This window comes from Mytilus californianus, unplaced genomic scaffold (genome assembly GCF_021869535.1).
Source record: "Mytilus californianus isolate M0D057914Y unplaced genomic scaffold, xbMytCali1.0.p SCAF_2, whole genome shotgun sequence".
Lineage (NCBI taxonomy): Eukaryota > Metazoa > Mollusca > Bivalvia > Mytilida > Mytilidae > Mytilus > Mytilus californianus.
Window position 1 is genome coordinate 96,160,155 of NW_026262668.1, and position 122,448 is coordinate 96,282,602.

Genomic DNA, 122,448 nt, shown 5'->3' on the forward strand with positions numbered 1-122,448 from the left:
CTTTTTCTTTAAAAATTGGAATTTATGTAATAAAAATCTATCTATCTCTACCATAGTATGAAAACAGAGTACAAGTACCACGTCCTTTCTAGTCCTTAGTGGTATATTATAAGTCCTTAGCAGTGTTTAGACGTACAGGCAGAAAACAGTCGAAGGCCACCAATGGGTAGAAAATCCCGCACCGAAGGCGTTTTTCAGCTGGTCCCTAAACAAAAATGAATTTTAGTTCAGTGATAATGGACATCATACTAAACTTCGAAACATACAAATATTTCCTAAATTTCGGAACGTAAACATATGATAATTAATTAGTTAAGGTTACAAATTTAGGCAGATAAAATGAAGGGGGGTGGGGGTCAATGCATTTGAATGGGGACATATGATTTAAACCACCCCTTTTATCCTGGGTTGAGAACCCTCTTATTAAAAATGGCTGGAATCGCCACTCTTTAAAACGTAGCAATTTATAAATTATTTATATTAAGTAGAATTATAAAATCGATGAGTTTTATAATTTGACAACACTCATTGATATTGGAAATACTATACTACAATTAATTTATTTAGTACATGGAGTGTTTAGTAAAACTGTCGACCAATCAACACAGAAAGCGAGATATCTAAAATTTGTATACCCTTATAGATTTTCATTATCATACATCAATCTTAAATGCAAATCCAAATAAAATGGCTTTGAGAACCGTGTATTAAGCGCTTATTGTTCATTCGTCAATGAATCATTCACCGTGCGTGTATCGTGCGTGTATCGTGTGTTCATCATTCATCGTGCATCGTGCGTGTATCGTGCGTTCATCATTCATCATTCATTTTTCGTTAATCCTCCGTGTAACGCTCATCGCTCATCGTGCGTGTATCGTGTATCGTGCATTCAACGTGCGTGTATCGTGCATTCACCGTGCGTGTATCGTGCGTGCGTGTATCGTGCGTGTGGTCAGTTTGAATTTTAGAAGGTCTGTATATATACAGATCGTATCAAAAGGATTTCCCAGAATAATGTCATCTTCGATATCTACGGAGGGCTTAAATTGTCACTTTTCAGCTAAAAATCGCCGAAAGTTCAGGTAAAAGGGCACAGAGCGATCGCTAGACCTCCTTGGTCTCTCAATCTGCATAATATTTTGCAGATAATAAGTTAATATAAAGATACAAATGAGGAAGTTGGGTAAACTTCTTGTCTTTTTTGTTTACGGAGGGCTCAAAGGGCCAGTTTGATATTCAAAATATATAGTGAAAACCTACTGCAGACCGCTTAAATGACAGTGAGACCCCCTGGTCTTTCAATGTCCATAAAATTGAATGATCTTTAAGACTATGTATATATACAGATCGTTTCAAAAGTATTTTCCAGAAATATGTCATCTTCGATATCTACGGAGGGCTTAAATTGTCACTTTTCAGCTAAAAATCGTCAAAAATTCAGGTCAAAGGGCACCGGGCGATGGCTAGACCTCTTTGGTCTTTAATCTTCATAATGTTTTGCAGAAAGTTAGTTAATATAAAGATACAAATGACACCAAAACGAATTTAGGTAAACTTCTTGTCTTTTATGTTTACGGAGGGCTCACAGTGCCAGTTTGATATTCAAAATATATAGTGAAAACCTACCGGAGACCGCTTAAATGACGGTGAGACCCCCCTGGTCTTTCAATGTCCATAACATTGAATGATATTTATACTGTGTATATATACAGATCGTATCAAAAGGATTTCCCAGAATAATGTCATCTTCTATATCTACGGAGGGCTTAAACTGTCACTTTTCAGCTAAAAATCGTCGAAAATTCAGGTAAAAGGACACAGGGCGAATTATTATTTTATTTTTTTCCATTTTAATCATGTTTGAACAAAAAAAAATCATATAATTGATGCTAGCTGCGAGCCTGCTCCAACAACTTTGGCACCTGGTGGACTTTGCAGTACTATAAAACAACATTTGATCATTTGATTGAATCAACACGAGAAAAGATAGAAAAAGAAACCTATCTACGTCCAAGTCTTACGTGAAGAAGGCGATCTTCATCTTTATGCACTTGAATATCACAGTCAACTTTTATGTATTCTTTCATATAGCTTAAGCTAAGTTTTAGTTTGTAGTTTTCTTTTAAAACTTTAATTTGGTTTTTATAAAGAACAGGAAACTCATCTAGTGTTATTTCATCCGCATTTGTACATTTTGTTTTTCTCCCTACCAAGTTTTTTTGATTTCGACATTTTGTTTGAATTCGTTAATGTGTTTTTATAACTACACCATCTGAAAGGTCAGTTGTTTATCTTCAAAACTATTTCCTAGAAAGAGATTGTTGAAAGAAGTAGAATTCCATTTGTCACGTGTAGACAGGGCTGTCTAATGCATAAAACAAAACTTAACCGAAGTAATTCTAGGGTAAAAGATTCAAGGTTTTTATTAGTTTATTTTGAATGAGAATGAGAATCTTATGAAGTTGATTTATATATATATATATTTCCTGCCAAATGAGGTTGAAAGGAGCAAAATGGTTTCAGAGAAGACGATAACAATTTTATTTCCTCAGGGTGCCAAAATTGGTGCAATGATTGTGACCCGATCAACATTAATTGATAGATATTTGTTAAGGGTAGACAAAACATCAACCTGGTAAAGTTCCAGAAATATTTGTTTTTGTTTCAGTGATAAAAGATAAATTTTTTTATAAATAAAAATCAAATTATGCCTCTGACGATAGTGTTTTCTTTAGATCAAAGCTCAATGAAGCATTGGTCTAGATAACCTTCCATGTGGTATTGGTATTACTATCATCTTTGTGAAAATTGACCGAGCAGTTTCAGAGAGAAGACTAAATTAAGTTTACGATGGAAGAAGGGGCGATTAATGTAAAATGATGGAAAATATGTCACTTGGGCTTGTGGAACAAGTGAGCCGCAAGAACAACCGTCTAAATTTCTCCATTGCTCAATTCTCGTTTAGAGGATGCGACAACCCATCTGATCTGAATAGGTCAATATGAGGGTACATTTATAAAAGCATAATTGTGTGTAAACCAACACTGAAAAGTTTATTTACGTTCATCTTTCTATCCTTCTCATTAATTATGTGACTTCTAAACAACTGAAAGTAAATTTAGACTTTTTTTTTTAATTTGATTATATTTTTCCGTTCATATTTTTGTATGTGTTAATACGATATGTAATGTGCAATGGTCAACTCATTTTTGTAAAAACTTATTGAAAGTGCATCAATAAAGTTCGCTCATTGATTTAATGAATTATGCGGTGCATTCTTACAAATATGATTCTTTAGAAAGCTTATAAACTGCCAAAACCTACCTAATATGCCCAAATATGGTAAAAATGTCTTATTTTAATAATTTGTGTGTGATTTCTCTTTGCTTTTTTGAATGAATCCGCCTTTTAAGAATAAAAGAGCAAGTCAGCAAGCAGAAAGACATAGTTGGTTCCCATAGAAAAGTCGCAAGTCTGTTGAAAAACACTTCTTACAAACGTAACAAATATCCAGCATCTTGATGTCCGTTTCACGAACGTTGTGTTGTTTTTTACAAAGTATGATTTGTTCCTTCCTTATTGAATCTGCGTTGGACATTTTGTTTTAAGTAACAATGCTGGACTAATTCTTTCAATCTGTCTTAACATTAGAATGCAGAATACTGGTGTTTTAGATGGAAAGTACTCAAAACAGACCTTTTGATTTTTTTATATCCCTATCTTAATCATACCGCCCCTTAGAAAATATGGTTTGATAGTTACTTTGAAGCCCGATTTTAATAGCAAGAAAATGAAAATAACACACTATAACTTTAGCCCTTTTCATGGATTTACCTACATCAGGAACGCTCAAACTACAAAAATTAAAAAGCCATGAATATTTACATACCCGAATACGCCTGGAGGTTTTCAACCAAAAGGGACCTAAAAAGAATGGCCAAATTGACCTAATGTCAACTTTGCCTGAGGGAGTTGAAACCTTAATACCTCACGGTAAACAAAATTTTTACTGATATTAAAGGAAAACAAAGGGGTTAACTGTAAAAGGAGAGATGAAAGAGATTCTTCATTTTTTTATCCGGGCTATCGCCATTGACTTGAATGATTGTAGTCTTGATATAACTTTTAAAATGAAATTAAATGTACATTGTATCTATTTAATTTTCAATGTTGGGATAACTTAGAGTGAAGTAATTACTTTGATTTAAACTGTAAAAAATAGAAAAGGTGCTTGCCACAACGATTTTGTTATCTGTATCATCATGTTACAGAGCCGTATCCCTTTTCGTTACCTATACCACAGTCACGACCAAACCTTAACATAATAAGAATTGTGAATGACATATCGTTATTGCACTGAAAAAGAAATGACACATCCAGGGAAAAGCCTGTAATTCACAAGTGGTTGTTGTTGATTACTGTCTGTCATATTTGTTTTCTTTTATGTTATTGTCGTAAATCGGACCGTTCGTTTTCCCGGTTTAGTTTTTTCACGTTTTGACACATTTTCGCCTTTTTTAGTTGGCTATACGGTATGGGTTTTTTTTCATTGTTCAAGGTCGTACGGTGCATGACCCTTGGTTGCGCATATCACGTCAATTGGACTCTCGTGGGTAGTTGACACCACATAATTTTTTGACATTGTAATTATAATACTCAGGCAAAATCATTTTCGGAAATAACCAAATAGTTAAGTATTTTCCATCCTAGAAGTTACGGAAATTTCTTGAAAGGTAGCGATGAAACGGACACGGAAGTTTGAATTTCATCGTAATAATAATAATAATAACCTTCTTGCTGTCTTGTTAAAACATTACGACTATATCTTAATTTTGATTTCTCGACGACAAATAATATGCAACATTCAAAATTAACAAAATGAATAAAGTCAGGTACCTGTTATTCAGTGGTTGTCGTTTGTTGCATTGGCAATCAAACCTCATCTTTTTCTTTTTATAAAGATGACTGATAAAACAACATACACACATTAAAAAATATTTTTTCTGATATAATTTTCCATAGCATCTTAATGCAATATGAAGCATGACGTTTTGGCTTGCGTCGGTCCTGATGAATAAAAATCCAGAAAAGCGCTTCGGACGTATAAAATTAATGTGATGTCATTTTCATTTTTGTAGCAGTGGGTCGAAACCGCTGCCGGTGGACTATAATTCCCTGAGGGTATCTTCAGCTCAGTGGTCAGTTCGTTTCAGACATGACTTATATCATACATTTCTTAAATTTTCAGTTGATGAATTTAGAAATTATAATGAAACTATAATGTTCCAACTCTCTTAGGCAAAGTTGACCTTAGATGAATTTGGCTTTAATTTTAGATCCCTTTTAATAAACTCATCATAGATATCAGGACTAAAATTTAGGACGCCAGACGCGCGTTTCGTTTAAAAGAGAGTCATCAGTGACGCTCGAATAAAAAAAGGTTAAAAAGACACAAAAAAGGAACGAAGTTGAAGAGCATTGAGGACCCAAAATTCCGACAGTTAACTTAGAATTATGACTATATCAATAATAGTTTATGTCAACAACAATCATAAAGCTCTTCACGTGTTTCGGGTCTAATACATCCATGGCTTTCAAATCGTTGGATCTGGACGTTGCAGATGAAGGTTAAAACATAAAGCTTTTCGGACGCGATAAATTTATAAAATTTTATTTTCATATTTTAGAGGGTTTTACAAAAGTCACAAACAATTGGAAAATTTCAGTACCAAAATTCCGCAAGAAGTATTATAAGAGATTAACAGCTAAGAACACAGACAGCATATGAGATACATATAGTCCTTATATGGGTCGTGATCAAAAGTGAATACGTGTATTTTAAGAAGGTAAAGAAGAACTTATTCACTTTCTGTAATTTAATATATATACTTGCATACTCTGTGTAGGTCCTTTTTGGTCATATATATAAAGCGCTTATAACGTTGCAGCGTATTTACGCATTCCAGGATTTTAAATGTTTAGGTTTAAGCATTTCTGATGAATGTAAACCAAGAATGGCACTTCGGACGCACGAAATTTTATAAAGTGTTATTTCATTTTATATTATTAAGTCATGTATATGTCTTTTAACAAAGTCTTTATCAGATTGTTTGATTGATTGAATGGTGTTTGCTTGGCGTCAATTGGCAAATATGTCATACCAACTCAATATAAATGTTAAGATGTAGCAACCGTAAAGCTGAAAATTTAGTAAAATCTTTCACCAAAACTTATGATTTTTTTTACCTCTTGTATTGTATATTAAGCAAAGAAAGTACTACATTATTTGAAATCTTAGACGAGCCTACAAACACTCGCATATTGAACAGACTTAGATATAAAGGAGCCAACAGAACATACTTGGTAACGGGAAAATTCAATTTACTAGTATATGAAAGGAAATATGATCATGTTGTGGTGAATCTTGGTATGACGATTATCATGAGAAATTCATATATCAAGGTTCAAAGAGACATTGATCTCTTTCGGTGTAAAATTAGAAACAATCAGTTGAGGTAGATATATTTCAATTGTATAATTGTATAACAAAGAAATCTTCCAAATACTGTCAATTGATGTATGACGGAGACAAGAAAAGATTTAACAACTCGAACCCGACCAAAACCCGGGGAGAACTATTGTGCCCTTGAAGTATGAGAAGTTTCTGCTTCACTGGTGGGACCTGTTGAGGGATATTACAAATTATACGGGTAGCATTCAGTAATGTCGCCACTACATAAAACGGGACGGCATTGTGTTAAAGACAAGTCATCTGTGACACAGATTTTCCTTGACGGCTATTCAAATAATGATGAAGTCCTTAAGACTTATGAGGGAATGACATCAACTTTACCATTAAGAATCTAAAGTTCAATAGCTGCCTTGTAAACATCTACTATCAACTATCAAGAATGTATGCGCCATGTTTATATGAACAAAGAATTGAATGAGCGATGATCCCTCCTCGGCTGATATCAGATTTTACTATAAGTTCCAAGCTACAATATTAAACATCTGTAGTCCATGCTGACCGACCGCTGAAGTACCCTATTAATGATATCAAATTAATATGTGATACTATATTTATAATGATCAAATATCCAGACTCTGCAGTATCTCGAAAACTAAAGTAAACACGATACAAATTAATAAAAATTGGCTTTACGGACAAAATGGTGATAGTTGCTATGTATAAAATAATCAAATTATTAAAATACTACATATCTAAAAAGTAAAACATTAAATTTACATTATTCCAGCATCTATCATGGCACTGGCACAAGGGGACGGAGTGTAGATGTAGTAGTGTGTCTTAATATTCGACTAACAGTTCAGGAGAAAGTTACGAGCTATTTGAGTATGCATCAAACAGAAACAGAACTCTGTGAGTATAAAATGAAACTACTGTAACAAACAATGTGAATTAATAACAACGCGAGCCTTAAGTTTTAAAATTAAGAATTATTTTGGATTTTTTTCTCTCTCCCATATAATACAATTGACGTTGAGTTGTATAATCCTTCAAGTCAAAAAAATAAATACTGCAATCCTTTTACATTCGAATCCTTTTTATCTGTTATAACATTATTATGAATATTTAGATTTGCGAGTCTATGGAAGACTGTGTCAGCTGTCAATAGCAATTAACTCGTTTTTGGAATGCTTTTGTTATGTCTTTTTATTTCATTTTCTCCTCGCAACAAAGATGTGCAGGGGGTACTGTAATGTGACTGTCCGTCAGTCCGTAACACACGTGTGGACACCGTATGGCTTGTTTCTCAACCGATCTTCACCACACTTAATGTACACATTCAACATTGAAGGACAAGGTCACATCGCTATTTTTCGTTGCGAGGGTATTCTCCACTTCTTTGTACCATTATTTACGTTGAGATACTTCCTTAATGGATGGGAAAATATAATGAACTTCTTGTTCCTATGTAGCAATAGTCCAGAAGCACCTGCGTATAGAGTTAATATCTCTCCATTCATACGTTACTAGATATTTTTTTGACATTTACAGGGTCTGTTTAGTTTAAAAAGTATTTATTAATGAAAAATAATAACAATGAATTAGTACAATGTTACATGAAATTCAAATATGGGATTCGGAAACAAGTTTGGAAAAACTTTTATTAATCCGTCTCCCGATTTGAAGGGTCTGTTTGAACAAGGCCAACCTGCTGACTCAAAGATAGGTTTGAGATCACACGGATGGGGTTATCCCTTTTTAAGTGTTATGGTCGTCATCACGGGCTAATTGACCGTTGATTAAACTAATGCCCAACAATTCACATTGATGGTCCGCTACATTTCCAAGACCTCTGGGATGTACAATATACCAAAACCCTTAAGTAACGCCATCTACGACACATAAGATCAATCGTTAGCCGGGAAATTTGAAGGAAAGTGCAGAAAATCTGATTGTGTTATCACTGAATTCGGAATTAACTTGAACATCAAATTGGTGAATTAAGAACTGTAATAAAAAAGAGTACATTATAGAGGCATCCGACGCCAAAATTAACAGACATTGTATAGATAGGTGCCGCTCTTCTCAATAACTTTTTGGTCATATAGCTAGCCCTTCGACTGTTTCGGTTCTTAATTTCTTATACATCATTGGCTTTCACACATTCGGCATTGAGCGTTCCTGATAAATGTAAATACAGAAAAGAGCTTCGGACGCATGAAATTTATCAAGTTTTGGTTTCATTTTTTTCAATACTTAAATACATGTTAATTTCATTTTCCTAATTTCATCAAGGAAGCTTGAAGCTCATCGTTTAAAAGCTAGTAAGGAAACAGGTAGTTTAAAGTTAAAAATTATATTTTTCACAATAAAAATTATATTGAAATGAAATGGCAATATATTAAAAAAAATAGTGTAAAAACTTAAAAGTAAAAAAAAAATAAAATTTAAAGAAATAAATAAATATAATAAGATGCATTGCAAAATGAAGGAACTTAACTGTTTCCAAGAATCATCAAGAAGAAATGCGTCTTCCGATACTATCAATTCATCTGGAGAAAGACATAATATTATGACCTTCAAATATCCTACAGCAACTACGCAGACATTCAGTTATTGGTACGACGTGCTGTTTTGTTACTATAGGAGCCAGTGAAAGAGGTGGAAGATGTCTGGTTTAACGCACTAGAATATCTAGAGAAGCCAATCTTCTGTACTATTAAATGAGAAGACCTCATTTTGTGTGTCGCTTCTCTTCCTTCATCAATAAATTAATCATTATGCCTCTGTGTCCTGTAGGTACCATGCAGATTCGCATTTGTCATCCCCGCTTATGATTATTTCGTTTGAGTTATTTTGGGAGGAAAACGAAAATAAAGGCGTCCGGATATTGTTTCCGTCCTCGGACGGACTTTTAAGTCATAAACAAGACATCCGTTTAGGACTGTTTAAAATTACACATAATTTTCATAGGTACTTGGGGACAGGACAATTATTGTATTATTATGTATGACATGTATTATATGTCTCTGTATATATTAGTGACCGCCGTGGATAGTAAACTTGGAATTGATAGTAGATAGCAAATACACTTTATTTATAGTATATGTATATTCATAGTATACAGAAAAAACGCGAAAATAATTGAAATTAACAGAAAACAAAAAATAACGGATTTTGGAAAAAAGGAGGAGGGCTAAAACGAATTGTCCTGTCCCCAAGTACCTATGACTTTTGATACCTTTCCTATAATTCTCCAGTCATAAAATCTTTTACAAAAATTCATCCTACAACAGTTTACATACTGTCAACCACGCTCTAAATGCCCGCAATTTCGCGGTTGTGTTCTAGTAACATTAATGTCGGCAAGCTAACATAGTATGTTACTGAACATTGTGTGGAAAGTAAATGGCCTTTGTAGAAGACAGACGGGCCAATGATTACCAACAATCTTGAATGGCTGCGCTCTAAGATCAAGAAATACGTCAAAACTCTACATCTTACGATCTCCCGTCTGTTAGAGCTACATCAGCGACAAGAGGCCATGAAAAGATGTCAGCAACCTCAGTATGCTACAGGTTAATAGCCTGTTTTAAGAAAGAGAAAATATCAGGGAAATTGAAGACAGATTATCCAACTTCGAGACCCATACATGTACAGCATGCCAGCAACTCCAGTGTGATGCAGGTTGAAAGCGTGTTTTAAGGAAGAGAAAAAAACGGGGAAATTGAGACGGACTATCCAACCTCAATATCAAACATCAGAACGGATAGAATTCGACAACTCATGCCTCATATCTTCTTCTCTTGGACTAGATTGACAGTATAGTGTGTCCTTAGGATGTGACTATACATGTACATGTTCTATATTTTAACTTGAACACATGTGTGCTTGGATGTGACTATACATGTACATGTTCTATATTTTAACTTGAACACATGTGTGCTTGGATGTGACTATACATGTTATTATTTTAACTTGAACACATGTGTGCTTTGGATGTGACTATACATGTTGTTAATCTTAACTTGAACACATGGGTGCTTGGGATGTGACAATACATTATGCTAATTTCAACTTGAACACATGTGTGCTTGGGATGTGACAAAACATTTTGTTAATTCTAACTTGGACATATGTGTGTTTGGGGTGTGACTATACTTGATGCTAATTTTAACTTGAACACATGTGTGCTTGGGATGTGACAAAACATGTTGTTAAATTTAACTTGGACACATGTGTGTTTGGGATGTGACTATACATGTTGTTAATTTTAACTTGAACACATGTGTGCTTGGAATGTGACAATAAATGTTGTAAATTTTAACTTGGACACATGTGTGCTTAGGATGTGACTATACATATTGTTAATTTTAACTTTACCACATGTTAACTTATATAAATATACATATTTATATACGGTCATTACTATTTTTCTGAGACGACCCTTTACATTTTACTCTCTTGTACCTGTCGGGGTCGTTGCCAACTGCAGTTGTAGACAGCTGTTGAAAAGGCATAACCAGGACTGCCTGAGAACTCAGGTAATAATTTTATGCGTGTAAAAAATGGGGGAAATCCATTATTACATGCATTTATATTACATAACATCATCGTGCTAAGGCACATATCAGTATCCCGAAAGTTAAAGAGATGGCGGTCGGAAAATTCATACAAAATAAACATGCATTCGCTTCTCTGTACAAACTTGAACTGCCAAATATTTTACGACAGACGCTCTTGATAAGTATGACCTCGAGAGTAAAACTCCTGTAATGTCAATTAAAGTAGACTATCAAAATAAGGTCAAACACGTGCAGCTGTAATAAATTAAGACAAGTAAAGATAACTATATAAAATAACAGCAGCAACGATATAAACCAAGCACTTACATAAACTATAATTAACGAACATTAATACACAAATACTAAAAGCAAAGCAAGCCATAAAAATATCAGCTGTGAGATGTACATATAGGTGCTGCTGCAAAAAAATGAAGAAAATAAAATTTGTACCAAACGAAGAATGAATTGTCATTAATTATAAAAATCGAGCAGTTTGATCCATCTATTCTAATATTACTTTAATGAATCTGGATGGCAATTCACAGTTATGTAATTGAATTTTATCTGTGTTAATACGAGTGAGATGGACAAATTTTCGTTGGTTATATTCATGTAGGCTTTAAAAATATTTGATTTCGGTCAGCCAATCTTTTTTATGATTTAACCTGAAAACAGAAACATCCGTTAAATATAAGAACAAACGTATTTGGAAAAACTATTATATTTTTGAAGAGTTCAAGATGATATCTGTAAACACAAAAATCTACGCTGTAAAAGTGAAGATGTTGGATATAAATAAAGATATTTACCTAATGTTTGTATTTCACGAACAGATAGTGGGGTTTCCCTTTAGAGTACATTTCTATTCTTACACATAGAATAATGAATGGAATGAGCATGTGACATTTTTTCGTTCAACTTAAATTCAAGATGTTCACTTGGATAGTGGAGATTAAATAATTAACAAAGAATATTATCACCCTTTCGATCTTTCGGGTTTACTTTTCTACCTCACTAATTTTAAGTAATTTGATATCTTATCGTTATACTTTCTTTATACAGCCAATGATGCCATTAAACCTTTAAATGTAATATTCAATAGCGTCTGTGTTTAATAAGGTGGTTACCAAAGCATACATTAAAACAATAGGAAATTAAAATAAAAAGGGATAGCTAGTTAAGTAAGTCATGTAGAAAACAAAAGTTTAGTTAACATTATACAGTTCTTACTTGATAGTATAGAAAGAATGGAAAGCACACATTCTTTGCATGCAATTCTGTGATTTTTCTGTAAAATGACGTGGATTTTGAAGATAATTTTGATCCTAAGCCTTCTATATTTGTCCACACAACAAATACCTGACTGGAATGGGTAAGTCTACTCATAAACATTTGACTTTTTTTTTAAACAAAATTGATGACAAATTGCAAACATGCAAGCAATGAATACGAATTTAAAAGGCAATGTTTTTCTAAAATTGAATTGAAGTTGAAAATTATAGGATAAAAAAACCGTCGTGTCAAAACGATCAAAATGCAAATGTCCTCCAATATTTCTAAATACAGTTGTTGCAATTGTAAATTGGCTCCTTAAGTCAACTGTCGACCTTGAATAACGATTTTTACAATTTTTTTGCGGTTTTGACTATTTTCTTTGAGTACTATAATAGATAGAGAAAAACTGTAAATATTTCAAAAATGGTCAGCAAGACAAGATCTGAAAAATAAGTCAAGTAACTGAAATTGGCAGACGATTCCTCATAGGAGCTGCCACTCATTGACAATTTTGACCCATTTTTGCGTTTTTGTTTTGCGAAAACTTTAACGACAGAAACTAGAACCAACTGAAGAGTGCATACGCTGAATGTATTGACGGCTTTACAAATCATCATTGAATTCATGTTGAATTCTTTATTAAGATCAAGATCTTAATACAAGTATGACACGAAATTAACATTAGCAATGAACAATAAAAATGAGATCAAGGTCCCATTATAATCCTGTTTGACTGTCATGTAACCTGATGGATGAATGTAGTTGAACTGTTATTTGTGTATTTGAGAAACTGACTTAATCCCGAAAACGTAACGTTTACTAATAAGTCATGGTAATATTAGGCCTATTAGAAGGACATGCACACCTTTTGAACACTCTTTTTTACACTGAATACATCTGTTGTTAATATAATACTGAAGGGTTCTGAAAAAGAAACCGTATCAAGAAAAAATAAACGTTCGCAAAGGAACTATGAAAATGAGGTCAAGGACATTTGGATTCTGTCATATAAATAGGTAGAACGTTGGATCATTTCATACACCGAATATAATGAACCTTATACCTACAGTATCATGGAAACGATCTTATCACGGAAATACTGATTTCGTTTATCACCGCACCGTGTTTTAGATCAAGGTCAGGGGGTGAACCCTTCAAGCAATTAGGCAGCTATACAAAAGGTATGGATTACCCGGCTATTCTGTCTTCTAAAACATGAAGCTTTACATAAGGAGCAAACAAGGCCATCGATTAGAATCACTATGTATCGCCTGTGACAATCGTTCCAACAATAGTGAACAAAACCGAAATCGACAACTGACTTTTTACTTTGCCCTTAAATGACAATTTTCATTTAGCAGTGTTTTTTTCTACCTATTTGTGTTTTTTACTTCTGATTTCAATGTTGTATAGGTTTGCCAGGTGAGCGATTCAGGCATCTAGAACCCCTAATTTTATATTGATATTGTTAAGAACGTTGATTTAAATAAGAAGTCTATCTAAAATTAAAATTTAAGTTATTTTCTATATGACATTTACAAAAGTTGTAGATAGTAACTCTGTTTTTCTAGAATAATCTGTTTCTTTCTTTGCAGTGTTTGTACATCAATATATTTTCAAAAGCCTAATATTTTCTCTATGTCGACTTTAAGATTTGTTCATTTTGAAACTTGTGTGATTTTGTAAGCTTCTCTCCTACATCCGAATCTCCCAGAATCGACAAACATACAACCACAGCTGACTTTATTTAAAAATCTCTCAATACCCAATGACATATACACATGCATAACAAATATTGGTTTAGTTTATGTACCGATATTCCATGATTTATCTGACTTAGTGTATAGATAGTTTCAAAATATAGTCATATTTATTCCTTCTATTTGTAGATATGTTTGCTCCGAAACTTTAGAGAAGATAAATGTTACGACCATATGTAATGAAACCTTATTTCTGTGAGTATATAGGATGCTAATATACCACCGTGTGAGAGTGACGAAAAATACCAGAGAGGCTCAGGAAATTTCATCTCTAAGACTTGTTTGCTATTTTTCGCAAAATCCCTCCTGAACATGATTTATCTGTTTAATATCCTACCTTCAGAAAATGCAATTGGTTGTGTGACATCACTTGATGACCATGTTTATCTAATACCCGGCCTTTATAAGAGTTGTCGTTGGCATATAAGACGGCATCCGTTTAACGTTTGAAGTAGGATTAAAAAAATTACTCAGGTTCTTTTGCAATTTTGGGTAGTATATAATTTTAAAAAGTGAAATAACATAAATTCCGAACTCCAAGGAAAATTCAAAACGGAAAGTCCCTTATTAAATGGCAAAATCAAAAGCTCAAACACATCAAACGAATGGAAAACAACTGTCATATTCCTTACTTGGTACATGTATTCTACACATTACGTCGGTAACCTTTTATGGTATATATACAGGTGTGGAAATTTTATATGGGGACTTAGCCACTGTGTCTAAACTACCCCGGCAAAAAATGTTTGAACTCTATGGTATCTAATATCTGGCACGGTGACGGAACATCAATAGACAGAGAAAAGATAGTTTTCTGTTTATTTATTTGTTATTGTTATGATATCGAAGAATATTTTTACATATATAACTGTTTTCTATTGTGAGATGTAATATTTTCTACAGCCGTTCTAGATTAACAGAGAAATAAGTAAAAATACACGTCAAAATGACGAATTGAGTGAACTTTGCCTCGAATTTGTTTAATTTCTCCTTAAATTGTTCACATGGTACGGAAAGAAAGATACGGAAAGAAAGATATTGACATGGAAATTGCAAAACTAGTCACTTTGAGCACCTCAATACTTGTATTTCAGCGTATGGAACGAAAGAAATGGGTCATGTCAAAATGGAAGCAACCGGTTTTGTCAATGTGTACAACCCGGTTTTGTCCTAGATTTCACAAGGCAGAACACGGTTTTGTCAAAGAAAAAAATGCATTATCGCATAACATAATTGAACTTCAGCAATTAAAAGGAGTTTGGTGGCTGGTTGGAAAACGATTTCTTACAGAGGAAAACCTGTCATTTATTTGAATCTGTAAACACTTAATTCCTACTTTATTGGAACAAAAATAATTATATTTTTGCTTTGCATTAAAAAAAGAAATGAAGGTTAAACCGCAAATTGAGTTTTAAGCTCTCTATACGTTTTTTTTTAGGCCAATTAAAATTAATTGATAGATTTTCATCCCCGCCCGCCCCTCGAAAATCGTGCCGCCCCGATTTTTTTTATTTTCTAAAATTTACGATTTCCGGATTTTGTTCATCTCCGTTACCGGTATCCGTGTCAATAATTTCGTTTTTTGTTAACTTCCTGTAACAATTCAATATGGTTTTCGTGATTCTTAGAGTAGTAAGCGGTGTGAATGAAAAGAAATCGTGGTACGCTACGAATTTCAATGATGAAAAAAACATTTTTGATTTATATAATGACTTCGCGTCAGGAAATTTGGACCACAAACCTCCAGTGAATGAAATTCAAAACGCTAGAATAACGGCACACATTGGAACAAAAAAAAGTGAATTAAGTACGGAAATCGACCCCTGCACAAAGTTGTGCGACGCGGTACCTTGTCTTGGACCCTACATTGAATACAGAGTAAATAAAGATGAAAATCAAAACTGTGTAAATAATGCTAAAGTTGATGCTTTCACGATTCTAATGCAGGGTGCAAATAAAGCCAATCATTTGCCAAACATTAAACATGAATTAAACCAAAAGAACAAATTATTTAATGACATAATTGAGTGGCTAAGGGCACAGGGTGTGGGTTTTTTGTCAACAAACAAAGACAGTCTTGGGGTGAATTTGGTGAATACATTGACAGACATTTTGTGGTATGTGGATGGTAACCACCACACATTAGCTAGCCGAGCCTGTGGTCTTCCTGAAGCACTGATTCATTTTAATGGTTACTATAAACCAGAATTAAGAAAGAGAAAGAAAATAGATTCAACTAGTCTTCAAGAGAACATTTTACGCAGTCATGCAATTGCACTTTTGCTTCTTACTGAAAATGGCTTTTTAAAACGAGAGAAGTGGTTGCCAATAAGAACTATTCTTTTAGAATTTGGACAAAATTTGAAAAAGTATGCTGACTTTTTAGTTTCACAGCAATATAGATCTGAATGTAGTGCTTCAAAAAAAGTATTCCAAGGGGATAAGGAGAGGTGGGAATATCTAGCACCCGTGTCCAATGTCAATCCTACAAAGCAAGCGAGATACAATTTATTGCATACTGCTATCATACATAGTGACTTTTTTTCTCCTATTGTTGTCAATGACTACTCTCCGGGTGAACCAAACAGACGATATGACTATTTCAAAGACCTAGTTGTTCCAGTCAAATGTTGTCAATTTACTTATACAGGATCAAAAGAACACTTGATGTTTCTGTGGAAAGTTCCCATTGTATCTGAGAGTGACTTATTGACAAAGAACATGCAAATAGCATGCAATTTACGCAAATCACTCCCAGTTTATCACAGTCGGGCAATGCGACGTGAATTTCTTTCTTTGTTTGGTCGCACAATTTCAAATAAATCTGCTTTTTTAAGAGAGGCTTATAGACGTTTGACTGGGGACCAGTCTGCCTCTCTTACTGCTTCACAAACAGAAGTTGACAAACGTATCAGTGAAATTCTAGACAATGAAGACTCTGAACTTATTTGTGACTTAAGATTGAATAACCGGGGTCAACCTGAAAAGTATAATGATTTTCTTTCAGAGTGCCAAAATTATATCAATGAGAAGCTTGAATTGGCTGTTGACGATAGAAGGCATGACAAAATTGATAAGGGGGGTGATGTAATTACTCATTTGGCAGATGCATTTTCAGTTCGAGATCTATATGAACAGGTTAAAGCTAAATTACCACCAAACATTTTAGTCCCTTCACAGCAATGGTTGCGTTGGCAATTTTGGCCTCGACATGCTAATTTTCAATCCTCTCATAGATATACAGGCAAGTTAAAAGTTAAATTTATGATTCAAAGTCGCCAATTTAGAAAGACTCATGTAGATATGCATTATGCTTCTGCTATTTTTAGGTACCAAAAAGAGTTTGCAATAATGTATAAACCATTTTGTAATTTTGTGTGTATGGATGATAAGCACAAATTGAAAGTTGGGGAGCCTGGATATCCAGTTGCAACTGTGGAAGGGGGAAGCAGGTCATTGTCGCCATGGGGAAAAAATTTGAAGTTGCTGATCACGACTTCACAAAATTTTCAATAACTCCTAGTGTGAATTTATTTTCAGAGATTCCAGATGAAATTGAAAAAACATTTTATGGTGGGCAAGTGTTTGTTGGTGTAAAAGAAACAGCATTTCAATCTTCTTCCCCATGGCGGCATGCAACTGAAATGTCTAAAATTTTGAAAAATTCATTTCTAGAAAATGGTATGATTAAGCCCATTTTAATTTTTTACAGTGATGGAGGTCCCGCCCATAGATTGACATATGTTTCTGTTCAAATGTCCTTGATTTGCCTGTTTCTTATATTTGATCTTGATTTGATTTGTGTAGCTAGAACCCCTCCACAAAATAGTTGGAAAAATCCAGCAGAAAGAATTATGTCCATCTTGAACTTGGGTTTCCAGTCAGTAGGACTGATGCGTGAAAAAACAGAGCATTATGAAAAACAATTAGATTCTGTAAATTCATTAGGTGAAATTAGAAAACTAGCAGAAAAATATCCTACGGTTGAGGAAGAGGTTTTAGACTCAGTAGAGCCTGTTCGTGTTTTATTGTCAAATGTAATAACTAGGCTCAAATGGAAAGATAAAAACTTAAAGGTCTTTGATCCAGCAACAGAGGGTGAAATATTTGATTTCAGACGTGAAATATTAAAAATAGACCAGGATATTGAAGTAACAGATAGTACTCAGCAGGATATTAAAAAAAGAAAATTGTTTATGAGTATTTTGAATGATCATTGTAAAATTGCTCAGTACATTTTTAGTGTAAAAAAATGTGGTAAAACGTCATGTCATGTTTGCAAAAAAACCTCGTTTAAGTAATGAAATGTTTGAAAGTCTTTATCATCTTCCGGACCCAGAGCCGCTTAATTGTGACAAGTATAAATCATTTGATCAGTTATATGGAAAGCCAACATCAGAAAAATATCGACCATCACTCACTGGCAAACCATCATCTGAACATGGATTACCATTTTCTCCATCTTCTCAGTACGCTAAGAATGTGGAAATGGTTGTTCTATGTTCAGATTGTGATAAACCTAGAGTACTCTACTCCAAAAAGGTAGTAAGGGGTGTCAGAAGGACACAATTAGTAAACAGTTTAACTGATATTCAGTACACATGTGGTTTCTCATTTGATGAGTTAGATCTTGAAGAAGAAACCCATGTTTTGAAAACTGTGTTTGTACGAAAAAACATTACATGTAACTGTACTGTAGAATTAACTTATTATTCTGCTGGTTTTGAAGATGTTTGTTTCTTTTGTGGAACTGATGAGCTTGAACCTGCTGAAGCAGGTGATGAAGATGAAGCTAATAAATATTATCCTATATGTACTGGTTGTAAAGAGAATGGTAAAAAACTTGTCGAAAGACGTACTAGGAACAAATTTAATCCTAAATGACTTTGAAAAATAACAAAAATTTTCTAATCATACAATATTACAAAAATGTTTGAACTCTTTGTATTAATATATTTATGTTATAAGTATCAAAAATTTGTAATCTATTGCATTTAATATCATTTTTTGTTTAATAAAACAAAGTTTTATTTTAATTAAGCTTTTATTATCATTCAATTTGATATGGTCAACTGTTAGATAATTTTCCCACTGGATATTTGTCAGAGAAATAAAATTTGAATCTTGTCACATGAGATGGACCATCTGATATTGAAGACTATTTTTGTGACCTTTAGATGTCTTTTGGTCAGCTTAATTCTGCAGAGATTGGAGTTGAAATTTCTATTGTGCATGTTTCTGGAATAAAAACATATATAAGCCATTTTATAACGTTTACATGTTAATAACACCTTACAAAATATTTTCATATGAAATAAAAAATAAAAAATAAAATCCTCCCACCCGCCCCATTTTTTTCAAAAAGTTGGATGAAAATCTACTAATTAATTTTAGTTGGCCTTACATGAATTATGTAAATTTTAGTGTTTAAATTAAAATTAGAGTTTATGGTCTTAAAAATTGAAGGACGCACCTTTGATATGTGATTTTCTTGCACAACAGGATGCATGGTTATCTTTATAAGTAATCCAATCGCCATAGAAAATGTATGTTCATGGTGAGAAAAGGATTACAATAATCATGCATTAAAAATCAAATCTATCTATCCCTAATTGTAACTATAATACTAAGTATAAATTAGTATTATAATAGTCTCAGGCCATCGAGAAAATGCAATAATGATTATTTTATTAATAGTTGTATAAATAAACGGTTCTGTTATCTCTCCATTGTGTTATGATTATCGTACATTGACGTTGGTCAATATATTATTGACAATATATAGGGACGGATTCAGGTTTTTTCAAAGTGGGCGTAATTCAAACAGCTTACATACCGCAGAGTGTAACGAAGCGAACAATGTTTTGAACGAATTATGCTAAAAAAAATCATAAAAAAAAATTTAATTTTTTTGGGCCATCAAAGGTGGGGTTGCGGCGTGTGACCTATACGCCGCCTGGATTCGCCACTGATGTAATATAACTAAATCGTATACCAACTTAAAATTTTATAAGAAATAAGAAAGCAGGGACACCCGCGAAATTGGATGTATGTCAGTAGGATTATCATGTTTATTCTAAAAATTCACATTGATATTTTGGAATTGTCGGAATGCGAGACCAAGGGATGCAAATTCGTGGCGGCTTGAACTATTTGTATGAAGCTTCATATGTCAGAAGTTAGAAGGCCTGATTGCAACATACCTCGCACACAGATCTTTTATGTAACGATGTTTCTATCTGTCATATGTCCATTGCCCTTGACCTCATTTTCATGGTTCAGCGATTTCCTAACAAAAAGAATAGCTGATAATGGTTGATATCTATGATCAAGGTTAACATTTCGTGTTCAAGTCCGTATCTCTAATACCATAAGTAATAAGTCAACTATATTTGCTCGTATGACGCACATGACTATTTAAGTGACCTTGAACTTATTTTCTTGATTTATTGGTAAATGCTAAGGTTTTTTTTGTTGGTTTTAATGATTGTAATGTGTTCATATCCGTCTGGCAGGTTTCATCAGACCTTGACTTTTTTTGGTTCCATGAACAATGTTAATTTTATGAGATACTTTTATTAAATAATTCATCTTACAGACCTTCAAAATAATTTCGATAACGATCATTCCAGCAGTCGTGACATGTCAGTGCGTACAGTCACGCCTGTATAAATAATACGTAGTATTTATTTTTGTTAAAAAAAAAACGCAATTGAAGTTGTTTTTAAAAGGTCTAACCAACTTATGTTTAACTGTTTTTCATCATCATTGGGGTATCTAGTTTAAAAAGTTTTTGATGATCGCCGCTTGTCAACAAAGATGGCCGACATGGTTTAAAATAAAAACATAGGGGTATGCAAGTTTTGTCTATTATTTGAAAACAGCTATAGATAGAGAAAATTTAACAGGGGCAGATATGTTCATAATGTTGAGCTCTACCTTTTGTCCATACACATCAAAACTCTCACACGAATTCTTATAGAAGTTAATGTCCTTGAATGACAAATTTCTCCTTTTTTTCCATTTCTGTCTATTATCTTGAAATATATAAAAGTTATATAGCAAAAATGATCAGCAAGACAATATATACGAATAAGTCGACTTGGTCGATATCCTTGTAAGAATTATTGACCTTTAGTTACGATTTTTACCATTTCTTTGCGTTTCTGCCAAATATCTTACAAAAATCTTCTCCTCTTTAACAATTTAATTAAACTTGGCAACACGCTTTATTGAGGTATCTGGTTTGAAAACCCACATGATCAGCCATTTGTAAATTTATTTTTTGTTTCAGGGTACCAATATTAACGTTGCTTTTCATAAAATAAACAAAACCGGGTTCTATACATAGACAAAACCGGGTCATTGTGTAGTAAACAACATTGACAAAACCGGGTGCTTCCATTTTGGCAAGACCTATTTCTTTCGTTCCATACGTAGAAATACAAGGATTGAGGTGCTCAAAGTGACTAGTTTTGGAATCTCAATGTCAATATATTTCTTTCAATACCTTTCTTTCCGTACCATGTGAACAATTTAAGGAGAAATTAAACAAATTCAAGGCAAGGTTCACTCAATTCGTCATTTTGACGTGCATTTTTACTTATTTCTCTGTTAATCTCGAACGGTTGTAGAAAATATTACATCTCACAATAGAAAACAGTTATATATGTAAAAATATTCTTCGATATCATAACAATAACAAATAGATAAACAGAAAACTACCTTTTCTCTATCTATTGATGTTCCGTCACCGTGCCAGATATTAGATACCATCGAGTCCAAACATTTTTTGCCGGGGTAGTTTAGACACAGTATTCGTTCTCGCTCCACATAATATTTTATCACAGTGTATCCCCGTGTATTATATACCATTCTTGGTCTCTGACGACGTGCATTATATACATTGTGTACTTTTATACTGTAAACACACTCTCCAGGTTCGTGGTATCATTTTAACGCACCAACACTTATCCATTGTATCTAGATTATTTAATGTTAAAAGTGCTCTTAATTTCAATAACAATTCATTTTGAATCCTATCGGGGTCCACGCCTAATGCTACGTCGATTTCTATTATAATCAACGACATGTGTTTGGAACGTGAAATAGTCACTCTTAAATTGCAGGAAAAAAATATCCATACAATGTCGGAAAATAGATCATTTATTTGCACTGACTACGAAACAGAAGAAAATCTCGGCGAAAATCGCCTTTCTACCTGTTTCTATAGCTCGTACAAGTAAATATCATTTTTTCATTCAATGTATATATATTTGCATTATTATTATTTTTTTAAACATTTTGAAAAAAAGATTATTATTATTAAATGTCGAGACTTCTTTTATTTCAGTGAATTGTACGTACACCACTCATCTCCTTAAATCATATCAAAATTGTAATGTTTTTTAAGTATTAATGTTGTCAAGAAAGTAATCATCACACAGTAAAAGTTTTTCTGTAAATAAAGAAGAAGAAGATGCACGGAACAATATGTATGTGTTACACTAATCACATGCGATGATGTAAATTTAATTAAAAAACAATTTGTACCGTAAAACACTTTTGCAGTCTAAGGATTCCTCACTGAAATAGTGTACACAGACCTGACGAGAACTCAAATTAATAACAGTTTCTTTATCATAGCCAACTTACATTCAGCGCTGGTATAATTATGTTTTAAATAAATTAGAAATCCTAAGTTAACGAACGTACAAGGATTTGTTTTGTAACACTGACAAGATTTGATGTTTTATTAGATTATTCGTATTTAATTATTTTGTTATCATATTCAATAAGCATACTGTATTAAATCCTAGACACACTATTTCAGGTTTTGTGTTAACTACATAAATATAACAGAAACTTATAACGAGACAGAATATTTTTGTTGCACTGGATGGACTCATAATGGCGATCAAAACTGCAGTATCCGTAAGTTCATTATACATTCGTGATATATAATGTGACAATATTTGATCGTTCGTTCAAAGTTTTTAACCAATTTATATTGTATTATTATTGTCGTTCTTGCTAGTTTTTGTTTTCTGTTGTCAGTTGTTGGTTCTGTTTATTTGTTTGGTTTAAATATAGCGTGTTAAAAAGAGTGCAAAGCAAAAGTTTCAGTGGCATTTGTGATTTATTGTTCTATACATACATGTTTGTTAGCAGACTATAAAAAAAGTGTGTGATAACATTTTGCATGTTTTGTGAGGGAATTCGATGTTTGCTATACCACGGTTCATTTCAACGCACTTTATGACAATACCACTATACCAATCAGAATGATTTTTTTTTTGCAGTGTTTTAAGAAATGATTTTACTTTGTATCCATGTATTATTTGTGAAACAATAAATGTTCTAAAAGGACAAATTTTCTGTATAAAGTCAATTATTATGTAGGCCTTTGAAAGCCAAGCTTTCTATCATTTGCCTTACTGAATACGCAAATGAAAGATCCGGAAACTACACCAATACAGAACGACATGTTTTGGAAATTATAGCAAAACTTTCGGTTGTCAAATTTTTATTCGTTATTACAAAAAATGAACTTAAAATATCTGTCATTTTCTCCCTACCCAGTTTACCCCTATTACTTATTAATTTTATGACGTGGACCGGTCTTACGCAATTTGATTGGGTTAAGTTATTATTAATTTACCATTAAACTGTTGATTTTTTTCATACATGTATATTGATTAAACCAGAACTGGAATGCATGTTACTCGGTGCCTTATTTATTTATTTTTTTTAATTATTAAGCTGAAATGTATTTGAAAAAATTGTTTTCTTAAAACTGAATTATAATTGCTTATATTTTTACATGTACACACCGTGACGCGTGTATATCCCCCCAAGGGTGACTGGGGAATAGAAGTGTGGTCACCATTGGTCTTCCTCCGACCGGCAGTAAAACCCTCGCCATAGTGGGGCGTCCGTTTGGCTGTGCGGGATGTATAAATTTGCAGCCACGTCCGGTCAGAATGGGGACGTTAAATCCGATGCCTCGTGTAAAGAGAGTGCCACGCTCTTTGCACGTTAAGAACCCTTGCAACAACTCTTTGAGGGGTCCGTAGGTGACCTGTTGCAAGGTTACATTTCTGTCCCTATCCAATATACCCTCATTTCCCGTGTCAGTCTAAATTTCTCCGACCTTAATCCCGGGCGCCTCTATTACAAAACCTACCAATTGTATTTATTGTTAATTTGTTCTCGTCCTGAATATGCATGAAATATTTGCCACTGGACGTTAAGCAACCAACAATCAATCAATGATGACGCGTGTATAGTAACTTGAATGACCTTCAAATTGGACACTGGACGATTCCATATTATTTTTCATCAATGAAACTAAAGGTATGAAAGGTTAGAATTGCCACTTCTTATATTTTCACAAAATTTTCCACGTATAGAGTAGATACATTATTTTTTAATAGCATATTCTCGAGAAAAGGGAGAAAATTAACAAATCAAGGTTTTATTCTGTTAAACAAATCATTTTTCCAAGAGAAATGCCGAAATACATTTTACGCACGACTACGCAAGGTAAAATTATAATTGTTTATCTGAACAAAAACAAAAACATTTTTTAGTCTCATTATAATGTTATAATTACAATTAAACCCAACCAAAAGTAGTCAGTAAATAAAGTCAAAATATGTCCGATCTACCTATTTTTGGTCATCAAAATTCAACACGATCGTTTAAAGGTCAGTTACGTCTACCTCACAAACTCTTGTTAGGCACTATATCAATATTTTTCATATTGATCTCCTGATTAATTCTTTTTTGATCATGCAATACAATATTGTTTTACATTGATACAGTTGTGTATTTGTTTCAGCTGTTTGTTTTCCTGATTAGTTCTATTTTTCCGTGCATTAAAATATTGTTTTACATTGATACAGTTGTATATTTGTTTCAGCTGTTTGTTCCTCTGTGTGTCAGAATGGCGGATCGTGTATCAACCCTGACACATGTCACTGTGCTGCTGGGTATGAAGGATCTACGTGCCAAAGTAGTAAGTCCATTGATACAAATCGGCGCGTTACGTTTGCGCGAATTTGTCCTACGTTTGCGCAAAAAAATCCACGTTTGCGCGAAATTTACCTGTTGAAAAGTCACTACGTTTGAGCGGATTAATTTGAAAAAAATAATTATAAAACAGAAGACCTTGACTTTTTATAAACAAATTATGATTTCAAACGATATAACTTATTTTCCTTAAAATAGGGTAAAGTTCAAGTTGTTCTCAGGATTAGATCACAGGTAGAAATTCAGATAAATTAAAGGTAAATTCGGGCAAACGTAATGCTTGTCATATTCAAATTCATGCAAATGTAGGTCGCCCATACAAATATGTAAAACGATATTAAACGAAACATGAATCATATATACTTTTAGAATTGTCTACTTCACCAATGTTGGTAAAGAAAATGCATGTAGCCTACAGTGGGAAATCTAGTGACAAAATATTACCTCCCTGTAATCACTGAAAACTAGATCCTTTCAATGTTTGTCCCGTTTTAGCAAGGACGCTATCAATTATAAATTCACGGGAAAATGCTCTGGTAAATAGTAAAAATAAAAATAATTTGAAATAAAAACAAAACTTCCATTTAATATTATCATCTCCTCCTTAAATAGCAAACGACGAGTACAGCTGGCTATAGGAGCTTAATGTAAAATTGGTTTAAAATGTTGCCATGCGAATAAATTCCTGGATTACCAACTTCAATTTATTTTTCTTCTGGCTGTATACCTCACTTGAACATGCTAATTATCCGTATATATATGCAACTAGATCAGAGAAGTTCAGAGAAAAAAATCCAAAGAAATCGATTGAATGCAGCAAAGATTGACACTTTTAAAATTAAGTTACGAAGCAAATTCAAACGAGCCTTATCCCAATATAAACATTGAGTGTGAATAAATCGAGTAGACCGTAAATACATGTACAAAAATCGAGACGACCTTTTCTTTAAATTGTATAAAAATTAGTACAAAGATACCTACTTTATAAAAATTATCTTTAATTTTTGAACCTGCACAGGCAGACTTTGAAATTGTTGCATTCACGAAAAGACAATATTTCTATTATGAATGTTCACGTGACAAGAGCAGACCGGTGTGCTCGAAAACTTTGATGTGAAAAATAAATATATTTTGGGAAATTGTAATATGCTTAGGACCTTGTGGAACACCCTTGAAATTGGTGACCCCCAAAGATCTTTAGATTTTGTATGTACATGATTTTTTCCATTTTCTTTTAATAAATATGCAGCAAAGCTTAGCATTTTTTAGATTTCAGTTTCACAAGCTTCTAGTGCAATTATCTCGATAAATAAGGATCATAAAACATCGTGTATTTGCATGTATATTTCTAAAAACACAGTTGAACAAATAATTTCTTTAAAATTAACAATTATTGTTTAGAAGTAACTTTTGATCAGTATCGTCACCGGCATTGTTTTATTATTGATTTTCTCGAAGAAGAGTGAATTTTCTATTGTCTTCGTTCACAAGATTTCCCACTGGCCTAGTTCCCTATGAACCCAGGTTTATAATTCATTTCACAAGACGAGTGTTTATTTTTTTCTATTAAAGACTCATTAGTAGCCTTCGAATCGAAGCAGTTGGAATTCTAAATCAATTACAAAGTTGAAAGGAATTGAAAACCATAAATTCTAAAAGTTGTACAAAATCTGGCTGAAGACATCTATAACTTAAAAGGTCTTGGATAAAATACCTTAGTTTTCGAAGTCGAAGACCCATATGCAGTACTTATTGCCTGCAAAATGTTATATGTGCTCTGGTTCACTTTTAACTGTGTTTGGTGTTTCTAACAGTTTTATTACATTGACAAGCAATTTTCGATTGTAATAAGTCGTATGATTTAATTATTTCCGCTTAATGATTATACCTTTTTAATTGTATACACTGTTGAATAGTTAACGAACCAATACACTAATGGACGATTAAATTAATTTTAGTATCATTGTGCTCGCACTTATCGCCATGTTTTCCTGGAGATTGCAGCGGTGATCCGAAACAATGTGTTTGTAGAAATGGTTTCAGTGGAACAACCTGCTTAAACTGTAAGTGACGTGTTTACGTAGCCAGGGGTTGTATAAAGTGGTCAATTACGTGTTGTTGTTTTTTGTTTTTTTTTTGTTTTTTTTTTTTTTAAATTGCTTTATTTGTTTATTTCTTTTGTTATCATTACATGTATTTTAAGAGTTTTGAGATAATGTCAGATCGTGAAATCAGTCACGGCGTGTGTACAAAAAAGATAATTTAGAGCTTGACACGTGCTACAAAAATGTATAGACATCTTTTGTTTTGTTGAATACCGTATGCGGAGCCCTTAGACTCGATGTCTGTCTTTGTGGTTTTTTTTACTATGAAGGACACTTTACATAGATATTTATTTACAGCCGATTCATTTTTTTTTTTTTTTTGCATTGAATTTTTGTTTAAAGAATTACCAGTAGATAGAATATTCTCATGTTTCAAACAACCATCAAAAGCGTTTATCGATGATAGATTGTACCATGGAATTTTATTTTCCCGCCAGGCTATACTATTTGTACAACTTGGTCATAGCGAAGGGAGACAACTCTAATAACATTAAAGCGTTTCCTATTGTATTCCGTGAAATCAATAATTGCAAGAACTGGAAGGGTGTCATTTGCAGAAACACAACTGCATACGTCTTTACGTTTAAGTACCTTGAATGAATATTTGGGACGTTAAAGATTTCTATAATTTTCTAAAGTTGCGAGATTTCAACTTTTATACGTACATACAAAGTGCATTTGTAAATAGACGCAAAAAAGGTTTATAATTTTTATTAGAAAAGATTTGCTAATGCCAGAATCATTTGCACACTCTAAACTATCATCATGTCTCTTTCAGTTTGAGCCGAGCGTTTAACTAAAAGTCCGGCAAAATCTCATCTTTAGCATTATAGATTATTAATATTAGTGTCGGGTTTACTTGCTTTCTAAATGAAATAAACTCACATCTCTTTTTATTCACATTTAGAGGCAATTTTAGTAATATTTGGATCATTAAGTATGCATTTACTTCGAAAGTTAAAATTTGGTTTGATATTCATAAAACTTGTATATCTGAATAGCATTCTTTTATGTTAAATACTATTAATATACTTGTAGTTTTAACTTATCAAAATATTTTAATATTACACCTTTAAAAACTTAAATACACATAATTTGCAACATGCATTGTATCAGTAGAACATTAAATAAAATATTTTATTTCAGTCGACAACTCTTACACACCAGTATTGCACAGTACAAATTCAACTTTATCTTACGTGAATTCGACAACTAACATGGTGCAATATTCCTATACTGTAACATCAATGACATCTAACAGAGAAACATGGTCAAATCAACAGGATTATAATGTGTTAGTACTTTCAATTGATGCCATATTCGACACAAATTCAACCATTGGTTTTATACCGACATTTCCTAACTATGTCAGTGATACGACCTTCGGTATAGTTACTGGTCAGGTGATATTCACGTATACATTTACTACAGGTATGTATTAAATCTAGATCAACATAGTGTCCAAAAATTGAATACTAGTATTCAATTAGTTAATTGTTTTAAGTGGACAATAATTCATACCGGCAGTACTGTTGTTTAGTAACTTGGCGTAATCCCTACAATTTTTCAGAGGAACTAAGGTAAATTGTCGACTACTAATTCTGTGAATCAATTTACATTTCTCTGTGTATATTGTATCTTAGCATAAAAACTACCATGCTTTATACAATGCTCTCGTTTTTCTGTCATTTGATCATTAAATCAAAGAAGATCTAAAGACCTCTATTGATATAGTATACTACAACCTAATTACTAATATTCTTCAGGTGGCAGCACATCTTTCAGTAGAGATTGTTCGGGTTTGAGTAGTACGTCGCCTGTTGATGATTTACAGTGTATTATTCCAATAGCCGCACCATTTACAGTTAGCTCTGGAGATACGTATGTATTTGTTTTTAGCCTTTGGCATCCTAAGATGAGTGAACAATCGCGTTTTGGAAGGGTGATGATTGAAAACGAAATTATTAACGCATATAATATAATTATTACTATATTTTAAAAAAACGAGGGAATTAAAATGTTTTAACTACTTCTATAGTATCAGTAAGAGTAAATGTGGGTGTTTTTTGGTCTATCAATCCAGTATAAAAGTAATCTGAACACAAATAGAAAAGCTTGTGTTGCATTTGAAGTTAGTAGAAGTTCACCACATTGTTCGTCTTTGGTTGATATAGTTGTCTGTTATTATCGATCATACTAAATCTCCTTATTTTCACATTAATACAATGCTTAGAAGCATCACTTCACAAACGAAACACAATAGCAAACTAATATGAAAATAGCAATTCGACAAACATATATTCACTGATTCACGTTATTGTCATTTTTTTATGTATTGATTCTTTATTCTTTGTATTTCTTTTGGTTTTAATTCATCTTTTCAGTTTAGTTTAGTTACGTTTAAACATATTTCATTCGCTAAAAGAAAATAGGATCAGACACAAGTAAAACATACTTATGAAGTCTTCTCAACAATATAATATATATGTAAGACTCAAATCGACGTCCGGTCTCTAATCGATGTCCGTTCCTCAAATCGACGTCCAAATCTGACGTCACAATAATAGTCTATAAAATAACATCCAAATCGACGGCCAATTTTTATGCCCCTCTAATCGACGTCTTTTTTGTTTGTTCTCGAATCGACGTCCAATTTTTGGCTTCTCTTATCGACGTCCGTTTTGTGGACTTATCGCAGTGAAACCACAACTTTATTAAAGGGTGGGTTGAACCTAAAACTTAAAAAGTTGTTGAAAAATATGAGTCCAAATCATAATACTTTCAAAAATTGGCTGTTCGTTATTATTCTTTCTATTGTTTGAGTCTGTATACTACCCTCTAGATGTCTTTTGATTATCTTAGTTTTTGGGTTGTTGTCTCATTGTCGTAAAATGTATACCCACATGTCAATTTATTTATATGAAAAAGAAAGGAAAGCGACAGCGTAGGTCGAGAATATGAACGTCTTTCACCAAAATATTAATATGCATGTACATGTAATAGTAATAGAATGTTGGTGATTGTCTTCTTGTCATTTTCTGATGTTTTTTCTTTTTATTTTGATAACAATATAAGGAAACAGTTATAGTTTCTGTAAGCTATTTCACTAAAAGACAAAACGAGACAGATAATATAAACAAAGATCAATTTAAAAAAAAAAGTCTTCTCATCGGTCGGACGTCGTTTTTGTGATTCATTACGTCACATTGGACGTCGATTAGATGGTTAAAATATTGGACACTGATTTGAGAACGTGACGTCAGATTTAGACGTCGATTTGAGGAACCGACGTCGATTAGAGACCGGACGTCGATCTGAGTCTAACATATATAATAATACAAATTGAATGATATTAACAACATAAGTATTACTAAACTATACTGAAAGAAGGAAAGGGGATACAGAAAGAACGTCAAAGATTAGGATGATAATGATAATGATGTGCGTTTTACCTTTGTTGATATTATACCACGAGGAATCTTTTTGTTCTATTTTAAATTTTGATAATGAGTCTACATTTCGAGCCGACATGTTCCAAAGTATAATTGTTGAGTGAATAAATGACTAGGAAGTAAGTGTCAGCCTGCCAAATGGTAAAACAATATCTCAGTTTCACTTTTATAACATCATATGTACATGTAATATTTCAATTCATTGCAACAGGCAAACATGTTGTTCAGTTGTTCATAATGTGTGTAAATCTTTATTTGTGTTAACAATTATATTTCCTCTATATTCCGTATCTGTACGACTATACTAAGTATCGTTATGCACTAAACTTAGTAGTTATTATTTATCAAACTTGAAAGAACAAAGTAGCGTTAAGAAAATTAATGCATGGGATTGTCATTTAATCATTAACGAAGGTGTAAACCATTCTCGTTACACTATTCACCATACCCTATTGCACTTTTCACCTTTTCCAAATGCCCCTTGGTATCTTTTCTCTCTTTCTTTGCACCACACACCATTCCCAATTACATCATACACGTTTTACTGAGAAATTTAAAATTGAAATCAAATATCTAATTACATGATTTCTCAACTAACTATGCTATAGACATTCCAATCATTTCTGCATTTGAAATTACTATTGTTAATGCTCTTTCTCTGGCTTGAATATTTCTGACTGTAAGTTTTATTTGTGAATGGAACAAGATGTGCCATTTTTCATCACTGATGTTGATGGAAGATATGAAGTGAAATAAAAAAATAAAATCAAGATAAAATGTAAACGTAAACTCCTATTAAGTCGAATATATCTTTTTAAACAATAAAGAAGAACTGTTTTTGTTGGTTTACAATTTAGTAAATGTAATGTAACGGTTATTTTTAGATTCACTTTAACTTTTGATGTAACATCTGGTGGAAACAGACGACTGAAGAATACAGACAATAATAGTATCACTGAAACAGAGTCATATAGTGGACATTCAGTGCAAGAGGTATTAGAATTTCGATTTGATTTTGAGGTGCCAGTCCATTGTATACAAAGTTCATCATGTACAGATACTCCATTGCAAATGGCAGATGATACAACAATGGTATGTAAATAAAAAATGGGTATTTGAATAAAAATATTTAATTGTCATATCAACTTTTAAACTTTGAATTACAAATCATCCATCATCCATTATTGTATAAGTATGCTTAAATTAATTAAAAACCAATTGTTCACAGAACAATATTGAAGGTCTTTCCACCTCAGAGCTAAAGCTATCTTTTCTGAAATAGCAAAAATATCCTGAAATGCATCAAATGGGAAATACAAGATAATCACATTGTTATATTGACATAAAAAGTACTTACCTGTACTCAAAGCATATGATATAAACAACCATGTCTTATAGAAACATCTTCATTCTTTGCTGATAAGTCATTATCAACTATTTGACCTCATGGCAGTTGTAATTTCATATCATAACCTCAACAAGATATTCCAGTGTTATCTCTTGCTGCGCACGCAGCCTGACTAGCCAATCCCTAAGATAATGCATGTTCCACGTGCATTTCCTCATTCTCTTACTGGCTAGCGTCGAGTGAAGAGCTCCAAGAAATTCCCTGCTAATTAACAAACTGTTTTTGTTGTATTACTTTAGTGGATTTTGGGATTTATTTTTTTTTTCGCCGGGATTTTATATTGAAATGTCGTCATGAGTGATTTAAAAGATGACATGGTTTCATTAGAAAACAATAGTGCTTCTGCTGATTTAGCCGCGACGAACTCCATGTTGACCACACGGCCGACATTGAAGAAGCACGTGTTTCGCAGTCATATGTCCAAAGTGACAATAGTTTGACTGAAAGACACAAGAAGAAAAGGAAACGGCCAAAGTATGCCGAGCGTGATTTTCCTTCTGATTCTTCGGAGTCGGAGAGCGATGATTATTCCCACAAAAGGAAAAAATCTAAAGCCACAAAGTATGACAGAAAAAGCAAAAAATCCTCAAAGAAGGATGACTTTTCTTCCGATTCTGAGTCGGATAAAGAAGTAAGGTCCGTTGTAAGTGAAACTGTATCTAATTTAACATACAGTGAAAAGAACGGCAACAAAAGTTATCATCGTTTTAATCCTCACAAGAAGGAAAAAACAGGACTCCAGTTTTCCAAAGATATGGAATTATTTCTTGATGACAATTTCAATAGATTTATTCCTTCACATAAAGTTCAGGAATTAATTTTGAACACGATGCCCGTCCCATCATACGAGGGCTTTACTATCAGATCTATCGATCCATTGATTTACTCTATTATGGAAGAACAAAGTCGTAGTACAAATACGCAGTTGGATAAAGCTTTCGTCAGTATTCAGACAAAGCTTATAGACACCATAGGGCCTCTTGGTAACTTATGGATGTTATTTGAAGATATTCGATCAAAAATCGATAAGGGGTGTGACGATCCTAGTGCACAGGCGCATGTTGACAATGTTGACTTCCGTCATATTCTTGATCTGTAAGAGAAAACAATTTGTTTGGTAGGAAAATCTAATGTTGCAATAAATTATTCGCGACGTTTGTCAATCCTTCAAAGAATAAACAATCAAGATTCAAAGAAGGCTAGATCACTTCTTAGAGACAAACAGGAATGTTTAGCGAAAAACGACAAGCATCTGTTTGGAAGTGAATTCAAGGAAGAGCTGAAGGAATGGAGCAAAACAAAGAAAGAAGCTTCCGAAATGGCTTTAGCTCTCGGAGGAAAGAAAAAGAGTCACAAGAAGAAGGTGTTCAACTATGACACACCTCGTCAGGTGCAACAAAGTCAACGATGGGAACCAAAGGAATCACATCAAGACAAACCGCCCTTTCAGTCAAGGCCTCCGAGTCATTCACAGGGAGCAAGAAACTCAGGAGGCAGAGGCAACTCCCGTGGAAATGGTTTTCACAGAGGAAATAAAAGAGGTGGAATCAGGTATGTTAAATTTTGTTTCAAATCTTTGTCACACAAAAAATATAGACAAAGCAAACAATATTTTAATCTCATTGGAGAGTCTAAACCTAGTGACACTATCAAAACACATTCCTATAGCAGGAAGGTTAAAACATTTTGTAAAGAACTGGGAAATAATCACCTCAGACAAAAAGATACTAAAAGATATCCAAAATGTAGAGGTAAATTTTCAGTCACGTCCAAAACAACTGAAAGATCCAAGAATGACTGTACTCACTCAAAAAGAAAAACACCTGATGTCAACAGAGGTCAGTGAAATGTTGACAAAAGAAGTCATTGTACCAGTAAAACCATGCAGGGATCAATTCCTAAGCAATTGGTTCTTAGTACCCAAAAAAGATGGGGGTCAAAGGCCAGTGTTAAACTTCAAGCAATTAAACCAACATGTAATGTACCAACATTTCAAAATGGAGGGCTTGTTCATGATCAAAGACCTGCTAAAAGTGGGCGATTTCATGCTAAAAATAGATTTAAAGGAGGCATATTCAGTTTTGTCCATCAGTCAAAACCACAGAAAAATTTCTGAGGTTCAAGTGGGAAGGAACCTTGTTCAGTACACAGCCCTACACTTCGGGTTAGCAGAGGGTCCAAGGTTGTTCACCAAAATAATGAAACCAGTAATAGGTATATTACGAAGAATGGGTGTTCGTATGATCATATATCTAGACGACATACTCCTCATGGCAGGAAAACCCCCAAAAACTGGAAATTCACAGAAATTCAACATTATTTCTTCTTCAAAAATTAGGATTTCTGATAAATTGGAAAAAATCAAGCTTAAATCCAACTCAAAAGATAGAGTTTCTGGGTTTTCAGATAAATTCAGTAGAAATGATGTTCTATCTACCAACAGAAAAGGTATCTCAGATAAAAACAAAATTCAGAGAAATGTTAAGTGCAGACATTGTGACACTAAGGCAATAAGCACAGTTGACAGGAAAGCTGTCATCCTCTATGCAAGCAATATTTCCAGCAAATTTGCAAAGTCGTTTTCTTCAAATGGATCAAATAAAGGGTCTGTTGAAGAGAAAGTCCTACGAACAAAAATAATTCTCACAAACAGCAAGAGACGAATTAATTTGGTAGGTAACAAAAATAGAAGAGTTCAATGGAAAGGCAATAATAACGCCTTGTCCAGATATTGTGATCACATCAGACGCCTCAAATTTAGGCTGGGGGCTTCTTTTTAAGACGAAAGTACAGGTGGCATATGGGGAAAGCAAGAATCAAATTTCCATATCAACGCAAAAGAACTATTGGCAGCTTTTCTTGCAGTGCAAACATTCGCAAAAGAAAGGCTTCATTTGGCCATTCATTTAAGAATAGACAATACTTCAGCAATATCATACATAAACAGAATGGGGGGGGGGGGGGGGGGGGGGGCACAAAATCAAAAGATTTAAATCAAATAATGAAAAACATGTGGAACTGGTGTCAAGCAAGGAAGATAAGTCTCACTGCAGAGCACCTCCCAGGGAAAGAAAATCTTATAGCAGACTGGCACTCGAGAAATATAAACGACTCCAGCGATTGGAGTCTTGATCAAAATATTTTTCAACAAGTTCAAGAACAAACAGGTCCCCTAGAGATAGATCTGTTTGCTTCACGACTAAATTTTAAACTGAAAAAAATTGTGAGTTGGAAACCAGATCCAATCAGTCATGCGATAGACGCATTTCTGATGCCATGGACAACAATAAAGGGCTATGCCTTCCCCCTTTTTTCAATGATAGGTCGCTGTCATTCAAAAGCCAGGAAGGACAAGGCAACGTTATTAGTAATAGCCCCTGCATGGCAAGCACAACCATGGTATCCAATGTTATTGGAAATGTTAATACAAGATCCAATAAAAATACCAATATTTCCAAATCTTTTGATGTCACCCCAGGGGAAACCACACCCACTGATTCAAACAAGGTCTCTCAATCTTGTGGCATGGAAAATTTCAGGGGACGAAGTACTACAGAGGGACTATCAAAAGCAGCTGCAGAGTTGCATGAAAAAGCATGGAGACCAGGAACCCAACTTTCTTACAAGAGCTCCTGGGGAAAATGGGTCAGCTGGTGTAGTGAACAATCAGTTAATCCTTTTCAGGCCCCTCTGGCCACTGTAATTGAATTTCTTACAAACTTGTTCAAAGATGGTTTACAATATAGAACAATAAATACTTATAGGTCTGCAATTTCAAAGAATCATCCATTAATTGGTAGTTTACAAGTAGGAAAAACATCCTCTTATTATTCGACATATGAGAGCCATTTTCAATGAAAGGACATCAACGTCAAAATATGAGTTTTCTTGGGATGTTGATATTGTCTTGAATGAAATTTTATCATGGGGTACAAATCAAGCTTTAGACATTAAACACCTTTCATGGAAGTTAGTGATGTTGTTGGCTCTATCTTCAGCTATTAGAGCATCTGAAATAGGCATGTTAAATTGTCAATATATGTAACAACAAGGTTCACAAATATTGTTTGAGTTACCAAAACTAACCAAAACTTGTCGTCCTGGTTCTAAAACTAAATCAATAGCTTTCAACTCTTTCCCTAATGAAAAGAGTTTATGTGTTGTTACTTGCATTAATGACTATATGTCTCGCACACAATCATGGAGAGAACAAGGAGATAATATTGATAGATCGTGGCTCCTTTTGAGTGTTGTTAAACCTCATCATCATATAGTTCCTTCATCAGTTGCAAGATGGTTAAAAGAGACAATTAAAAAATCTGGTTTCTCATCCCTTTTTACTGGTCATTCGACACGTTCAGCCTCTACTTCAAAGGCAAAACGCGTTGGATTATCTACCCAAGATGTAATAGATCAGGCAAAATGGACAAATGAGTCTACTTTTATGAGATTTTACTGTAAACCTATAATTTCCAATAATTTTCAACGAGTAGTACTTACTAGGTAAGCTTTGAACTAACACTGGAATATCTTGTTTAGGTTATGATATGAAATTTGGAATTTCATAAGCACACGAAGTGTGCGAAATGGAATTCTAATTTTATGAATCACCGAAACAAGATATGAAAGTGTTCCTTCCCTCCCTCGCCTTTAATCACTTTCAATTTTATCGGTTATTCTATTTTATTTACTAGATATACTCACTATTCACATCTTTCATTCTGTCTCTGTATTTTGCAGATCTGGGAAGTAGAACCAGGGAACAGGGATGAATTCCTATCAGTCCAAGAAGTATTGGTGGGACCAAGAAAGATCGATGACCAAGATTGGACTAGGAGTATCAAAATAAATGATATTAAATGTTTTGCTTTGAGTATTTTTTATTTCAGTGTTCTAAGATAGATAACAAAAATAAAAATACACAAATGTTAACAGGTTTATTAATTAACAAGAAGTACATAATTGAGAAATGTGGTATAATATAAATGAGACAATTATCCACTGAAGGACATGTTTTCTTTAATGGGTTTTATTTCAGTCGTTTCCTGAAGTTTATTTTTGATTGGTTTCGTTGAGCCTATGTTTAGATTTTGCAGTCAAATTATTCTTTTTTCTCTTCACTGGACGCTCTTCAGTAAGAGAATGAGGAAATGCACGTGGAACATGCATTATCTTAGGGATTGGCTAGTCAGGCTGCGTGCGCAGCAAGAGATAACACTTTCATATCTTGTTTCGGTTATTCATAAAATTAGAATTCCATTTCGAACACTTCGTGTGCTTATGAAATTCCAAATTTTATATATTAAACAATGCACAAGAGCTAAAACAATTGAGTTTTATACTGTTCTTACTGAGGAAATTTTCTAGAGAATGTTGATTTTCATTCTGGAAAATATATATCTTGATGATCAATTATTACATATAGAATTCCTGGACAATGTCTTAAATTGAATGTTGATGCTGCTGCATATAACTATTTTGGTAAAGATATTTTTAAATGTTAATCGTTGATAGTGGCAGTAAGAATACAACATAGAATTACGAAATAAACATTGAAATATGTGTATAACTTTAAGAAATTATCTATGCTAATCGTTCATCTTGATTAATTGATTAAATTGTTGTTTGTTTATCATCCAGTGGCAAATATTTCAAACACATTCCGGATGACGAAACACCTTAACAACTACAATGGTCATATATGGTGTTTGTTGCCAGAGCCTTGTTTGTTATCAGCACTAAATCATGTTTTAGTGCTGATATCCGCATCCTACGACGGGGACGAAGGGTTGGACTTCAGGAGGCATAATTTTTTTAATTTATAATATGCTTAAAATCAAATTTAAAACTGACATTTGTTTGATACTTTTCATATTTATGGCTCTGATGGTTCTACATATTTTTTTCTCTTATCCATTTCAGTCATATGGATTTACTATTTTCAGTGCCTCATTATAGCTGTAATATGTTGGAATAATAGCAATCTGTGTATCAAGACATCCTTTTACATACACATGGTCAATAAGAGTTCCACCTTCTGTTGTTGGACTATTAACAAGCTGTCTGAAGCCTTTTGATGACATGACATTAAATACTGTACAACCACCTTTCAAAATATCTTGATTAAAATCACCAATTACAACAACTTTTTCTGATAAGTCTTCTAGCTTACATAATAACATCTCCAAGTTCTCCAACAATTTCCTAGATTATACTTCTGAGTTCTGTATACAATAGCAACTAAAATATTTTTACTTGCTATCTTGAAAACTATACATTCTAAGTTTGAGGTCAAGTTGCATATTTCAGTTTCTGAAGAAAGCTTGTTAAAAACACATACACCACCATGCTGCATTTTCTTTAAAGATGAATAATAAGAATTATCATCTTCGAAAGCTAGAGATCTGGGCAAATGAAAACCATCATATCCCATCATTTCAAAGCAAATGAGTTCTTTATTAGCCCAGGTTTCAGTTAGACAAATATAATCAGCACTTCTAAAGTCTGGATTATGTTTCAAATCTTCTGCATGAGTCTGTAAACCTTGAATGTTGTGATACATTATTTGAAAAGATTGTGTAGGTTCCTCTGCTGACATCATCGATTTCAAGCAAAAATCTAGTCATTTCTGAAACACCCTTTACAATATCAGGATCACAGAAGATTTTCTTGTCAATATTTTCAGTGTCTATGCTTTTAATGTGTAGATCAGATTTTGAGGTAACTCTGCTAAGGGCAACATATGCTTGACCATATGTGAAACATTTATTTAGATCAATAACACATTCTTCAACTGTTAATCCTTGAACTTTGTGAATTGTGCAAACTCAGGCTAACTTTAATGGAAACTGTTTTCGTACACAATTGCTTAAAGGAATGTCTTCACTTGAAGATTTCAATCCAACACAGCGTTTTCCACTTATGATTTTTTGTACCTTTGCATTTCTTCCTACTCTTTCATTGTCAAAGTGAACGTATATGGTACTTGGGGGGGGGGGGGGAGTTTGGCGAGCAGTCTGTGATAGATATAACTGTTCCCATTACACCATTTACTAAACCATCTGCGGTGTCCTCATTCTTGATAAGCATTACTCTTGCTCCCTCGGCTAAAAGAATAGATATTGGAAGACATACATCTGACTTTGATCAATGGACTTTTTTCATAGTCAATTTTACTGAAGTTTTGTCTTTTTGGAAGTCTTGTGCTTCGATTAGGTTTGATTCTGTACATAGCTTCATTATCATCTCCTTGTTAAAGTTATCAACCTCTGAATTTGTGGACTATATGTGCAAGGCTTCATCGGAGCCATTACCAAAGCAGTGTTTTAACGTTTCTTTATCAGAAGATATCAAACATTCATTTTTCTGCTTAACACGCAATCTATTTAGTAGTTCTGCAAACATTCCATCCTCACGTTGACTCATTAATTCATCCAACTCAGCAATTTCAAACAAACCATTCCATAGCTGATTTGAGAGATTAGAGGGATCATCTACATACAATTTGTCTACCCTTTTTGTTCTAACAGGTGGTAACTGATAAAAATCGCCAACAGCAATTACTGAAAAACCTCCAAATAAACATTTGTCTGGTCTTTTTTTTCACTTGTCGAAGTCGCTCATGAACGAAAAACAACAATTTCTTATTGACCATAGATATTTCATCAATAATCAAGATATGCAAATTTTCTAACTTTGTTCTGAGTGAATTAATTTTGTCTTCACTTCGAGTTGCATGATCAGGTGAAAGTGATTTGAAAATTCCAAGAGCACTTTGAATTGCCAATCCATGGATATTAAATGCAGCTGTTCCAGTTGGAGCTGTTAACAGAACTGTGAGATCATCTGGATTATTTGTAGTGTGTGCTAATATTCGTGTTGCTTCATATTGAATACACTTGATCAAGTGACTTTTACCCGTTCCAGCTCCTCCAGTGATAAATACATGTAAAGGCTCTGGTGTTTTTCCATTTGATTTCTGTATGCACCAATCTCTTACTTTATAAAGAATTCTTCTCTGTTTCACATTAAACTTCTAAGCCTCGGGATAATTTCATATTTTGTGAGTGAAACAGACAGCAAATTACTTCCAACAGATGATGAGCTCTTTTCATTATTCAAATCTGGTATTGATAAATCTTCCTCAATCACACTTGTTACTTTACCTTCAACTATACATTCTCTTCTATTCACTTCTGTTTCTGGGCATAACTCACACCAAGCATCTTATTTTGGATCTTTTTCATGAAATTGCTTTTCTGCTTCCTCTAAATCATGACCATTTTTCACAAAATCTGACATGTTTTTTATAACAATTTCTTTTAAAGAACTTAATGAGTTATCCCCTTCAAACTTAATTATACCACTGATGAAGAAATTCTCATATGTTTGAAATAGTGGTGGTTTTAACTGTTCATCATATCTGTATGGCAAATAAAGTTGCAAAATGCTTTGATAGTATTTTTCTTGGGAATTTTCCTGAGGGAAACGGGGATATTTTATAACTGCAGGTGAGGTTCTTGTGGGCTTTCTAATATATCCAAGTGAGCCATCAAGTTTGAAGGTTGTTTCTTTATTAACTTTCTGTGGTAATTGTGATTCTAGTATAACACTGTTTTCAGAACAGAATCTTGCAAGACAAAGTTTGATAAAGATATCAATATGTGGTTTACCTTTATATCTTTCAACAATATTGTTCATCCAAGTTCTATTCTCATCTTCATCTTCATCTTCACTGTCACTATTATGTCTTTTTCTTTTTGAGGACTTGTTACTTTGTTGTTTCTCCAGTTCTTTCAAAGGAATGCTCATTCTACATGGATTTTCACCAACAGGTATAAATTCTACTTTCCTTGAACATTCTCTTAATCTTAATCCAATTACTCTAAATACTGCTTCCTGCGCACTTATCTCTCTATGGTGTAAGTTTGTAGTTCCAATTTTTTTCATAGTCTGCTGAGCATTTAAATTTCCTTCCTCAGCTTCATTTTTGGTCTGTTGGAGGAGTAATCCTAGTTCTCGATCAGCTTTACTTATGTAACTTATAATATAAACAACACAGGAAAATGCGTCCAAAATATACTGTATGTCCATGTTTGCATTCCAAGCCTTCAAAAGATGTGTGTTATACTGATTGGTGTATATTTCATTTGGTTGACGCTTTAGAACTACTGTATTTCGATTTGTGATGAAACAAAAATATTGTTCAAAGCTCTCATGAGTTAGACCTGCCTTTTTGAAAATTTCAGATACATCTAAGTTTTCATCTTCATGCTTTTTTATAACTTCAAATAAGTCTGACAATATTTCCTTTGCTAATTCTTCATCTTCCTCTGAATCCTTATCTGGATCACTTGGTTCTGAGATAAATGTTCTAGTTGAGGGAGGTCTTGGAAAATTAAAACGACATACTGTTTCTTTTTTTTTACAAGATTTTGAATGCTTTTTGCTGTGTTGGTGTACTGCCATAACAATGTCATGCAACTATTTGTCTTCCTTTTCATCTGGTATCTTACATGTAATGTACTTGTCAATAAAAGTGACAACTTCCTCATTCTCATCTTTGCCAAATTTTGGAGCATTTTCTACCCAAAACAAACAATGAGTGTGGGGAGAACCTCTTTGTTGAAATTCAACTCGGTAAAAATAGTCGATTATTTTCCCTATTGGTTCAGCTTTTGACATAACACTTTTCAGAAATGTATGGAATCTATGATCAAACATTCTTGCTGCTGTAACAGGATTGCTAGAAAGAACTTTACATTTTTCATCCCATGTCATATTTTCACTATTTCTCATGTCACCCTGCTGTTTTAATATTGTGTTTACAATTTCTGACCATCTGAAGTCTGCAGAAGAAAAAGAACAGAAGAATGTCGGGACTCCTAACTGTCTTATCATTGCAAATATATCTTTTTGTGAACTTTGCCAATAAGGTGGAGTTCCTTGAATTGATTTTTAATATTTTATAGCTTTATCTTTTTTGAATAATTCTTTCAATGTTTCTTTGTTGCAAAGCATTTCTCTAGTAACTTTCTTTCTATTTTTCGAAAAAGGACATTGTTTTCTGAGAGATATCTGAACATTTGAGATCACACTATTGAGCTCTGTCAAATATTGACTAAAAAATATGTAGGAAGTATCTCTTGCAAATCTATTTTCAACACTCATCAATCGAAGATTTAAGAACCTTACAATAGTCAGTTTTTCATCATGGTCTTCGTCCGAAGTATTGATGGAAATTGCACAGGAAAGGTTTTAGCTTCTATACCTGGTTCTTTTAGAACACTAAGAGGATTGTTGTTTTCTGCAGGAGCTAAATTGAATACTTGATCAAAGCATAAATCTAAAGCCTCTTGTCCAATGTCAGCAGGTTGTAAACAAGTATCTAACTGAACACCACGTAACCTCATCAATGTAGCTATATGGTTCATTCTCTACTTCTCTTTCATTGCCTACTTTCGAAGACTTTGACATTTGTTCTAACACATCTTTCTGTATTTCTTCATTCCTCACCAACTCAGTATCATCAGAATCAGATTCAGATTGATCGTTCACTACTTGATCATCATTTACCTCAGGAATAGGGTTTATCCATTCGTCATTGATAGCGACATCTTTATACCACACGTTTTTATCCTTTAAATACACAAGTGCTTGCTCCAAATGGTTTGGTCTAACAAATTGGTGTTTGTCATAGCCTTTGTAGTTGAGCTTTCTCTTCAGTTTAACCTTAAGTAAAAGACTTTCATCTTCTGATCGTGGTAGTATGGTAGTTACTTTTTTCAAATCAGAATGCACACAAACTATGAACTCCTTTTTGTCCTCCTTTTGGTAAAGCCATTATCTTCATGAATGGAATGTTCAGGGCTATAAACACATTCTGGACCTTTCTCAATTGCATCTTTAAATTTTCTGACAACTTCAGTTATTTGTTTGTTTTTCTCTTTTAAATTTTCACGACACATTTCTGTTTGTTGTTTAATCTTACATCTGTGTGAATCGTCATCTGCATACTTCTGTATACTTGCTTGTTTCACATGTTCTTTGTGCTTTTCATCTTCCTTATACTTTTGTACGTTTGCTTGTTCACTTGTTTCTTGTGCTGTTCGTCTTCTGCATACTTATATTTACTAGCTTGTTTCAAATTTTCTCTGTACTTGTCATTTTCTTGGTATTTCTGAATTCCAGATTGTATCAAATTATCTCTGTATGACTGATCTTCTTCATATTTCTTAATTTTTTTCGAACATGATCCTTCATTTTCCCAATATTTTCTTTTCAGTGAGAAAGTCTTTCTAGCTCTGAATTCATCATCTATTCTGTACCTGATTCTTTCTTTTTTTTAGCTTTTGATAAGAATTTTGATACATCTTCCGAATAGTTATCAGAATCATTCATGTTTAATGTTCGCACCTCAAATTTCCTATCAACTTCATCCTTTTTCCTTTGAACTGGACTAGATTGCATTCTGTTTTGATACCTCGACCTTTGAGTTACAGCTGTAATAACTTCGAAATGATTGATGCCAGTTAGATGTTGAAGATAAACAGCCTGAACATTAATTTTGTTTTTGCTACATAATTGAGATGAAGAATATTTAATCCGTGAATCATTGTAATAAGTGTAAATGTCAGTTTTAAGCAGGTCTGCACATGCTTAAATCTCCAACTCAGTTTCCCATACATTATTTTCTTTCATCTGGAGATTCTGTATGTGCTCTTCGACAGTTTTAAAACTTGGCTGTAAAAATGATTTAAACATTTCAGCATTTCCTATCAAATGATCAACTATAGCTTTTCTTATATTTCCGAAATGCTCTTGCCTATTTGAAAGTTCATATGAAATAGCTCGAAAAAAAACAATTTCCATCACCTGATATGGACTTTGTAGAAGATGGGGGACCCATATTGAAAATTGAGTTTGAAGAGATGACGCTCTGATCTAAATCATGACAGTTTGGAGAGATGAGGCTCTGATCTAAATCATGACAGTTTGAAGAGATGACGCTCTGATCTAAATCATGACAGTTTGAAGAGATGACGCTCTTATCTGTATTGCAACAGTTTAGAGAGGTGTTGCTCTGATCTTTACTATTTGATTGGTTGTTGCACTGACCATCGCTAAAATTTTTGTTCTTTTTTTCCTGTCTAGATTTTCTCATTCTTTCTTTATTTTCTTTCAATTTGATACTTCTTGCCTTTTTGTCTTTTTTTTGGCATTATCTGAAAAAGAAAAAAAATATATATCATTTATATAATTTGATATCTCATATTTTAGTTTTCTCAAATCATAGAAAAAAGTTGTGTAGGAGTAAACTACATTTGTAATATACAAGTTACACAACTCTGGATACTGACCGGTTAAAGTATTACACGGACTCATACTTGTGCCATTATAAATTGTATTTATATTAAAATTAGGTAATTTATCCCGGAAAATAAATTAGCTCCCTTAAAAAGTTTGTCTAGCAGTCATCATTGTTGCCGACTACCATAATTGTCATAACAACTATCATGTATTATAATAAATCAGGCCGAGGGTAGAACGTTTCTCCTTAAGATTTTTATTGATTACTATATTGTGTGTGTTTAACTCAATGTTGCATTCTGTATGGTGGCTGGAAAGTTTCAATTTCCTCGTAGTTTGGTCTATGTTGGATAATATCTAATTGGCACTGGTTATACATCTTTAATTGTTATGTATTTTATTGGCAGTACACAACTGATATTTCCATGTCTCTAATTCTCATATACCGTATAGCGGGTTATTTTCGCGGGGTGTTTATTTTCGCTTATTTTGGCGGATAAACGAAAATCGCGAAAATAAATTCCGCGAAAATTTATGCATACGTTTGGTAGTTTCGAGGTTAACATGGTTAAAGGATTTTGTAAATTTTTCCCTGTTGGCAGGTCAATAACGGTATATGTTAGTTTTAACCAGATAAATGCCAAATGGCATTGTACATAAATGTATTTTATAAAATGACTGTCAGGTGTGTATACCCTTATTAGTAAGTGTCAATTAGAATAAGAATGTAAAGTACTCTTATCAAGTAATTACGCCATATTAATTAATGTCAAACTATATAAGAGTTGTAATCATTTATGATAATTTTGTAACCTAATTAGTAAGTACATCAAAGGTACGGTCAAATCTAATTAATTGTAAAATTTACAAGACGTTTGAATTTTACAAATAATTATCTAAGTTAGCGGTATTCTAATGAATAACTGTATCAGAAACTAATCAATAAATAAGAGGTCATTCCAATAAGAAAATAATTAATTAATCATAACAATAGAAACTTGTTTGTCAAGTTTTACAACTTTTTATCTGCAACAATTTCAGTATCCACCAAAATATTTAATTGGGATTTAGGAATCCACCAAAATAAAAACCGCTAAAATTTTTCGTATACTTTGTTGTCCCCAAATCGCGAAATTTTACACCCGCGAAAATAACCCGCTATACGGTACTTGAAAACAAGTTTGGCAGATTTTTGGCAAACAGTTATACACAAGGCAATAAACCATTTTTTTTTTCTGTTTGGATGTGCTTTGATCTAATTTAATTATCAATATTTAATCTAAATGTAACGATTTTTAGACGAGAAGAAATGTTTAAAACCAGGTTTAATCCACCGTTTTCTACATAAGAAAATGCCTGTACAAAGTCAGGAATATGACAGTAGTAACCAGTTTGTTTGGTGTGTTTGAGCTTTTGATTTTGCCATTTGATTAGGAACTTTCCGATTTGAATTTTCCTTAGAGTTCAGTATTTTTGTGATTCTACTTTTTGATAGTCCATTGCTTTATATTCAGTAGCAAATAATTCCTTTATGTTCAGGGCGAATAAGGATAATCATACTGTTGTTGGTTTCAAAACTTACGTTGAGAATAAAGAACTATAGAATGTGTTATATGTGGTTTGATTGCCAATGAGACATCTATCCATCAAAACCCAAATGGCAAGGATGAAACAACTACACGATTGTACAATGTTCCACAATTAGATCTACTGTATAGTATGCTAAGAATATAAAAATTGCGCTGGGATAACAAATACCGTGCAATGATTTTATATATGCAAAGTAGAGACAACTTATCATCCATGATGCCTGAAAAGATCCCATTGTAAAAACCCTATACCAATACTTTTTTAATGCAGTCATTGAAGCATGCAAGCGAGATAAGAAACAAGATATATGCCACACATAAATTTCCAACCATAAGGCATCTGTATATAAGATATTTATAGATTATATAAATGGGGAATGTGTTCATGGGACACAGATGATGCCCCTGCTTGCATATCATATAAAGTTATAAACGAACATAACTGAAGAACGGTAATAGTGACGCGACCCAAATTTATACTTGATTTGAGTTTTGTTGTAATAGGTAATGTGGGTAAGTTTCATAACATTAGGTTGAGACAAACATACGGGAACAGAAACGAAAAATTCAGCAATTTTTCCATTTGTAAAGGGGCATAACTCTAGAACAGCAAAAGTGACACTTCCTAAATTCAAACTTGATCATTATTTTGTGATATTTAGGATTGTGTATAAGCTTCATAATATTTGGTTGAGGCAATCTAAAATTAGAGAATGGAAACCAACTTTGGAACATACGGACGGACTGACAAGTGTAACAGTTAATGCCTCTCCCCTAAGACGAGGGCATAAAAGTAATGGTTAAGCCATGTAGTTCTCAAAAGATAAGAGTTCCTATGGATTTCACTCATTATCTATTGGCAAGACAAAACAATTTTAACATTCAAATGTCACTGGAGAAGACGGGAGCAGTAAGTCTGCTTGAATATAAAATAGATACTAATGCAATGACATTCATTAATCGTGTAAGCTACACTTTTTACAACAAGCCAGATAAAACTGTGATATTAAATAGGTCAATCCTGAACTAACGACTTAGTGTGAAGACCTTACAATGTATTTTTCTTTTTTTATTTTTTCAAGGTAACAATGTTGTGTTGCATATCAATGTGAATCCATACACAATACTGAAATGGCTCTTTCTTAAATAGTGGCAATGAAGTTATCAAAACACACACATTTCTTGTCACATACAGATGTATCATTTCTAAAAAGTTCATTTGCTCTGGGGAAAGGGCAAACATGTATGCCTTTGCTTCTTCCCATGTTTATTTACATCAATAATTATGATCAAACAAAATTATATTAATGAATAAAATATTTAATACATCTACAATATTCTTCTTGATTTTCAAATGATTCCTACCAAGTCTAATCTGTACATGTTTCCTGGAATATAACCAAATTAGTTCAATGACTTCGTCTGTGACCTATGATTGAAAAGTATTAAACTATAATATGAAAATAAGCAAACTAATGTATTTTTCTGAGACTAAAGTTTAACTTCTGTGTGTTTGTTAATAAAATAAATGGAGAATGTGTCCCAATGGACACAGATGATGATGCCCCCGCTTGCATACAACATTATAATGGAACATAACTCAAGAACAATAAAAATGACGCTACCCACATTTGTACTTGATCTGAGTTTTGTAGTAATAAGTATTGTGTATAGGTTTCATAATGTTTGGTTGGGGCAAACTTAAGTTACGGAACGGAAACTAAAACTTTTGCAATTTTTCGATTTATGAAGGGGCATTACTCGATAATGGTTAAAGTGACACTACCCAAGTTCAACTTGATCTGTATTTTGTGGTAATAAGCATTGTGTATATGTTTCATAAAATTTGGTTGAGGTTTGAGAACTGAAAGTAAAAATTTTGCAATTTTTTTCATTTATGAAGGGGCATAACTCAAGAAAGGTTAATATGACAACACTAAAATTCAAACTCTATATTTTGTGGAAATAAGCATTCTGTATAAGTTTGATAAAATTTGATTGAGGAAAACCAAAGTTAGACATGTTAGAGAACGGAAACTAAAAATTTTGTAAGTTTTCCATTTATAAAGGGGCATAACTCTAGAACATCTAGAGTGACGCTACCAAAATTCAAATTTCATCTGTATTTTTTGGTAATAAGCATTGTTTATAAGTTTGATAACATTTGGTTGAGGCATACTCAAGTTAGAGAACGGAAACCAATTTTGGGACGTAACGACAAGGGTAAAACTAAATGCTCCCTCCGCTTTGGTGGGGGCATAAAAACATCTGAACTGAATGTTTTTTTGCCTTGCTCTATCATAGACTATGCAGATGTCAAGAATGATAGTTCTAATTTACAGTAAATACAAAACAATAAACAAACCGCAAATATGAAATATACAAAAAAACGACTACCACTAAATTTTGGATATACTAACTATTGCAATGTAACCATTACACTTTTCGGATGACTATCATACTTTAAATAAAACATTAGAAGATGTATAGTATGAACTATGCATCCAACCCCAAATGTTGTTCATGTATACAACTAATAATCAACAGCCTTCAACTTGGGCTTCAAGGTTAAACCTTGGCTCATACTGCATACTAAGCTATAATTTAAACAATTCAAAAGAAAAATACTACGGCTTTATAAATAAATATTACATAATAAAATAAAATTAAAATCAATAGGAACTCAGGAACAAACGAAAAGCATTGTCTGAACCCCATTTCCATTACACCATCAGACTTTAGCGTAACATACCATCGTACTTTGGCATTTTTTATCGCACTTAAAAACAAACAACCATCAAACTTGAGCGTAAACCGTCGCACTTTAGCATTACCATAGCACTTTAGACTCCTACCTTGTGCAAAACCTATATTCCAAATAAAATTTCCTACACATATTACTCATATGATGATGTGATTTTAGAACCATGTTGTGGACATGCCAATCTGTATATTTCATTTCGTATTTAAAATTATTGAATAAACTCATCAAAGATAACAGGATTAAATTTTGTGTTTATAAAACTTTTGGTATTACATGTGTTAGATCAAGTAACTTTATATGTGTTTGCTTTCTAATCTCTTGGTCTCAAAATGTGTAGGAAGAAGACTTCTAAGATAACTTTACATTTGTTTGATTTCTTAATTTGTGGTGTCAAATGCATTAAATGCAGGTACCATTTCTATTTTCATTGTTTAACCTGTTGGTCTCAAATCAGTTTGATTTAGAAACCTGTCATGTGCATATTGCAAGCATAATAGGATCTATTTTATCACAAATCTTTGTATAAGTCTGACTGAATAATCCTTACCAAGATATACAGTATGCAGCCAACAGTTTTCCACTTCTACAAGTCATTTTTATTTACATGAAGAAGTAATAAAAATATACTTATATAAGTAAATTTGATATGTTGGTATTTTCTTTAAGGTTTGAATAATTTCCACATAATTTTCTCAAAAAATTACTTGTATAAGTAAATTTATTTTCATTTCCGAAAATTCTCTAGTTTTTGGATGGAAAAACATGCCTTAAACAAATTTTTCTCTGGTTAGTTGATAATCATGATAATTGTTAATCAGAGTTTAATGTTTCATCTCATTAATTCAGCTGAGAAACTAATTGGCTAACATGTTTAACCCCGCCACATTCTCTATGTATGTGCCTGTCCCAAGTCAGGAGCCTGTAATTCAGTGGTTGTCGTTTGTTTATGTGTTATATATTTTTTTTTCGTTCATTTTTTGTACATAAATTAGGCCGTTAGTTTTCTCGTTTGAATTGTTTTACATTGTCATTTCGGGGCCCTTTATAGCTGACTATGCGGTATGGGCTATGCTCATTGTTGAAGGCCGTACGGGGATCTATAGTTGTTAATTTCTGTGTCATTTTGGTCTCTTGTGGAGGGTTGTCTCATTGGCAATCATACCACATCTTCTTTTTTATATTGTAAATGAGCAGTGTTCTGAACATAACAGACAAATGATAATTTCATTATCAATGAAATTACACTTTAAATGATTAGTGAAGACATCTGTAAAGGACAGACAATCAAAAATTCTATTAGAGCAAAGAAGTCTTGAAAAATTCAAGAAAAGAAGATTGTGTGACTTTTTTACTTGTTTTTATAAGTAAAAAGTCTGAATGACTAAGGGACATAACTGAGTGATTACTTGTAAGTAAATAAAATACACTTATATACGTATCTTACAAATTTACTTATATAAGTATATTAATATTTACTTCTTCAAGTTATTAAAAATTATTTAACAAGTAGTACCCCTGACTGACAATACTAAACTGAATGCTTCTATACAAAGTTTGGATTGTCAATCGACAGTTGATCCATAATCAACCCATGATATCTAGAAAGGCACTAATAAAAAGCAAATTTGTCCATGTAGGCAAGGATTTCTTTGTGTTTGAGGAAGAATACTTTGCTTTTGTTTGCTTTCTAAACTTTTGATCTCAAATGTGTTTAATAAAAATAAAAATAACTATTTACTGTTTCCTTAGTTTTTCGTCTCAACTATCCCTATTTTAATATATATCAGCTTTGATAAGTGTTTGGTAAAACTATAAATTTTCACCAATGTTATCGTACTATGAACAACAATTTTTTTTTTATTTTATAAAATATTTCAGTATTCCATTACTGTATACCTTACAACAAAATCATTTTCATTTACCTGTGTACATTATTCATTGTTATTTGGCAGCATTGTCTTTTTGATATATTGTTTAACATCTCGCCCCTTATTTTATTGATTTTGTATTTACATTGTGTCATAGATCAAATTTATTCGTTCAGTGTATGTTCAATTGTTTGTGTTAATATGTCTTTTGATTGAGTTAAACCATTGCAATTGATATTTTTTAGTGTGTCTTTTAATGTTGTGATGTTACACTATTGTTTCAGGTAAGGGTGAAGCTTGGTAGCTTATAAAACGTTTAAACCCGCTGCATTTGTTTTTACCAGTCCGAAGTCAGGAATATGATGTTCAACTTCAGTGGTTGTCGTTTGTTGATGTGGTTCATAAGTGTTTCTCATTTCTTTTTATATAGACAAGACTGCTGGTTTTCCTATGCCTGTGTGAATAGTTTTACACTAGTCATTGTTTAGCTTGCTGTTTGGTGTTAGCCAAGGCTCCGTATTGAAGACCGTACTTTGACCTATACGATGGTTTACTTTAACAAATTGTGACTTGGATGGAGAGTTGTCTCATTAATATGACACGCATACCACATCTTCTTTTACAAAATGTATATCTAATTAATGAAAATGAATATAATTTTTGGTAGCTTTCTAAATTTTTGGTCTCAAATGTGCTTGATTAAGAATCTTGATGGCATGAAAGGATTTGTTTTATGACTAATGATTTTTTTACATTTCTGCTGAATAATCCTTACTAAAATATACCGGATGCAACCAACTGTGACCATAAGAGGAGTCAAGTGCCAGTTCTCCAATGCTTATTATCTGAAATAAAAACTATAATCTTATATTGTACATGTTTAATATACACATGTTCAATATCCATGCTTCTTTGTCGATTGTTTACTGTAACTGAAGGTGACAATCGGTAAATTAGGGATTCATAACACAACAATTAATTAGCTGCCATATTTTCACATCATAACAGACTGATATAAAAAAAAAAACAATTTACGATTATATGATATGGATGCGTAAAAAATGATAAAATCGTGCACAGAAGACTAGTAAGTTTATGATATATACCTGCATTGGTTCAAGAATTGGATAAACATTTTTATTTTTTACCAGTCACTCGTTTCATATGACTTTAATGTTCTAAAATGTGTTCAATGAAGGTAACTTTCTAGTTGGCAGTAAACGTTGGTATCAGTTGACTTTTAATGGTACAAGTTGACGTAGTACGAGTTTGTGATAGTATGAATGGACTTGTTTCCCTGGCAGGAACACTGAGTTTTGGTTCTACAGTACAAAGTTATGAGACATAAATCAGCTAAAGGGTTGCTACTACAGGGATCAAAGGTGAGGTCTGATTGACCTGCCCATAGTAAATGGAAAAAAAAGAAGAGGGATGGGGTAACCCCAGGGACTCCCCTATACTTCATTTGATTTGTTATCTTGTCCCATACTTGAATATATATGGTTTAGGGGTGGGGATCTCGAACGTTTACAAGTTTTCAAAAAGAAGGGGGTGGGGATGACTCCTATGGACTCCCCCTATATTTCATTTGATTTGTTTTATTGTCCCATACAAGAATACATGTATATAAGGTGTAGGGTTTGGGATCTCGAACGTTTACAAGTTTTCGAAAAGAAAGGGTGTGGGGTGACAACAGGGACTCCCCCTATATTTCATTCGATTTGTTTTATTGTCCCATACATGAATTTATACGGTTTAGGGGTGGGAATCTCGACCATTTACAAGTTTTCAAATAGAAGGGGGGTGGGGTGACCCCAGGGATTCCCCTATATTTCATTTGATTTGTTATCTTGTCTCATACATTAATATATATGGTTTAGGGGTCGGGATCTCGAACGTTTACAAGTTTTCAAAAAGAAGGAGGTGGGGATGACTCCTATGGACTCCCCCTATATTTCATTTGATTTGTTTTATTGTCCCATACAAGAATACATGTATATAAGGTGTAGGTTTTGGGATCTCGAACGTTTACAAGTTTTCGAAAAGAAAGGGTGTGGGGTGACCACAGGGACTCCCCCTATATTTCATTTGGTTTGTTTTATTGTCCCATACATGAATATATACGGTTTAGGGGTGGGGATCTCGACCATTTACAAGTTTTCAAATAGAAAGAGGGTGGGGTGATCCCTGTGGACTCCCCTATATTTCATTTGATTTGTTTTATTGTCACATACAAGAATATATATGCAGTAGGGGTGGGGATCTCAACCTTTCACATGTTCTCAAACAGAAGGGGGTGGGGTGACGCTGGGGATTCCCCCAAATTTTCATTTGATTTGTTTTATTGTCCCATACAAGTATATACAAAATGTATATGGTTTAGGGGTGGGATTCGCGACCGTTTACAAGCCAAAAGCATAATTTCAAATTGAAGGGGTGGGATGACCCGCAGGGACTCACCCTATATTTTATTTGATTTGTTCTATTGTCCTGTTATCATTACTGAAGACCGCATGTCTACCACTTACTGTTTTCAAGTAATAGTCATTTGAAAATTGAAAAAAAATAATCCCATAGGGTTCTATAGTAAACCCCTCCCTTATCTAGGCCCCTCAAAGTACCCCTAAATAGACCCCAATGCACAAACGATTGATTAATGGCTCCTCCAGACAAGTTAGTCTAACATTTTATGAAACTCTAAGTAAATCTGACTAGCAGTCTGAGTTGTCTCCTTACTCAGTCTGAGTGGACTCGGTCCGACTTGTCTCGTGGAAGAGTTGTCCACATTTCTTAAACATCCCATCAACGTCGATTTTCGGATCTTTTTCATTCATAAAACAACAACAACTTTATTTCGCAAGGTCAATGATAAACGAAATAATATAATAAAAGAAAGGAATTAAGATGTGCATACATTTAATTCAAATCAATTAAATAATCACAATCTTCTTAAACGAAAAGAACATCATGATTAACAAAACTTACCTTATAACATCAGAATACTTAATACTATTACCGCCAACCAAGACTACTATATATAACTTTATTTCCTCTGTCATATATATGAACAATATTCCTGCGCCTTTCGCCATTTAGGAAATGTAAATAACTTGTAATTTAGAGATTTTCGGCGATGAAATATTTCATACAAATGTTCTTTGAAATCTTAGCCAAAAGCACATGGAATAATAAACTACGTACGGATTTCTATGGAGCACTACTTCCTATGTGCAACTTCAAAAATTTTGGGTAGTTTGACGATCATTTAAGGTTTTTCTGGTCATATTTTTTGTATTCCAGAATTGAAAGGATGAAATAAAAAGGGAATGTGTCCATGGGACCCAGATGATGTCCCCACTTGCATATAACATTATAAAGAGTATAACTCAAGAACTGTAAAAGTGACACTACCCAAATTTGTACTTGATCTGAGTTTTGGGGTAATAAGCATTGTGCAAAAGTTTTATAACATTTGGTTGAGGAAAACTAAAGTTAGAGACCAGAAACAAATATTTCAGGAATTTTTCCATTTGTAAAGGGGAACGGTAAAAGTGGCGCCACCAAAATTCAAATTTGATCTGTGTTTTGTGGTAATAAGCATTGTGTATAAGTTTCATAACATTTGCTTGAGGCATACTAAAGTTAGAGAACGGAAACGAAAATTCAGCAATTTTTTCAATTTGTAAAGGAGCATAACTGTAGAATGGCATGAGTGAAGCAACCAAAATTGAAACTTGATCTGTGTTTTGTGATAATAAGCATTGTGTATAAGTTTCATAACATTTGGTTGAGGCAAACTAAAGTAAGAGAACGGACAGGAAAAATGCAGCATTTTTTTCAATTTTTAAAGGGCATAACTCTAGAACTGCAAAAGTGACGCCACCAAAATTTAAACTTGACCTGTGTTTTGTGGTAATAAGCATTGTGTATATGTTTCATAACATTTGGTTGAGTCAAACTAAAGTCAATGAACGGAAACGAAAAATTCAGGAATTTTTCAATTTGTAAAGGGACATTACTCTAGAACGGTTTAAGTGACGTCACCAACATTCAAACTTTATCTGTGTTTTGTGGTAATAAGCATTGTGTATAAGTTTCATAACATTTGGTTGATGCAAACTAAAGTTAGAGAACGGAAACCAATTTTGGGACGTACGGACGAACGTACGGATGTACGTACAGACGGACAAGGGTTAAACTTAATGACCCCCTCCGCTACGGCGGGGCATAAAAAGTGCCTAATTAGTTATTAATAACATATTAGCCGGCTAGATAATAACAATAGCACTTTTTACACCATTCAGTGGGAAAAACTAAAATCTATGGTGATAGCATATATAAGGCAGCTTAACTGCCTAAAAATGGCTGTAGTTCTGCTCAAAAACTAGTCTGTACAGACTTATATTATCCTCGATCTGGATATCTATATCATTAACGGGAAGCCTAATACAAAAATTTATGATAAAAGAGATGATTTTTCATTTCCTATCGTTAATTGTCCTATTTTAGATGGTGACGTTTCCTTGTCACCATCTTATGGTGTTCATATATATCAACTTGAATGATTCGCTCGTGTATGTAACAACGTATTAGATTTTAGCGATAGAAATGTATGTAGTACTGAAAAATTATTACACCAGGGTTTTCGATATCACAAACTAGTCAAAGCATTTACTAAATTTTATCATCAGTAAAAGGACATCATTCGTAAATATAACTCAACATGCAGACATCTTATACGTTCAGGTATTCCACATCCAATCTTTTATGGTAATATTCTTTACAAAGCACAAAAATGTCAGTACTCACCTCAAATGCTAACCAAACTTTTAAACAGACTTATTAAGAAGGGATATAGTTACGATACTGTTGTCAGGTCATTAAAGATTGCATATTTTGGCTTTAATATTGGCTCACTTATAGGGTCTTTGCATCGGAATTAAATACATTTATTCTAAAACCAGTTGTTGGCATGACACGAGTTATTGTCTTCTCATATATTTTATGATGGTATAATACTAAACCCCTAACGGGAGGGATTGTGCTTGACATTCATATGATGAAGACATAATCGTTCAATCAGTTTAATTGAGGTCTGGAGCTGGCATGTCAGTAACTGCTAGTAGTCCTTTAATAATTTACTGGTACGTATTATTGTCATTTTGTTTAGTTTCTTTTGTTACCTATTCTGACATCCGTCTCGGACTTCTCTTAAACTGAGTTTTACTGTGCGTATTGTTGTGTGATTGCTTTTTCTACATTGGCTAGAGGTAAAGGGGAGGGTTGAGATCTCAAAAAACATGTTTAACCCCGCCGCATTTTTGCGCCTGTCACAAGTCAGGAGCCTCTGGCCTTTGTTAGTCTTGTATGATTTATAATTTTAGTTTCTTGTGTATAATTCGGAGTTTAGTATGACGTCCATTATCACTGAACTAGTATACATATTTGTTTAGGGGCCAGCTGAAGGACGCCTCCGGGTGCGGGAGTTTCTCGCTGCATTGAAGACCCATTGGTGGCCTTCGGCTGTTGTCTGCTCTATGGTCGGGTTGTTGTCTCTTTGACACATTCCCCATTTCCATTCTCAATTTTATTATATGTCCAGTTGGAATAATTTTAACATGTTTAAGGCCTGGCATCCACTAGATATATAAAATGCATTTTGTGTTTCAGAAATATATAATTTTTTGGCATTTTGATGGGCATTTATTTTCTTTTCTGCAGAAGGTGTAAAAATAAACTAAGTAAGTTAGTTGGGATACAACTTTGAGATGCTCCCTCTCAGGTAAACACTGTATTGTATTGTTTTGGTTGTCCTTGATTGTCATGGACAATAGGTATTTACACATCTATAGGTGAGTTAAAGGGTTTAACTGAGTGGACAGTATCAAAGCAATTCATGTGTATGTTTATTTTTATACACCTGCTGCAGAAAAGAACAAAAATACCAATCAAAATCGTAATAAGATTATATCTTTTTGAAATACAAAATGAATTTAACTTTTATATATCTAGTGGGTACCAGGCCTTAACATTTTTCCAACTGCACAGGTAAGTCTGTATTCAGAGTAGTTTTTGACACCAGTGCCTGTGTAAAGCCATTTTTGTCCGTTTGTTATGATGAACAATAACAATAACAAGTAAACGGATACTATGTTGTGCTTACCTAAAGAACGATGAATGACGATAGAAACAATATTTTCTCAATAATGTACAAAATTACTTCGAAATGTTAAATCATGAACATACGAGGATGCAGGCGAACATATGAAAAGCATGGAAGAACGTAAGGAAACCGGAAGAATTGTAAAATTTAAACAATCCCTGCCTTCGATATGAATTCCGGATTTGTCATATGTTTAGATTTAATCATCAAATGTCATTCTTCTGTTTAATTATAATAGTGGATGTTTATTCATTACTTTAAATCGTATATAGATTTTCAACAGACAATGAGAGGGCATGGGTAGGAGCAGAGACATATAATACATGTTATAGCAGGGGCGGATCCAGCAATTTTTAAAAAGGGGGAGGGGTTCCCAACCCATGATAAAGAGGAAAAAGAGGGGGTTCCAACTTTATGTCCCCATTTAAATGCATTGATCGTCCAAAAAAGGGGGGTCCAACCACCGGAACCCCCCCCCCCCTTCTAGATCCGCCACTGATTATATGTTGCTGGTAAGAGGAGGTGTTATTACTATAACAAATTCCCTGAAAAAGTAAGTTTGTAAAATCTGTGACTATTATACTATATATATATATATTATTAAAATAGTAGAATAGTCCCATGAAAATATGAAAAGGAGCGGGATCTAGCCTTTGCTACTTCCGGTTTTCTCAATGTCACTTCCGGTTGTTTCCACATCAATTTTCAAAGTTATTGAAAAGAAGCTAGTTCCTGTTTACTCAAAGTTGGAATTGGCATCCCATCATCAGTTTCTTCATACTGATTCGATAAATAAGTGGTTTCTATATACTTTTGAGTAAAATAAGGGAGATAATGTGCTGCTTCCGGTGAAGTAAATGTCTCTTCCGGTCTCATATGATAGCTTCTGTCACACTGATTCCAAAAATATAGTTTTTATATACTTTTGCCTGTAAACCAGGAGATAATTGGCCATTTCCGGTTTTTTGAAAGTCTTTTCTAGTCTTTAGTGATAGGTTAGTGTATTTAAATTGCAAAATATATGGATTCCGAGTACTTTTCAATGAAGAAAGTGTAAACATGGATACTTCCGGTTTTCTTAAGGTCACTTCTGGTTGTCATTTTTCAAGGTCATATGTCACCCAACCTTTTGTAAAAGGTCATATGGCTTTATAATGAACCAAGTTGAAGTAATAATCAATTAACCTATAATGAGACATTTCAGGGGCACTAACTCCTATAAGATGCCATTAGATTGTTTCAATAAAGCAAACATTTTGCACTTGTTCTTTCATATATATCTTTGAAAGTATTGGAAAAATGCAAAAACAAGGAAAAGTCAAAATTGAGAACTTGACCTTGACCTTTGACCTCATTTTCTAAGTTAGGACCTAGGGACCTCAAATAAAAAGTTTCCATGGTTAAACGGTTAACGGTTTATGAGTTGAAAAAACATACCGACAAATTTATTTGGTAAAGGTAGATAAATCCTATAAAATTTCATCGAATCGCTTCGATCCAAATTAGCCAAAAATTTCTGAGGATGTAAGGAACTATTAAAAAAAGAATTTTGTCGATATCTTTTTTTGTTACGAAGGAGATGCACACACTTGATAAACAGTGAATAGGGAGATAACTCTTACAAAGAAAATTATTCTGCTTAGAATGTGTGAAAATAAAACGCGCATAAACTGTATGATACTATATAAGCAATAACTTTGCGACATACCGTATAGCGGGTTATTTTCGCGGGTGTAAAATTTCGCGATTTGGGGACAACAAAGTATACGAAAAATTTTGGCGGTTTTTATTTTGGTGGATTCCTAAATCCCAATTAAATATTTTGGTGGATACTGAAATTGTTGCAGTTAAAAAGTTGTAAAACTTGACAAACAAGTTTCTATTGTTATGGTTAATTAATTATTTTTTTTATTGGAATGACCTCTTATTTATTGATTAGTTTCTGATACAGTTATTCATTAGAATACCGCTAACTTAGATAATTATTTGTAAAATTCAAACGTCTTGTAAATTTTACAATTAATTAGATTTGACCGTACCTTTGATGTACTTACTAATTAGGTTACAAAATTATCATGAATGATTACAACTCTTATATAGTTTGACATTAATTAATATGGCGTAATTACCTGATAAGAGTACTTTACACTCTTATTCTAATTGACACTTACTAATAAGGGTATACACACCTGACAGTTATTTTATAAAAAACAATTATGTACAACGCCCTTTGGCATTTATCTGGTTAAAACTAACATATACCGTTATTGACCTGCCAACAGGGAAAAAGAGATCGTTTACAAAATCCTTTAACCATGTTAACCTCGAAACTACCAAACGTATGCATAAATTTTCGCGGAATTTATTTTCGCGATTTTCGTTTCTCCGCCAAAATAAGCGAAAATAAACACCCCGCGAAAATAACCCGCTATACGGTATTGCGAAACAAAAATTTTACGCGAGAACAAAATTTGGCGGAAGAAAAAAAATAATAATCAGAACAAATACAATAGGTCTTTCAACAGAAAAGTGGAAAGACCTAAGTATGTATTATTCCTTTATTATTAAGATTGAATATGCATTATAACAAGCATCATATGACTCTTCATATTGTTAATGTCAATAATGTGATGTTATTCATTACTATGAAAAAATAGAAAAATAAGAAATGTCATCCAAAGTGTTGATTCCTCTTTAAAGAAATACAATGTTTGGTAACTATGTTGATATCACCTATTAAATCAAACCTGAAATTTAATGTACTACCAACATCTTGAGGTCTACTTCATATTTCAATTACCACAAGGAAATTGACAGCAAGGGTCAGTTGCGAATTAAACTTAACAATAAAAGACATTATTTTTTCCCATTATATATTTACCATTTTTATGAAGCATCATTCTATCATTAGCAAATTTAGTTACGACTCCTAATTGATAAGATATTTAGGTTTTGCGTTCCTTACTATGTCTTCTCTGATAAAGCTTATGCTGTCTTCAAAAAGCTAATGAACAAAGAATTCTTAACCGTGAAATTTGAAGTACTCTTGTAGACTTTTTACTGACGTCATCAGTATTTGGTTGACCATTATGGTACATGTGTGTCATAGATTTGATCTACTTGGCCTAACCACAACCCCGTTCTTACCTTTCTGTTTATTACATCAGCGAATGCTACTTATCACCAGAAATTTACTCGCCGTGAACAACGCGATGGATGCAACTAGTGGAACAAAAACTGCTTACCTTTGCAGAGCCGCGAATTCATCCCAAAGTTTTTTAAAGTTTATTGTTCTCAACTATTTCATTAGTTTCCTGTGAAGTATTTTGTGGACTGTTTCTTGTTGGAATTTTTCTTTTGGCCATTGCTTGTCAGTCTTTTCTCAACTTATGGTTCTTGATTGTCCCCTTGGTATTGTCTTCCCCTTTTATATGTGATGCAATAATTTAGTCGATACTGCATGCACAATCATTGTGTTATTTAGAAATGGGTTTCATCATAGAAATTTATATAAAAAAAACTCATCAAAGATACCAGGCTTATAATTTGTTCGCCAGACGCGCGTTTCGTCTACATAAGACTCATCAGTGACGCTCGAATCAAAAAGTTTAAAGGCCAAATAAAGTGTAAGTTGGAGAGCATTGTAAGCCAAACAAACTGAAAGGTTTTGTCAAATACAGCTAAAGAAATACTATTTTTCTCAAATATCTGTTTTTTTTTCTTTCACAGACTACTATACGTCCGTACTGGTCAGGCTGGAATGACACCATTTCTGGTGTATATCGATATGTTTTTGAGGTTTGGAAGATGGAATACGTACCAGGGCAAGACGGTCTGCGGGAACCACTAATCACTTCGACAATAAATCCAGAACCTTCATTTATAACAGAAATAATGGCCGACAGCATAACATTTCCAGAATATACACCATCAGAACCAGGCGTGTATTCTTGTATTTTAGAGGTAAACGACAAGGCGAATAACTCTATATATGCAAGACGTATAGTAGTGTTCGATGATACGTCAGATATTAATGTTAACACATCAAAACGACTTTACATATCTACAGCTAGTACTGAAACAGATTATATGTGGCAGACCGAGTACAATGTAGATGGTGTAACTGATATCGATGTAGTCTGGACAGATCTGTTTTCAAATCATCTCCATGACAAAGAATATTTTCTCTCTAAGATATTAGCTTATGAAGCCCGGCTAAGTGACAAAATCAATAGACATGATTATAAGAAAATTCTCACGGAATTTGATGACAACGAAGGTGACAGAACATTAAATGCAACATCCCATCTAAGAGGAATTATTAAATTTGAAATTTCTCATGAAATTATTAGCAAGCCAAAAAGTGTTCCACCAGATTTTGGTTGGAGCGAAATCTCTCCATTGTCAGAAACTACATCATTCCAAATGACAACACGTACCATTGGTGACGGAGACTCTCACCAAGTCTGGATTCGTGCAACGGATGTAACGGGCAGAAATAATACAATAACAACAACTATTCATTTTGATAAGACTGGACCGCTTATTCATTTAAGTAATGTTGCCTACAACATCAATGGTGGATCACAACAGTTCACCAGTAGGTTAGTATGTAATGTCAAACTGGAAAAGATCAAACACTTTAACCTTTTGCATATTTGAATGTACATCATAGAAAGGTTCACATATCTTCATTAATTGAATTAAACTGTATTAAAAATACTTTCCTACTTACCTAAGAATGATATAATTTACTAGGGCAATGCTGCTAGCATTGACACATTCCCGAAATTTGAAAGTATATATATATGTTTGTTAATTATCATCAGGAATAGATACAGCAATATTTGATGGAGAAATACATTTAAGTTCTGAGTTATGTAAAATATATATTGAAGTGTCATAAAAAATCAGATCTACGAATAAATTGGTTACATGCATACAAATGGTACTTAGATACATCGTGCAACATTATTTCTAATTATTTTATTTCAATTTTACCGTAAATGAATTCCTAGACTGTTAGCACTTTCCTTATATTAAAGTACCCTGAAGTAATAGCAATATTATAGAAGCATTCTTGTCTACTTTAAATTATGTATCGATGTTTTATAACTTTAAATATGTTGTTTGCAGAATTACAGTTATTTCCCAAGACTTTCATAGTGGAGTGTTGAATGCTTCTTTTGAAATTGTTCTGAATGAAACAGGCGAAGTAAAGTTTCGAACAGACGTAATTGTCAATAATGAGGTAAATAACATTTTACGTATATCCAGAAAATAGAGAACAATACTTTTAAATTGAATAAAGAGTTAACCCTGAAAAGTGCATCGAAAATTAAATTTTATTTGTAGTTGCATTATTTTGAAATTTAGTTACATATAAAGATTTAAATTTTATACGAATAAGAACATTATGTTATCTGTTTCAGGACTAATAGAATGAAATGAAAATTAAAGCAAGAAACTGATGAAATGTATGATGCGTCCTTAAATTTTCCTTAAGGAACACCGTGTTCGTTTTAACAGGATACAGCATTCAAAGTTGTTTTCTCGACGAAAAAAGTGCCACAAAACGTCGAATTAAGCGTATTATAATTTCATTCTATCGTATAATGTCGATTTATGACGTTTTTACAACGAACTAGGTAAAAAAGGGATTAATACATAAAAACGAAGTCGGTGACTATAGGATTAACTTACATTATTGATTATTAAAACAGAAATTTATCTTTCGAAACAACATATCAAATTTCAAGAAATATCAATGCATTGTAATAGATTTGATGGAGTAAAGACAAATTTCAGAACTTTTTTATACAAATGTGCATCTATTTTGAAAGAATCAATGCAGCATGTTGAGTTATCGTTCAACGAGCGAAACTTTATGTAAAATTATACCAGAATCTGTGAAATAGCCGATTTACTGTGCATCGACCTTAATGCAAAGTTTATTTTCAGACAACAGAAGATTGTGCGAAGACAGCCGACTGTTACTGTGTTCCTATGGGACAGTGTTTTACACGTACTATGACATTTGATTTTGACAACTGTTTACTGGCTGTTCCTCTTGAACTAATTGACTCAGGAGCATATTTATTACACGTAACATCCTATAATACGGCAAAACTTCCATCATTGTCCGTTATTCAGGTAATATTCTCATTATAAGATACGAACTTAATTTTCATTTCATATAAATATTGATATCAAGTATTTGAATTTTGTATTCTAATCTTCAGCGTTTTATTATGAATTATGGTTTTTATTTGACTGTACTTACGTATACTTTAAAACGACATTTAATTGCGATAATGTTTTTGATAACTTTCGACACGATTAGCCGTAATACATTAGGAAAATAAAATGGCATTTTGATACACCTTTATTTTCTTAATTCATTAATTAGATTTTTGTTAATTTTAGATTGGTGACGTAGGTCAATTTAATGGTGTCAATAAGTGTAAGTAAAAACACAAAGTTATGTGCCGTCTTTTATTTCCAAGCTCAAGTTAGAGGTTATCCTATAGCTGTACTATGTAAATCTCCTTTTACATATAAGACAAATAAGACAGAAACTATTGTAACATATGAATCCAAGTACATATTTTTTTTTATTTCTGTTTTTTCTCTCTGTCTTTCTTACAACTATAAATCTATGCTTTATGTTTGCCAATAAAACCGTATTTAATTTTAAGTTTTGTAATCCATGATTAGTAGAACTATTTTCTATTTAACTGAAAATGATTCTATATGAACAAAGTCATTTAATATGTACACTGTGTAATTTTCTTATTTTGAAATAACAATATTACATACTATTTTCCAATTTTTCATGTTTTTGAAATGTCACCGAAGTCTTAATTAAAACTACACATTACACGTTTAATATTCATTGTCTTACAGATCCTAGCCCGTCCTCGATATCTGTTATAAATAAAACCAATACAGAAATTACCATTCAATGGACAAATAGTGTAACCTGCTACCAGATCGCACAATTTATACTATACTTGCACAGGCCCGATAATACTACAGATAGTTTCATGATTGACAAAGATTCTGTAATATACACAATAACTGACCTTTCACCGGGTGCTTCCTATGATATTGAAATGTACACTGAGTATGGAAATGGAACGAATCTTAATAGAAGTTTAGAACCATTGACAACTATATTTTCAACAGGTAAATATCACTAATCACTTGTTTACTTGGGTTTATATATACCCAGGGCGCCAATGTGTTCGACTAAACATCTTTCTTCAGTTTTTTCACCATTCTGTCTTCAGTCAAACATCGTGATGGGGTATATTTAACCAGAGGTGTCAATCACATGTGGATTCTTTATAAATCTAAAGTACAACTGCAAAATCTTCAATTATAATCACAAACATACAATTTTGTAGTAATAACAAACTTTTGATTTGTGTACGCTTGATCTTACTGTTCCCCATACTCAATTGAAAGATCGAATAAACCGTCAACTAAACAGAACTTTCTCTACAACAATTAGAATCGTAGATATACATTTCCTGTTTTGGGTCATGAAATATCTTACTTTGTGAAGAACCGCATTGATTCAAAAAAACAAATACACCGAAGATGATGTCATCAAAATGCCAGATAGTCATTATTTAAATGGATACGAATAATGCATCCTACTGGTAATAATATGACGCAGAATTCATACAAAACCTTTACCAAATAGAAAAAGAAAAAAAAAACACCAAGCAAAGTTCTTTAATTTCAGTTTCAGATATATTGCTGATGTCCAGTCACTCAAAACCTAATTTTCAGTGAGTGCTTGTTTCCCATATATCTCAGTATAAAAATGAAAACAACACGTTATAAATTTAATTCGTCCGAAGCGCTTTTCTGGATTTACATTCATCAAGAACACTCTAAGCCGAATATAGCCAAGGATGTATAGAACCGAAACAGTTGAAGAGCTATATAATCAAAAATGACCTAAAATAATAGCCAAATCCTTCTAAGGGCAACTTTGCCTGAGGAAGTTTTAACCTTAGTTTCTTTATAATTTCAAAATTTAAAAACGGACAAATTTAGAAAGGTTTGTTATTAATCATGTCAGTACCAAAGTACTGACTACTGAGCTGATGATACCCTCAGGGACGGATAGTCCACCAGCAGAGGTATCGACCCAGTGCTGTAAAAATGAAAACAACACTTTATAAATTTAATGCGTCCAAAGCGCTTTTCTGGATTTACCTTTATCAGGAACGCTCAAAGCCGAATATTTGAAAGCCAAGGATGTATAGCTTAATTTGAGATTAAGGCTACTATAGAAACTAGAAGGTCTGTTGTATATCTTGATCCTTTCCTCGGTATTGACACAGATGGACGACTTTAAACTAGAATCTATGACAAACACGATGATTTAACTTTCAAATTGTCTTTCCGATTCTCAGCAGTAACATACCCTCTGCCCCATCATGCTCCATATGTGACACCCGTCGTGCTACTCCTATAAAATATGTTGATACGATATATCAAGTGGTAAGGCATCACACCATAGCGGATTGGTAATTAACTCTTTATATAACCATCGCCAAAGACATCACCAAATGCATAAACCAACGGTCATGTAAATTTTCTAACCCCGAAACATAACCGAATGTGAAATATTTAAATTGAAACAATTGTTTCTTGACGAAGGATAGACAAGACTGTTACCGGTATAAACATCACTTACATTCACAAAATCAAACGGACAAAGAACAACACTAAACACTAAAGCAACAACAACATGAATCCCTTAAAAACAAAAATAGAGGTGATCTTAGGTGCTCTGGAAGGGACAATCTTCTCCTCTGAAACTATTGGGCAAATTGCAACCAATAATGGCCACCATCATCATTTGGGTATCTAGCTCCGATGATTACGCCTGACAACTAATATTACCGACATTGCTAAAAAACAGTACATATGGGTAAAATGCAAGTTTTTGTTTATTATCGTGAAACCACCATAAATCTGACATGACAGAAATGTTCAGAATACTCAAATCAACCTACCGTTTATCGAATCATATCTGTCAGACGACTTCTTTTAAACTATTGCCTTAAATGACAAATTTTACTATAGTTATCCATGTGTGTCCATTATCTTGAAAACTATTATAGATAAAGAAAAAATTTAAATATAAAAAATGATCAACAAATTTGTCAACATCGACCAAATTGTCAGTCGACTCTTAATTGGAGTTATTGCTCATAAATGACGTTTTATACCATTTTTGCACAATATCTTGAAACCTTGATGGATAAATAGAAATTTTAAAATCCTAAAATAATCAGCAAGACAATAACAAGAAATAGGTAAATTAATTGCTATCTGACTCCTTATAGCAGTTATTGCCTTTAAAAGACGAGTTTTATATCTTTTTGGCGTTATTGCTTTATATTTTGAAAGCTATCATAGAAAGAGAAACTTTAAAATTGAAAAATGATGCGGTTGTTTACCCTATTGTCTTGAAAACTGTTAATAATAATAGATAGATGGAAATTTAAATAGCAAAAAAGGTCAGCAGGAAAAGATCTAGAATATGTCGAAGACATTGGGACTGTAGCAAGAACATCCTGTGTTTCTTTGTGCATATTGTATTAAGTTTTAGAAAATGGTATTTTAAATGAGTAGTTCGATTTGTGATTTATACTTTAAGGGTTTTGAATTGATAGCGATGGATAGAACACTTATACGCTCGTATGAAAGTGTCGGGATATTTATTGAAATTGACCTTATCAAATTTATTGATTTCATGATACATAACAAAAAAAAGGAAATGTAATGTCCGTAGATTTACTTTTTTCAACCACAACATTTATGACGTGATAAACAACCATGTGTATAATCTTTTGGCACAAATACCTATTGCGTATTTTAGATGTTGACTATAAAATGTCATGTAGTAAAATATATCAGTAACATGAGTTTGGTATTTTTTCCTTATATAAAATTTGTTTAATATTTATTTTTGCAGAAGATAATCAAGAAGAAAGCAGTATCAATCTAATTGTTATCATAGTACCAATAGTTCTTCTTTTGTTCGTTATTATTGTAATTGGTATTATTGTATACTGTTCTTTGAAAAAACGACTCCGAAGATTATCTACCTCTCCATTTGTGCCACCAGATGTTGTTTTGAATGGTAAACTTCCGATTGTAACGAACATCTTAGTAAAATCTAGAAATGATATGCTATCCATACCAGAAAGGCCTTTGATGGATAAAATGGCTGACTATCAAAATAACGTTATATTTAGACTTGACTTACCAAAAGGTCGTGCTAATATGCTAGCACCTATAAGCTCCCGATTGGGCGACAAAAATGATCAATATTAATATTTAGATTATTGAACTAGCTTTCTGATATCTTGTATGTATACATTAATTGGTGATTAAATATCTTAAATCATATATAGAAATATTTCAGCTCAATATTGCTCACACCTACAACCATGCTTTCCTGGAGTTTGTAATAGTTACAATGATGAGTGTGCATGTTCAGACGGTTTTCTGGGCAATAATTGCTTACAGTGTAAGTTTTTCCTGTGTCTAAACTATTTACCTTTAGTTATTATCTTAAAAGTAGGGAAATGATTTATATGAATTGCTTTGGTGTTTTATTAACAATTTATTTTAATATAATGCTTCAAACAAACTTGTACTGATCAATGTAAAGCATCGTATTTGTGTGTTAAACTCAAAATTGTACATGATATATACGTCATAAATATTTCACCTTAAAAACTGATTTGGAAGATAGCATTTTACTTTCGAATGGAGTGCATCGACGATTTTAAATATCTGAAGCTGGTATGAAAAATCGATTTATTACATCCGGGAAACGAATTTTTGTGTATGTGTGCGTACCTCATGGTAGTCAAGCTCGTTTAATCGAAAGCAGTCTCGATTTCTCACGTTTGATCTTCAAGAATTGAAATTGACAAATTCAAACAAATTAAAAGTTATTGTTTCTATTCTATCTAGTCAAAAATAATGCAAGTATATTAAATATTGTCTCTAAATTTATATAATACGTTTGCAAGTTTATATTATATCTAATACGTTTTAATATGTTTGCTGCAATTAAAAGACCAAATTACTTGCAAAACAGAAGCATTAAGTGATGGTGTTGAACAGCTGCATTCATATAACTGCCAGTTTATTTATTTATTTATTTTTTTTGTTAATGTTCATTTTTATGTTTTTTTTTTTGTTTATGTTTTTGTTTTAAATTTTTTTTATTATTACTATTACCATTATCATAATCATTGTTATAATTAGATATGGATAGGTAGGGACCAAAATAATGTAAATATAAACATCTTGAACACGACATTTTTCAAATAACACTATCGTTCATGTTTTATCTGCATGAAAACATTTTCTGGTTTACATACACGAAATTAGGCAACATAGCTTACATTGAATAATTACTTATATCTGACTGAAATTCTCATTTGGTTTTCGAGAAATTTATGTATTCGTATGTTGTTGTTAAAGGTACATGTACAAGTAGACAGAGGTTTGATTATTAGATTATTTTATATGAAGATAATAATAAAAAATAAATAAATCAGTCTGTTTGTTTTTGTTATAGTTGGTGCCCAGTATATGCCATCAATTCATAGGACTAACTCTTCCATATCCTTTTATGATTCTACGGCTGTCAAAGATTTGTTCACGTATAGTACAGATTCAACCGGAGACAGAATTACCTGGTCAAATCAAGAAGACTTCAATGTGTTGAAGTTTACACTCGAAGCTTCTTTTCATTCCGATTCCGTATTTGGTCCATTGCCAGGTTATCCAAACTATGTCACCAATGTTACCTTTGGAATAGTAGAAGGGCGTGTGCATTTTAACCACTCAACCATTAATTCAGGTACAGATATATTTTATAAAAATAATTCATTATTTTAATTGGTTTGATATTTTTCGAAGCCGACGTAAATACACATGGCACATTTCTTCATGACATTTCATCTGTAACTATCTACAGACATACAAATATATGAAAAAAATTAAATCGAATGTACAGAACAACAAACACACAGGGAATAAAAACAAATTAATACTAGAACATGATGAGACAATTAAAAATTTTGTTTGCTTCAGACAAAAACGCATGGTAAGAAATTTTGACCATAAAAAATCACAAAAGTTACACCTTTTGTTTTTCAATTATTATAACTCTATTCAAGACATACATGTATTACAAATAAAGTAATACATGTACAAAATGTATGTCATATAGTTACATAGACCAGTAACAATGAACACATCAATCCAATCCAACCTGGAGTAAAGGATACAACAGATACAGATAAGTCTGCCTCATATCTTAACAATGAGGATTGGTTGAGAACAAAAATGTTCGACAAAAGAGATGATTTCGTTTCTCCATTGTGACATTTCCATTTCTATATAGCAACATTCCAGCAGTGTCTACATATGTAGTATATATCTTCCAGTTGATACGATATTCCAGGGCTTGCATTTCCTATCATAATTTCATTGATTGAGGATTGCTGTGCACAAGCTAAGGAAGTAATTAAACTAAGAGTTCTAAGTGGTGAAGGTGAAATCATCCCTTCGAGCATTTTACGGACGCCATCAGGAGATGGTTGACTGTTATGGAATATTATCTGTTTTACAGATGACGACAGATGGTCCTTTTTTTCTCCGAATGTGACCTACCTACCAAATTAGACTTATTTTCGAGTTGTACTTACACGAGCAAAACAACGTGTGCCATATGTGGAGCAGAATCTATTAACCCTTACTCAGCACCTGATGTTACGCCCGGAGTTTGGTGGGGTTCAAGTTGATCTGCCTTTAGTTTTTAATGATGTGTTTTATATACTGTTGTTTGTCTTTTGGTCTTTTTCGTTTTTTGAGGACGATCGTTTCGGAAGTACAAACCTACTACAAATTTTATAGAGTACAACCGAACAATATAGCAAAACACGGACAAAAAAATCGAAAATATGCACCAGAAAGATATATATTCCTTAATTTCAAATTTCTTTCACTTTTCATGTTGGTATCAAAGTAATGAGTAACTTGGCTGGTTATAATCCAATATGTAACAAACAAACAGAGGCATCGACCTAGTGCTAATAATGGAATTAAATCGTTTCAAATTTACCGCACCACATGAGGATTTCAAACATTACTTTTACTCAGTGATGTTAATATAACATGGAAGAGTTCTTTTGTAAGTCAACGCATCTAGTCTAGCACCATTTTTAGTCTTTATTTCTCTATTTAGTGCTTTGTGGACTTGTTGTTAACGTTTTTTGTTTTTGGTTTTTTTTAAGCCATGGCGTTGTCAGTTTCTTTCAACTTATGAGTTTTGAATGTTCCTTTATTATCTTCCGCCTTTTTAAATCTAAAATATTCATTTTGACTTTGATCTGAACCTGTCTGAAGATGATTGAATGCACAAAATATTGTGTTGTCATAATGAAACCATTTTCAGAATCTTTCAACAATTCGTAGACACCAGAAAACCAGTTACGGTTATTTTGGACTTTTAGGTCATAAACAATATGTTAAACAACTCAATAAATATTAAATAAAATAGAAGATGTGGTATGTTTGCTTATGGAATAATTCAATGATAAAAACCTTTACTAATATGAGCAACACGACGGGTGCCACATTTGGAGCAGGATCTTCTTACCCTTCCGGAGCACTAGAGATCACCCCCAGTTTTTGGTGGGGTTCATGTTGCTCAGTCTTTAGTTTTCTATGTTGTGTTTTGTGTACTGTTGTTTGTCTTGATCTTTTTTCTTTTTTAGCCATAGCGTTGTCAGTTTATTTTCGACTTATGAGTTTGAATGTCCCTCTGGTATCTTTCGCCTCTCCTTTACACATCCAACATCCAAAGAATTTAGAGCAAAAGACGTCATTAACAGTCGGATAAAACATGATCTTATTCACTGCCAAAATATAGGTATCGACAGTATGTAGGACCGTATAAGTTCATAGGTGTAGAGCAATAATATTTAGTTGGGTTTTAACTTATTGACAACACTCTCAATGTTTATACCGATGCGAACAATATTCAAAAATCTAATTACATAGTAAATTAGTAACCTTTTAGGAAACTTTTTTAAAGGATCGATTATTTGAACCGGATCTTATTTAAGTTTTTTCGGGCTCGATAAACAACATCACTTAAAAACTAGGATGTGCTATCCCGTTTATAATAAGTTTTCTACAGGTACAGCAAAACTTCCAAACCAAATTTTTGTGTCTATAAAAGAATATAGGTTTTAAGTAAGTGTGGTAACGAAATCCTTGACTTCTACAGTAATATATAGATTACGTTCATTGAAATCCAAAACGGTCACTACAGACACAGGTATAGCGAACGAGTAAGCTTGGGCCATAGAAACACCACCGTCTAAAAAAGAAAAAGTAACAATAGGGATTGAAATATCAACCCTTTTGTCTTCAAGTTTTGTGCACATTTCCCTTACAAAGCTGATATATCTAAATCGACAGTTATTGATGTTTATGTTTGATTTATGTAAAGTAAGTTCGTTTTAGTAAATTTCGGCAGTATAGTTAGAGTACAGATATTTAGAATAAAGTACACATTAAAATCTTCTTTGGTGTATAGTGACATATACATATTGTATCTAACATATTTAAAGATTTGATGATGATGAAAGATGGCTACTTAACGTCCAGCGTTAAATTAATATGCATATTCAGGATTAGAACATGTTAATGTTATATAAATATTAACCCTGCTTTGTACTAGACCGACACATTGATTTTAACGTGCTAATTCACAAGATAACAGTCCTTAGGAAGACATGTTACCTTACCCGGACACATTATTCTGACCCCGAACCGACCACTCTTTGTTCTTACTCCTTAATGCCGCGTGCTTAGCTGAGAAGCAGCAAATATCAATTCTAAAGCCTTTGGTTTAATCTGGCCGGGGTTCAAACCCACGACCTTCCGCACCCGAGGCGAACACGCTACCACGAAACCAAATATATAATTTATACGAGGTGGTTTTAAAGATTTGAGGAAACTGTGGAATATATGTATGTTCAACTAGTGATGAAACTTCTGCAAAATTGCGAGAACGAAAGCAGATATTTCCTTTAGTATTAAGAGGTAGCACTACAATCAACATAAATATTACAACAATTAAATCATCAACGATTAAGCCTTAACACCGTATTTGTACATATCATGATAAAAAAGATGGATGCCACATGTAAAGCAGGACCCTTCTAGACCACCTGAGATCACCCTCGGATTTTGCCGGGATTCATGTTGCTCAGTGTTTTGCTTTTATGCAGTGTTTTATAAACGGTTCTTTGTCCTGTGCCACTTTCTTTTGTAATGGTTTTTTTTATCTACGAGTTTTAAATCTCCCTATTGTATCTTCCTCCTCTGTTTTAGTAAACGTAAGAAATTGCTCAGAATCGTGTTGACATGCGTACAAAGCTAACACAACAGAAAATAGTACAAAAAGCATCAAATAAAAACGGATCTGTTAAATGTGTCATCTGCGTTATTTATTTTCTATTCGTTTGGTGTTTATCAAAATGATATTCATGATTTTCAATAAAATCCACGACAGTTCTCTCCTACACTTGTGTTGATTTTGTCTGGATTAAATGGTTTGAACAAATTGGTTTTTTTTTTTCTTTACAGGTAACAACGACACCATCTTAAAATGTGCACATGCCAGTAATATGAAGCCAGTGGATGACTTACAATGTAACTTTAATGTTGACAAACAACTTAAGCTAACATCAGGAGATACGTAAGCTTTGTTATATTGCTTAAAGTATTGTGTGTTTTTTTACAATTTTGGGACGAAGGCAATATACCATTGAAATAGTATTTGCACGTATAACAGTAGTACGGTGGAATTAGTCACATTTTAGAAAAAGTAAAACATTGAACATGAAGGTTGACTTGTTTTTCCAATCGCAAAAAAGTTATAAAAAAGTAAGTATGATATCGATCGGTCGTTTTAACGGTACGCTCTTTGTATCTCTTTAAAAGTTTGCGAAAGTTGAAACCATCCTCCAAATGCTTATGGCTACATTATTGCTAATCATGTAAAATACTGGTCTTACATCTTTTAATTATACAAAGGAAAAGAGGACCTACATTTGAAACTTTATATGAAAAGAAGAAATATTTATATGGTTTACTGAAACACTCTTTCTAAATTGAAAAAAAAATACAGAATGAGTAATTTGTTTTATTCGATTTTAGATTAATATTAGAATTTGTAGCAAGATCAGGTGGAAAACTGGAGCTAATGAAAATAGACGACGGTACTGTGACCGGAGTTGAGTTTTATAATGGAGCAACTACTATTGATGTTTTGGAGTTCAAGTTTGATTTTGGAGTGCCTATCCACTGCACAGAAACGTCCACTTGTTCCTATCATGCCATGCAATTGCAGAATGATATCACATCGGTATGACATAAAACGATTTGTTATTGAATATGTATATTGGTAGCAGATAGATGGTTCTGTTACATTTGTTATCTGAAAGATCGATAATTAAAAAGTAGCTTAATTATTTCAATTAAAATAGAACTATGTATTGCACTGCAAACTGTATTATTTATAATTCTAACACACTGGACGAATATTTTCTAAATGTGTTTTAGGTCTTAAATATCAGATAGTATGTACAAGATTAATTATTGATTTGAACCCACCTTTATCAAATACATACATGGAACAGAATAGATTCTCTTCGACTATACACCTTTTGTTAACACACATAAAAAGTTTTGAACAAGTATTCTCTACAAATAATTTTATCAAGATTGAATAGATATTTCTGCAAATTGTACTAGTGTTTTTTCATTCGCACAAAAATCCTGCGATAAATTGTCAGTCCAAGAAAATTATTGTGTTAAAAATTTCATTTCAAATAAAACAAAAAACATAATTTAAAACAAAGTTCATTGTACATAAATTCTTATTTATGCAGATCGAAATTCGTCCGTATTGGTTAGGTTGGACCGATTATCTTTCCGGCATTTCTAGTTATACTTTTGAAGTATGGAAGATGGAATATAATGCGGATGCGGAGGGATTACAAGAACCCCTGATAACAAATAATACCAACCCTTCACCTTTGTTAATAACCAACATATTGGGTAACAACTTAACATACCCGACTTACAAGCCGACGGAACCTGGAGTATATTCATGTATACTGGAAGTGAACGATGTTGCGAATAACTCTGAATACGTCCGACGTATTGTTATATTCGACGATATCTCAGATGTGACTGTTAATAGCTCTCATCGCCTATTTGTATCATCTGCGAATATTGAAACAAACTATTCGTGGCAAACAGATTTCAAACCTAATGCTAAAAATGATATAACAGTAATATGGGAAGGTTTGTTCAGCAATTCTTTGCATCATCAGGAACATATTTTGGCAAAGGTTTTAGACTACAACCCACGATTAAGTGATAACATACGTCGTCATAACTATAAACGAATCTTGACAAATTATGATGACCATGAAGGGGACAGAACAGTTGAAAGTATTTCTAATATAAACGGTATTGTTAAGTTCCAAATAAACCATGAAATTGTCAGTAGACCATCATCTGAGGCTCCTGGTGATGGTTGGGAGGACATTTATCCATTGGCAGAACATTCTGTTCTAGATGTGGCTGCAGGCACAATAGGAGATGGAGATTCACAACAAATATGGGTTCGTGCGTTAGATGTGTTTGGTCGCAACAAAACACAAACTACAGTTATTCATTTTGATCAAAGTGGACCAGATAATTTCTTAACAAATGTTGTATACAATACAGAGGGTGGAGCCCACACTTTTTCAAGCAGGTGAGAAACATTTGAAATTGTACAACAAACGAGAGGAATAAAAAGCAAATATATGTCATTGTTTTAAATTTATCATGCAGATAAATAAAAATATTTTTTTACAAGAGAAGTGAGTTTCAAGTCTTTAGACAATTTTACATACTTTAAAGCATTCTCACAATAAGTACACCGTAGCTATCATTTCGTACAAATTCCTTTTTTTCTCATTGAGTTATTTCTTTGTCATTGAGTTAATGTTTATATATAATTACGATCATATAATTGCAGGTTATTTTAATTTGTTCTGATAATTTATGTCTAAGATTAATTGTTTTTAACTTAATTATTAATTAATGATTTACTTATTTAGGATTACGTTTGTATCCCAAGATCTACATAGTGGTGTGACTAATGTTTCAATACAAGTTGTGCTTAACGGAACAGACAGTGTCAAATTCGAAGAAAATGTGTATGTTGAAGAGAAGGTACGTTTTAAACAATCTGTGAATTAAGTTAAGTGGACATGACAAAATTGTTGACAAATTATAAATAAGATTTTCCTTCTATTTATCTTTATACCAGAACAATTTTAATATTTTTTTCTTAGTCACATTTTTTCTTAAAATATATAATAATGTAACGTAAAATTGTATAAAATATAAGATTAATGGTACATCTTATACTTTACAGACCACTGAATCGTGTGCTCTTACACATGACTGTTACTGTGTACCTATGGGATTGTGTTTTATGAGGTCAATAACCATAGAGATTAATAATTGCCATCTGAGTGTACCGATAGATATGATAGAGAATGGATATTATCATATTAATATTACATCACACAACACAGCATCTTTAGACACTTCTACATTTATAGAAGTACGTACTTAAGTATTGCTGTACCGTTCAAAGTTTTATATTTATCATTTTGTGGCTTCTTTAATAAATAAGTGTTGAATTCACCTCCGTCTATTTTCCATTTAGACTGCTGTATTGAAAAAAGTCGAAATCAAATTTATTACACTGATTTTTTCTCATATAATATGTCAATCGGCAATATTCTGCTTTGCTTACAAACCATTTCTGTATTTTGAAGGCATATTTCATGTTTGAAATAAACAGACACGCTTTCTACTAGGTGTATTACATCCAAATATTTTAAAAAGGTGTTCAACTTGTGCTGATATTATTTATTATATTCTTTTACAGATAGGGGATGTCTCAAAGTTTAACGGTATCAATAGTTGTAAGTAGTTTTTTTTAATTAAACACTAGTTTACTACTATTATCGGATGTTTAATTACCGTAACTACTCATCGAGTATCGTACAGGAGCTTGAGGATTACTTGGGAATATTCAAAATATTTACCAAAACATAATACAGAAGGTCATGGGTAGTTTATACCCGTATCGTCATATCCCTCAAGGCACAAAGACCAAATCGAAGAGACACGACTCATTTGTTACAATATACATAACTGCCAAACAAAACAACAAGGTTCATTTTTACCGTGAATGTGAACACACTTTGAATCATAGTAATGGTTTAGTGTTTTAACAGAAATGGCACTTCATGACATTCTATAATAGTTGGAGAGTTGACATATTTATTTTATCTTTAAATCCATTTAAATGAAACAGAATGGTGAATTCAGTTAAAATGAAATCAATATGTCATGGAACAATATTATTATCTACCACCAAAAACGGTCCATATACAATGTATGAACGGCATGGTATAATAAAATGAATCAATGCAAGTCCTAAGAATAACATAAGAAGAAAAAAGATAAGAATAAACAATACAAATACGTAATGAAAAAAGTTAAGTAGATAAATAAACTAAACTGCCAAACAAGCATAGCAAAGAAGCACTATTAGTACTACATTTTGCACTTTACTTAACTTATAATTAAATGTTAAAAGAAAACCTGTAAACAAAATATTGTAATAATTTTTCAGATCCAGGTCCCTCACTTGCTACTACTGTCAACATTACAAATCGAGCAGTGACCATACAATGGACAAATACATCCACATGTTATGAACGACTGAGATATATCATCTTACTGTATAAACCTGATAATACGACAGACTTACTTGTTATTGATAAAGATTCTGATACATACACATTTAATGACCTTTCACCTGGCACCACTTATACAGCAGAAATTTATACGGACTATGACAGCGAACCAGAAGTTACCCGCAGTCCAATACCATTAGAACATGCGTTTACAACAGGTTAAACATAAATAAACATTTTCTGGAAGTTTTACGTTTTTAATAAATAATAAACCGAGTGCGTACAAATAGTAACATATGCATAGTGAATAAGAAAATAAAGTGCTGTGCCCTTTTTCCTCGGCTTTATGATTTAAACGAATTTATAGGATCAACTAGAAATACTGTGAGCACTGCTCAAATAGACCCCCCATTTTTTTTTTATTAAATGACATGCACACAGATTGTTTTCCATTGACACAAAACATGAATAATTTGGCACTATTAAGGCTACATCAATTCTAACTAAGTTTGCTGTCCGATTTTTTAACGAAAAAAATCTATAACTGTCCAAAGTGTGAAAAATTGACAGTTTTCAATGATTTTTCAACAAATAAAGTTTCATAACTCCGCAATGACATTTATTTTTTTTAAAGGAGAAGAAAATAGCTTGTGTTGCCTGAGTAAAATGTAGTATCCATCAGACATGATAATGTCAAAGGGTCGACCATTTCATTTTCTGGGGAAGGAATGGGATATTCATGTCTATTTATGTATATATATCGTCAAACATTCAGTAAAAAAGTTAAATAACTAAAAGTATATAAATATAGGATTTTAGTAACATATGATGATATATACAGTAATATATATTGTGTCACAGTAGGCTTTAGATGTTTTCTGTCGGCAAATGAAATTGCTTGATTTAATTAACTTAACTGATATATAAACAATGATACGCTTAACATGATTCCCATAGTATGATTATTTCTCAATAATAAATCATACGTTTACCATGTTAACAACAAATTGTAAATTTCAGCTTCCTTTTGTTCTCATCTACAACCATGCTATCCTGGTCATTGTAAAAGTGATATTGATGAATGCATCTGTTCTAATGGTTTCAGTGGATCTACTTGTTTACAATGTAAGTTTATTTATTGTATCAGATTGCATATACAATGTTATTGGAATCATCTTAGTTTTCTACTCGATATGTCGTGTGAGAGTTTGTTTAAAGTGACCATCACCATATATAGTTTTTTTTTTATGAAACTCGAACAAACAAAAATAAACTGTGTAATGTTGAAAGGTTATATGTTCTTGAACTTTATAGAATGAAACTGCTAAGTAAAATTCCCAATGATAAACTTCCATTTTTGGAAAATTGATTTCTTGCTTCGGGTCCCTATAAACAGCCAATTGAGTGTTTAACACCTAATGTTAAGAACTGCATATTACTAAGAAGGAAAACAAACAACATAAACGATCTAGCAAACCAAAAGACATGAACTAGTCAACAAAGGGTTTCATCTATAGACATTTTTGTTCTTTCTCTCTCTCTATTTATATATATTCATCCACATGCGCTGTGTCCTGCGCTTCAGATGTCCGTGCTATTTTCAACAACTGTCCGGTCGTGTATTTATTACACAAAACGTTTTTCTTAACAAATACTTGGAACCTCTTTATTGAAAAAATATTAATCTATGTTGTATTTGACGTTCTTTCTTTTCAGTCAACGAAATGCATTCGCCTTCCTTACAAAGAAGTGCAGCAACTTTTAGCTTCGTAGATTTGAGCACTAATATTGTGAAATACACGTATCAAGTGAATTCAACCGAACATAATTTGACATGGGCAAATCAGGAAATGTTTAATTCAAGGATATTTGTACTAGAGGCTTCTTTTGACGGAAATTTGACATTCGGATCACTACCAAGATATCCAAATTACTTGAATAAATCTGAGTTTGGTATTGTGGAGGGACATATACAATTCACACATACATTTCAATCTACTGGTAAGCAATTCGATAAAAGGATCTTTTGAGTTATAATTGTAATTAGAACATTTTAATATTATTTTTTTAAAGTGTGTTAACATCCATTTTATGTAGTATTTTTCTCATTTAACTCAAATGTGAGATAAGAAAGGACTTACATGTCTGGACCAACTTATTTTTATCTTTATTAAATCGACTCTTAACGTCGTTGATAAATGGATCGGTTGCATGTAGGGTTTGGATGTTCTACTAATTATGTTATTTTGAAAAACGTACGCTGTCATTGTAACTCCTGTTACATCGTTAATAGCATCTAAAGTACTGTTATATCTTTTGAAGATATATGCTGATGTGTGCATTGGAAGAATGGTCTCCATTATATAATTTTTACAAATTTATTCCCCCATTTCATATATATTTGGCCTATCCAACACCCAACCTGAAACGGTTATTTCTTTTATATGTCTGTCTCTCACCTCACTAGCGACATGTTTTCACATTTTTATGTTTTTAGATACCAAAATCTGTAAATTTACCGATTCGGTACTATTCCCGATTGTGACATTTTAAATACGATTCGCATTACGGGTGATGCATGCATAGCAGGAGGAGACGGTTAACCTGTCGACGCACCTGGTATCGCTCCTTTTAGGGTTAATGCGATTCCATCAGTTTTTAATTGTTACCTTGAGTTATCTTCGGTATTGTTTAATGAGATTCGAAAATCGGTAAACTACTACTACCTATATTTATATAGATTCCATCTTTTGCGCAAGTGTATTGTTTTCTGTTTGGTATTAAATTAATAATAAAGATCCATTTTGTTACATCTTGTGTTCCGTTTATGTGGCAATCGCTTATGGCAGTCAGCAGGGTTTCAGGACATCAGTTGTTCGACCTATTAGTCAAATGCGTTTTGTTAAAAGATACTTTTTCACTTTTTTGGTCTTTTGGAAAATGTTGTTTGTGCTGTATTTAGACCCCTCTACCAAGAAATTTGTTTTGCGTGCACACGTATAGAAGTTGCGGTTTTTATCCAACCCAATCATAGGTTTGAACGTTGTTTTCAATTTAGACTTGTTTATATTTTTTCGTTTGGGCTTGTTTTATATTTGCCTTCGGGTTTCTGTGATCCGTTCATTCTATTTCGACTCTTTCAAAATCCAAGAGTCTATCCTAAATTGAGGTAAATTATAATGGCCTTCCAAATACCGTTTCTATTCCTAACATCACTGAAGAGACATTTATTGTCGAAATCCGGATATGATGTACAAATTTTTGCACCTCATATTTTCGGTATAACATCTTTTCCGCAAGTTTATTGTTTTCTGTTTGGTATTAAATTGATAATTTTTAAGATCCATTTTGTTACATCTTGTGATACGTTTATTTGGCAATCCCCAATGACATCAGTTATTCGACCTGTTAGTCAAACTTTTTTTGTTTTTTTGGATTGTTTTGCATGCACACGTATGAAAATTGCGGTTTTTATCCAACGCAATCATAAGTTTGAACGTTGTTTTTAATTTAGACTTGTTGTTCAAACCTATGATTACGTTGGATAAAAACGCAATTTTTATACGTGTGCATATGCAAAACAAATTTCTTGGTGGAGGGGTCTAAATACAGCACAAACAAAATTTTCCAAAAGACCAAAAAAAGTGAAAAAGTATATTAAAACAAAACGCAACTGATGTTCTTTAACCCTGCTGACTGCCATTGGCGATTGCCAAATAAACGGATCACAAGATGTAATAAAATGAATCTTATTATTAATTTATAACCAAACAGAAAACAATAGGCTTGCGGAAAAGATGGTATACCGCAAACATGAGGTGCAAATATTTGTACACTATATCCGGATTTCGACAATTAATGTCTCTTCGGTGATGTAAGGAATCGAAACGGTATTTGGAAGGCCATATAATTTACCTTAATTTAGGATAGACTCTTCAATTTTGAAAGAGTCGAAATAGGATGAACGGATCATATAAACCCGAAAGCAAATATAATACAAGCCCAAACAAAAAATAAAAACAAGTCTAAATTGAAAACAACGTTCAAACCTATGATTGCGTTGGATAAAAACCGCGATTTTTATACGTGTGCATGCAAAACAAATTGCTTGGTAGAGGGGTCTAAATACAGCACAAACAACATTTTCCAAAAGACCAAAAAAGTGAAAAAGTATATTTTAACAAAACGCATTTGACTATATACACACACAAATAGTTTAAAATAAAATCACATTTTCATTAAAAGACATTGATTTTTTTTTCTTACTAGTTAAAAATAAAACAGTTCTTCAATGTACTGATCCAAGTGAGGAAAGTCCCATACCTGAACTACATTGTAATATTCAACTATTAAATGCATCACAGTTATCATCTGGAGACATGTAAGTATAAGAGAATAAACAACAAATACAAATAATAAAACTGACAAGAAATGTAAATTACAGTTATGACAGTATTTATGCAATGTTTAAATTTAATAATTCGTCTAATCTAATTACAAGCAAAACATGTCAATGTTAATTTCCTTCTTTTTTTGTTGTTGTTGATAATATCTTTGAATATGTGGATTAAACCTTAATATTAAAGACAACGTTAGAACGTACAAGTTATTTTCTCAACAGACAATTTAACCATTTTAATTCTTGAGTAGATCAATTAAAAGAGTATAGCGACCTCTATTTTGGTTAAATATTATTTTTTTTGTGAAATATTATTTTTCCTCCAGAATGACTCTAGAATTCATGGCACATTCAGGAGGCAACAGGAAACTAATAAACTTTGCCGATAATGAAATCACGGGTATCGAGTTTTATCAAGGGCAGTCAGTACAGCAGTCGATGGAATTTAGATTCGACTTTGATATTCCTGTACACTGTACCCAAATTTTATCTTGTGAAGACAATCCAATGAATCTTGAAAACGACATAACAAAGGTAAAATACTTGATATTAACGCAGTTATATTATTTATTGGGGAAAAAAGATGTAAATTGTCAAATTAAAGTCAGAAGAACTCTGAACAGTTGATTTTACAAAACAAAAAGATTAATTGTCCTTACTATTGCTGTAAAATCCCAATCTAATTAAAATTATATCTCCGCACTTGCTCCTCGTTGTTTATATGTCGCGCGTGGGAGATCTTACAACAGCCGCTTGAGGGTCATGTCTAGGGTCAAATTTGCTGTAGCCAATCAGCGAAGGTGCTACAAAGTGTTAGGGTATTGGACTGGCATAGGAGTCTTAGTAGCGTCTAGAGGTCTTCCGAATGTATATAAACAAAAATGGCATCCCCCATGCGAAAAACGTTTCGTAACATACAACTGTAATAATAGTTTGTATTATTGCCTTCCGAGGTTAAAATGGCATCATGTGAAGTATGCACCCCAAGGAAAATATCAGTATGAACAAACATTTGTGTTTTATGCGGTTTTTCTTTCATCCAGATAGAAATCTCCTCAACGGGAGAACGTGTTGAAAAAAAAACTGTTCAAACTGAAACTTCAGCAGAACTCAGAGAGAATCGCAATGATTTCTAGTGTTGTTACTGGTTTTGAAGTAAACGCCGAAGTAGACAATGACAATGGCGTCTGTATTAAATGTTTTAGAAAAGTCCAACAGTCAATCAAATTAAAGAAAGATGCATTAAAAATTCAAGAAGAACTAAGTGACTAACTTCGGGTGTCTTACCACCTGACCAATCAGAAAGATTAATTGCTAATAGATTTGTTAATCTGCAAGGTGGAACAAACAATAATATAAGCTTAGATGAATACTTGAGAGATGTTGAACAAGGATACAAAAGTAACATGTTCAGGACATCAGACAAAGGAAAGTATCCTTCAACACTCTAAAGAGTATCCTCACCTAGTTAATTTTGCAAGCCATTTTGATAACATTACCAATTTAACAGGAAAGAAGGGGTTCCACCATATACGGTCATACCAAGCTGATGTTCAGAAAATTGCAAAAGACCTACTACAAGAAAATGTACTACATGTAACATATAAAACTTCAAGAATAATAACAATTAAGTGCAAGGAGCTAAAAAAAGACAAAAAACCATTTGACAGTGCATTTATAGGACTTCGTACATTGATTCATCGCCGTGACATCAACCAACAGTCCCCTTCCATCACCTTCAAATCCACATATTTGAAAAATATTGCTTGGAATTAAATTATTGTGAATAAAGTGTGCAGGTTTAATTTTCTCTTAAGTCATAACCTTAATTAGCTGGTACTTTTTTAGTAGTTTGTTGCTGATATTAAAGTGTCATAAGTCAATGAGACATCAACCCAACAAACAAAGTAATGAAATACTTTCAGTTTAGTTGCAGAATATCATGGTCATTTTGATTAGGCAGCATAACTACGTACAAAAACATGTTTATAAAAATGTGGCCTGATTTCTAATGAGACAACTATTCAAAAGGGACCAACTTATTTTTCTGTATTAAAGTTCACAGTTCCACCTCTGACTTTGAGTAAAACCTATAGCAAGCTGTACAAAGACCCGAAATGACTTTATGAAAACATCAAGCACGTTTGTACAAAACAACAATGAGATAAAAACCAAACTTTTACAGATTTGTTCACAAGGCGACCAGCATGCAGATATTTACCCTATATGTACATGTAAAGAGCTGTTGATAAAACTTATACAAGGTGGTGTTGGTTAAATGTGCTTTCCTGAGTGATGAAGTTATTAGTGCACATTATTTGGTTCAATTTCTATCTTAGTCAAATTAAACACAGTAACTTAATATAATAAAATGCTCTGCTGGGCCCAGCTTGATACGACTGCAGAGGTCGAACCCTGAACAGTTTGGGCAAGTATGGACACAACAGTCAAGCTTGATACAGCACTGAATTTGGATTGTGATTAAATATTTGACACAGCATAGGTTACTGACACAGAATAAATGTGGTCTAAGAACTTATAAATTTTTAATTTGCCTATTCAAACACAAGTTATTGACTGGAAACTAGAAAAATGCTTAATTTTTGGCCCCTTTTTGGTTCAAAATTCCTAAACATTTAGGGAAATTATCCCCAAACTCAAACCTAGCTTTCCCTTTGTGATATGGAACCTTGTAGTACAATTTCAGAAAGATCCATACACTTACACACAAGTTATTGTCATGAAACTAGAAAAATACTTGTTTTTTGCCCCTTTTTGGTCCTTAATTACTAAAATTTTGAGGCAATTACCCCCAAAATCAATCCCAGCCTTCCCTTTGTGATATGGAACCTTGTGGTACAATGTCAGAGAGATCCATACACTAACACACAAGTAATGTCTGGAAGTTACAAAAATGCTTATTTTTGGCCCCTAATTCCTGAACTGTTGGTACCATAACCCCCAAAATCAATCCCCACCTTACTTTTGTGGTATTGAACCTTATGGTAAAATTTCATGGAGATCCATTTACTTTAACTAAAGTAAGAGTGCGAAAACCAATGTGTCTTCAGACGACGACGCCAACGTCATACCAATATACGACCGCAAAATTATTTTGTGGTCGTATACAAAAGAAGATGTGGTATTAAGTCTATATTTGACTGTTTTCTTGATGAACACATTGGTCTTGAACAAAGTTGTATAGTAAGATATAGTCCCACTTCATGTTATTGTCTTGAATATGCATGAAATATTTGCCACTGAAACCCAAGTGAAGAAATCAATAATCAATCAACCTGTCAATGTTTATTTTGAGCAAAAATAATCATCCTCTATGTATACTGTTGGCTACACCAAGTTAAATACAATGAGTCTGCTATATAGAACAAATATAACATCATCAAGAACAATGAACAAAAAGGTAAAAGTCATACATGTCATATGAACCATGCCAAAACTTAGCACAAAAGGACATACATCAATAGCAATAATTCTATACACCAAAGATAGTTGACTTGTTGATCAATAAACCATGAAAAGTCAAGGTCAGAAACCAACCAGAGTGATTTTTATAGTTCGTTCCTGTGTTGTACTGTTACACCACTGTCCCAGGTTAGGATCCTGCTAACATGTTTAACCCCGCCACATTCTGTATGTATGTGCCTGTCCTAAATCAGGAGCCTTAGGTAATTCAGTGGTTGTCGTTAGTTTTCTTGTTTGAATTGTTTTACATTTGTCATTTCAGGGCCTTTTATAGCTGACTATGCGGTATCGGCTTTGCTCATTGTTGAAGGCCGTTCAGTGACCTATAGTTGTTACTTTCTGTGTCATTTGGTCTCTTGTGGAGAGTTGTCTAATCATGCTCATTGGCTATCATTCCACATCTTCTTTTTTATATAACATGTACATCTTACAATAATTCCACACCAAATATATTTTTCTGTTTGTTTATCATGTTTATAGTAATCGAGATGCAGACTTGACCCCGAATATAATTATATGCTTGTTTCATGAAATGAGGTCAAGATTAGGCGAATCTGCAACCATATCTGACAGACATGGCAGACATGGTTTTCTCTTTTGAATTTTTTCATATTTTTCTGGTCGGGGCCTTTTGTAGCCGACTAAAGGCATGGGTTTTTCTCGTTGTTCTACAATTGCTTATATCAAGTTATTGAAAAGTCTGGAGGGTAGTTGTCTGATTGGCAATCATACCGCATCTCTTTATTTTTAAGATGAAAACAAGTAAATATCTTATGATGTGTGTCAATCAGTTACTGTCTCATTTGTTTTTATACGCTACATCTCTTTTTAGTCACATTGACAGCTGCAGGCATGACATGAACCCAGATTTAGAGTGGCAATACAGCAATTGTAAGGGGGTTAAAAGTCAAAAAAATTTGAAGAGTCTAAAGTTGAATAAGTTACAGAAACCAGATACTGAAAAATTAAATAAATAAATATCAACTGTTTTAATCATCTTGTATTTCTAATAAAGCCATATCAAGATCTTCGAAGTATTCATAGGCCGACAAATTGTAGTCTTCAGTATCGCTATCTGAAACAGCAGAATCTTCTTGCTCCTCGAGCTCCTCAACAACTTGTTCTGACAGAAATAACTTCTCAAGAGGTAACATATCACAGGATTCACAATTACAAGACTTAGTACACAAGTCACAGCATGAATGTTTCCTGCTTTCTTTCTTCATCAAATCATCCAAGTCTGAATTTCTGAGGAAATTACACATCAGATCCTTTCTCCTACAATCTTTAGCTTTAAGAATTGCCTTAGCTTCCGGTTTCAACTTCTGCAAGTGGTATCCATTGTATAGGATAATGGCAACTGATGGATTTCCATCCCTCCACACTCGCCCTATTTCTTGCAGCAAATCTACCAGATTATTTGGAGGTCCAAATAATACCACTCCACTACACTTTTTTACATCTAAACCCATTCCCAGGGCACTGGTTGACAAAATAAGTCTCAAAACACTACTTTCCTCCTTCAATGCATTAATTATGATGTTTTTGTTAACATCTGGAGTTTCAGAATGGAACATCTCAATATACTTGGCACAATGTGGCAATTCTGTTACAATGTATTTATAAAGTTTGGAAGTGTCATTTATCGATGAACAATACAAAAGTGTACGAGGGAAGTCCTGACTTTTTTCCTCTAATGCATCTACTAACCATGTCATTCCCATTTCAATTTAATTTTTAATTTTGGAAGATACTAGTTTAATATTAGACTTGTTTGGTGATAAATTAATTTCTGTTGTGTCCTCCGCTAGCTGCAATATTTTCATGACTTTTTTCCTAAAGCTTACAGTGCAAGTTGCACTTAAAGCCAATACTGTAGCATCGGCAAAGAGGGATCTTAGTTCACCTACATTTGAAAACCATTTTCGAAAAGCCTTTTTTTCTGTCTCCTTCATCTTGGCCCCTGAAAGAAAAATAGAAATAAGTACTTCTATAAAAACTTTTATAAAAGGTAAATATCAGCACCTCTTGCCTAGATTGTTAATTCTTATGGCAAAACAAAATTAAATACATGTATGTGCTTGTCCATATTGTTATGTAACAGCCTATCATTCAGTGGTTGTTGTTGGTTGCTGTCTATCACATTTGTTTAGGGTTTTATTTTTCATACATTCTTATAATTACATTGTAATGGTTCATCATTTTGCAAGTAGTGGTCTTAAAAGAGCTTACTTTTTAGTATTAGGTTATCTCGTTCTTGAAAGCTGTACAGTTCTGTACCAGTGGTCTTAATTTTTTACTTCTATATTTTTGAAAATCTAAATTCATAAAAATGGGAAGGGAGTACACATCAATATATAGAAACAATTCATCAAAGTTTCATGCAAATTAGTTGAATAGTTTTTGAGTTACTGTCTGACAGGTTGACGATTGACAGACAGTCACAGGTTAGGGGAGGGTTGGGATCCCGCTTACATGTTTAACCCTGCCACATTCTGTATAGTGCCTGTCCAAAGTCAGGAGCCTGTTATTCAGTAGTTGTCATTTGTTTATGTGTTACATACATTTGTATTTGTTTTTCGTTCATTTTTTATGCATAAATTAGGCCGCTTGTTTTCTCATTTGAATTGTTTTACATTGTCATTTCGGGGCCTTTGATAGCTGACTGTGCGGTATGGGCTTTGCTCATTGTTGAAGGCCGTACGGTGACCTATAGTTGTTTATTTCTGTGTCATTTGGTCACTTGTGGAGAGCTGTCTCATTGGCAATCCTACCACTATTCTTTTTTATATAGACAACGGTATACCATAATACGTCCTGTAAATGTGCAAATAGAAATGAACATGGGGAATAAACATTGTATCCACTTACCAAATTGCTATTGTGTGAAACTCATCAATTACAACCAACTTAATGTTCAACTTCTTTAAACACGTTCTCCAATAGGGATCACCAACCAATGTTTCTGGAGATGCAAAAATGACATCTATCAACCCCTCTTTGATTTGATCGTCACTCTGGGGAAGATGATCCTAAAATGCAAAAAAAAAATGTAGGTGGGCAGTCTCCAAAAAGACATATTTCTATGATAACTTCTATAATTTAAATGTACACTGTACAAATACCCTCTCTCCATTTCACTGCGTTTGATTAAAGATTGAAATCCAATGAAATAATTCTTATTGTTGTAAAGTCCAATACAGAAATGAATATAGCTGAGATTTCAATGAATGCATGGCATATTTTCTCGATTTTGAGATGTTTCTGCCAATGTATCTGTTTGGCCATCCAACAAGGTCTTTTAGACTGCACTTTTTCATATTTTTTTTTTATTTTTTCATTATTTAACACCTGAACACAAACATGACAAATAACAATCTAATTTAAAAATTAAGTTTCCCGCACGTTTCTGAGCCATGTAAAGCTAATTATGCTGTATGTATCATTTTGCTCATTGTTGAAGGTCAGATGGTGACCTATAGTTGTAAACTTTGTCATTTGTTGTCTGGTGGAGAGTTGAGTTGGCAATTTTACTTCAAGTCTTGTACATGTACGACATCTTCTTATTCTTATATGCATGTATATTTGTTTTGAGATAGATTATTAGTACATGTAATTTAACAACACTTCCCTTGGACTCAGCTGGTGCTTCATTAATACAACATGTAGTATATATCTTTATACAAAGTATGAAGAACTAGCATTATGGCCAAAACGACTGTAAAATACTGGCAATATGACTGATACAATCTGTTCTCGGTGAAATGAGACAAATTTATGTGCAACCATGGCTATGATCAACTGCTTCTGCAGTTTTTTTTAACTTTAAAGTTTCATATTACTGCTTTGTTACTGTTAGTCATGTGTTGATATACTGAAGTTTAAATGTTTGTTCCTGCAAATAAATTTTATTTTATTTGATAAGGCATACATGTTCATCTTTGCCTGGTCAGATGCGGATCCAGGACTATGGAAAAGGGGGCCCTGCATCTAGACACCATAAGGTGTGGGAATAACGTCTTAAGACATTTTTGTAAGATAGAGACATTGCATTAATTATATAAGTAGCTCCAACAGCATAGGCGGATCCAGGGGGGCCTGGGCCCCCCTTTTGTGGGAAAAATTTAGTTGATTATATAGGGAATCACTGAAGCATGACTGGAGCGGGCCCCCTCTTAGGTCAGTCAGTGGGCCCCCCTTACAAAAAGTTCTGGATCCGCCACTGTACAGGGGGATAACATGTCACCCCTAACTGATTTCTCATGTGTTATAAACATCTTTATTATACAACACTGCCAACATAATAATTATAATATAAATTAGGTGTTTAATGGCATTAAATACTATAGTATGGACTATTCCATTTATTGAAGCCTTACTACCACTGCATGCATAAAGTTATACTAACCTTTGTATGCAGCAGTAATATTTCCAATGTGCGAGAGTTTTTCCACCTGGTCCTGCATCAGAGCTACTAAGGGACAACAGACTAAAACTTTTCAGTCAGAACTGTTTTCAATAACCGCCCGGACAACTGGAAGGTACAGTTGAAACGGCAGTGACTTGCCAAAACCAGTCGGGAGTACAGCCACGCACTTCTTCTTGTTAACTAAACACTCTATAATTTCCTTTTGCTCCTTCTTGATATCATTTATACCAAATTTTGGCAAAACTTTTGTCAAAACGTTGTCCAAACTGGGCGCATCCATGTTTTTTAACGATCCGATAATGGTATACAAGCCCGTCGCTGATTGGTTAATCGAAATTGATTTTCTGCACGCTGATTGGTCGGTCAAAGTTCACCAAATTTGACCCTAGACATGACCCTCAAGCGGCTGTTGTTAGATCTCCCACGCGCGACATATAAACAACGAGGAGCAAGTGCGGAGATATAATTTTAATTAGATTGGTAAAATCCCTTTCTGTCTTACAAAAGATTTCATTTCATTCTTAGCAGTAACTTAGACTTTTCTTCTTCTTTGTCTCTTCTACACATAAATTGTAGTTTCTTCCCAAATTATATGTCTGATCAACTATTATGCAACTTTTTAATGTATAATATTGCCTATTGTGATGTATTAATTGTATTTAAATTGTTTTAACTAATTGTTTTATGCTATTAAATAAAAAGATGTGATATGATTGTCAACAAGACAACTATCTATTCAAGACAAAATAACAACGATTTGCAGGTAGCCAAGTTGTTCGGTATTAACAAATGAGCAAAACCCCCACCTTATTGTAGGTTATAAAAGTATCAGGAGGATGAAATAGGTCAAAAGATAAAAGCAACAGCCTGGTCCAAAGTACAAATAAATGAATAGGTACAATTATGGCAGACATGTCGAAATGCACATACGGCCGTGGTGCAGTAAAATTAGTACCGTTTGTGTTTTACAACTAACGACAACGACTGGAGTAAAGGCTCCTGCTTTAGGACACGCACATCAAAAGTATTGTGGGTCAAATACGATTTTGTTCGCCCAATTGTCCCCTAACCTTGGAATGCGGTTTAACGAACCAACATAATATCTGTAAACCTCAGTTTAAAAAAACTCGACTTGTCAGGTCTGTTCTATGCACAAAAATAAATAACAAAACGACAAAAGACAAATTACGGATCTAATAGTACGCACAGATACTGATAGCTATACAATATATCTAAACAAAGATATAGTTTAGTTTAGTTTAGATATATTGTATTTGCAAAAGTAGCAAAAGGTATTGGACATAAGTTATAACAACATTAGTTACGTCCTATTCCTCTTTTTTAATATAATATGGGCATGGACACTGATATCTAAAGTTTTTTCAAACATTTTAAAACCAATTAAATGTATGTAGAATAATCACCAACGGCCTTTAGGGTGGACCCATTATTTCAAATACTTAGAACAATATCATAACAATTCGAAATAAAAAAAGATATCATTATTCATTTTAACTTCAATCCAGACACCTATCAAAGCTAATTGGTCTGGTTGGGACGATAAGATTTCAGGAATTCATAAGTTTACGTTCGAAATTTGGAAGTTGGATTACGTGTTGGATAAGGATGGACTGATGGAACCGCAAATTACTAACATGACAAATCCTAAACCCTTATTTCTTAAGGAAATTTTACCAGAGTCTGACTTTATAACAAACCTACAATTCACTCCAGATATGTCTGGAGTTTACTCTTGTATATTAGAAATTAATGACAACGCCAATAATTCAGAATATGTCCGACGCATCGTTATATACGATAAAACATCTGATGTTTCTGTAAACGAGTCCAGGCGACTGTTGGTTTCATCTGCGGAGGTTGAAACAAACTACACATGGCAGACTGTTTACATCCCTACTGGTATAAGCATTATTAACGTTACATGGGAAGGACTATTTCTAAATCAGCTTCATTCTGATGGTCATTTTCTAGCTAATGTGTTATATTATGAACCAAGACTAAGTGACAACATTCTTCGCCATGGATATAAACGCATTCTTCCTGAATTCGACGATAACGAAGGCACAAGAACATTAGATGCTATTGATAACATCAATGGTATCGCCAGATTTGAATTAGTCTATGAAGTTGTTGGTTCAAAGAAATCACAGACGCCAGCTACTGGATGGTTTGAAATATTGCCATTAATGGAATCTACATCAGTACAAATGACTAGTGGATCAGTATCCGATGGTGACATATTGCAAATTTGGATTCGAGCATCTGATGTTATGGGGAACCACCAAACACAGACTTCACTGTTATATTTTGATCAAAGTGGTCCTGATAATTTCGTTAATGAGATTCAGTACAACATAGAAGATGGTGGAACTGTTTTTTCAACCAGGTATTATTATTACCATACGATACAATATTTTTATTAAAGGTATGACTGGCGTTTTTGCTTATCAAAATTTTTAGTTTAAGCAAATATGGTTAATGCAACTATCTTATTTATTTGAAGAAATGTATAATTTTTTTGTGTAGGCGAAAGGATGAATGAAGCAAATGCTTTTTTTTAAATTTATCGTTTGTTTGCATTTTAACAAAGTGGCGTTCTAAGGGGCAATAAAACAATATTTACATGCCAAACAAACAACATTATTGCCAAAGGAAAAAGATTATACAAACAATAGTATAAATAAGTCTTCATAGAAAATTTGAAATAAAGCAACATTCACCTCACCAAAAAACGGTAATAAACTCGGTTGATGTGGAGGTGTATACCGATCCTCCTCTTTTACTGGCATCTGTTGTGTTGCTCATGGCAAGTAAAAATCATATATAAAGTCATCTTTGCATTCGCTGATATAATTGAGGAAAAGACAATTTGATTGCGGCTACTACAAGTGGAAAATATCCAAGGTCATCTATGGTCAGCGAGTAGAGAAGGCCATTTCGTTCCCTTAGGAATGTCAACACTATCAGTAGAAAAACACGTTCAACCAAGGTAACACATATGTTGTCAATTAAATAATGGAGTAATTTGAGGTCAATTTCAGAGAACGTTTTGTTTCAACCAAAGTTATTTTTTACAGCGTATATTTTTTTCTGTCCGTCAACAAGATATGTTTTTCGACGTTGGCCATATTTTTAAGACTGATACAATATACTTCAATCTGGCTTCATGTTTACATTGGGGTACACTTGTCTAAATAATACAGGGGTCAAATGCTTTTAATATAATTGCACGAGGGAATTATTCATGTATGTACTCTAAACAGGTCTTTTTTATTATCCGTATCAACATCGGATAGACACCGCCATTAGAATAAGGAGTTTTACCGCTACTATAAAGTCCGGTATAGAAAGTTATGTGGATATTTTTGTAGACCCAGCAATATAACTTATGTGCTGTGGATATCCATTATCTGCTAAAATATGTAATAAAGGCATTTGACAATTTATTAAGTCAATACCAGGTTTCTGTGTATCAAATATGAAATATGGATGTTAGGTTGATTTTAAAAATTGATATGTACATAAGTAGATTGAGCTTTTTATAATTCTTCATTATTTAAAAGACACACTGTTAAAGATACGTTTACATCGTGTTGTTAAAAATGTTTTGTTAATTCTGAACTGAAATTTCATTATAGATTTTCGTTGATATTCCAAGATCTTCACAGTGGTATCGAAAATATTTCCATAGAAATAGTTTTAAATGAAACTGATGAAATCAAGTACAGAACATATAATGATTCCTTTTCCGTAGTAAGTTGATAATTGTTACTAAGTAATGTTCCGTAAACACGTCTGAGAAAATTTAATTAAACCACTTACTGTCAACGGTAGGTGAATAAAGGTGACAATAAATAACGTAATGACATTTTTATATTAACGTACAAAAGAAAGCGATTATATATGTTATTTCATATGAAAAATGTGTTTTTTTTAATAAATAAAAGGAATATTTTTAATCTTTTATTTTTAATACATGCGTCTTTCTGCTTCCTTAAAAACCCATTTTTTTTTGTATTAGTATCAGTTTTATTGTATTTATCAGACGAAGGTTTACTGCTCATCGACGCCTGAATGTTACTGTATACCAAAGGGACAATGTTTTATGCGTTCTGTAAATTTTGAAATCAACAATTGTGACCTTGGTGTACCACTAGCCTTACTAAATGAAGGAACATTCTACCTATCAGTAAAATCAGTTAATACAGCAAGTTTACAAACAGCATCAATATTTCAGGTATTTATGAAACTAATATAATTATTAAGGTAGATCGGGTGTCTAAATTATAATCCATAGAATTTTTTAATAATTTGCCAAAATGTAGTTTATTTCATGCTTTTTTTAAAAAAATAATAAAAAGAATGGGTCACGGGGCTTATTTTCACGCTACAGGTTGTGCAAAATTGACAGATTTTTGTAAAGATAATGCATGCAAAACCCAATTTTCTGCCATAAAACGAAAACTACACCATAGAATTTTGAGATAAAAAATGAGAAGATAGCTCTAATATTATGCTTTCAGATAAGAAAAAGAAAAAATGGGGTCACGGGACCCGTTTTCTTGCTACATAATAAAATAGGTTAATTTCTTACACATTCTATTGTAAAAGTAACTTTATCTGAATTATCTACCCTTACATTTGAGTTGCCTCCCCTTATGGGACAAAGTTGGAAAAAATTGAATCAAACAAAAGTATTCTGTTTTTTGTGAAATTACAACCATAAATATGATAAAACATGTCATTTTCTATATTGAAATGAAAATTTTTACACATGAATTACCGACAACTCTCAAAATTTGCACATTTTATTAAAGATCTAGACCGATTGTTTTCTGGTATTTCAAAATCCAAGATGGAGGAAGGCACCCTATCTACCTTAAACAAATGATTTTGAGCGTTCCTGATGAAAAGAAATCGAGAAAAGGACCATCGGTACCACATTTAAAAAACGTTACTTTTAATGTTTTAAACTTTCAAAAATATTCGACTTTGAAAAACAAGGAACATTTAATGATGACAAACACTTTAGCTATCAAACATTTGTTCCCTTTCAAAGAAAATGTATGCGTTGAGGGATTTATCTTCCGAAAAGAACAATGTTAAATCTCTCTGCAAGAATGTGGATTACGGTCAAAGATTATTTGCATTAAAAACATACGTAAAGATGATGATGATGTTGATGGAGTGTTGGTTGTTAAACGTCCAGCGAAAATTTAATGCATATTCAGGACAAGAACTTATACATCTGATATGGATATGAACCTTGCTTTGTACTAGACACACTGAGCCAGAGTTTTAACGTGCTAGTTTACAACAGTTCGCAGAAAGTCTTCTTACCCTACCCCGACACATTTTTTCCGACTCCTAGCAAACCGGACTTTGCTCTTAATCTTAAATGTCATGTGCTTATCGGAGAAGCAGCAAATACCATATAAAATGTTGGTTTGACACTGATGAGTATCGGACCCACGATCTCCGACATTCAACGCGAGACCACCGAGTTAAGGTGATTTAAATTTTATTTATAACGTGTATTTCAATTGTTTTGCTAGGTAGGAGAAGTGAAATTGTTTAAAGGAATTGATGAATGTAAGTATAATTCAATCACTCAGTTTGTTTTATCTTTAAATGAATTTCTGAGTAATTTATAAAGATTGTCGTTAATTGAATATTTTTCATAGACTAATGGTAGCTAAAACAAAAGGAGAGCTCCTAAAATAGTTTCGATATACTTTCGAGTTTTCCAAGTATACGGATTTTTTTTTACATAATATTGTTTCAAGCCTGTTAAACAATATGTATCAAAACGACCAGAATTTATACAATTCCAAATGTTATACTTCTGTTTCATATATATTATGTAGGTATGTCACCTTTGTTATTGGTGGAGTTCGTGTTGCGCAATCTTTAAATTCCTATGTAGTGTTGTGTAGACTTCTTTTTGTCGTGTTTCTTTTTTACAATGGGGTTTTCAGCTTCTCTTGGACTTATGAATTTTGAATGTCACCTTGGTATATTCGTTATACTTCATATATTCTATAAAGGTTTTGAAAATTCATTTCATCGAGATTAACATGAGCAAATTATCTGAACGGTAGACGTAAACCCAACAAAATGAATTAATTTAATCGGCATTAAATTTCAGCTTATGACATCTATAATTGAAGTACTTCTAACTGTGAAACATTTTCACTTATTTTTGTTGTAAATTGACTGTTTAAAATCTTCGTTTTCAAACTTTGATTTCAGTTTTTATTTATGTATGCACTGAGGTTTTGTTTCATATATATTATGTAGGTATGTCACCTTTGTTATTGGTGGGGTTCGTGTTGCGCAATCTTTAAATACCTACATGTATGTAGTGTTGTGTAGACTTCTTTTTGTCGTGTTTCTTTTTTACAGTGGGGTTGTCAGCTTCTCTTGGACTTATGAATCTTGAATGTCCCCTTGGTATCGGACTCTTTTTTAGACACCACGATAAATAACCTTGTAAAAAGCTTTGCAATATCTGATACCCGGTTTATAATTTGGTACGCCAGACTCATTCGTGGCACTCGAATCTAAAATGTTGGAAGGCCACAACAAATATAAAATTGAAAAACATTAAAAACAAAACAATTCCATTATTTTTGCCAAATTTGGCTAAGGCCATCTATGGTTTGTGTAGAAAATCATTTATAGGTTTTTGAATACTGTAATACAACATTTTATAACAGTTAATTCACAGAAAATGACAGTATCAATTATATTTCATGTCAGCAAAAGAGTGCCGACTACTGGACTTGTGTGACCCTCGAGGACGAAACAACCAGGAGTGGCGTCGACCCAGAGGTTGTAAAAATTCATAAATGATACCAGACTAAAGAAACCACCATTTCATAAAAAAAATACTCATAATTATTGTACAGCAAACTAGCCCTGTACACTTCATTTTAGATTAAAGGTCAGTTGTCAACCTGCGTTGCTGAAATATAGTGATTTTAATGCAAGATGTACATAACAAATATTTCACAAAAAACTTTGAGTCATTTTGACAAAGATGTCATCTGCGACGGCTCTTTAGTAAAATGAACAAGTAAAACTGTGAGCTACTGCTCACTGATGATACCCCCGCCGTAATATTTCGGTAAACAGGAAGTTGCTGAGTGATGAATCTGAAAACGCATCACACGGTGTAACTTACTTATATAAACCCTGAAACCAAATTTCAGAAATCCTTGTCAAGTAGTTCCTGAGAAAAATGCGACGAAAATATTCATGGGACGGACGGATGGACTGACGGACTGACGGAAGGACAGACAGAGGTAAAACAGTATACACCCCCATTTTTAAAGCGGGGGTATAATAAAACAGTATACCCCCCTTTTTTAAAGCGGGGGTATAATAACGAGATCACTTTGCTACATTTACATCATATAAATATTTATATATATTTACCATTGTTTTCTTGCAGATGCAAGTCCTTCCGCAATATTTGTTGTAAATAAAACAAACAGCCAGATTACAATTATGTGGACAAATAAACCAACATGTTACCAAAGACACGGATTTATTATTCTTTTTTCCAAACCAGACAATTCTTCACAAACATTAAACGTTGATGCAAATTCCACTCTATATACATTTGATGGCCTTTTTCCTGGGTCAAATTACAGTGTTGATATATATACCCAGTATGGAAATGGAACACATCAAACAATGAGTTTACAGCCACGTTCTGTGACTGTTACAACAGGTAAGTTATTATTAAATACCCATATAGTCTCTCCTCTGCACTTTTTTTTGTCAACTGCTTTTCATTTCTGTTTGATATCTTTACAGTTGATAATAAATGAAGGAATATATTGAAGAGATTGCTTTAACTTACCTACTTGTTCAGTTTTCTTCAGTCAATTTAAAATCTGGTTTTGGAAAAAATAAACTGTGAAATAACGATTCAACTGAGATATATAATCATACGCAGATGCTGCTAGAATGGTTTGTATCAAAATTGGAAAAGGTTTTGGACTTTTAAATAAATCACTTTTGTCGTATTCTAAAACTTTATTATATGTCGATTTCTAGTTTCTCTTAAATGCTTGTAAAAGGTCCGTATATTATATATATCTCTCTATCTATAAACTAGGTTTAATCCACCATTATCTACATACCTGTACCAAGTCAGGAATATGACAGATGTTTCCTATTTGTTTGATGTGTTTGAGCTTTTGATTTTGCCTTTTGATAAGGGACTTTCCGCTTTGAATTTTCCTTGGAGTTCGGTATTTTTGTTATTTTACTCTCTCTCTCTCTCTCTCTCTCTCTCTCTCTCTCTCTCTCAAGGTTCGAAAATTAGTTTGCTTTCGACATTGTCAGTTTTTTGCTCTTCGTTTTCCCTGAACAATTGTGTTGGTGTTTTCCCTTCTATCTTGAATGACTTAGTTTAATCTCATTGATAATCATAAGACATGCCTTTCTCCCTTTCAAATAATAATATGAAGGTATTAAATATTAGCTATTACAGGTTGTAATTTTGAAATTGACAAAAACTTAACTAAAATTTCTCTGTTGCAGACCAATTCTGCTCCCACTTACAGCCATGTTACCCCGGTAACTGCAAAATTGATAGTGATGGTTGCTTGTGTTCAAACGGATTTAGTGGAGCTACATGTTTGCAAAGTATGTTAAAATTACAATATAGCTTATTTTAATACATATTGTCACTGAAAAATATAAAAGATGTCAATTTTAACAACGAATTTAAAGGTTAATAGATTAACAAAAAACAATTAATGCATAAACTTTTTCATGAAAACAGTATCACATAGACAATTTTAAATCACTTCATTAAAAGTAAACATATTTAGAGTAAATGAACCTGGTGCAAATTCGAATTTTCGGCGTACTAATGTCTTCATTGTGCAATCATATTTAATACAATAAGATATCGATAAAATTAAATCAATGTTTTTATTTTAAACTATTTATTTCCGTGAGAATTCATTTTAATAGTGCTGCATGATGACTTTTGCGTTTTTATTTTAGTTGACGAAGTGTATAGATCGGAATTACTAAGAATAAATTCAACTTTAACTCGCATGGATACAACTACTTGGAATGAGATATCATCCATTTTAGTTAATGCAACAAACAATTTAACATGGACTAATCAAGACAAATTTGATATTCTTGAACTCCACATGGATGCTGTGTTCCATACCAACTCGACAATTGGGTATTCACCAAGTTTCCCAAATTATATAAAATCAGCTCGGGTTGGAATAGCTCAAGGGAATGTACAATTTATGCATAAAACATTAATAGAAGGTAGAGTTTTGTCTGTTTTGATTATTTTCTAATATTTACGCGTATTCAAAAATATTCCCACCATTTTTATCTTGTTTGTATATGCCTTTGGCCACCTTTTTGTCTTCGTGTTCAGACCTTATATTTTATTTTAGATTTTGTTTCCACATTTGTTGCGCTGCGTAACAATTTTATTTCGTATGAATATCAGGAGGTAATGTTGCATTTCTGCCATCTTATACAAATTTATGTGTTTGAGCATGATACTATCACTGCCCATATCTTTACGCAGTTGATACCTCTGATAGCTATCTTATGTCAATCTTATGAAGAATAGAAAAATAGGGTTCGATCTTGCAGTTCCCTTGCAAAGCGTTATTACAAATCTGTAATGATGCTTGTATTGCTCATTATTTTTAAAAATTTCAGACAATTTCTAATATGGTTGAACAGTAGTGTAAATTCATTTTGCGTTTTAGCGAAAATGCATAATAATGCTAAAAGTAATTACAGAAGATATTGACAGTTCAACATAGCATACTTATATATATCTATGATTTAAAGAAAATAAACATAAGCTTTATCTATTTTTAATAACAGGAGATAATGTTACAGTTGTGTCATGTAGTGACATCAGCGGTTTAAACCCTGTTGATGAAATGAATTGTGTTATTCGATTAGAGAGACAATTTAATCTGAACTCCGGAGAAACGTAAGCTTCTGTATTCCGTTCTTTAGAATATGTTCAGTAAAGACCCTTCGGTTCAATAATTGTATTCCGCGTGTTATTAGTTAGCCCCCTTTGGGGGTTTGTCTGAATTTATTGTTCATTAGCTGAACGATGGGTGTTGATATTTCTTTTCCATATGGAATTATCTGCCATTACACATTATCTACCTGATCCCCTTGGGTGGCGACAGGTCAATTGATATGTGTATAATAAACTGTAATGAGCAAACCCATAACGTATAGTAAGATATAAAAGCACTGGCATGACAAAATGCGAAACAAATACTAAAGAGAACTAGTAGCCTGATTTATGCTACAACAATGAAAGAAAAACAAATATTGTAGACAGCAACCAACTACAATAACACGATAACAGACACATAAAGAATGTATAGAGGTTTAACATGTTTGTGATCGCTCAAACATCCTCCATACTTGGGGAAGTTGTATAACAACACGACACAATAACAAGCTGTAAATGAGCACACAAAAAAAGACAAACAAAGTGCCAGTATAGGAGTACTAGCAGTTACTGAAAGTTAGTTCAAAGCCCTTTTTACTAATAAATACATCATGTTTTTCTAAAATGTCAATCAGAAAACGTCCAACTGATTTTGTATAAAGACGCCATAAGCAGTCTGAGAAAAGCATGCACCTGGGCAATGCAAAATATAAGTATGGACAGGATGTAGGATCATAAGTTGTAAAACCTGGATAGCAATAAATGTTTAGCTAGTAGGATTCGCACTTTGTTATTAAAATTTATGTTTTTATTGAAATAAAAAGCGTGTTTTGAAATTTCTATTTCATGTTGAATAATTTTTATATTGTTTTTTTTTTTTTTAGATTTCTTATAACATTTAATGCCCAATCAGGAGGAAATAGGCATCTTATCAACATAGGTGATGGTACCGATGCAGGAATTGAATATTATATCGGTTCCTATGTCACACAGAATCTGGAGTACAGATTTGATTTTGATGTACCTGTCCATTGCACACAAAACACCATTTGTGGCCGTACATCAATGCAGCTTATTCCGGATGTTACAACGGTATACACATGATTCACTTCATTCTTATGCATTTTGATGGACTAGTATTTCATGTTTGATAATTAAATATGATTGGTTCTTTAATGTGATATACATGAATGTCATAACATTTCAATAAAGAGTTTAGTTCAATTGTTGTTTTATCTTTACATTATTATTGTTACACAAATTATTTTTGAATTTTATTTCAAGATGTCTTAATGCACTGCTCTTTTTTTTTCTTTGACAGACAAAATTTCGTCCATCTTGGTCTGGTTGGATGGATGCACTTTCCGGTGTTTATAAGTATACTTTTGAAGTATGGAAAATGGAATACGTACAATCGGAAGATGGGCTACGTGAACCTCTCATAACAAATTCCTCAAATCCTGAACCGTTATTTTTATCCGAAATAATGGAGGATAATATAGTTTTTCCGGATTATCAACCAACTGAAGCTGGAGTTTATTCGTGTATTTTAGAAATAAACGATAAGGCAAATAATTCTGAATATGTGAGGAGGATTGTCATTTATGATAAAGTATCTGATGTGGAATTAAATTCTACAGGTCGTTTTTATGTATCGTCAGCTTCGTCCTCGACAAATTTCACATGGCAAACAAGTTATAATTCTGAAGCTTCTACTGGTGTAGAAATCCAGTGGCAGGGGCTTTTTTCTAATTTCTTGCACGAGCAACAGCATTTTTTGTCAAAAGTTTTGAACTATCAACCCCGACTAAGTGACAATATAAAGCGAAATAACTATAAGCGCATACTTCCTCGATACGATGATAAAGACGGAGACAGAACAACAAGCTCTATATCAAACGTACATGGAATTGTCAGATTTGAAATTGTACACGAGAAGGTTACTAAACAGAAATCAGACTTTCCATCTACTGGATGGGTTACTGTGGTACCTTTTGCTGAAAACTCTACGTTTCAAATATCACAAGATACCATTGGAGACGGAGATTCTCGTCAGGTTTGGATTCGAGCTTTTGACATTATGAACAACAGTAAATCTGATACAACTATGGTTCACTTTGATAGAAGTGGTCCAGTTAATCATCTAACTGGTACTAACTTTAATGCAAACGGACAATATAAATTTACAAGCAGGTATGTTATTTCACTGTTGTCTTTTTATTAACAATAAAATATGTTTTATTACCATAAACGCATAAATTTCGTAAGTCATTATGTACCCATCATGTACATTATACTTAATTGTCTGATCTTCAGTTAAACTTTCAAATTATATGATTCAGCGCATGAAAACAAAATCAAATGTAATTGACCGTGTCTTTCATGGGTCAATAGCCAAAGCAAGGAAAAATATGGAAGCAATTTTTTTATTTATTTTCATTAAACTAATTGTGTTAAGGACTGGAAAATGAATTTTATCCAGGTTCGTTTTTACGACACATTCTTAGTGCTTTGGTACAAACAAGATATATGATATACTGTTCTTAAATTTTCCGCTGATGAATTTAGAAATTATTTAGATTTAACCTTTTTCAAACCACTTAGATATAATTGAATTGAAAGGTCACCATTGGTAATGTAGCTCCTCAAGGATATGTATACGTGTTTGAACGTTCCTAATGAAGGTAAACATAGAAAAGCGCTTAAAGCATACCATACTTTTTTAATGGTCATTTTCATTTTAAATTATCTCTATTAATCACGCAAGAATTACTTTATAACAAAAAAACAAATCATGAAACTTCGAAATGGAAAAATACTTTTAATTAATACTAAACTCGTTCAAAGGGTATCTACACGTCTTAATCTTCAAAATCGATTATCTAAAAATACTACGTCTTTCCACCAACAATACGGTAAGGTCTACGTTTAATGGTCGCACATTTTCCCTAAATTTTGGAACTAATATCACTTGAAAAACTAACCGTATTATATATTTACTACTCACATGAAACAAACCGGGATGCGGTATTCAGTACGTAGGTGAAACTGAACGATATTTATCTAAACGCACGCAAGAACACCTTTATCGTTTTAAAAGACCCCATAAATTCAAAAGTATCATTTATCAACACCTTAAGAAGCACAGTCATCCTTTTAAATAATTAACAGTTCAACCTTTAGAAGTAGTTAATAAGCAGCCTGGGGAATCTCATTCAAAATGTGTACGATCACGAAAAATAATTGAATTAAATTGGATTAAAAAATTACAGACAGTCTATCCTCTCGGTCTTAACGACAATATCATGGGAATTGGTAATATATCTAGAACAGCGACTCTTTTCACAAAATATCTTACGAGTAAAAACACTCTTAAGTCATGAACATTTCAGTATAACTTACGATCAATTTTAGTCGTAAGATTTTTTGTGAAAAGAGCCCCAGATTCTGTTAACATTTTGGATATAGTTTCTAAAACAGTATGTAAAAACTGTTCTCATGGGCGTAGAATAAATCGCAATCAGAGAAAATTTCGTACTAACAATACAAATATTTCGGACCTAATTTCTATTTTAAAAAACAACGGTAGACACTATCTATTAACCAAACTGTTCTTGCCTGTTAATAAATTACATCAAATTTTGGAGGAATGCAACAGAATTCCATATTGCAGTCCTAAGTATGAAATCGTCCAAATTATAATTGCATATTGTTATTCTAAATTGTTTCCCAAAATTGACCACGCTGAAGATCACAAAAAACATTTTATGAAAATTAAATATGTCAATAAAGGTTTTGATTTTGTAAATATTGCCGGTATTTTTAATGATCATTCTGTTAAAGAACAAATTCCTGGCTATTTTGATAATACTGAACTCCCTCTTATTTGTTATGTTTACAAAAAATCTACCCGGAAATATGTGTTTAATTACAGCGAAGTGTGTAAAGATGTTAATATCAGTGACAATACACCTACCTCATGAAATTGCAGTAAATCCGAATACATTTATGGCCCCAGTTCCCATGTTATAACAGGAGACCTTAACGTCGTTCGTGACCGAGAGTTGAAATCATTCCTCAGTAAAGGACCTAAACATCATCCCCCGTCAATTATTAATTGGAATGAGTGTCGTAACATCCTCCACGACTCACTCCGTACTTACTGCCCTAAATGGATAAAACGAGAAAAAGCTGACAAGAAATCATTAGATTCTTTTTTTAATTCGGTAATGAACATAGTTGATATACGTATTCAACATTTTAAAGATCATTTTACACCTAACAACAACCATAATAGCCCAATTTCCCGTATCAAACATAAGCTAAAAGAACTCGCCAAGGAATATATTTTTGTCCCGGCTGATAAGGCTGCTAACAATATCATTATTGTTTGACGTAAATTTTACATTGATGTTCTACAAAAGGAAATCACCATTTCACCAACATTCAAACTGACTCCATTTTTGGAAAATGACATCTGTAACAAACATAAACTTTTAGCTACCTCTTTACAAGCAGAACCAACTATAACGAAAGTTCCAACTATGTACTGGCTTCCGAAGCTGCACAAAACTCCTTACAAATATAGATTTATTTCGTCTTCAAGCCATTGTTCCACTACTTAACTATCTATTCTACTTACTAGTACACTTGTTACAATCAAAAACATGGTAATAAATTGTTCAAATAAGGCCTTCGAAAATAGTGGAATTAATTACTTTTGGAGTGTCAAAAATTCGTTGGAAGTACTTGATAAATTGCATGCTTATATTGGTGATTTCGAATCTGGTCAAAGTTTTGATTTTTCTACCCTATATACCACGTTGCCTCATAATCTTATTAAGAAAAAATTCACACACCTGATTAAATGGGCATTTAAAAAGTCGGAATGCGAATATATATATGTTCAAACTCTTTTAGGTCATTTTTTAGTAACAACAAACAAAAGAACTATGTCAATTGGACCTGCTTTGATACTATAACTGCCCTTGAATTTTTACTAGATAACATTTTGTTCGCTATGGAGATTCCGTATATCGTCAGGTTATCGGAATTCACATGGGGACTAACTGTGCACCACTTATTGCGGACCTGTATCTGTATTGTTATGAGTTACAATTTATGACTAAATTCAGCAAAGACCCATCGAAACAACATCTGATTCAAAAATTTAATAACACTTTTAGATATTTAGATGATATATTGGCTCTCAATAATGACGACTTCAGTATGTACACTAAAGAGATTTATCCTGCCGAACTGACTTTAAATAAAGCTAATACTAACAATGAACACTGCTCTTTCCTGGATCTTGATATCTTTATCTTTAACGGGAAGCTTAATACCAAAATTTATGATAAAAGAGATGATTTTTCATTTCCTATTGTTAATTATCCAATTTTAGATGGTGACGTTCCCTTGTCGTCATCTTATGGTGTTTATATATCTCAACTTGTTCGATTCGCTCGTGTATGTAACAACGAATTTGATTTCAACGAAATAAATCTCTGTATTACTGAAAAATTATTACACCAGGGTTTTCGATATCACAAACTAGTCAAAACATTTACTAAATTTTATCATCGGTACAAGGACATCATTCGTAAATATAAATCAACATGCAGACATCTTATACGTTCAGGTATTTCACATCCAATATTTTATGGTAATATTACAAAGCACAAAAATGTCGGCATTCACCTCAAAAGATAACCAAACCTTTAAACAGACTTATTCGGAAAGGATATAGTTACGATACTGTTGTCAAGTCATTAAGGATTGCATATTTTGGTATTAATATTGATTCACTCATAGGGTCTTTGCATCGGAAATAAACACATTTATTCTAAAACCAGTTGTTGGCATGATACGGGTTATGTTTTTCTCATATATTTTATGATGGTATGATTGTACTTGATTTTCATATGAAGTAGACATAATCTTTCAATCAGTTTAATTGATGTCTGGAGCTGGCATGTCAGTAACTGCTAGTAGTCCTTTGTTCATTTATGTATCATTGTCATTTTGCTTAGTTTCTTTTGTTACCTATTCTGACATCGGACTCGGACTTCTTTTAAACTGAGTTTTACTGTGCGTATTGCTATGTGTTTCTTTATTCTACATTGGCTAGAGGTTTAGGGGGAGGGTTGAGATCTCACAAAACATGTTTAACCCCGCCGCATTTTTGCGCCTGTCCCAAGTCAGGAGCCTCTGGCCTTTGTTAGTCTTGTATGTTTTTTAATTTGTGTTCATTTATATGCTTTGGAGTTTAGTGTGACGTCCATTTTCACTGAACTAGTACACGATTCTATTTAGGGGCCAGCTGAGGACCACCTCCGGGTACGGGATTTTCTCGCTGCGTTAAAGACCCATTGGTGGCCTTCGGCTGTTGTCTGCTTTTTGGTCGGGTTGTTGTCTCTTTGACATATTCCCCATTTCCATTCTCAATTTTATTTCATACATTATAAGGGTAACAGGAATCATCAAAAATACTGTTCAACAAACTTCATCAACACCAAACTTAAAAACTAGATAGACAAACCCTTACAACATCAACATACTGTTTGATCATTTGCATGGTCGAGCTAGCTTGACTTTGCACTGTCATGACATTATGGACCATATGTCGGAAATGTAAAACCGACTACAAAAACCTGCATGGTGCAACTACGAATGTGGTGAACAACATATTTGAAAACCGGGTTAAAATGTGGTCGCTCCTATTTGAAGCTAGCTCGGGTAGCCACAACTGTTGGTTAAATACTGGCGCTCAAAAAAGCCACTAAGCCTCATCATAGAATATAGCTGAAATCGGCAGTATTTGCTTGAGGCTAGTAATTATTTTAAATCGTCAGACCATAAAAAAGAATAATACAATAAATCGTATGCGCTAAAATCATAATAAAAGACAGACTAGTCTTGTGTGCGATCCTATAATATGTTACCATTATTAATTTAAGATCTATTCATATAATTAGGGATGCATAATGCCGTTGATTTATTACAGATTTACAATTATCACTGAAGATTTACACAGTGGCTGTACAAATGTCTCTATTCAACTTAAGCTTGAAAACTCTGATGATATAAAATATCAAACCGAAGAAGGGGTGGAAATTAAGGTAAATATTAAGGACAACTTGTTCAGGTAATTAGAGAATGTATACATGGTAAAACTATCAAATGGAGCATTCCAAAAATAACCGTAAATTAAGGCGACATTGTCTTTATCCATTGATAACAACCATGTGTAAATATAATGTCCATAAATAAGATTCGGATGTTATAATTTTCTCTCATTTATTGAATATTTGGAAGAGAATTACAATCAGTATATATATAAACATAAGAAGATTTGGTATGATTGCCAATGAGACAAGTCTCCACAAGAGACCAAATGACACAGACATTAACAACTATAGGTCACCGTACGGCCTTCCACAATGAGAAAACCCATATGTCCACTGTGTTCTGATTATATAATACCAACAAGAACGGAAAGCACATGTTATCATCATTTTACGCACCAGTATATAATGAAGTTTTAATTAGAAACAAGTATCTGTTTTGGACATAATGTAAGAATTATGTAAGAAGGATCGTGAGCTTATAATGTAGTTAAATACATAAAATTATCTATGTGTTAGTTCCAAGCCACCATCTGTCGTTCTTAATCAAATTGGTGTCGTCATTTGCAATGCATATTGATTGTTTAAATCCCGACTATTCAAAAAATTCTTGAAATCAGCTATTGTCTTCATTAAAGACCTTAGGAAGAGATTAAGACATGCGTGCCTTTTAAATTAAATGCAAAAAGTACTATGGATATGGCAGTATTTACAAATGTTTTTGTTGGTCCTAAATATAATAACGGTTTATACATTTTATTGTATCCACTGGTCACTTTTGGAAGAACACAAATTGTCATTAAATACTCAATTATTTGAATTTGTTATTAATCACATTGTTTATAATTTATGTATTTATTTACAGACCAACGCGCAGTGTGATACAATCCCGGATTGTTACTGTGTGCCATATAATTTATGTATTTATTTACAGACCAACGCGCAGTGTGATACAATCCCGGATTGTTACTGTGTGCCAATGGGACTTTGTTTTTTGCGCAAAATAGAATTTGATGTTAACAGCTGTCTTCTTGCAGTGTCATCAGAGCTATTAGATAACGGCAAATATATTCTGATTGTGGCATCCTCTAACACGGCCGGTCTGAATACGACGTCTGTTTTCGAGGTAAAAAAATTTTACCTCTCTTTATAATTTAACATTAGTTTTCTATTTATTTAAATGTATAATTGAAACTGTGCTTACATATTTAGTTTGGTCTGGTATATGTAGTATTTTTAGTTTGGTCTAGTATATGTAGTATTTTTTCAGGGGCAAACACAATCTAACTTGCGTTGAACTTAACATGTAATATTTAATCACTTTTTTATGACCAACTAAGTTTAAAGTAAGACAACTTTCAGTACACACGTGTCAAGCTTCCGTTGTACATTTTAATGACATAGCATCTTTTTTTTTAGATTGATGTTAAGGATATCGTTGGAATTAACGAATGTAAGTATGGTTGACATGAAATATATTTCGAAAGCAAAAAATAAGCTTTTTATTTCATTGGTTTTTAGTTTTTATTTGCTCTTTTGTAGAGTAGTCTCAGACTTACATACCACCTTTTTTTTATCACTAGACCCTGTTGTAGCCATTGTGTCCAGCATAAAGCTAGTATATTCATCGCATTAGAAAAAAAAACAAATCAAAGTCCGTGTATATAAAAGTAGTAACGTACATACACACCATAATCCTATAGAGGCTTTTCAGAAGCTCATCGTGTCAAAACTGTTCATATTTGATGGATGTTGCTGTTATAACAACAATTTTGTATTATGATTGACATATTGCTATAATCCTATTGAGCCTTTTTAGTATCACTTAAAAATTGGATTTGGCTATTTTTTTTAAGTCCTTTTTGGTCATATAGCTCTTCAAATGTTTCGGTTTATATACAGCCTTGTCTTTATTAATTTTCGTTTCAGATTCAAGTCCATCATCAGTATCGTTCCAAAATAAAACAAAGACAGCCGTAACATTACAATGGATCAACACGCCAACTTGTTATGAACCGAACAGATATATCATATATTTGTTACAACCTAACAATTCTACCAGAGAGTTTGAGATAAGTCCGAACGAAACAACATTCACTATAACAGGTTTATCATCGGGTGTATCCTATAGTATAGAAATGTATACCGAGTACGGAAACCAATCTTTCACTGTTAGAAGTGCAGAACCAGTATATTTACAATTCGATACATCTGACCCAGGTAACATTATTTATGAAAAGGTTTAGGTATTCAGCAACTTGTTTAACCACAAATGCAAGGAAATGTGATATGATTTGCCAATGAGACAACTATACACCAGAGACGAATAGACTTAGATGTTAGCAACTTTAGGTCATAGTACGGCCTTCAACAATTAGCAAAAGCCATTAAAGACCTCGACATGACAAAATGTAAAACAATTCAAACGAAAAAACCGGCAACAGTCTGATTTATATATATAAAACAACAAAGAAAAACAAATATGATATACAGTAACAAACGACAGCCACTGTATGACAGGCTCTTGACTTGGGAAATGCAAATACATAATAATGTGGCAAGGTGAAATATGATAGATTTACCTTATCATAGTGCAAATAATTTAAGTACAATTTTACGCAAACTAAAAAAATAATAAATATACCAAATTACAAAGTAAATATATTTGAAGAAAGTTAGGTTGGTGGAAGAATATCAAATGCCATCTTACTGTAATATGTCCTTTATCCTGTAGCTGAATATTTTGTATTTGAAGCTGAATATTTTGTATTTGAAACGTAGTTTTTTTTCAAAAGATGTAATGTTGTAATACGTTATTACTGTTATATTTTCAGAAGAAGAAAGTAGCAGTCTGAACCTGGTCCCTATCATTGTAGGGTCAGTTATCGGCTTTATTCTACTAGTCATTATTGCTATCTTAGCAATAGTGTATTTCCTGAAACGACGACATCGTAATTTGTGTGTTGGACCAATCTCAGAACCTGATGTTATAAACAATGCTGCTAAAGCACCGATGATTAAAAAGTCGCCTACTATCAAAAGGAAATTGTCAATAAGTGCTCTTTCAATTCCTGAAAGTCCATCATTAGAAAAAGCAAATAAGAGATTGCAAACAAACATATTTGATATAAGTTTACCAAAAGGAAGAGCCAAAACTTTGCCTCCTTTACCACCATTGAGTTCAACTATACAGAAACAGCCTTTATAAATTCGGTGTTGAATAGTTTAAGCTCATATGTTTTTCGTGTATAATTACAATTTTCTTATTTTCACCCACCTTAAAGTTTATTAAAAATTGTGATCAGTTGATTACTTAGATTATGTTTAGATAACCTGTTACAGTTTAATGGTGGCATTTTGTAAACTATATTGTATGTACTTAGTGTATATATATACTTAAAAATTACAGAATTGAAAATTAGTATAATATCAGATAATAGTATACTTAATCAATGTGGAAAAAAGCAAACGAAACACCACATATCTGCAATAAGTTAAAACAATGAACATATATATCATGTTATGGAGGGGTATTTGCGAAAAATACCAGTCAAGGGACTGTGAAATTTGGTCCCAAGACTGGTATTTTTCGCAAATACCCCTCCATAACATGATATATCTGTTTAATTACACAAAATAGATTTTGATTGAAACTCTCTGTACAGGTGAAGGGAAATCTTTTTTTTTTACTAGTAAGCTGTTATCCATAAACATGTTTATGCATAATTTTGAGGATAAGTAGAGACTATCATAGTACCGCGGGAATTATACATGTACTTATACGCGTTAGCGCTGTCTTTATGCAACGTCATGGTATCTATGTTAATTACACCTTATATAAGAAAGCCAGATTTCGATTGGTTGATAGCCAGTGTATTTTTCGCATATTCTAATATTTTTTCCTCATTTCAAACGAATTTGCCTGTTTTTCACTACTGCCGGTGAATTTGCCTCAAATACCATGGTATTTGCCATTTTGGATATTCATTTTTTACCCTCTTGAGCATTTTCCCGCCAAAATTTTTCGGATATGTTACATAAAAAAGCGAGCTAACGCGTATTAGTACATGTATAATTCCCGCGGTTCTATGATAATATCCTCTTATCCTCAAAATTATGCATAAACATGTTAAGGAATAAGTTTCAATCCAAATCTATTCGGTGTAATTAAACAGATATATTATGTTATGGAGGGGTATTTGCGAAAAATACCAGTCTTGGGACCGAATTTTTTTACAGTCCCTTGACTGGTATTTTTCGCAAATACCCCTCCATAACATGATATATCTGTTCAGTAAACGTCATTGTCTTTCCATCATTAAATCGTTCGTTTGTATAGACGTCTTTTTCCACTTTATAAACACAACGCATTCTTCAATATACGATCACGAGATTGGTGCCGTGCAGTCGTGTTGTCTGACAATTTTGTATACAGTTTTTCGGATTACCTCTATCAATCAATATTGCTTAATCATGTTGCCTTACAATATACAGTTATGGCCCGTTGAAAAGGTGAATATCCCAAATTGTCAACACGAGAAGGTTATTTCACTGAGGGCGCAGCTTGCTTGACACACTCTTCTTTTACTCAATTTTCAAATATGTGTCTTAGAATTCTCGTATGTACAACAAAGGTAGATTCTTTTTGTAAAATATTGATGGCCCTGAAAAGGACCGTTATTAGAGATATCATCGGCACAAGATGCACGTCAAAAGCCTTATTTCCTCTTCTCTCGATCAATGGGCTTCCTGTAACTTGAACGTGCCATTTTGTTTATTTACGTCTGTGACGTCATTTTCATGAGTACAAATCAACAAACTAAAAAGGTTATTCGCCGGTGAATAATAGGGTTATTCAACGCTGGTGTAAGTTTTTAGGGTTATTCGTTCTTCCTTGCAATTGAATGAAAATTAACTGAATTATTCCATGTCACGCGATAACGTTTTAAAACCCAATAGAATTGTTTGAAATATATGTAAGGTATAATAATAATCGGGATAAGGTGATAAAGGTTCCGAATAATTTTGGCGGGAAGAAGCTCGCGAGGGTAAAAAAGCAATATCCAAAATAGCAAATACCACGGCACAGACAGTCGGAAAGCTGAACCCGGTTTGACCCCATTTCTTAAAGCAACAATGGAAGTCATGTGATTACCATATATGGGCATTTTTTTACCAAAAAAAGTGAAGCCCGTTTTTTGGAATTTGTAGTTTTTTGCATGAATTAAAACTAATTTGCTTTTAAGTGAACATTCTTGAGTATATAAGAAATATATTGATCCACTCAATTATGGATTAAACTATTTTTTTCTCTCAAAATGTGTCTTCAAAGTCTAGGTGTTGACCAAAAAAATCGGTCACTGGAAATTAAAATCGTAATTTTCTTTCTTAACTTCTCGGGAAGCTATGCTGAATTTAAATTATGTTATGTAACATAACTTTGACTATGATATGTCAAATTTGTGCCACTTAATACGCTGTAATACGCAAATGTGCCACTTCGATCTGTCGATATTTCTGACGAAGCGGGGCCGATAGTAATTTACGAGTTACGTCCCTTTGTTTGACACTCTCATGATCAAACTATTATTATATTAAGCACCATATGCTGTTATTTACATGAGGATATTATTAAAATAATTTTATTGAATATATTTTGATACTAAAGACATGTGCAAAAAAATTAGCGAAACACATTTTATCACTTTTCAGAACTCAGTCTCAGTGAAATACTCAAATAGGCCCTATGTCAGTATGTGCCATAATATTATTATTCCAAGAGTTAATTTAATATTTATATTTTGGTAAGTATTTATACTGCTGTAACCAAATTATTTCAACACAGAAATAAATTTCTACTTAAATCATACAAGGGGTAGCCAAAGTATTCATGAATAATGGATCAAGACAGGATTAAAATGATCAAATACAGGAACTCCTTTTCATTACTGATACCTGATCCTACCTTTTTCATTTAAACTTAAACGAGACCATAATGAAAGTATTCTGTATGTAAATTCTTCATTATTTGAAATAAAAGGAAATTAGTTTGCAATTCTTGTATGAACAAACTAAATATAACAATAAATTTTGTCTCACTGATTCCATGCAGATTCTAATGAATGGACTCAAATTATAAAAAAAAACACTAAACCAATAAATAAATGGTTCTAATCATGAACTTGAAAATAGATAAGAACAAAAAAGACTGGGTCTAATATTTTTCTTCTTCTATTTTTTTTTTTTAACAATTATGCATTTTTATATTTATATAAAAGTATTTCAGAGCAGATTCTGAGTGCTAAGTCAACAATATTATGTTTTAGATCACAAGTCATAAGTCAGTATGAACATGCTTTGAATAAGAGTGATTAAAATGCTAGTCTGAAAGAGATTGTTTTAAGTTCATATTTAGACTTTTTCATTTACCTTTGGCAGTTTTGGCTTTTGCAGGATTACTTCATCAATATTATAAACGATGAATGAGTTTTGGTTAAGGTTGTGTAAAGACAGTATACGATTTCCTTACCTTGTTTTAGTTAAGTCAAACAATTCACTGACTTGTAGAGAATAATTAATCCAGTCAAATATTCACAGCTCGCCATTGCTTTTTCAAACAAACACACTAAATGTGTGTACATTGTGTAAAGATGCAAGTTGACATCGATGTGTAAGATAAAAAAACTACAATGTCAAAAAATGTCTTTCGTTTGGAATTTAGTTCGAACGGGGTTTCCTAAGGGGTGATAGAACGTTAGACTTGATTTTTGTTTTAACTTTGAGATACTTATCATTAATTTTTTATATAGTTTGTATATTCTTTGTTTATCTGGGAAAAAAAATTAAAAAAAAAATAACAGACAATTTCGCATAATTCTTAAACGACGATCAAAGGCATTACGTTATTTTCAAAAGACGGACAATTTATAACATGTTTAAGTATTATTTCCTTTGATAATAAGAACCATGCTTGAAAAATCGAAAGAAATCTATTTCTGACTCTAATGGCAAGTAAGAAACAGAAAAAAGAAAAAATTCCAAATTGGCGCCAAATTATTTTTTCCGCGAAATTAACGCAATTTCAGAATGGCGGGTTTTAATATCAGTCCCATTGTTGTCTTAAGAAAGTAGCAACAACGGTCGTTTCTAAGGGCTTGCTTTCCGACTGAGAGGGGAATTTGAGGAATATTCATCGGCTGTGGTGAAAAAACAGGCAAAATCGTTTGAAACGAGGAAAAAGGGTTAGAATATGCAAAAAGTACACTGACTATCAACCAATCAAAATCCGGCATTCTTATATAAGGTGTAATTATAAAGAAAAACGGACACATGTAAGCAAAAACAATGAAAACTACAATACTATAGTAAAACGAAATCAGACATTACAAAGATGTTGATATCTTATTTGCTTGACACACTCTTCTTTTACTCAATTTTCAAAGCCAATGATATGTCATATCAGTCCGATACAATGACAGATATCTAGTTAAATATTTCTTCTGTTAGAAATACACTTCACACTCAATTATAACATGCATATTTAGCACGATGACTTGTCAGTGTAGTATGAATATACCCTGTTTTGTACTAGACACTGAGCCGGGTTTTGAAAATGCTAATTCACACGATAGAAATCCACAGAAAGACATACCATCTTACCTTTACCCAAACTCATGATTCTGAATCTGAGCCGACCAGTTTTTCTTTCATTCCTACATGGTTCATAAGAAGTAGAATATATATTTATGTAATATTTGTCGCTGACCGTTAGGCATGTATCCTATGATTAACTTTTCGCTGTGTTGTTTCTCTGACTAATGTGCTTTGTATATAAAGTATGGGCCAATATTGTGACACAAGCCATTAAATAGAGAATCAAATGTGAAATGTTAAACCTTTAGGCAAAATGTAGCTGTTAGTAGATATGAAAAAGTGTAATATTGTTAAAAATGTTCTAGTAGTTTCAGATGAGAAAATTTTATCTAATTTCTCAAACTTTTTCCTGGTGTTCAATATCGGCAAAAAAGCCTTGATCGTTCAACAGAATTTTCAAAGATAGCCTGAATAAGTACAATCACAAAATGTGGTTTGGTTAAACCAGTTTAACGCGAGCACGCAACTTCCCTTTTACCATTTGTTGTATAAGTAAAATAGACAATAAAAGTTCTATGGCAAGTTACCAACAGGATGACTACTATCTTTTTATATTGAGCCCTGCTGTTTTATTAACAATGCGACTTTCCTAGATATTGCTTACTTAGCCTTCATGGAGGTGTAGAAATTATATGACAAAGGTTTGTTGAAATCTAAAATTGGAGTAATAAACTATTTTAAACGTATTTCATTCAGTGAAGAAAGTTGCTAGAAGTTGAGGCTTAATCCAAAAATAGTTTAATAAATTATAGTCACCTTGGACATTTTATGGCGTTTCATTTGAAAATCTATTCAAAATCAACTACAAAAAATGATTTACACTATAGAGTTTATCTTGTTTTCTTGGGAAGCGTTAGAGCGTGTAAACTGATCAGCATTTTTTTTAAATTTAATGCACCTGAGTAAATATGACGAATATAATTTTGAAGGGAAAAAAAGTCATTATGGACCTTGAATGACCTGTCCTTTGATTTTGTATCTCTAATGATTTTATTTTCCTTGCTAGAAATAGCAACTATTTAATATTTTACAGACCCTACACACACTTGAATGGTCTACAAAGCAAACAACGAATTATGCAATTCACTTTATATTGCATATCAATAAATTCAAAATTTCGATGACAATAATACATCCCTGTGTAATCTTGTACACGGATATTGTCTTTGGTGTGCCGTATATTGCAACAAATTCACCGTACATTAGGATAGCTTAAACGATAAACCAGAAGGTAACTCTTGTACGAGACTTTTCATAAAAGGGACTAAATATGAACCCCCTATTACCAAAGATAACGAAAATCTCAATCTACGATGAGAGAATACTTATTCATTGAAACGTTCTATTGACATGAGCTTACGGCGATAACCAGACCAGTACAACAATACCGCCATATAAAACTAACTGTAACAGAACCATTCTCAACTCTGGAAACATAACCTCACAACACTCATTTATAGAACAGCCCTGGGAATATTCCCGAAATTTGTATGAAAACGGATGTAGAAGTAATAGTGCAAAACAATGATATAATATGGTATATTTTGCCACGCCAGGGCCTTTTATAGTTTTAAATTTTTACATGGTATAAGTTTTGATAGTTGTTGAAAGTCGTAAGGTGTGCGGCGACTTATTATTGTTTTTTATCCTCGACTTTTTGTCACTGGTGGACAGTTGTCTCATTAGTTTAAACATATTGTATTTGCTAAATCTAAGCAAAATGGATGAGACACAAGTAAATCATACTTTTGAAGTCTTCTCCATAATACAATGTGAGTATAAATTATATGTAATAATATTATCAGCGTCCATGTAAAACGAACACATTAATTGGATATTATACAAACTATAAATAAATAGAAAAAAGAAAAGAAAAGGAAGAAGCTGTCTCGTGTACCACATTTCCTTATTTCCATATTATATGAAACAAAAAAACTGGCGTATGTGATGGATATTTCAGCTTTGAATTCACACCAAAAGAAGAAATAAAATGCAAAATCCAGAATAGTAGAATGAACATAATTTGTCAGCATAGTAATCGTTTTCTTTTCTGATTGCAAATACTTTCTTTTGTTTAAAATATTGTCTGCATTTATGTATTTATTCCAAGAATCATTGACTCATACAGTGAAATAGAAAATGAATATATAACAAATTGCATTTTTCTGTGTCTTTGATTAATCAAATAAGATGACACAGAATCGTTTCCATGGAACAGGATTTTCGCCGGGAATTATGTATAATTAACATCAAATGATGTTCAAGACACGTAATAGGATTGACATTCCTTTAAAACGTAGCACTGTCAGTAAAGGAAAATAACTACGGTAAATACACTTGAATTTGAAATAACAACTTTTTTTTTATTATTAAATGGTAGAAAAGTTGCTGATCGGGGTTTTGAAAACTTACTTGTACAAATGTAAGTACAGTTAATTTTTGTGATTATAGTTCATGGAATTTATAAAGATTTTTTTTAATGTTTTTGTAGCCTTTCTTCCGCTGTCCACTCGCCAACTGAATTAATCTTATTTTTAAGAGATAAACGAGAAACAGTTTGTTTCCAAAATCTCAACGTACATATAACAATCTCCAAAAGCGGTCAAAAATAAAGCAGTGTTTTTTAATATAAATACGTAATAAAAGACAACATAGATGAACATTTAAAAGAGTTCATTTCCATCACAAATTCTGAACTTCATAAATCGTATATGATTTACTTTATAAACAAACTGGGTTATTTATTTGTCTTCAAAAATAGATAAAAGATTACAATGAGTGGAGTTCAACAAAAACAGACAACGCCCAGGTCAAAAATAAACACTTCGAAAAGACAATAATAGAACAACACACAGAAAACCAAAGATTGAGCAACACGAAGCGCACCAAAAACCTGGAATGAACTCAGGCTCCGGAAGGGTCATCAGTTCCTATCTCACATGTGTCACCAATGGATTTACTCTAAGTCATGTCTAATGATTAGACCTTGTCCGATAACGAATTGTTAGATGTCTTTTGTCTTACCCTTAGACCAACAAATACCATTTGTACATCTTAATTCTCTTACCCTTAGACTTGACCAAATGTGAACGTTTGAAATGAAAACAGGGTTTCCCGGGAATAAGGATAAGTGAGACCTTTACCGGGAGAGACAACACAAGATATTGAAAAAATAGCATTATACAAAAATAAAATTTACAAAAAATACATTAATAGGTATAAAATATATCATCATTTTAGAAGGCCTTTAGTGATAACGTGAAACAGTTTATCCCAGCTGTCGACCCACTATTCAGAACCTATCTATTGGATGTGTTGTTGATTTGGTTTCGTCTGCAATATGCATGACATACTTGCCACAGGACTCATCTATCATTTATCATATAACGAGGAACAATAAAAGTAAAAAGGCCTTTAACAGTAAAGAACGGTATAATATAGACTGCAGTCAGGAACCTGTTTCAGTTGTTGTCGTTTGTTGATGTGGTTCTTAAGTGTTTCTCGTTTCTCGTTTTTTATATAGATTAGACCGTTGTTTTTCCTGTTTGAATTGTTTTACACTAGTCATTTTGGGGCCCTTTATAGCTTGCTGTTCTGTGTAAGCCAAGGCTCCGTGTTGAAGGCCGTACTTTGACCTAAAATTGTTTACTTTCTACACATTGTGACTTGGATGGAGAGTTGTCTCATTGGCACTCATACCACATCTACTTATTTCTATATGCAGAGGTTTGTGAAAATATTATCGATATCAAAAAAGAAAATAGCATTTAAATAAAACTAAAAATCTACATGAGCTGAAAATCAATGTAAAAAAGATTTATTTAAATCCCGAAGGAAATGTCTCAAGAAGAAGAAAATATAAAATAGAGTATTATCAACTATATAAACGTGGGAACAGAAAATGAACAGCCCGAAGCCAAATCTCAAAACTATTTGATTTCGTTAACAGCTTATTTCTGCTCCATAGAATAACGATGACACACAAGAATACTTACTTCCATTATTCAGACAATCATGGTTGATAAATCGGAAAAAAGTAGCTTGTTCTAAAAAAACGCAAAAATTACAAGCCTTATTGTGGTGATTTATTTATAAATGAATATACAAAAGCAAAGTCATATGTTTTCATTGAAATATATATTCAACTGTTTAATGTAATACTAGACACAGGAATCATACCTGGTAATTCGATTATATGTGACTTAAAACCATTTATAAAAACAAGGTAGAGGGCAAGATCCTAAAAGATATACGACGATCTGAAGATTTTCCCTTTCTATGTGAAATCGTTTTACAGCAAAATACAACTTTTTGTCGTCTCAAGGTTTTTATTCTTCAATACATGTGTATATCCTTGTCCTTTGGTCTTTGATAGAGAGTTGTCTCATTTGCAATAAAAACACATCTCCTTTTTCACTTGTTTTAAATATTTTAAATTCGGAAATCTAGTCATTTATAATAGAAAATCGACACTTTCAAAAATTTACAAATCGTGTTGACTTCTCACTTATGTTTTGTTTTCTTTACCATTCTCGTGCATATGATTTGTTGTTGTTGGTTTAATAGAAGTACTAAACGACGGACGGTGGAAATAAAATAAATGCAACATCTTATACTAGGTTTACTGGACTGATTATATTTAGAAATATTGTGCAATAAAGATTTGGCTTGTAATCAACACGTTACCAAAAGGTAAAGGAACACAAAAATATAAACATACACACAAAAACGTCAGGAGAATGTGATGGAGCTGAGCTAGTATCATCGGAAAATTTTAAGTAGCTGCTGTCGTCGACATAGAGTTTCCAAATAAAAAAGTTCGACGAGCCCTTGACTGTTTCGTTTGAAAAGTGCGTATTTAAGTTGTTAGAAACAAACCATAAATACCCACTTTCACCAAAAGCAAAGGAATCTATCCACTCGATCCTATAGTCATTAGCAATCTCTGTCTGTCTTCCAGGTTTGACGTTGTCTGATATTGGTTTCATCGACCACTGATACACACTTCTTGGTCCTAATGTGGAATAATACAGATTATGTTTCTGACCATAGTATATTCCATCACTCTGAGCCATTTTGTTTCCCACATGAACTACCTCCCTTTCAAAATCAGAATTCGAAGATGTGCTTCTGCGCAACACAGCTGTTGGGATCCTGTATAAACCGACTCCAGCTAGAGGACAATAATAAACGTTTTTAAGATCAGATGACATTGCAATGCCATTTATTCCAAGAGGGGTATACAAGTTTGTGACGTTACCTATTGTTATAGAGGCATATTCAGGTACTGGCTTCATTGATGGATGACTAAATGCATATGAAATGTCAAGTTCCCTGTCGTAAACAATTAATCTATGCCCTAAGGTGTCTGATATGTATGCCCATCTTGCTGTTTTATTACTATGAAAGTCCAGAACGATGTCATTCAAATAAAACATACCTGGCCCGGTGACAGAAGAAGGAAATGTATGTCGATGGATTTCGACGTCATTTTCCAGGTCCCAGATAATGATTTTACTGCGGCACTGATTAGCAATGTTAATATTGGCACGCGGAACAAAGCTTGTATCTATAATCCACATATATCCTGTATAAGGATCAATCTCCATACTTTGAATTAATCTCAGATTTGAGCAATCCCCTTCAAGATGTATATCCCAATTAGGATATGGAATAAGTAGCGGATTCTTAGATGTTTCATTCTTAACTTTTACCAACGAAAAAGGTACACCGTCTTTAAGCTTTGGAATTGTCAAATAGATGTCATTCTTGTAAATTTTTATTCCATTTATTGCATTGTTCTCAGGAATAAATTTCTTGCTTTGTATATACTCATCTTTAACTGAAGAATTGGGCCACACTAAATCAACGGTCTCCCATTCGTAAACAATATTTGGTTTAACAGAGCATAACACAGTAAATATTCCGAAAGCTTGACAATAAAACACGAACGCTAGATAGTTTGCCATCTTTCTCACTGTCAGCGAAGTCGGTTAATTGAATGTCACACACAGATATCTAATTACGTAATCTTCCTGTTATTTGCAGCAACGATTCACAGGCGAAACTGTCAAATCATTGTTCATGTGTTTTGTAACTAGAAATATAGGTCGATCATTTTTACATGTATGGTAAAAGTTGTTTGACCATCCCTTTAATACCCGATAGGACATGTATTTTGATCATTATTATCACGACTTTAAATGTTTTGTTGTTAAATAGAATAAAGTAATAAAATCATAAAATATAGCGTGGTTGAATACACTTTTTAAGACACTGTAAATAATCACGTAGGGTTTATACTGCCATAACGAACTTAATAAGATATCATATATATATATATATATGGATGTGTGTGTGTGTGATTATTTATGGATAAAAACTGAATATTTTATTCATGAAAAATAAAATTCAGTACGTGCATCTATCACTTAAATTATCATAAAGAAAAAGAAAAACTTGAATTCTACATTGTATGATCGCTTTAGTGGTTGAAAAGATGAGGACTATTAGCATTACATTGCCATGGCATACATTTAGATCAAATACAAAAATCTCTATTTTACTAATCTATTTATTTTGTGACTTTGTTGAACGCATCTATCCAATCGAACTAGAAGGATGCGTATAGTTAAGGCTGTCTCTTCACTTGCATTTTGAAATTGACAATGATGATCAGTTGAGAAGTCAACTTTAAAATAAAAGAGAATATCTTAGCTTACCAATTATGAACTTTTGCTTACTATTCTATGCTCTTCACAGGGGATATGGGCTCATATTCCCTGGCAGTCTTTTGTATCTCCTGAGCCGTCAGTCGAAGGGGATATAAAGACCATATGAAGCCCGAATAACAATTATATTATACTTGAGTCTCTTAATTTCAGCATTAATTACCATTTTGATCTAAGTTTTGGGTCACATGGTATATGGGCGCATGTACCCCTCATATACCATGTCAAGGTAACCAATACCATTAGAATCAAACATTTTTTGTCAGATGAAATTTTTCTATGCGGATCGACGGAACTCAGCTACAAATATATAAAACATCGAAATATTCCTGGCAGTTCAAAAATTCATACTCAGTAGCAAAAGATTTATCATATGATTATAAACATCTTGTTCTACATGTCTACAGTGCATCAAAATAATTGAGTCCGTTCAGGAACATGCACTTCACTACTGTATTTCTGATATATCTGATTTTTTTCTTCTTCTTGTGTTCACAACATTATTATATGGTTTGTGTGTTTTCCATTTAGTGTAGCGCTATCTAATTTTTATACATTCTACTTCTTGAGTATTACATGTATGAAATGTTCTTACTTGTATTAGGAAACGGATTATTATAAGTTAACAGCTGGTTTCCGAAATCGAAAAATTATTCAATTGTATTTACAATCTATTTCTCCAAATTGTGTTTATTATTCAACATTAATCAAATTTATAAAAATATTATGTTTACACTAAGGCAACCAATCAAATTACAGGATTAGGTTGGATAGTTCACTCCAGTATGATATATAGCAACATCCCAGCAGGGACAGAATATGGAGTATTTATCTCACAGATGAGTCGATATTCCAGAGCTGGCATTTTCCATCATAGATTACTTGTTAGAGGGTTGCTGCTTACAAGAAATTACTGAACCAAGAGTTCATATTAGTAAAGTTGGAGTGATCCTTTGTTTTATTGACGATATGATGATTTGGTTGACCGTTATGGAATATCTGTCAGTCACAGACGATCAGTGATCTTTATGTTGCGATTGTTGAAGCAACAATTCCGTTAAGTTGGTTCACTCCGTAAAAATATTGAGTTTGCCTTCGGTGAGATTCTCCCCGTTATTTTTGTTTTGTTCGTGTTACTCAGTTTTAAGTTTTCTGTGTATTGTTTAGTAGACTGTTTCTGTTCGTGGTTTATCTTTTTGGCCATGGTGTTTTCTTGGTTTTTTTTCCGACTAATGATATTCGATTGTCTCCATAGTGTTTTCCACCTCTTTTTTCAATTATTGCTATAAAAATTGTATCTGTGTGTTTTCTATGAGTGCTCATTCGTGTCGTTTGATCTGTCTTTTATATTTGTGAATAAAACGAAAGGGCTGCTTGTAGATTTAATAACATTCACTGAGTTCCTAAATGTTAAATAAGTCTCCAAATTATTATTATCCCAAATAGTCCGTTTATAAACATCAGACAGTTAATATACACATGAACAATATTTGTTGATGCCAAAATACAGGCAAAAATAAATTTCCCTTGTCAGTCCCTTTCTTCGGTTGTATTTTGTCAAATGTCAGTTATTTGGTATCATACTTTTCTTTGCTGGAGCTGCTTGACGCCATTTTGAAACTCTACTAAACCTGCCCCAACCCAGGGTTGATGTCGAGTTAACTCAGGTAGGTTCAAAAGGTCAAACTCGATTGTCAGACAGACTCTACTAATCCGAGTTGGACGAATCGAAGTGAGGTATCCCATGATGCAAATTATTGAACGTATTTATGAATTTTTAAGAACATATATATATTTAATTTTATGAACACATATTTTAATTTTTTTTAATGAACATTTTTTGTTTAAATATATATTGAACGTTTCATGAATTTATATTCAACTTTTTATGAAAATATATATTTAACTTTTATGAATAATTATTTGGTTTTATGAACAATTATTTGGTTTTATGAACA

The 122,448-nt window shown here is 33.0% G+C and overlaps 2 protein-coding genes and 2 long non-coding RNA genes across 5 annotated transcripts; 2 read left to right on the plus strand and 2 right to left on the minus strand.

Annotated features, from left to right (window-relative positions):
- Positions 1 to 12,236: 12,236 nt before the first annotated feature.
- LOC127730466 (uncharacterized) lies at positions 12,237 to 109,533 on the plus strand. Of its 2 annotated transcripts, none has more exons than XM_052238888.1 (41): positions 12,237 to 12,409; positions 14,202 to 14,267; positions 22,906 to 23,006; positions 24,997 to 25,092; positions 27,065 to 27,169; positions 28,358 to 28,642; positions 28,978 to 29,092; positions 31,548 to 31,755; positions 60,494 to 61,368; positions 61,901 to 62,015; positions 62,726 to 62,917; positions 63,191 to 63,227; positions 63,671 to 63,952; positions 67,221 to 67,325; positions 68,391 to 68,675; positions 72,479 to 72,590; positions 73,052 to 73,259; positions 73,786 to 74,660; positions 75,010 to 75,124; positions 75,330 to 75,521; positions 75,852 to 75,888; positions 76,605 to 76,886; positions 77,689 to 77,793; positions 78,385 to 78,669; positions 80,938 to 81,049; positions 81,394 to 81,601; positions 90,506 to 91,386; positions 92,639 to 92,753; positions 93,046 to 93,237; positions 94,556 to 94,592; positions 96,457 to 96,738; positions 97,557 to 97,661; positions 98,028 to 98,309; positions 98,889 to 99,000; positions 99,864 to 100,071; positions 100,301 to 101,172; positions 105,986 to 106,100; positions 106,972 to 107,232; positions 107,526 to 107,559; positions 108,036 to 108,326; positions 108,941 to 109,533. In XM_052238888.1, the coding sequence occupies exons 1-41, from the start codon at positions 12,333 to 12,335 to the stop codon at positions 109,312 to 109,314; spliced, it is 9,636 nt and encodes a 3,211-aa protein (XP_052094848.1). In that variant the 5' UTR covers positions 12,237 to 12,332; the 3' UTR covers positions 109,315 to 109,533. The 2 variants fall into 2 exon arrangements, with proteins under 2 accessions (XP_052094848.1, XP_052094849.1); XM_052238889.1 differs by having other exon boundaries at positions 107,041 to 107,232.
- On the plus strand, positions 32,925 to 36,935 carry LOC127730509 (uncharacterized). The gene is made up of 2 exons (XR_007995133.1): positions 32,925 to 33,622; positions 36,812 to 36,935. It is a non-coding gene; the product is annotated as an uncharacterized LOC127730509 (long non-coding RNA).
- LOC127730505 (uncharacterized) lies at positions 85,521 to 90,485 on the minus strand. Its single transcript, XR_007995130.1, has 3 exons — positions 88,959 to 90,485; positions 87,422 to 87,582; positions 85,521 to 86,513 (listed from the first exon to the last, which is right to left on the minus strand). It is a non-coding gene; the product is annotated as an uncharacterized LOC127730505 (long non-coding RNA).
- An 8,021-nt stretch (positions 109,534 to 117,554) lies between the features above and the next one.
- Positions 117,555 to 119,916, minus strand: LOC127730480 (protein yellow-like). The gene has a single exon (XM_052238909.1). It carries the CDS (start codon positions 119,726 to 119,728, stop codon positions 118,442 to 118,444), a length of 1,287 nt encoding a protein of 428 aa, XP_052094869.1. The 5' UTR covers positions 119,729 to 119,916; the 3' UTR covers positions 117,555 to 118,441.
- Between the last annotated feature and the right edge of the window lie 2,532 nt (positions 119,917 to 122,448).

Excerpts from the sequence above, each read along its gene's own strand:
- LOC127730480 (XM_052238909.1), bottom strand. The coding sequence starts at position 119,728 with ATGGCAAACTATCTAGCGTTCGTGTTTTATTGTCAAGCTTTCGGAATA.
- LOC127730466 (XM_052238888.1), top strand. The coding sequence starts at position 12,333 with ATGACGTGGATTTTGAAGATAATTTTGATCCTAAGCCTTCTATATTTG. Across the intron at positions 62,918-63,190 it reads CATCATTGTCCGTTATTCAG|ATTGGTGACGTAGGTCAATT; the intron begins GTAATATTCTCA and ends TGTTAATTTTAG. Across the intron at positions 75,889-76,604 it reads GTTTAACGGTATCAATAGTT|ATCCAGGTCCCTCACTTGCT; the intron begins GTAAGTAGTTTT and ends ATAATTTTTCAG.